A 136,986-nucleotide genomic window follows, 5' to 3' on the forward strand; every position below is an offset into this window, starting at 1 on the left:
GGGTGTAAAAAGTGGCGCTCTGTGAGTCTCCGTAAGCTTGCTGAGGTGCTGCGGTCTCACATAGAAGGCACTCAACAAGCTGCTCCTGGAACTGCAGGAAGGCGAGCGTTCCTGGGGCTTCTTGTAAATTGCGTATTACAGGTAGCGGTCTGAATAGCATGCAGTCATAGGCGGAATCTGCTTGCGGAGGCCCGCAGCGGATCCCAGCTGTGAGCCCACCTGTAACCCTGCATACGGCCACGTAATGTACTGCGCATAACTGCGTACTTACACAGGCAGTCATGCACAGTACCTTTTTTTTGTTTGTATTTCCCGCACCGTCGCTTAGCGATGACGCGGGTACCCGCAGCCTGTACACAACGTAGTTGCGTATAGGCTGTGGGTATATCCGCGACCATGGAGCACAATTTGTCTCTATGTTGCGGATATCCGCGGTAAAATAGAACCTGCTGTGTCCTATTTTCTGCGAGTGGATTACACAATTCCGACCCCAATAATGTGAGCGGAATTGTGTAATCCAATGCGATTGATCTGCGTATTACTGCGGATCAGACGCATGTGGAATCCGTAATTCCTCTCCAGTCATGTGAGACCGGCCAAAGGTAGATCTCTACCTTTTTATCACGTGACCGGGGACCGCTCAACGAGGCCACCCGTCACTGCTCCAGGCTCTCGGCGACCGTTGGTCGCTGGGAGCAAGGAGATTTTAAGTTTCCTGGGCTCCCCGACTCCTGCGCATGTGTCCGGTGTTTTGCCGGCGGTCGCATGTGCAGAATCCGGGTAAGTTCACGGATGAGGATCGCGTCGGCGTGCAAATACGGAGGCCTCCGGTAAAAAGTTTCATCTCCTCTCACAGATCGCATTGGTGAGGGAAGATGAAACTTCAATTTTTTTTTAAAACTTTTACGTGATCGCCATTATCCATTGGATGATGGCGAACACGTGACCAGAAACCGCTCACCGCGGCCCCCCGTGAAATCTCAAGGCTCTTGGCTACATTTTGTAGCCAGGAGCAGGAAGAATTTCAATTATTCTGGCAATCCACAGCTTTTGCGCATGCGTCTACCATTTTGGCGACGGGCATGTGCGCAGAAGCTGGGGTAAGGTCCGCGGATAAATCTGGGGGCCTTATGTATGTACTTTTATCCTCCCTCCACGGATATGATCCGTGAGGGGAGATGAAACGTACGCTTTTTAAACTTTTTTTTTTTTACTTTTTAAAACTTTTTTCACTTTTTTTTTTTTTTACTTTTTCACACTTTTTTTTTAACTTTACATGATCACTGTCATCCATCGGATGACAGTGATCATGTCCCCAGTGACATTCCTCTGCTCTTGGCTACACATGGCAGCCAGGAGCAAAGGGATTTTGAATTTCCCGGGGCTCGAGCCCCTCTGTGCACGCGCCCGATGTCAATCAGCGGGCGCGCATGCGCAGGCGAGGACTTCGGGTCCCGAGACATCGGGACACCGCTGAGGACCGGGGGTAAGTATTTTCACCTCCCCTCATGGATCGGATCCATGAGGGGAGGTGAAACTAGCAGTTTTTTCTACTTTTTAAACTTTTTCGCGATAGCGGGCCCGGGGACCGCTCACTGTGGGCCCCGGTAACACCTCCTGGTTCCCGGCTACCTTCGGCTCTGATGGAGCCGATCCATCAGGGCAGCTGAATATCTATCTTTTTTCACTGCTTTATTTACTTTTTTGCGATCGGCACTATCCATTGGATAGCGCCGATTGCAATGCCGGGGGGGGGGGGGGGGTCCACAGCCCGGGATGACAGCTCCATGCTGTCGGCTACCTGCGGGCACCGACAGCATAGAGCTGTCACGTCCAGAGCCCACGTGGCTTTATTCTCTGCAGGAAGCATGTTTTTACGTCCTCAGAGAATAGAGCCCACTTGGGCAGGACGTAAAAACACTATGGGCTGGTCGTTAAGGGGTTAAGCAGTGTAAAGCCCTGACCGCGGCAGTACCCGAGTGCCCCACAAGAGGGGGCTCTATGCACTTTGATAAACCCAAATGTCCCACTAGAGGGAGCTTTATGCACTCTGCTAGATGAACACTTCTGCTGGCATCTTCTCTACTGCATTGTAAAGCCCAGAGCACCGGGCAGTACCCGAGTGCCCCACAAGAGGGAGCTGAATGCACTCTGCTGGATGAACATGTCTTGCGGCATCCTCTCTACTGCATTGTAAAGCCCTGAGCACCGCGGCAGTACCCAAGTGCCCCACAAAAGGGAGCTCAATGCACTCTGCTGAATTAACACTTGTCCTCTCGTCTGCAGTGTGAAGCCCTGAGCACCATGGCAGTACCCGCATCAGCACAAAAGGGAGCTCTATGCACTCTGCTGGATGAACACTTCTGCGGCATTCTCTCTACTGCATTGTAAAGACCTGAGCACCGCGGCAGTACCCAAATGTCCTACAAAAGGAACCTCTATGCACCTCTATGCTGGATGAACACTTGTCCTCTTGTGTAGCCCAGAGCACCACGCCAGTACCCGAGTGCCCCACAAGGGGGAGCTGTATGCGCTCAGCTGGATAAACACATCTTGCGGCATCCTCTCTACTAAACTGTAAAGCCCTGAGCACCGCGGCAGTACCCGCGTGCCCCACAAAATGGAGCTCTATGCATTCTGCTTGATGAAGACTTCTGCCGCCGTCTCTACTGCATTGTAAAGCCCTGAGCACTGTGGCAGTACCCATGAGCCCCACAAGAGGGAGTGCGATGCACTATGCTGGATGAACACTTGTCCTCTTTTCTGCAGTGTGAAGCCCTGATTGCCGCAGCAGTACCTGAGTGCCACACAAGAGGAAGCTGTATGCACTCTGCTAGATGAACACTTCTGCCGCCATCCTCTCTACTGAATTGTAAAGCCCAGAGCACTGCGGCAGTACCCGTGTGCCCCACAAGAGGGAGCTCTATGCACTCTACCAAATGAACACTTCTGCCGGAGTGTTCTCCACAGAAGAAGTGTAAAGCCCTGAACAACGCGGCAGTACCTGATTGCCACACAAGAGGGAGCTCTATGCTCTCTGCTGGATGTACACTTGTCCTCTCTTCTGCAGTGTGAAGCCCTGAGCACCGCGGCAGTACCTGCGTGCCCCAGAAGTGGGAGCTTTATGCACTCTGCTAGATGAACACTTCTGCCTGCATCTTCTCTACTGCATTGTAAAGCCCAGAGCACCTCTGCAGTACCCGAGTGCCCCACAAGAGGGAGCTCTAAGCACTCTGCTGGATGAACACCTCTGCAGAAGTCCTCTCTACTTTATTGTGAAGCTCTCAACACCGAGGCAGTACCCGAGTGCCCCACATGACGGAGCTCTCTGCACTCTGCTGGATGAACACTTCTGCCGGCGTCTCCTCTCCTGCATTGTAAAGCCCAGAGCATCGCATCAGTACCCGATTGCCCCAAAAGGGGGAGCAATATGCACTCTGATGTACTCGAGTGCCCCACAAGGGGGATCTCTATGCACTCTGCTAGATGAAAACTTCTGCCAGCGTCTTCTCTACAGCACTGTAAAGCCCTGAGCACTGCGGCAGTACCTGATTGCCCCACAAGGGGGAGCTCTATGCATTCTCCTGCATGAACACTTGTCCTCTCTTCTTTTATTGTAATGCCCTGAGCACCGCGGCAGTACCCGAGTGTCCCACAATAGGGAGCTCTATGCACTCTGCTGGATGAACACCTCTGCCGGCGTCCTCTCTATTGTAGTGTGAAGCCTGAGCACCGTGGCAGTACCCGAGTGGCCCACAAGAGGGAGCTCTATGCACTCTGCTGGATGAACACCTCTGCCGACGTCCTCTCTATTGTAGTGTGAAGCCTGAGCACCGTGACAGTACCCGAGTGACCCACAAGAGGAAGCTCTATGCACTCTGCCAAATGAACACTTCTGCCGGAGTCTTTCCACAGCAGTATAAAGCCCTGAACACAGCGGCAGTACCTGATTGCCACACAAGAGGGAACTCTATGCTCTCTGCTGGATGTACACTTGTCCTCTCTTCTGCAGTGTGAAGCCCTGAGCACCGCGGCAGTACCTTAGTGCCCCACAAGAGGGAGCTTTATGCACTCTGCTAGATGAACACTTCTGCCCGCATCTTCTCTACTACATTGTAAAGCCCAGAGCACCGCTGCAGTACTCGAGTGCCCCACAAGAGGGAGCTCTAAGCACCCTGCTGGTTGAACACCTCTGCCGGAGTCCTTTCTACTTTATTCTGAAGCTCTCAGCACCGAGGAAGTACTCTAGTGCCCCTCAAGACAGAGCTCTCTTCACTCTGCTGGATGAACATTTCTGCCGGCGTCTCCTCTACTGCATCGTAAAGCTCAGAGCATCGCATTAGTACCCGATTGCCCCAAAAGGGGGAGCTCTATGCACTCTGCTGGATGAACACTTGTTCTCTCTTCTGCATTCTGAAGCCCTGAGCATCATGGCAGTACCCGATACCCCACAAGAGGGAGTTTTACGCACTCTGCTGGATGAACACTACTGTCGCTGTCTTCTCTATTGCAATGTAAAGCCCAGAGCACCGCGGCAGTACCTGAGTGCCCCACAAGGGGGAGCTGTAGGCACTCTGCTGGATGAACACTTCTGCCGACATCCTCTCTACTGCATTGTAAAGCCCTGAGCACCATGACCGTACCCGCATGTCCCACAAGAGGGAGCTCTATGCACTCTACTGATTGAACACTTCTGCCGCCGCCTTCTCTACTGCATTTTAAAGATCAGAGCACCGCGGCAGTATCCGAATGCCCCACAAGTGGGAGCTCTATGCACTCTGCTGGATGAACACTTGTCCTGTCTTCTGCATTGTGAAGCCCTGAGCACCATGACAGTACCCGCGTACCCCACAAGAGGGAGCTCTATGTACTCTGCTGGATGAACACCTATGACGGCGTCCTGTCTACTGTAGTGTGAAGCACGGAGCACTGCGGCAGTACACGCGTGCCGCACAAGAGGGAGTGCGATGCACTCTGCTGGATGAACACTTCTCCTCTCTTCTGCAGTGTGAAGCGCTGAGCACCGCGGCAGTACCAGCGTGCCCCACAAGAGGGTGCTCTATGCACTCTGCTGGATGAACATCTCTACCGGCGTCCTCTTTCCTGTAGTGTGAAGCCCTGAGCACCGCGGCAGTACCCCAGTGCCCCTCAAAAGGGGGAGCTGTATGCACTCTTCTAAATGAACACGTCTAACGGCATCCACTCTACTGCATTGTAAAGCACGGAGCACTGTGGCAGTACCCGTGTGCCCCACAAGTGGAAGCTCTATGCACTCTGCTGGATGAACACTTCTGCCACCTCCTTCTCTACTGCATTGTAAAGCCCAGAGCATCGCGGCAGTATCCGCGTGCCCCACAAGGGGGAGCTGTATGCACTCTGCTAGATGAACACTTGTCCTCTCTTCTGCAGTGTGAAGCCCTGAGCACCGCGGCAGTACCGGAATGGCCCACAAGAGGAGCTCTATTTACTCTGCTGGATGAACGCCTCTGCCGGCGTCCTCTCTACTGTAATATGAAACACTGAGCACCGCGGCAGTACCCGAGTGCCCCACAAGAGGGAGCTCTATGCACTTTGATATACCCAAATCTCCCACTAGAGGGAGCTCTATGCACTCTGCTAGATGAATACTTCTGCTGGCATCTTCTCTACTGCATTGTAAAGCCCAGACCACCAGGGCAGTACCCGCGTGCCCCACAAGAGGGAGCTCTATGTACTCTGCTGGATGAACGCCTCTGCGGTGTCCTCTCTACTGTAATGTGAAACACTGAGCACCGCGGCAGTACCCGAGTGCCCCGCAAGAGGGAGCTCTTTGCACTCTGCTGGATGAACACTTGTCCTCTCGTTTGCAGTGTGAAGCCCTGAGCACCATGGCAGTACCCGAGTCCGCACAAAAGGGAGCTCTATGCACTCTGCTGGATGAACACTTCTGCTGCCGTCTTCTCTATGGCATTGTAAGGCCCAGAGCACCGCGGCAGTACCCAAGTGCCCGACAAGAGGAAACTGTATGCACTCTGCTGGATGAACACTACTGTGGCATTCTCTCTACTGCATTGTAAATCCCTGAGCACCGTGGCAGTACCCGAGTGCCCACAAGGGGGAGCTGTATGCACGCAGCTGGATAAACACATCTTGTGGCATCCTCTCTACTGTATTGTAAAGCCCTGAGCACCGTGGCAGTACCCGAGTGCCCCACAAGAGAGAGCACTATGCACTCTGCTGGATGAACACTTGTCCTTTTGTGAAGCCCTGAGCACCGCGGCAGTACCTGAGTGCTCCACAAAGGGGAGCTGTATGCACTCTGCTGGATGAACATGTCTGCCGTCATCCTTTCGTCTGCAGTGTGAAGCCCTCAGCACCATTACAGTACCTGCATGCCCCACAAGAGGGAGCTCTGTGCACTCTGCTGGATGAACATTCTGCCGCCGTCTTCCCTACTGCTCTATAAAGCCCTGAGCACCACAGCAGTACCCGAGTGCCGCACAAGAAGGAGCTCTATGCACTCTGCTGGATAAACACTTGTGCTCTTTTGAAGCCCTGAGCACCGCGGCAGTACCTTTGTGCCCCACAAGAGGGAGCTCTATGCACTCTGCTGGAGGAACACCTCTGGCGACGTCCTCTCTACTGCAAGGTGAATCCCTGAGCACCGCGGCAGTACCCGCGTGCCCCACAAAAGGGAGCTCTATGCACTCTGCTGGATGAACACCTTTGCCCGAGTCCTCTCTATTGCAGTGCGAAGCTCTCAGCACTGTGGCAGTACCCGAGTGTCGCACAAGAAGGAGCTCTATGCACTCTGCTGGATAAACACTTGTCCTCTTTTGAAGCCCTGAGCACCGCGGCAGTACCTTTATGCCCCACATGGGGGAGCTGTATACACTCTGCTGGATGAACACTTCTGCCGCCATCCTCTCTATTTGACTGTAAAGCCCTGAGCACCGTGTCAATACCTGATTGCCCCAGAAGGGGGAGCTCTATGCTCTCTACTGGATGAACGCTTTTCCTCTCTTTTGCAGTTTGAATCCCTGAACACAGCGGCAGTACCCGTGTGTCCCACAAGAAGGAGCTCTATGCACTCTGCTGGATAAACACTTGTCCTCTTGTGAAGCCCTGAGCACCGCGGCAGTACCTGCATGCCCCACAAGAGAGAGATCTGTGCACTCTGCTAGATGAAGACTTCTGCCGGCGTCTTCTCTACTGCATTGTAAAACCCAGAGCATCACGGCAGTACCTGACTGCCCCAAAAGGGGGACCTCTATGCACTCTGGTGTACTTGAATGCCCCACATGAGGGAGCTCTATACACTCTGCTGGAAGAACACTTCTGCCGCCATCCTCTCTATTTGATTGTAATGCCCTGAGCACCGCAGCAATACCCGATTGCCCCAGGAGGGGGAGCTCTATGCTCTCTGCTGGATGAACACTGCTGCCGGCATCCTCTCTGCTCTAGTGTGAAGCCCTGAGCACCGCGGCAGTACCTGAGTGCCGGACAAGAATGAGCTCTATGCACTCTGCTGGATAAACACTTGTCCTCTTTTGAAGCCCTGAGCACCGCGGCAGTACCCGTGTGCCCAACAAGAGGGAGCTCTATGCACTCTGCTGAAGGAACACCTCTGCCGACGTCCTCTCTACTGCAGTGTGAAGCTCTCAGCACTGTGGCAGTACCTGAGTGCCCCACAAGGGGGAGCTCTGTGCACTCTGATGTACTCGAGTGCCCCACAAGGGGGAGCTCTATGAACTCTGATAGATGAACACTTCTGGCGGAGTCTTCTCCACAGCAGTATAAAGCCCTGAACACCGCGGCAGTACCTAATTGCCCCACAAGGGAAAGCTCTATGCTCTCTGCGGGATGTACACTTCTCCTCTCTTCTGTAGTGTGAAGCCCTAAGCACCGCGGCAGTACCCACGTGCCCCAGAAGAGGGAGCTCTATGCACTCTGCTTGATGAACTCTTCTGCCTGCGTCTTTTCTACAGCACCTGAGCACCGCGGCTGTATCCGATTGTCCCATAAGGGGGAGCTCTATGCTTTCTGCTGGATGAACACTTGTCCTCTCTTCTGCAGTGTGAAGCTTTGAGCACTGCGGCAGTACCTGCGTTGCCCACAGGAGGGAGCTCTATGCACTCTGCTTGATGAACACTTCTGCCGGTGTCCTTTCTACTGCATTGTAAAGCCCAAAGCACCACGGCAGTACCCGAGTGCCCCACAAAGCGGAGCTCCATGCACTCTGATATACTCAAGTGCCCCACAAGGGGGAACTCGATGCATTCTGCTGGATGAACACTTGTCCTTTCGTCTGCAGTGTGAAGCCCTAAGCACCATGGCAGTACCCGCGTGCCCCACAAGAGGGAGTTCTATGCACTCTGCTGGATGATGACTTCTGCCGCTGTCTTCTCTACTGCAATGTAAAGCCCTGAGCACCGCGGCAGTAACCGAGTGCCCTACAAGAGGAAGATCTATGCACTCTGCTGGATGAACACGTCCTCTTGTGAAGCCCTGAGCACTGCGACAGTACCTGAGTGCCCCACAAGGGGGAGCTGTATGCACTCTGCTGGATGAAGACTACTGCCGGCATCCACTCTACTTCATTGTAAAGCCCCAAGTACCGCGGCAGAAGTACCTGCATGCCCCACAAGAGGGAGCTCTATGCACTCTGCTAGATGAACACTTCTGCAGGTGTCTCCTCTACTGCATTGTGAAGCCCAGAGCACCTCTGCAGTACCCAAGTGCCTCAGAAGTGGGAGCTCTATGCACTCTGATATACCCGAGTGCCCCACAAGAGGGAGCTCTATGCCCTGTGCTGGATAAACACTTGTCCTCTCTTCTACTTGTCCTCCTCTATCCTCCCCCCTTTCCTCCCCGTTCGCATATTAACATCTTCATCAGCACTTGTGAATCAGCCAACCCAAACAACCAATAAGGTTGAATCAGCCAACCCAAGCAACCAATCAGGTTGAATCAGCCAACCCAAACAACCAATAAGGTTGAATCAGCCAACCCAAACAACCAATAAGTTTGCTGGAATTGCAGGAATAGGGCAGTAGTACTGAAGATGTTAATATGCCCATAAATACCAACCAGGTTGCTGGAAGCAAACCCAAACAACCAATCAGGTTGTGTTTGTAGCATATGCGCATCAGAAGATCTTAATATGCCCCGCCCCGTTTGGCGGCGGCCATCTTTCTGTAGCCCAGCCCTTAGAGTCCTACAGGCTGCTGTCCCTGAAATCATGGCCGCCGCAGGGCTTCATTTACGTCACATTACGCCCTCTTGTGAGTGAAGCTAAGGCTTGTGCTGGGGCCGTGCTGTAGGAGGACCACAACATCCGGGTGAGTGCGGGTCCCGGCTGCGTGGAGAGCGGGGTGCTCGGCATGTTGTGTGCCCGGAGGGGGAGGGGCTGTCCACCCCACAAGCCCATTATTAGGGCTTATTCACACGGTGGAGCGCATTGTCTGCGGTTTTCATTGCTCCTGTAAATACGCTGCGTACCACCAGACACACTGTGAGTGCCGCCAGCCCATTCGCTTCAGTGTTCGCCTGCGCAATATGAACTAAAATAGAATGCAGGGCGTATTTTTTTTTTTTTCATGCAATCACGAATTAAGTAAAAACATCTGATTTTAACACTCCTTGCATTCAGCGGGTTTAGTGCAATACTGCTCACATGATCTGCTGTGCGAATACGTCCGTGTGAAGGGGCCCTTATGGCGCAGTCCGGTGAAGTGTACCGCTCCCCGGGGGCCGCGCTCGCACCAGCTGCTGTCTTACTGCATATTTCACTCACGTAAAACCCGCAGCGCTAAACCTCCATCCATGTATTCTTTTGGGGCTGCGCATGGCGGTTTTGCACCGTGTATTATACGCCCCATTTTCTGTGTTTTAGTGCATATTTCACACCCTAAACCGCCCATTGAAATGAGGGGGGTGTGCAATAGCACAGTAAATACACTATTAGGCTGGGTTCACACTGGGCGGATTTGCCGTGCGGAATTTTGCTGCGGCCACTTATCTCGGGATTAGCCAGCCGGGACGGCCAATCCGCTGCAGTAAATTCGGCTGAAACCGCGGCTGCAGTTTCAAAAGATGCAGCATGTCTATTTACTTTTCTTACTCTCCTCTACGGGAGCGCCGGCCGCAACGGAAAAGCGAACGGCGCTGCCGTGGCTTAAACCGCGGCGGTTCTCCAGTCGGAAATCTTGCGGTTTTTGCTGCGGCCAAACCGCGAGATTTCCGACGGGAATACGCCCCGTGTGAACCCAGCCGAGGCGTAATACTGCGTTTTTTTCTACGCAGGCTGCTATGTCACCGGGAGGGGAAGAAAGTGACATCATCAGTGTGTCTACGTTCTAACTGCGCAAAATTACACAGGAAAATGCAGCTCCGCACGCCGTAAGGCCACTCCCACACTTAGCGTCGGCAACATGCATGTTGGTCGCGGCATTTCGCTGTGATTCTTTTTTTTTTTTTTACCACCGTTTTTGGATATTCCTGCCTTCAACCCGGGTGATGAGGTGCGCTAAACACGGTAAAATAGAGTAGACCGCTCAAACCGTGGCAGTAGAAAGTGCTGCATTCAAGCGCAGGTCTGCGAGGTCCCGTTAAAATCAGTGGGAGCGTTATACCGCGATCGCAGTGTTCAAAATGCCGCGGTGAAAAGCGCTCAGAAAGTGCTGCTCGAAATGACCGTATTTTACTGCAATTTTTAACACCGTGCGCAGCGTGACGGTGATGAGGTGCGGAACAAAAAAATGCTGAAAATTAGAACAGCGCTCCAGAATCGCAGCGTTCCAAGAGTCATGTTTGAGCGCAGGTCTGAGAAGCCCCATTAAAATCAAGAGCGTTGCACCACGGATCGCGGCGTGTGTGAGAGCCGCCTAAAGCACTGCAGAACATCGCAGCGTTTTTCTATACTCTCATGTGAGAGCGGCCTGTTCTGTTTTGCGATTATTCCCCATGGGCGCGTAATTAGCGTAGCCTGTACACAAGGACATTGCATATGGGCTGCGTCTAGACGCGCTTTTCACTGCGCAACAGTGCAGGAAGCCTGCAGACGACGGCGTGAGATCTGCTGCCATACGCACAGCGGTAAAACCTTGCCTGACTCACACGGTTTTACGTATACGGTTTGGTCATGTGAAAAATACGCAGGACACTTCCCCGCGCGTGCGAGAGCCCTGACTGCTGCCGCCCCAGGTCTCCGGCGGAAGTTGTGCCTTTTGTCGTAAACTAGTTTACAGCAATTCAAAATTTGTGTCATAAAGGACAGATGTTACACCGCGCACTCCACTTTTCACGTATCGGTGGCGGGTTTGAGGAGAGCGCGTTTTTTTACAGATATTTATAAAATAGTTGCAAAATGATTGCGCCGTCTCACTGCAGTAGGTCGGGGGCGTTCGAGGCGACTCCACATCTGTAGACGTATTAAAGGGAACCTCTCCTCACATTTGAGCTCCGTGATGTAGTTCCTGCGCTGCGCCCTCTCGAAGTTACTGTGCGCACAGCGGGACTCTTGTCAGCTGGCCGTGTTCGATTAACCATAAAGATGAATGGGAGAGCGCGCCGTCACCTGATGATGGACGACGTATATCGGCTCGGCGTGAAAACCGAGCCGATATACGTTCATGGGAATGCAGCCTTACCTGTTAGAAAATACCTGTCCTAAATGTGCCATGAAGCTGAGCCCACTTCATACCCAGCGGGTACTGGTGGTTTAATCCTTAAACCCAAAAGGATATTTGAAAGGCATCATGCCGTTTGGGTGTGATGGCAGCCTAGTGCCTTCTGAAGACCCCCCAGAACTGTCATTAATGAATGCCTATCAAGGTATGTCTGTCGAATGCAGTATAGTGCAATACCTTATTGCATTATACTGTATGAGCGATCAGACGATTGCACGTTCATGTGCCCTGTGGCAACTGAAAAATTTTTTAAAATGAGTAACATTTTTGCTGTAAAAAAATAAAGGATATTAAAAGTAAAAAAAAAAAAAAAAAACTGTTTCCTATATTTAAAAAAAAAATTTGAAAAATACATTTGGTATCGCCGCGTCCAATCTGTCAAAATAACACATTATGTGACTGGAAAGGTGAGCCGTGTCAGAATTGCACTTTTTTGATCAGTCTTTCTCAAGAAAAAATGTAATAAAAAGCTATCAAAAATCTGTATGTACTCCCAGGATGGTACCAATGGAAACCACAGATCGTCCCCCCAAAAATGAGCCCTCGCACAACTCCATCAACGGGAAAGTAAAACCGTTACGGAGGTCAGAAGACGGCAACAGAAAAAAAAATTAAAGAGTTACTTTTCAAAAAATTGTACAGCGAGGAAAAACCAGATGTGTGGTGGTGATTGTGCCGCAGAACAGTCATGTCCTTCTTGTCGCAGCACGGACCCCATTATACATTTTCAATACATTATACGGTACCATTAAAAACGCAACTCGCCCCGTAAAACCCTCAGACAGCAAGAAAAGGGTTATGACTTTTTGAAAATCGCAAGAGTGGAATATGCAGATCGGCACAGGACGCAGACAGCGTGTTGGTGTGCGGCGTGTTGAGATCAGGCGAAACTTGCTGCCGCTTGGGTGAGGGCAGCTTACAGAGTTCTAACAGCTGACGTCACCCACAATGCTGACCATCCGGGCTCTCGTTCAAATCAATAGGAGCTGTGCCTGCAGTTACAAGCACTGGCCACTGCGGGGCAGCAGCCTACGCTCTGTACCCGTGCGTATAGCGGTGCTGATGCCCCATCACAGTATACTCTGCAGGCAATCTATGGAGACTTGCCACAGGCGTATCTCGGGGGACAGAAATACTTGGCACCCTGGAGACTTTTACAAGGCACCCAACTGCCATGATACTTGGACAGCACCCCGCAATCTCATCAGGCAGTGGGATGGGGGGCGTTTAGCACCCCTGAAGGAAGGCCGATCGGGGCATTTAAAGGGTTAACAGACATGAATGATGTTCTCTCCAATTGCAGCTGTTGTACCAGTCTCGCATGAGCATTGGAACATCCGGTCAGAGGTTCCATCACAGATCTGGCTCAAAATACCCAAAGAATAACAGGCAGCTGAGCGAAAACCGAACAAGGCCCATTATAATCAAGGAGGGCCGCATGAAGCTGTTCGGACACGAGGATTCCCCTTTCCTGCTCACTGAAAAGGGGCACCCCGGGGGACAGATGTGAAACCACCCTTAACGACAGGTGTCAACGTTTGCCAATAGCTGCCATGTATGGAGCTATACGCAGTATGCATGCACTGTGTATATAGATAGGCATATGGTACCTGCCAGGAAGGGGTTAATGACACCATTTAAAGGACCATTTCCTGCAGGACGGCTTGTATTTTTTTCAATGGGATTTTGAAGTACAAATAATGAAATCTGTATAATGAATTGAATCGCTTTCGTCATTTTGTTCTGCCCTGAGCAGTAATTACCTCTCACCTCCTAGTATATAACTCCTGCACATGGGCACATTTGCCTTGCGAAATCCGGAGCGGGATACCACCTCCAGCTTCTGCAGCAAATCCAGCCCATAGCATGCTAAGAGAAAACGCGATTTCCTGCCCACGAGCAGAAATTGATTGTGATTTTCTGCTTGCGGGGTAGAAATCGCAGCATGCTGCGATTTTGTGTGGGCGTCCATTGAAGTCATCAGAAGCAGTCCGCGCCGCGGCCATTCTGCAATCACCATTGCAGAATGGTTGCAGTAACCGCGACATTACCATAGCGACATCGCGGCATTACCTGTACTGTGCTGCGGCCGGCACATTCGCAGTAGATGAGCAGACCGGCGGACAGATAAGCTCCGGTCACACTCCGCTGCAGGAATCCCGCATGTGGGGTCCGACCCGCCCGTGTGCAGGCAGCCAACAGAAACACGTTCTTTCATTCATTAACCTCTTAGGGGTATGGACCTTTTTTTTTTTTAATTTTTGGGTTTTTCTCCCCACTCAGAATATCTATGCTTTCCTTTTTCCGAATAATAGTGCTGGCTCCATTTTTCAATTGCTTTCCTTTTTCCGTCCCTGTCTGAGGGCTTGTGTTCTTTGCAGGAAGAGTTGTACTTTTTAGTGGTTCTATTTAATGTACAGAAAGCTTCAGCAGGCTTGACGATCAGTTGATTAACTATTGATGATCTGTCCTGAGGCTAGGCCGTCAATTTTATTTGAATGGAAAATCCCTTTAAACAGTGAAAGGGACTCCTTCTGTCACCCAGTAGCCAGGGGGGGGGGGGGGGGGGGGGTGCTCATGGGTAGTTACAGCAGGCAGGTGCCAAACAAATGCCTCTGTCTACCTTGTGTCGGCACTAGTACACTGCAGTAACATAGACACATGTCCATCCAGTTCAGCCTATTATCCCCCAATGTTGATCCAGAGGAAGGCAAATAGAAAAAAACGAGGTAGAAGCCAATTTTTCCCATGTAAGGGAATACCGGCGTATGTTATATGAATAGTCAGATCTGGCTGTCAAGTCCTGCAGTAGGGCAAAAGAGAGGAAATAAATCAAACTTATTACAATAAATATAGAAAAAACATTAAAGTGAAAAACTCTGCAACGCTATCAAATCTGTTCCTGTTAACCTCATTGCCTGCGTGTAAGTAATGTGGTTGTATTACAGAAAGTATAATATGTCCTCGAGAAGGAAAGAAGATCGGAGGCGCAAGAGTGAAGAGGACAGGCCGGTGACACCGGGCAGCAGTAGTAGTAGCTATTGCAGCGACAGAAAAAGGAGGCGGAGCAGCTCTGGTAGTACGCACACGGCACAGGAGATCCAGAAGATCAAGCACGTGGAGATCTTGTAAGTACATGGCACCTGCTCTGCATTTAGCAGGAGGAGGCGGCGTCATTTTTTCACTTGTCTTCTTGGTAAGACAACATGGCTGCTTCCAGCCGCCAGTCTCTCTGAAACCATGGGATCTAGTTGAATGAAGGTTTAAGCCACACTTGTGTTATAGCCCCAAATCCTGTCCTGATTATGGATCTGATCACCTGATCTAATGGCACAATCAGTACGTCTTACACTTGGGCAACATTGGCCCTTGAAACATCAGAAGAACTCAGTTTAATGAGGTTGATTTCGAAATGCTGTATAGTAAAGACACACTAGATTGTACCGAGAAAAAGGAAGAGTGCAAATCTTTTCCTTCTGGGGAGTGCGATATCGGACCGTGAAACTCCTCCTGATATCGCTCTCGCCAATGTGCGATATCCCCACAGATGCAAGGAATTTCTGTGTTAAAACCGCCTCGCATCACTTCAGGAAAGTAGCGATCCTCCGGCACAAAGTGTTTCCCATTGTTTTCAATGGGTAAACTTCGCACTCATCTGCACCTCACATGTCATGCAATACTGTGCCGGCCCCATTAAAAACAATGGGTGATGCAAGGCATTCTGAGGGTAGGTCCACTATTTTATTTCCCACGCAGTGATGCGAAGCAGGGGGGTGGCTGTGGGGGGGATCGCTCATGTGTATGTCCCCATTCAAAAGAATAGGGTTCATATTTGCGCGTCTTGCAACACACAAATCTTGCATGATTTTCTTGGCCATGTGAAAGTGTCCTTAGGCCGTAATCGTACAGCTATACATGGTTGTGCCCATTAAAAGCGGGCACGAAATACATCACACAACATCCGGAAGCTAAGTTGCAGGTGCACAGATCTACATAGACAAGCACTTGGAAACAGAATATAAGTGAGCGATCCAGCGCCACTAAAAGACAATCCCTCTAGGGCAGTGTTCCCCAACTCCAGTCCTCAGGGACCGCCAACAGGTCACGTTTTCAGGATTTCCTCAGTATTGCACAGGTGATGTAATTATTGTCGGCGCCTCAGACATTGCCACAGGTGGTGTTACTATAGGATATCCTGAAAACATGACCTGTTGGTGGTCCCTGAGGACTGGAGTTGGGGACCCCTGCACTAGGGTACGTTCACACATCACTGAATTGCAGATTTGTGCAGATTTTGGTGCTGAACTGCAGCAGATTTCACTCTTGCAAATGGAAGGGTTGAAATCTGCTGCAGATATGCACAGCAAATCGGTGATGTGTGAACGCTCCTTTATTGTAGATCATGTAAAAACCATCTGTTTCCATGGCTGCATGTTTCTCCTTTTCTTTATCCTAAAGTCCAACCTCTGTTTCGCCTTTGACCTCAAATAAAAAAAAAAAAAATAGAAAGAACACAGTGAAGTGGCTGGAGGTCAGGAGGCGGTGAAGCTGGGGGCAGCACTTTGGACTGCTTTTCACTACGATGACTTGCCCCTCTTTTCTGCATTCAGTTCACCCTTCAAAAATAAAATGGACTGTGGTTCTCCGTGCCCCTGTCCGTTAATATTAATGTGCGCCCCTCCCCTTAGAATCATAAGAGGTACTCTTGTCTGTGCTTCCTCCCCTCTCTGTCTGCTCTGGTGACTCTTCGACTCCTTTTATCATTTAAAGGGGTTGTACCAAGATTACACGTTATCCTTCTCAACAGGATGGGAGATAACTTGCTGATTAGTGGTGGTCTCACAGGTGAGACACCCCCCAATCTCAAGAACAAGGGTCCTGTGTCCCCCGTCCTCCTTACTGGGGGGTTACTGCACCCCCAGCAGTGTGGTGGAAACTGAATGGGAGCGCTGGTTGCTCAAGTGTGCTAACATGCTATTTGCTTTCAATGGGCTTCCGGAGATACCAGAGTGGCAAGAGCTTGAGTATTTCCATCAGCCCCATTGAAATGAATGGAAAGCTGAATGTGCATCCTCAGCCAGCGTTCTGTTCATTCTGATGTTACTAGGGGGGAGAAGCGACCCCTGCAGTGACAGGCAGAGGGGGACACGGGATTCGTGTTCTCAAGATCGGCGGGGGACCCAGCAGTGAGACCCCCACCAATCAGCACATTATCCTGTCGTTAGGGGATAACTTGTAATCTTAGTACAACCCCTTTAAGCACCAGCTTTCACCCAACAACGCTTATATTTTGTAGTTTCTATTTTCAGTTATTCTTCTTGATGTTTTCTTGCTTTCTTATAGCTATGAGAAGCCTCCACCAGGACTAATTAAGGTATGAAAATGTGAATTTCTGAATATTTTGCATATTACATTATTATACCAGCCACACCAAAGCTACTCTACTTACCAAGTATCAATGCAGCAAACATTTAATATGCTTCATCTATACTTGTACCGTACCGTTTCCAGAACCAACCTTATCCATATTTTATAATTACTAAACGCATCACAATGTGCTGCTCACCCGTAGGGCTCCTTTCCACTGGCGATGGCGATATCACTGCGAGAAAATCGCAATGTTAAAATCGCATCGCAACGCTGCAAAATCGCAAGCTTTTGCGATGGGATAAATCTGTTTTCCCATTGCACTGTATTGGCGACATAAACAAGCAAAACTCTAAAACAATCCTGCTGCTGCTGTGATATATATATATATATATATAATTTTTTTTTCTTATTCTTCGCATTGCAGCTTGCCCTAAAACATCGCAAGTGGAAAGGCTGTTGTTGAAAAACACTTTCTTGAGAGAGCTTGCACTCTCGCATCGCACTAATAACGTGTGATTTCCTCGCTAGTGAAAAGGGCACTAAAGGCTCCCATACACTTGTTTGTTTTTTTTATGCAAATGTCAATGGGACTTTCTAATGTTAAAAATGTGCCTTACAAAAATCGCAAAGCACAAACATGCGATGCGTTTTTAACATTAGAAGGTCCCATTGACATTTGCGTTAACAAAACGCAGCGTTAAACGCAAGTGTGTGGGAGCCCTTAGGTTATGTTCACAAGGTTTGGAGGTGCATTAGGCAAATCTCCCATGGATTTTCAGGATAACCCGCAGCTAAAACTTGATTTTTGCTGCCAATTCACATTCAAGTTACCTTCATTGAAGTTGGTTGGAGCTAATCTATGGTTTTTCATCATTGAAATTGCGTAAATTATCAGATTATCATGTAGTTTTTCAGGGCAAGTGATTAACCAACTCGTATGCTTTCGTGGCAGAATTGCTGCAGATTTTGTTTGGATTCAGGGATGGAATCGATGCCTAGATTCAGAGTCTGTGATGTGTCAGCTTTGCCTTACACATCTGCCTGTATCCCAATATACTCCTAACATAAAGATATGGCATACTAAACATAGTTGTTTTGATTTTATTTTTACCTTTCTCCTTTCCTTTTAAGGAAGATGAACCAAAACCTGAAGACTGTATTCCTGATTTGCCTGGCAATGAACATGCCAGAGATTTCCTTGCCCATGCTCCTACCAAGGGACTATGGATGCCTTTAGGCAAAGAAGTGAAGGTTATGCAATGTAAGTTAATTGGCTTTAGCTGATGACAACAGGGACAGTGTTACAGTAAAGCCCCATTTACACGGAACGGGGCGAATGTTGGGCAAACGATGCCTGACACTTGTTCCTGTGTGTACTCGCTCCCATGCTGCTGCACAGGAGCAAGTATCGCTGGCTCTCTGACAGAGCAGCCAGCAGGAGGCCGGGACGGCTGGAGGAGATTTCACTCCTCGCTCTCCCCTGCCTTTCTCCATTGATTTAACATTAGCAGCCTTTCTGGACTGAACAGCCGCTATGTTAAATCAATGAAGAGGGGCGGAGGAGAGCAAGGAGTGAAATCTTAAGCTACCCCGGGCCTCCTGTTGGCCGCTCTGTTAGCGAACCAGCGATACTCGCAACTGTGCAGCAGCATGGAAGCGAGTACACACAGAGACGAGTGTCGGGCATCGTTTGCCTGACATTCGTCCTGTGTAAATGCTCCTTAAGTGTTCACGTAGCCCACTATAGAGTCAACAGGGTCAGGAACAAATATAGTAAAATCCCACACTTGACAAGTATTTTTTCCACATTATACTCTAACCTCACTTGCCCATCTGCACTACCATATATGCAATATAGGGGGGAAAATAGCTCCCCCTCCTGTATTGAGTACCCTAAGCTCTGTTCAAAACTGTATTGCCCTTTTCCAGTTGACTGAACAAATAGAGCTTATTCTACTTCAAATGGCTGTAGCTCTGGTTTTCTTGTGGCTACAGCCAGGCTTTTGCCCCGCGACCTCTCTGCATACATACCCCGACGCTCCAGGACGTAAATGTACGTCCTGGAGCGGGAAGGGCTTAAAGAGATTTTACGTCTAATTAAATTTTTATTAAAACAGGCTGCTCATGTGAACAAATAATAAAGGAGCTAATATGCACCTATCTCGGGTCCCCACTGTGTCCAGCGCCGCTGCTCCGGGTCTTCCCCGTCATGTCTATAGACTGCTGCTGTGGTGGTGCTGGACGCAGGCAGGAGAGGAGAGTATAAGATGCTTTATTATTTTTTGATAGTCAGCCTGTTTAGATAAAAATGTAATAAGTCAGACAATCATTTTAAGGCTGAAATGTTGCTAAGGGCTTAAAAATGTACTTAAGGTGACTAAGTTGTGTGCAGATATATTTACTTGAGACATAAATTCAAAATCTGCAATAAAAAAGTGACCTTTTCGTAAGGGTTTTTCTAGTTTTAATGTGACTGTTAATTGAAACCTCTGGTGTGGTCCATGGTTACCTCCCTTACTGCTCTCAATGCTGTCACCTTCACACTTAGTGGACCTGTCTGAAAGAGGCTCGCATTTATACTTAAACACTACTGTGTTTTTCACTTTTTGCATAGTGAACATGGAGAAGGACCCCTGGCAAGCCATCTGAATAGACTTATCCCAAATGTACATTCACACAGGGCACAAATGCTATGGAATTTCTGCTGCAAATTCCACATCCAGAACAGAGTCAAAATTCACACCGCATTGTTGATTTAGGCACCACAGCTGATTTAGGCAAATGCAGCTCTCACCTTCCAATCCTTTATGCTATCAGGGCATCCTTTCTACTAGTACCTGGCGGCCTCTAGTCAGTGCATCGCCACTAGTCAGATGATGTGGAAGTGACTTCACGTGACCAGCGACGCGGCACTTGCTAGAGGCCGCCAGGTACCGGGAGAAAGGCTCTGCTGATAGCGTGAAGAATTGTAAGGTCAGGGGAGCGCTCCATTTGCCAAAATCGACTGCAGATACCCAGCTGATTTAAGAATCAGAAACCGCACCAATGTTTTGGATGCCGTATTTCAGCCCTTTGTGAACATACCCTTAAGGTGCCTTTTACACCGAATGATTATTGTTCGGCTTACTGCTGGATTGTGCAAATCGGAACAATAATCGTTCAGTGTAAACGTTGCCAACCAATGATAATTTGTCCGTTTGTCATTCAGTTTCTGCAGTGAAATGACGATCGGCCCGTGTAAACGGGCGATTGCTGCTCTATGAACCGTCTACTATGAATGGAGGCCAGTGGGCGGAAACTATCTCCGGCCCAGTCTACCTTCATTCACTGAGAGATCATCGCTCCTGTGTGAAAGCACTGAAGCGATGATTATTGGGATGACGCACCTTGTACAAGACCCCTAAGCCAGCCAACACCCTTATCTCTTTGTCTTCTTGGGCACCAAAGAAACCACAGCAGCTATTTGGAAAAGCTGACAAACTTCTCTAATTGTGGTATATGGTCAGTAAACGTGTACCTCTACAATAGTCCAGACAGATCTTGGCAAACCTGGACCGCTGGTGCAATTGCATATAATTTACTCTACAAGCAACTACTTTGATGATCTAAGGCCCCTTCACAAAGGTGTTATATGCGGTGCTTAAAGCCCATTGATTTATATTGGGCCACCAACAGCTGTGGTTTTTTTTTAATGCACATTAATTGCATTTTATTTGTCCCCTAGAACATTTTCCGTGCGCAGTTTATACAGTGGGTCCTCTTAAAATCAGACGTCATTTATTTCTTCTTTAGGTTGGAGATGTAAGCAATACGGTCACAGAACTGGCGATCGCGAGTGCCCTTATTTCATCAAAGGCAATCAAAAGATTGAGCAGTTCAGAGTGGTAAGTAGTTGAGTCTATGAGGGGGGTTCACATACGGTGGAGGTTTTTGGGTTTTTTTTAGAAAAATGCTGCAGTTTTTTTTTAGCCAGAATTAGAAATGGATCCAACAAGAAGGATCATATTTCTTGTTCTCCATTCATTTTCAATGCACTTCTGGTTTTGACTCAAACCGCAGTGGTGTTTGAAAAACAAAATGCTGTATGTGAAACTACCCCAAGTGGTGTATCTGTCTTTATAGAATGCACTCGCACCTTTTGGGGACAAATTTATCAAATGAAATAAAAATGGCATCGTGTATTAGAAACAGTGCAATGCTCCATATTTATAATGCCATTTTTTAAGAAAAATGAAGCCCTCGTCAAGGTGGTTGAAATATTATTTTCCATTTAAGCAATCCACAGTCAAAATTAATTTGACGTTTTGACCAGTTCCAGACCTTCATCGGATTAATCTGTCAAAGGATACATAAAAGTTTGCAGTAGAAAGGAAAACCATACATGAAGTCTAAAGTGACAAAAAAAGGACTAATAGATTGGGATAATCGTAATATAAAGACAGAAAATACATTATAAAATTGAAATAATATATTTTCTGAAAGTAGACACCTAGTATATTGGAAAAATGCCACCCAGCACTCTAGCATGTGCACCGCTGTTCTACAGAAATTATTAGGACTGTGGGAGATAGCGGAGTTCAAGAGTTTGGCCATCTACAATAGTCCCATTGAAATTAATGGAGTAACATTGTGTGTAAGGCTGAAAAAACTCATGTCCATCTAGTTCAGGCTATTTTTGACCAATGTTGATCCAGAGAAAGCCAAAAAACCCCAATGAGGTAGAAGCCAATTTTCCTAATTTTAATTCCTTCCCAACTCCAATCTGGCAATCGGAATAATTCCTGGATTACCGACTCTTCTGGAGTAATCAGTGATATAACATGTAATATTGTATCTCCTAAGAAAGGCATCCAGGCCCCTCTTGTACTCTTTTTATCAAGTCCTTAGTCACCACGTCCTCAGGCAGAGAGTTCCACAGTCTCGCTTCCCTTACAGTAAAAAAAAACATTCTATGTTGTATAGAAATGTACTTTCTCTAAATGTAGAGGGCACCCCCTTGTTACAGTCCTAGGTATAATAGATGATGGGAGAGATCTCTGTATTGTCCCCTGATAGATCTATACATAGTTTTTAGAGCGCCCCTCAGTTTTGTTTTGTTTTTTTCTAAACTAAATAATCCCAATTTTGATGATCTCTCTGGGTATTGTCGTCCGCATATTACATTTATTGCTTTAGTTGCTGCCTTTGTACCCGCTCAAGCTCTGATATGTCCCTTTTGAGTGACGGTGTGCATACTTGACCAATGCTTCAATCATGCAAAACATTGGGGACTCCTGTTTTCTGGATCAGTGGAGGTTTCAGCAATTGGACCCCACAGATGATAAAGTTATTCCCCATCCTGTGGATGAGGCTTATGGGTTCATTTAACAGGCCCGAGCCTTGTAAAGACTCCCAGACCTATTAAGCCCGGACTGTGGCACAGTTGAATAGGCTGCTAAAAGAAATGCAGCATACTACAATGCTGTCGTATTGCAGTACAGTGGTGCTTTGGCTTACGAGTGTAATTTGTTCCACAATGGAGCTCTTAACTCGAAACACTCGTAAGTCAAATCACTTTTCCCTATTGAGATGAATTGAAACGCTATTAATGCGTTCCGGACCTCCCCAAAACCCTAACTACATTACATGTAAAACAAACATCAATGCTCGCTTACTGCCAGCATTCCGGTCATTGCGTGGGTCTCCATAGCTGCTGCAGAAAGCTGGCGCTGGATTAACCAATAACAGCCATTCAATGACCTCATTGAATGGCTGTGATTGGTTAACCCAGTATCGGCTTTCATTGGCTGATGTGGCGCTGGATTAACCAATCAGAGCATTAGCTTGCTGGAGATGGGGTACTCAAGCCCCGCTTCCAGGAAGAAATGCTCTGTTGGCATGGAGGAGGATTCGGCAGCCTGCAGGAGCGCTGCAGGCCATTGCGAGGACCAGACGGTCGGCGGTAGGTGAGTATTAGAATCCCCCCCCAACATAAGCTTGCGAGCTTCTTGACTTGAGATCAAGCTCGTAACCTGAGTTTTAGCTCTTAAATCGGAGCACAAATTCGGGAGAGAGCCTGCTCGCGAGTCAAGAAGCTCGCAAGCTGAGGCACTCGTAAGCCAAGGTACCACTGTATTAGAACGTGGTACAATGCTGCCGCCAGACCCATTGAAAGCAATGGGCGATGCAATGCGAGGGCACGCCCAAAGATGGGACATGCTGCAATGTCTTTCCCGCATTGCGGTTGCGGGAAAAATCGCTCATGTGTATGATCCCATTAAAAAAAAAATGGGGTTGATATTGACGCAAGAATCTCAGCCGTGTGAAACCGGCCTAAGATGGTCTAAAATGAAAAAGCTTTACTTGCGGACTGGATTCCCAACCGCTCTAGTCCTCCTCACCAGACGGTTTCACTTAATCGCTGGCAATGTACTGTTTACATTTACCGCATGTTTGAAGAAAGTAGTCCTGCCTGGCCTCTTTAATGCAATCAGGGATAGTGCAGCTAGGGATATAACGCAATAGCTGGTTTTACAGCCTACTTGGAATAGGCATTGGCCATGTCCCTTTTGAAATGCTGTTGAATTCAGGATGTGGTCACACGTAGCTGCAGCTGAAAAAAATCCACAACAAATACAGATGCGGCTCCACATCAGATTTTACTCCTTCAATTGAAGAGTTGAAATATGCTGTAGATTTTGCATTAAATGATGCAGATTTGCTGCATAGTTTTCCAGCTGCGGTAAATCCGCCACATGTGAACAAACAGCTATTTTACATTAATACTTATTTTCCCTATTTGTAGATCTTGTCTTTGCCATGTCCTTTCCAAGTCCATTCTACATAGATTCTACTCCTCCAAGATGAGACACGGCCTTAAATTGTTCATTTTGTTGTTGCATGTGTTCATTTTTCATTTCTGTAGGCTCATGAAGACCCAATGTATGGCTTAATAAAGGAGAAGGAAAATGAAGAAAAACAGATGAGGTAATAACTCTGCAAGGTCCTGATCGGGGACTGGCTGGCAAGGTTTAGCCGGGGGGCACACAGCAGCAGCCCATGACTAGCAGCCCATTCTTGGGGCTTTTTCACGCAGTTTTTATAATGTCGTATCCACATTGGCATTTTTCTTGGGCAAACTCTGAAGCTGAGCCTCGGAATTTTGCCACAGATCTTCAAGATTTAGCCTCAGTCAGTAGAGCAAATCTCCCTTCTTCCGCCTGTCGCAGTTCCAGCACCAAGAATTGGCATGTCAGTTCTTTGCACATTGTGACCTTGAGTCTGGGTGTGGAAAAAATCAGCACTGTATGAACCGCAGCACAAATCTCAAGACTGGGTTCACACAGGGCGGATTTGCCGCGGAAATGCCATGCAGAATTTCGCCGCGGCAAATACGCATGCGGCCGCTAATCCCGGGATTAGCCAGCCATGTGGACGAGATTTCTGAGAAATCTCGTCCACACAGGACAGCAAATCCGCTGCGGCTAAGCCGGCAGAAGCTGCCGCTGCTGGGCGGATTTGCCGACCGCAGCATGTCCATTTTTTTTTCCCGCTGCGGCCGTGCTCTCCTCTATGGGAGCACCGGCCGCAGCGGAAGAGCGAGCGGCCGGGCCGCTTCAAAGTCGCGGGTTTTGCAGCAGCGGTTCTCCCGGCGGAAATCTCACAGTTTTTCGCTGTGGCCAAACCGCGACATTTCCGCCGAGAATCCGCCCTGTGAGAACCCAGCCTTATAGTAATAGTAACTAAGTGCTCTGAAGTGCTGGATCAGAGAAAGGAGGAGCTCAGATGAAGCCTGCATGCCGCGCTGCCCTGCTGTGAGAGGTTTTAACTGGAGGGAGAGACTGGATCACGTGGCCCTAAATGTCTCTGGGGCCTAGAAGGGCACATGTTCCCATGCCGCCCAGTCCGCTCCTGCTGCTGATTTAAAGGCTATGGCCACCTTTGAGGGACAATTTTTTTCACTTAAGTGCATATATTTGGGGCTAACAAGCAGTTTTTCAATAGGCCCCTCCTCTTCCTCAAAGTGCTAAGAAAGTTTTAAATGGCATGACGTTTTTTTCCCTATTTTTTTTTTTCTAAACCTGGAGGTGCATCTTTATAGTCAGAAAAATCTGGTTTATTAGGATCGTGAATAAGTTCTCACTAGTATGTCCTTTACTTTACAGGATTCAGCAGCTGAAAAAGCTACTTGAAGATTCAACATCTGAAGAGCGCAGCGACGGCAGCAGTAGTCCAAGTGACTCCCAAAAACAGCGCAAGAAGAAAAAAAAGAAAAGAGATAAAAAGAAGAAAAAGAAGAAGAAAAAACACAAATCTTCCCAGGGGAAATGTGATTCAGATTAAATACATGAAGGAAGAAACCAGTTTACATTAATTCTTTCTGTAAGACTAAGCGCAGTATGTGGAGATACGGACATCGGCGCGGTGTATGCGGCCTAGTTCACATAAATGTTGTGTGTAAAGTGGTCCATAAATAATGAGGGCTGTGGCTGCTGGTCCGTATAAGATGGAAATGTATTTAATAAAGCTGCGTAACATTCTTGGCTAACTACTCTGCAGAATGTAAAGCCTGTAAGCACCGTTTGCATTATTTGTATTTGCTCCCAGATGTGAGTTCAGGAGCGGATTTCATTCAGCAGAGAAATCTGCACCTTTTGCTGGAGACGATCTGCAACAGGCTTCATCACTTTAATTGTAGTTGGTACATCAAAATCTGCACCAAATCCGCTACATGTGAACGCACCTTAAGGGAAAATCAAGCAACATTCTAAATCGTATAAGGTAAATATATCCCGTTTTGCTATTGTAGAATCTGCTGCTTCTGACAACACACTGCCCCGGCTGCATCTGCTTGCTCTACTCTCCTCTGTGCCGTCCATGTATTCCACAGATGGCACACTGCCGCATAATGGCCTACAAATGTCGTCCTTGTCATCTTCTCATCAGTGACTAGCAGACATCACATAGCCAGATGTCCGTGTGCTGTCCGATGTGAGTTGTGCCTCAGCTTCGCAGGTGCAGCTCACATACAGCCTTGGGGCTTTTTTCAAACAAATGTATGCGTTTTTACGCTCACTCGTTCGTGCTGTACATTGGCATGAATGGACGATTTTCCACGATCAAGTCCCGTGCTTAATTAGCGTTTTCTCGTCCATTCACACAACCGGGTGCAACATTTTTAGCGAAAACATACGTCTCACTGTGGAAATCCCTCGCTCTGCATAAATCCTCGGAATGACTTCAGATGCCTACATAGAGGCACCTGTAAGCTTTTCTCTGCATTGGACGTTGCTTAACTGCCTCCACCTCCCTTTTTTTTTTTTCCAGCTCTCATAGTAGTCTGTGGGAGCCGCCACCATACATCGGTCACCGTATAATAGCCATCACGTATGTTCGATCTTTTACGATGCGATGTTTTTACGCACCGTAAATTTGCCCGTGTGAACAAAAGCATTGGAAACCAATGCCTCAGATGGTTGCGTATATCGGCTGGGCATGAAAACACAGCTGATATATGCTCGTGTGAATAAAGCCTTAAGCTTCCCTCACACAGGGGTTAGCAGAAACACAGCGTTTTTCAACGCTGTGTTTACTGCAGATTCAGCCCAGTTTCAGCAGTGCAGGCATTCTTTATACCAGCGTTTCAGCTGCCTTTTCAGCAAGCTGAAAATGCAGCAAATGATGCTGGAAAAAAAATCAATGCTCCCCTAGCCGCTGCCGTCCGGGTCACGGCCGCTGCTCCAGGCTTTCTCTGCACTGACAAATCTATTGCCTTAGGCCAGGCTTGAGAAGCCCGCCTCCGGCAATAGATTGCTGTGATTGGGCATTGAGCCTGCGCCGAGAACCGATCACAGCCCTTCATTGACTGCCTCAGCCAATCGGAGCTTGCCGGCTTATATTGCAAGCCCTCCATCCAAAAATCAGTGTGCGGCTAACGCTGCCAAAAATGCAGCGCCAAGTTTTGCCGCGTTTTCAGCAGTACTGAAACCACTGCCTATTCATCTCAATGGGCGACGTAGGGCTGAAAACGCCCAAAGATAGAACATGCATCGCTGTAAAGCACAGTGTTGAAGACGCTGCGTTTTCAGCCTTGTGTGAGCAGCCCCATTGAAATGCGCAACGCTGTACAAAAATGCCTGTGTGAGGGAGACCTTAGAGATAGCAGTGAAAGGTGGTGGGATAGGGCATAGTAACCTGTGTTAGAGGGGAATCACACAGGCTGCATCAAATGCAGAGAGAAGTAGTAACCCACACCTGAATCTGCACGGGGAGTCGATCCCTCAGGGGCTTGATTAGTGGGGAAGGGGGAGATAAACAGCAACATCCTGGATGCAAGTTCATATCCAAGAGATACAGCCACGTGAGACAAGTCTAAAGTTAAGAGCTTATTCACATGGCAGTATTTTATAAGCCAAAACCAGGAGTGGAGCATACAGAGAGAAAGTCTAATGGAAAGATTTGCGTTTCCTTCTCATTTTAGACCTGCTCCTGGTTTTGGCTCACAAAATACTGATGTGTAAATAAGCCCTGAGAGGTGGTTGAGGACATTTTAACAAGGAGTGTGAAAATAACTAAAGAGTGCAGCCTGAAACTTAACCCCTTCGCCTCCTGATCAATTTTTTTTTTTTCATTTTTATTATCTCCATTGCTTTCAATAAAGTCATAACTTCTTAATTTTTCTAAGGGCTTGTTTTTTTGCAGAATGAGCTGTATATTTTTAATTGTACCATTTTTAATGTGCCATATAAAGTACTAAAAAAATGTAAAAACTTCCAAGTGGGATGAAATGGAAAAAGCTAAATTTTGCCATTTTTGCAGGAGGACTTGTCTTTCCAGCATACATGACATGTTAATGTTATTCTGTGGATTAGTACAATTATGGCGATATCAAATGTTGTATAATTTTTTTTGTTGTACTGTAGTGGCCCAGTGGGTCCTACACAACACTCCCAGCACACTTGTCCTGTCTCACCTGTCTGTATGCCGTCCATGGATACAGAAAGTACTGTCTGTTTGAGAGACCCTGTGTCTCCCCTTCTGCTCTAAGCCTAGAGCTCAACCCTGATGGCAGCTAGTTCCTCATTGGCTGACAGTCAGGTTTAATTTCACTGTTGCAGAGTCCCAAGGGCGGGAAATAAACAGTAGTCCCTATGCAGGAGTGGGAGGAGTTCAGAAGTACAGGAAGGAGTGAGAGTGAGCAGTTAGTCAGACTCAGCCAGGTGTGAGTAAAGAGAGGTTGCAGTTCCGTTGGCGGAGAGGAGTCGTCATTTGCATCACGTCTGTCACTCGCGGTAGAGTGAGGTGAAAAACCCACTCCCTTGGTTTCCTGCTGCAGAGAACATGAAGAACCTTTCTGAGGTGCATCTTCCACAAACCATGAGTTATATAGCTACCCGGTGAAATTAAAGTCAGGATTAGCATTACAGCCACCTGTCCCTCTGCTTCATTAATATTGCATTCAAATTCAAATCAGTTATTTATCTAAATCCAGTAGTGGGGAAATTGTCTAGTTAAACCAATCCATAGGAAAGTAAGGGAGAGAGCGTTGAAGTCAGCGTATCATCAATTCAATGCTGCCACCTTCTTGTACTCAAATGACCTGTTTATTGCTGCATTTTGGTGTACTTGCTGCAACAGAGAACTGTTATCCAAGTGTTATTGTAATTTTCAAAGTTAGTAAATCTGCACAATCTCAGATTACTAAACTACTACTGGACTCGTCTCCGTTATTTCTACGGCATATCATCCTGAGTGTCCAGTTAGAGTGTTGGCGTCACGTGACAAGGACTAGGCCTCTGGCCACACGGACAGTAAGTTCATTGGGGCGTTACAGTACTACTTTTAAAAATGTATTTAAAAAAATGTTTTTCTTCGCCATCTTCTGATCATAACTATCTTTTTGTGGATGGTAACCTTTTCCCTAAAGTCTCTTAAAGTGTGCTTTTCCCTATTATATCGGGCTAACCATGGAGCACCTAAACAATAAGGCATTGTTAATGGCATGAAGCCTGAGACACTAGTGGCGGGCGGAGCAGCATCACATGGAGCAGCAGCAAGCGCGGGGTTAGAAGTGACTACCGGAGCAGCGGCTGTGGCTTGCTGATTGCCGGTTTGGTTGGGCTTCTTGTCAAACAGGTTTTCCAAGCGATTAGGAAAACTGTTCTGACTTTTAAATTTTCCCACTTTTGGGCCCTTTAAATGTCCAGCAGTAATGTACCAATGTGTTTGTGGTCACAGAGGCAATGTATCGTTTTTATAGATGCCAAGAGAAGACGAGCTGCGGAGGGCCAGCCAACTGTGGGGGAGACCATGGGCATAAGCAAGATGGCTGTCATGGGTGGCTCTATGGTCTCTCTTCACAAAATGGCCACTACAGAGGCCTCGCTTGGGAATGCATGTGGTTAAACAGGATGTAGTACTTAAGGAGACCAATGTTGAGTGTTTTTGTCACGGATGACACCAGTACCTTTTAAGCCGTGAACGCCCAGTGGAGAAGAGAGACGAGTCCACAGTTCTTTTGTTGCAAAACCAAAAGGTATACAGTTTTACTGACAATCTTTTCACAATTTGCACAAAATTATACACCATGGCAATACAGAAATTGGTCTTTACACACAGACTATAGCAGTTGAATGCAACAGTCAAGGATATTTAATAGGATTTTCTTCCACGCACACTATCTTTAGGAAGTTCAGCTCGGGCCCCCACAACCCTTACATCTGCATCTAAACTGATACATACAGCTGCAAAACAAGTTTACATACATGATCTGCCCCTTGGCATAAGCTTTACAACTATTCCTGGACTACATGAATATTTCTTGGTAGCTCCTTAGGCTGGCCTCACAAGTGTATGATCACGGCACATTATGCAGGCGCTGTACGTGCATGTGATACAGGCAAATACATTGCCATACACATCAGCTGTCTGTTAGATGCTTCGCCTCATTCTCCCCTTTCTACACGTTAAACAAGGTTACAAAAAAAAAAAACACTAGTAGTTAGGACTCCCTTAAAAAGTTCCATGCAAAACTTATACAGCAGTCCATATGTAATTACATTGGAACAGCGCAGGATATCTTAAAGGGGTTGTCCCGCAAAACAAAGTTGGGGTATACACTTCTGTATGGCCATATTAATGCACTTTGTAATGTACATTGTGCATTAATTATGAGCCAAACAGAAGTTATTCACTTACCTGTTCCGTTGCTAGCGTCCCCGTCTCCATGGTGCCGTCTAATTTTCAGCGTCTAATCGCCCGATTAGACGCGCTTGCGCAGTCCGGTCTTCTCCGTGTTGAATGGGGCTGCTCGTGCTGGAGAGCTGCTCCTCGTAGCTCCGCCCCGTCACGTGTGCCGATTCCAGCCAATCAGGAGGCTGGAATTGGCAATGGACCGCACAGAAGACCTGCGGTCCACCGAGGGTGAAGATCCCGGCGGCCATCTTTGCAAGGTAAGTAAGAAGTCACCGGAGCGCGGGGATTGGGGTAAGTACCATCCGGTTCTTTTTTTCAACACATGCATCGGGTTTGTCTCACGCCGAACGGGGGGGCTATTTGAAAAAAAAACAAAACCCGTTTCGGCGCGGGACAACCCCTTTAAACGAAAAACAGATTGACTGCACATTACAGCATACATGATATGCTGCCATATGCAGGTGGTCACTGGTGGCCCCACAGTGATAAAACACACAACTGCGTGTTCTTACAGCAGGGTTTGTTTTTTGTTGCATTTTTGCCACAAAAAAAAAAAAATACCCCCCCCCCCCAAAACAAAATTCATCTGGATTTTAACTATAATTGTGTGTGATTATACACAGGAGATTCCCAGGTTATACCAGCATGGTCCTCATCACCATTTACAGGACTATACATATTTCCTGTATACAGCGATACCTGCCACACTGCTGTAAGGCCAAATTCACATCTGTGTCAGGACCTCTGGCCACAAGATCTGTTGCAGATCCGGCTCAAAATACTATAAGAAAAGTGCTGCATTCCATGCTTTATCTTCCATCCAAAAGCCAGGCTGCTGGACAGACAAGACAGACCTCATTATAGTCAATGGGGCCTGTTCAACGCTGTTTGGCTCAGTCCTCCGAGCCATTTGGACACAGGGATTCCTCTTTCCTACAACCCAGATGTAGTAGAAGTGGAATCCCCAATGTAGGTGTAAAACCATCTTTTAGGCCATCTTCCCACTAGAATTGAAAATTGTGCAAAATGTGCGTGTTGCAGGAGGTAGAACTATGAACCCCATTCTTTTGAATGAGGTCCTACACATTAGCGATGTTTTCCTGCATGGCACCACAAGGCGATGCAGAACACAAATTACAGCTTGAAGCTAGCAGCCTTGTTTTCCATGCGGTTGGTGCCATTGAAAGTAATGAGATCCTTCATCCCCGCATGAATGTGAGGCTGTTTGCACATGAACATGCCTCACATCCAAGGGTTTCACATGGATGGCAAGGAGAATAGTGGACTGATTCATGGCCAGACATCACCCTCACCAGTGTGAAGTAGCACTAACCTGGGTCTCTCCTGTATATTCTACATCTACAGCTGCTATGAGTTCTACCCCCTGTATATAGTGATAACCAGCATGCTCCATATTATATAAAAGGGGTGATGTATATCACATTATATATGATGTACGTTACCCCTGTATATAGTAATATGGAGCACGCTGGTATAACCTGGCTATCTACTCTAAATTATATATGTACAGCTGCTATAAAAGTTATACCATCTATACATACCTTGTTATATTGCATGTACTGCTGCTGCTCCACTCTTCTCTCCAGCTCCCAACACTCACTACATCGTGAGCCAGACCAATCACGTGGCCCGCAGTGCAGTAACAGACTGCAGTTGTGACCAATCATAACTGCAGTCTCTCAGTGGAAGGAAGGACTGTGTGCCAGGGGAGTCTGCAGCCTGCAATTGGCTGCTGGCTCCCCAGATAACAGTCCCTCCCTGAGTATCAGGCCACGACAGCCGAATGGCAAGTGACAAAGGGCCTGTGGGCCGCATCTACTAGGGGGCCAGGTTGCAATTGTGACCCCTAGTGATATGCCAGTGATTGTCATACTAAATTACAACTAATACTGTTAAATGATATAGGGATGTGGAAAAAGCCACAACTGTGCCATTTCACTTGCATTTTCCTTTAGTATTGGGATTTTTCCCCCCTCACAGAATTTAGAGGAACAGGGTCAGTTTCTAGCCCCAGATAATGCCTTTAATTAGAATTTAAAAGTATTAAAAAAAAACACCACATAAATGAATGCAAGTTCATTGTATTTTATTTGATGCAGTTATACATTTGTGATCTGTGCTATTTACACAAGTGTTTTTAATTATGTGCCAATTTTTCTTCAATATATCATTTTGAAATATAACATTTTCTCTCTTCACTGTGCCCGTCAGATGCGGCGCCTCATTTTCCCCTTTCTGTGCACTTTAAACCATAAAGGTTACCAAACAAATAGTGGACTAGTAGTTAGGACTCCCGTATCGGAGTAAAAAGGTTCCATGCAAAACTCATACAGATACAATAATAAATACATTACACACATAATAAGCAGTTGTGCTACTTCTTGGTGCCGCTTTTCCTTGAGCTGCGACCTAGGATAAAAAGGAGACTTCAGGTTCAATTTCGAGTCCTAAATTATTCTTACTAATATTTATGTCCAAGTATGGCAAGTTGGCAAAGTGTTAAGCACTAGCTTACAAAATTGACCTTATGCAATTTCAAGTTGCATACCTCTGTACAAAAGGGATCTGGGAATCTCCCACGCTTCTATTTCTTCTGTATCCGGTCTATTTTGTTTTCTTTTAGAAGACTTAAGCGTCCCTTTCTTTTTTGGAGGCTTGTCTATTGGGGGAGGAATACAAATGTCTATTAAAAAGGATTTACACCTACCTCCGAAGTAGGTTGTCCAATTGTAAACCATTGATGGCCCATCAATAGTAGATTGGCAGCTGTCCACCACCCAGGATCCCTTCTGATCAACTCTTCATCAGGCCTCATGTTTGTGCACCAAGCAGACTGCCTGTAATACTAAGCCAGGCCACTACAAGGAGAATTGAGTAGAGTTCCCATTCACTTCAATATAAACCTCACCGGTATTCGTGTATATTGACGTCACCGGAAGTGTGGGTGGTGTCAAGATACTAGGTGCTTAACAGGGGCTTGACTCCCTGTTCCTGATAGGCTGTTATTAGACATCCTCACAGCAGGTCCTGGAACTCAGCAAGGCGGCAGCGGCCTCCACCCAGCAGCGCTGCACCGACTGCAGTGGCTTTCCTCCGGCGGCTTCTTCCTATGACTACCTGGCGGCACAGTACCTGGCTGTGCTTGCAACCTCCCAGCAGCAGTGCTAGACTGGCAGTGGGCAGCGCTGCATCAGTGGTGTTTTTTTCCTGTGAGTCTTCCTGGCAGCATTCTACCCGGCGGCGTCTGCGGCAGCGGACTACCAGTAGCAGCACTACAGTGACTGGCCAGTGCTGCATCAGCGGCAGTGTCCCCGGTGGCTTGTCACTGTCAGCGGCCTCCCAGCAGCAGCGCTGCACTAACTGTGCCCTCCCCTTCCCGGGGGCCCCTGTGACTGTCCCCGCCGGCTGCAGTGTTAACATTCTTGGCTCCGCTACCTTGTAGCAGACGCCAAAGAGGAAGCGCAGAGCCATTGGTCCACATGTGTAACCGGTGAACAGCGTCGGTGGGGCCGACTGAGATCCGCTTGCGGCCTGCACAGTAACCCCCGCCACATCAATAAGCAGCCTGTTCTCCGCCATAACAGTGCCGTGACTTGCGGTTAGGCGTACATTTTTTTCCATGACATGCAACCCTTTTCAGTGAATGCTGTACGCCTAGCAGGTACAGTAATCCCTAGTTGTCCAGCCACCAGACACTGTGCTGGTAGCTTTGCCAACTCGCCAATCAGGAGCTAGGGGTGTGCCAGGGGCGTGCTTGCAAAGTCCTCTCAAACCCCTAGCTTTCTGGTGGCGTCAAGATACAATACCAACCTCACCTGCAATACCAAACCTGGTCAGAAATAGACTTTGCACAGGCACACTGACTCTGAACAGCTAACCACAGGGGTCCTGGGTAGAAGACTTATTGATCTACTATTGCATGGCTAGACCATCAACCGTTTATAGCATGTTTAAAGGGTTGTTCAATTGTAAAGAGTTCAGCAAGTCCCACACAGGTGTACTACATGTAAAATTTAAACATGCCTGGGTTAAACATCCCTATTCTAAACAAGGCACACCACCACAAAGGGCAGTACAGATGAGCCCAGTGATGGTATTTCTCTGCCACCAATCTTTCATGAAATACTGACAGGTTCTCCAAGTACATAATTATCCTATGGCCTGTTTCACACCAGCATATTTTAAAATCTCTGAAATGCAACAAAGTTTTATTAATAAAATTGCATCAGTATTACCAATTAGTCAGGACTATACAAGTCATTTTGAAAAAATGCATGCAATACCAAATACAGGAGCATCCATTATAGGGGGAAAAAAACCCACCAAGTTACAAATGTTTATACTTAAAGTGATGTTTTATAAGTGTCCAGAAGTTACACAGCAAATTACTTGCAACGTTTCAGGTATGTACAACCCTTCGTTAGGCAACCCTAAAAGCAGACCATGTCCCCAATTCCGGTTCAATTAGAGATAATCAAGCAATTATATTGAGCTCCTTTCATGCTTACAACAGGAACGCCTTCAATTTCCTGCTAGGTCTCAGTTGATTTTCACAATCAACTAAAGCCTGATCACACGCACACACCCGTAATTCTTGGATACTAATAGTCACTTCAAGCATAAAGACATTTGCTCTACCATCCTGCGTGATATTTGGTGAGGTAGTGATCAGCCCACCTAGGTCACATACTCACTCCCAGCATTGAAGCTTTGCTAACTGAAATTTCTATACTTCTGCATCTGTATTTTAATTACCCTCCATAGACTTAAGGCATTTTTTACCCACAGAACAGATACAAGAACATTTTTTTTTTAAATTGCTCCCGTATGAATAAACCTGTAGATTTGACCTTCGCTCCATATTACAGAAAGAAAAATAAAGAATTGTGTACTTGAAAAACACTAGTGTGAAGGCAGTGTTAGGGTATGGCCACTAGGCATCATCCACAGTGAACTCCGTCCCTTTACCTTGCTCTTTGACTTTGGGTGGATCTTGCATATAATACGCAGGTTCGACGAATTTGGGCTTAGCACCTCTTCCAACCCAGTACTCTTCAACAGTCGCCCCAGAGATTTTCTTTTGCGGTTTTCCTAACAGAAAATAATGAGCCGTAGAAAGTTACAGAAGTGCTACAATATTTAGAGAGGTTGTCATTTTCAAACACTACTATGTGATTACCTAATTATGCAAAACTACCCTTTGTAGTGGTGCTGAATGCTTAGCAGTGTTATGGCAAGATGCCACAGTCAGATGTTACCTGTAGGTCAATAGGAAGTTGTGAAACACTACAAAAGATTTTTTCCTCTGAACCTCTTATCTTGGGTGCTTTTTTAAAATTAAAAAAAAATAAATAAAAAATAAAAAAATTAAGGGATCCATGGCAGTTTCAAATTTGAGCATGCCCTAGATGTGGTAGTCGGTTTTTCTGCCCCTTAGGGATTTTCCCCCAAATCCCAGGGGGGAAAGCCTCCAAGTTAGCTTGTTGGCTTTTCAATAAAGTGATAGACATTTTAATCCAACATCTGGCTGTGGCATTTTTGACTTAAAAAGAACACCTACAAAAAACATGTTGTCTTATGGCATTAAACTTGAACATAAAATCCAAATACTGTTCAGTTAACTGCAGGAGATCCAGACACTGCTGCCATAGTATGGCTGAAAATGCATCCATATAACAGCTGTGTGAGTGGCCAAAAGTTTCTTGTCTCTGGCTTATGTGGTCCAAAGTGGAGGAACCTCTGTATGCCATACACAGTAGTATGGAAAGGTGACATTTAAAATATACAATCATTTTAACACCCTTTATTAACCTTCTCCCATACTCCTACATATTTGAGTATATTGTTACTTTAAGCATACAATATTTTGTTAAGCAATAGTTGGTCCCCTGTGAGGATTCAAGAATTTTGTAAACCAATCCCATGTTTGCCTCAACATTTCAATAAAACCCCTTTGAAACTAAAGCATACAATTATATTACTACTACATGCAGATTAGCTCTTCTCCAAAAAGGAAGGGTCTACTGCCACCTAAAAAGGTAGCTACCCTGTAATTCAGTGTTTGACACATAAATAACCCTTGAAACATGACTAGGGATATTAGTTAAACCAGACACCTATCTGTAGACAGCTGTTTCATGTGAGTACAGAACAGGGTACTAGTTGGCCATATTAAATGCCTTTGATACAGCTCTGGAGGGTACTGGTTCTCATTGAGGAGATCCAGCGAGGTATTAAGTCTTACAGGCACAAGCTGTCAAGCTGTATTAAAGTTTAGCTCATCTAGCCAACCAAAACCCAGTTTTGAACAGAGTGTTTAATAACTCTGAAACAGCTGTCTACAGGTAGTCGTCTAGGTTGGCCAATATAGTCATGTTCCAAGGCCCTTTTACAGGTTGAACATGAACTTAGAGTGTAGCTACTTTTAGGTGGCATTAGAGAAAACCTATTTGGAGGTCAGAGTTGACATACACTCTCCTTCCCCCCCCCCTTCGAACCTCCTGTTAAGCATTGCCTGCAAGACTCCATACTTCAGGTCTATCGAGAAGTATCCCCAGATCAACACTACTACATGTAAGGCTGATTGTGCCAAACCTAAAAGATTACATGGATACAAATATTGGTGGGCAGCATTTTTCCCCAATGAAGTTATGCAGTCTCAATGACATTCATGACTTGCAGCTTTGAGCGATCTTGCAGAACTTTGGAACCTTTTCAGTTTGAATAAAAGGAAGCAAGTGTGCAGTCAGTTTTATATGAGTATTGATTTTTTTTCCCAATCGTCAGTCTTTGCATAATGACCTGAAGGGTGTTAGACCAAGTGAAGACTCTTCATTAATAAACTTACCCCCCATTGTTTTTTGCAGAGACTTCTTCTGTTCAGTCACCTCTTTGTATTCCCTTTCAGGTTTTTCATGGGTGATATAATCACTCTGCTTTAGATGGTACGTCTGCCCCGAAGCGGCACTTGCTCCTTTTTTCTTTACCCTTAGCTTTTCTCTGACTGGAATTCCAACAAGCTGGGTGGGAAATGCACCTTTTGAAGGCTTCCACAAAAGTCTTTTCTGAGCAATCTGTTTCAAGTAGTTTGCTTTATAGAGCTCCAGCTGCTCACGTGGCACGTTTTTCTGGAAGAAATATTCGTCAGCATCACTCTGATCAAAGTCAGGCAAGTCGTCTTCCAATACCCAATATTCTTCAGAGTCCTCAGGTTCAGACAAGGACTGACTTTTCCGTGGTTTCTTCTTTACAGAAAATAGCTTCCTTTTGCTTAAGCCCTTTACAGGTACACCAATTTTATGATTTTTGCTTGAAACCTCTTTGACCTTTACTCCACTAGAGCTATGGCTCTTCTCATATTGACTGCTGGCATGCTTCAGTGGCACATCATCCTCTTTTAGAGCACCACTGCTTTGAATTTTTTCCCTTTCCATACTCTCTGCATGTTTTCGGAAAGCATATAACCCTTTCCTAAGCATGTAATCTGGGACAAAGTAAGAAACCGGGGCATTATCCATGGAGGAGCTTTCATCCCTGGAAGAAAGCTCCTCAGATGTTATGCTTAATATACTTGGCCGCTTTTGCTTTCTATGAGACTTATACAAGTCATAATCATAGTTGGTTTCTAAGTTATCAAGACAGGCTAGCCATGTCGGTGATGGAACAAACTTCTGTAGAGAGTCTTCTGCCCACACACTGGTATTTGTTACCTTGGCCTCACCATTACATATAGTCTGGTTTGAATTTAGTTTTTCAGGATATCCATCTGGACCAACCAACAGTTCTTCATTGACCGTTTCTTCAGAACTATCACTACTCCCAGAATTTTCTTCGTCATCAACTTGATGGATGTCATAACCAGGGTGGACCTGTTCCGCTAAAACAAACTGAGGTTCACGCTCTAGACAAGTCTTTAATTTAATATCCTGTTTGGCTTGTTTATTCAACTCAATGGACTGTGAAAGGGTGGTCTGAGTTTCTGATTCTTTCACACAATCTAGGCTTAGGAGTTTAGGGCATGCAGTCTGCTTACTCTCCTCTTTGTTTGAGAAAGACAGACTCTGTACTGCAATCTCTTCTCCTTCTGCATGAGGGCCATACAGTACACCCTCACAAAATAGATCACGCTGTACTACATTTTCTGGTATGTCTTTAACAACTGCCACATCATATATTGGAATGGTTTCTTTATAAGATTTCCACATCTGTATGGCAGCAGGAGAACCACTTCCATACTCTATTCTTACCTCCTCTTTCTCATATGCATAGCTTCCTGGAGGCATGTTGCGGTACTGTGATGAGTTGCAAGAACTTTTTTGAAAGTCCCTTTCTGGCATTATAGGAGCTGGTGACATTGTCGTTTCAACATTCTCCATGTTATTCTCATTCTCTGTGCTAATACCAGAGGAATGGGATGCCAAGGTTCCTGCATCACAGCCTTTACTGTCTGTACCCAGGTGCTTTTTGGCTACATAGTCTGGCTGTTTTGGGTCTGTTTGAGTTTCTTTAGTTTCCGTTCTTCTTCCTGGGCTGCTGTAATGCCTAAACCGTGTGGCATGGTAAAACATAGGGGAGGGTGGATTGGGATTAAAATGAGGCCTTCTACTCATTCTCATGTTCATTTGATGCTGGGGAACATAAAACCCAGGATACTCAGGAAGTGCAACAGAGTAGTAGGGGAAATAGGGATTCCCTCCTCTGAAGCCTGGAAAAAGAAAAAAAAAAAAAACATTAAATAGTACAAAGTAGTGATGTGACACATCAACTGAATAAAGTGACATTTATAACATTTCTTATACTATCAGTTTGAGGGTGCAGTCACACGGGAGAGACAATTGTGCAAGTTGTGTGTTGCGAGATGCACAACTCCCCCCCCCCCCCCACAAGAGAAAAATAAATAATGATTTACAATGTGTATTTACATGGGTCATTTTTCTCTTAAAGCTATGATGCAAGATTTGGGGGGGGGGGGGGGGGGGAAGAGTCTTCTGCAATTTGCACAGCATGAATGTGGTGTCTGTGTGCTGTGCAAGTTACTTTCGAGAACATCAGGCACAACTCGCTGTTGCCTGTGTGACTTTACCCCAACAACCATGGGATTTTGATGCAGTGTAGTTGTACATCACAAATCCAGAGAATTGGTCACATGATGCAGCTCTGCATTTTGGGCTCCTGTGTTTTTACAGAAGTTAGAATTTTTTTACATGTGAAACATTTTTCATAAATAAATTGCACATTTCTGAAGGCCACAGCATGTATCATCTCTAGCAGGGTGCGTTTTTGTGACATTTTATACTCTCCCCACAACCTGTAAGGGCATTTTAAAAATCCTATATACAAAACTACCATATAAAGCAAACGTGCATTGATGAGAATGTTTACCTGGTCCAGGGATGCAGTATGGATTGTACAGCTGGCTTAGATACCAAGGATTCGGGAAAGGTAGTTGTGCTGTTGGCTGTGCATAAAAGAAGGGTCTCTGTTGGGATGTAGAATACTGCCCATTTTCTGGAGGAGGTGCTGCAGCGTTCATTTTTTCTGAATTACAAAAAAATTTTTTTTTTATATATATATATATATATATTAAACCAAACACCACGAAATAATAAGTTACAATTATAGTACCTTACAGGGGTGACTTGACAAGTTGCAGTTGACACAGACACACACTTCTGGTCCGCTTATGACACACACACTTCTGGTCCGCTTATGATCCACACCCAATTGTGAACAAAACCTGCATGGGTCACAGCGCTGAGGTTTTGGTAATATTTTTGTGGCCATTGAGGTCCATTTACTGCCCTAGATGAGCAGTGTTCTGAGCATGGACATGTAGCATGGCAGGTATTAGCTCCAGTACCACATGTCCAGTCACAAAGGGTGTAATTGCATTCATTTAGAAGATCGCACTGACATGTATATGGTGTAGTTTTACCAGCGAGATGTAACCATAGTGTAAATATGTGCAAAGTTCACTAGTTATCCAATAACTATCATTAGAAATATATGCAGAAATGGAAAGCACTTGACCATATAAAAAAAGTGTTTTCCAGTAACCCCTCAGCTCACCCTCAAAGCGACTGCAGTCACCTAACATGCATGTTTAGATGCCCACTGAGGCTAGCCATTAGCTGAGCAGTCACAGTCAAGACCACCACAAGATCACTATGGTAACCTCCAGGATCAGACAAGTGGTGCTGACTAAGAGGCCATGGGAAAAAATGTACAGCTTTTTGCATTACACTATTATCTGCCCCCTGTAAGTATTTTAAAGATCATTAAACCCCTTACATGTCCAGAGCACAAGGCTGTATTCATACAGAGCAGTTTTTGATGCAGTAAATGCCATTGGTAAGATATTTCCCCAATTATTGGAGAAAATTAGAAAAAAAATAAAATAAACACATGCACATTTTTTAAACCAAAGTCACTCCATGTAAATACAGCCTTATAGGACTCTGCAAGCCTCAACAAACTGCTTTGCACAGTACAATCAATGCAGATCAAATAGTTCAACAGGAATTAAAGAGACATACAGATTCTACACATGTAAATGCACCATTACACTAACGCCAATTGGAAGCCTGCACACAGACTTGTCCATTCAGCCTGCCACTCAGTAAACCACTAACACTCAAGTAATAACACTCTGATCTAAACTACAAGAACCAGTGCCTAGAAGAAGCTAGCAATTCTTTAAACCCACCTCCTTACCTGGCTACATCCAAAAGCACAACTAACTTTCCACCACAACTGCAGCACCTGCTGCACATTTATAAGTTACCCAGCCCGTCCTGAAGACCAATTAGTTGGCAGATGAAAATCAGGGACTATAAATTCTGGTTGATCAGCTGGAAACATTGGTTTGGTTCTTGAGCAGTGGCTCTGGGGTGGTGAGAGCAGTTAGTAAAGGATCCAGCACACAGTGCTGCGGAGCTGTAGTTCTGGTAGTGTGGTCAAGAACGGGCGGTGCGGCAAAAACAACTTGCAGAGTTGAGTGTCACCTCTGCGCTACTGTGAAACCGAACATATGGTAGAACTGCATGTGTTGTTTTTGCCACACAACTAGAGTAAAGATCCGCACTGTAGTCTAACATATGGAGGCTTGCCTGAACTCCCTTCCACACAACTGGTAGTCTAATCAGCTGCAGTATTTTCCATATGCAAATTTTCACAGAAATCTGTATTTCTACTATGTGTGCATTTATTTCACGTACTGCGTTCGTGGTACAAATGAATCTACGCGGACTGCGCCGCAGCTTTCAAACTAACTGCAGCTAAAAGCAACTTCAGTGATGATCACCGTGAGCCAAAGTGCCGTTTAGCTGCATAACCAAAGGCTAATAACAATCAGGCTACATCCCTGTGGGTGAGCACGAAAATGGTCCGAGAATTCAAAAACGCATCACTTCTGCGATCCTTAGGGTGCATTCACACGAACGTATATCGGCTTGGTTTTCACGCCGAGCCGATATACGTCGTCCTCATGTGCAGGGGGGGGGGGCTGGAAGAGCCAGGAGCAGGAACTGAGCTCCCGCCCCCTCTCTGCCTCCTCTCCACCCCTCTGCACTATTTGCAATGGGGAGAGGCGGGATGGGGGCGGGGCTAATTCCCGGAACTTAGCCCGCCCCCTTTCATTGCAAATAGTGCAGAGGGGTGGAGAGGAGGCAGAGAGGGGGCGGAGAGGAGGCAGAGAGGGGGCGGGAGCTCAGTTCCTGCTCCTGGCTCTTCCATCCTCCCCCCCCCCCCCTGCACATGAGGACAACGTATATCAGCTCGGCGTGAAAACCGAGCCAATATACGTTTGTGTGAATGCAGCCTTAGGGTGCGTTCACACGAGCGTAGGCGTATTTACGTTCGCACGAGCGCAACGTTTAATCGCCGGAGAGAACTTTTTCGCCGATCACGACCAGAGCTAGAAAGCGTATTTTCGTTTGTTCCTACTTTGCAAACTATCTTTTCGGCCATCGAATATGCGTTGGCGCGTATTTCGGTCACATATGTTCCGGTTTTTTTTCGGGTTGCCGTTTTTACGCGCCGTAAAATCGCCCATGTGAACGAATACATTCGAAACCATTGCCTCAGATGGTCACGTATATACGTTTGGTCGCAAAAATGCGCCGTTTATGCGTTCGTGTGAATGCAGCCTTAGGCGTATGAGTCATGTGCATCAAAGGATCGCAAGTGTTTTCCACTGATTTCAATGGAAAACATATTGCACGGTATGCAAGCGCCATGCTATGTCTTTTAAGGTCCCATTGAAAAGAGTGGGCGTTGCGTATTTGCGAATACGTATTTTACTGTGCTTTTTGCATGTGCAAAAAAACACAAGCATGCCCTCATTCAATGAAATGAGCAATTAGTGTAATTACTTCACTGTGTGTTCTTAACCTACACGAATTCACAGGAAAATAGTGTGCTGTGTATTTTTTGCGTGCACAAAATGTGCTTCTATGAAGAAACCCTTTTAAATCTTTTCACTCCTCAATACACATTTGCACTGTGTGTTTACGCAATGGGCGTTGCGTATTTTACTGAATTATTTGCGCACGAATGCCCTGCGTACTTGCATACGCAAAAAAAACCACAAGCATGCTCCATTGATTTCAGCAGGCAATTAAGTTTAATACGTGCTATTTTTGTGCGCAATGGACACGGAAATAGAGCATACTGCGTATTTTTGTGTGCGAACAAAATGCAAATGCTCATGTGAGGCCACTGAAATCAATGGGTTCTAATCACTGCTTATTATGAGCGCAAATGTTGCATGTGTAATACGCAGTTCAAATGCGTTCGTGTAAATAAGCCCTTTGAAGGGTTGTCTCCTCTGGGCACCTACTGGCAAACAGGTGATTTCACAGAGGCTTGTTGTGACCATTTCACATGTGGCCGTTTTGTTGCACACATCTTATAAACTGCATTCAATGTATATGACAAGTGCAAACAGGCAACAGATCTTCCATGTGTGAGCAGATCCTTGTGGCTCCCGCGCACGGGCGTATTATAGCTTCATACACCCTCTAAGTTATACGGAGTCCCAATACAGAAGTCCACGGTGCCCTACTTACCTATGTGGCTACATGTTCTAGTCAGAGGGACACTATTTCCTTGGGGCAGTGACATCTCATCCATCATATGGGCCGTCCCACTAAAAATATTGTGTACAGTTACCGTAAATGCAGCTCAGAATTATAGATATTTTTTGTAGTTGTTAAAAAAAAAACGTTCTTGCTATGAGCTGCACAATATTTTAGTGGGACATCCCCTTTAAGATGCCATGTCAAATGACCCTATCAGCCACTATGGCACGGCATTGCGACATTGCATCTGTGCCATGATTGACTGCCATGTTTATGTGTCCAGTTATCTGAATGGATGTGCTGCCACTACTTGGCGGACAGTTTAGCTACCGGCCACGGAGGTGGAAAGCCTTTTTCAAGCTTGTTAATATATTTAACAAATTATGATTTTCAATCATCCACCAGAGTAAAAGGGTTATCCAAAATTCCCTTTGAAAGACTTCTTGAAATGAATAAAACTCTTTGTGCCAACATAAGGGGGAGCTCGCTGCGTACCAACATTCAGTTTAATAGCGGATGTATGAATCCCCATGCAGTGGACTCCCCCTTGTGGAAGCTGTAGCCAAGACTATGGATGTATTTAGAGAAAAGGAGTCTCTGTTAGCGGTCCTAGAGTGTGACACGTTTACTGATAGCGTGCGCTACATTTGTAGTGCAAAATACTAGTAATGGTGCATTCTGCTCTAAAAGCTTGTAGCGATATTGCGCTCATGAACATGTGATTTTCCTGTGACTGCGATGTGTTTTGCAAGAAATATAGAAGGAAGAAGACGTGACGGCATTCAAGGTAAAGAATGTACGTGTTTATTCCTCCAAGGACATAATAGCAGCAATGTTTCGACCAGAAAGGTCTTTGCATACAGATACATAAAAGTGTCTCAAATATTTATATATAGAGAGAGAGATTCAAGAAAGCATATTATATAAGCCCCTCTAGAGAACAAATCCAACACACTTATAGAATGGTAGAGTTGGAAGGGACCTCCAGGGTCATCGGGACCTCCAGGGTCATCGGTTCACACCTGTGATCGTTTTTTTAACGCAATTGTCAATAGGACTTTCTAATGTTAAAAATGCGTCGCAGAAAAAAAGCGCAAAGCACAAACTTCTTGTGCAATCCGTTTTTAACATTAGAAAGTTCTATTGATATTCTCGTTAAAAAAACAGAGATATCGCAAGTGTGAAGGCACCCTAAAGTGAGCAGATGTCCCGATTTAGGCGGGACAGTCCCACTTTGGGACCCTGTGTTCCGCTTTCCCCAGGGTCACTAAGCGGGACAGCTTTTTGTCCCACTTTTGGGACTTCTGGTCACCATGAAGGTGCCACGGCTCCCCAGCTGGTAATCCTTCAGAGATGCTACTGGGGGATGCACACACTGATGGCAGTGTGTGCACCCGGGATACTCCTCTGCTGACCTCTCCTCCTTGGTTCCACAGGAAGAGAAGAGAAGGGGTGAGGCGTCCGGGTGCACACACTTGCTCCCACAGCAGCACCTAGCAGAGACCAACAGGAGGTGAGTATATCAGTTTCCGGAGAGTGCTATTACTACTGGGGCTACCGTGGGGGTCACTATTACTGCTGGGGATACTGTTGGGGTCACTACTACTGCTAGGGCTACTGTTCGGGTCACTACTACTACTGGGGCTACTGTGGGAGATACTATTAGTAATAGTATCCCCTATATAAGCTCCAGTAGTAATAGTATTACTACTGAAGCCAATATGGGGGTCATTATTACTACTGGGGCCGATATAAGAGACACTATTACTACTGGGGCCACTGTGGGGGGGGGGGGGGGGTCACTATTACTACTGGGGCCAATATAGGGGACACCATTACAACTGAGGCAATATAGGGGACCCTGTTACTATTGAGGCCACTGTGGGAGTCACTGTTACTACTGGGGTCGATATAGGGGACACCATTACTACGAAGCCACTGTGGGACACTTTTGACTCATGTTCCATCTGTGATATATTAGTAAACCCAAGTCTTTTTCACATGTGCTGCTGCTTAGCCCAATTCCTCCCATTCTGTATGTACTTTTTTCATTTTTCTTGCCCAGATGTAGGACTTTGCATTTCTCCTTGTTAAATACCGTACCATTGTTATTGTTTGACATTCTAGAACACGTTTATATGCATCACTGATATGTAACATTGGATTTATATCTAGTGCGGTTTTGATAGGCTACATGTATTTTGAATATCTATGTGGAGGTTCCTTTTTAAACCTCTACTTGGTCATCGATTTAGGGATTTTTATGCATAGGTAACTTTATTTACTACCCGTCTGGATTGAATAGTTATATGTGTTTTGTTCCGCGATGTTTTATTCAAGTAATCCCGCGTAAATACGAATGCACATTTGGGTGATTCATCACTCGTTATGGGGACGTTCCTATTTGCAGTTAATTATTCCGGTGTTAGTGCGAATATTTATAAGATTTAATAGATAGTTTAATAGACACATGTGATTTCGATAGTAAAAATATAAAAATTTAATTGCACTCACATGTACATCGCAACAGCATCACCTGACTCCATCACATCTCTTGCTCTCTGTAGTGTGACTGGAGTCAGGTAATGCTGTGCAGTTTGGCAGTCCTGTACTATATAAATGATGAACATGAAGCTGCTGGACAGTTACTATTACTGTAGGCTTGGCGGTGGGACAAGGTGGAGCACTATTAAGTGGTGCTAAAGTGGCCCAGAGTTAACGGGGCCCCTCCATATCCTTTCTGTCACACCACTACTGTGTCTGCACCGATGTCCTGCTGGCTTATGTAAAGTTTTAGACTGTAACAGTTTATTGTAGTAAACAAGACCTACCGACGGCTCCCAGTTTTGCTCAGAAAGTTATGCCTGTGGACTATTTATTTTACAACTTCTGGATTCACCGCAGAGGACGTAACAAGGACTTAAGGTAAACCGTGGGCTAGGTTTCCCCCCTAAAACTACGCCAGCAGTAACTTGGTCAGGTCCCGTGCTACCCCCAGGGAAGGAGATGTTTGCTCAGCACACTAGCTCCCGCCCCGTCTCCTCCCCCTGCAGAGACCGGCAAGGGGGGATGACAGCTTAGCATAAGCTACACTGTCTCCATGCCGCCCCGTGCATCACACTGTAGCGTATATCGGCTGGCCGATATACGCTCGTGTGAATAAGCCCTTATAGTAAAGGCATTACAGATGGAATTTTACAACATCCACAACACAAGGACATGCTCACATGGCAGAATCGGTCACTGACTTTTGCATGAATTCTGTTTCTAAAAGCGCAGCAGAAATCCACAGCTAAGAAAATCGAACAGGATTCGTGCGTTGTTAGATGCACATATCTCCCACGAATACACACAAGCCATTTTTTCCCACATTGTGGTGCAGTGAAAAGTCACGGTATGTCCTATTGTTGGACGTGCCCTCGGAACGCCTTGCATCGCCCATTGTTTTCAATGGGGGCAGCCCAGGATTGCACGGCGTGCGAGGTGCATGCGAGTACGATGTAAACTTTACCCATTGAAAATAATAGAAAACACTCTGTAATCGCTACTTCCCTGAAGTGATGCACGGCGGTTTTAACAGAAAATCGCCTTGCATCAGCAGAGACATTGCATGTTGTTTCACGACCCGATATCGCACTTGCACATGTGAAATTAGCCTAAGCTGTAAATTTATACAGATTTGCCCCTCTGTTTTCGGATGTGGATTAAGTCCTCGTCAATGGGCAAGATTTGTGTGCAGAAATTCTGATGCAAATCGTTAGGCCTCATGTCCACGGGCAAAAGAAGAATTAAAATCCGCAGCGGATTTTAACTCTTCTCCCGCCCGCGGATCCGCACCCCATAGGGATGCATTGACCACCCGCGGGTAGATAAATACCCGCGGATGGTCAATAAAAGTGATTTTTTTAAAAATGGAGCATGAAAAAATCTGGACCATGCTCCATTTTCGTGCGGGGCTCCCGCGGACTTCTATTGAAGCCTATGGAAGCCGTCCGGATCCGCGGGAGACCTAAAATAGGAATTTACTCACCCGCTCCGGTTCTTTACTTTGCCGAGGCTCCATCTTCTCTCCGTCGCGGCCGGATCTTTTTTCTTCGGGACGGCGCATGCGCGGGGCACGTCACCGACGTCATCCTGCGCATCCGCCGGGCCGAAAAAAGAAGATCCGGCCGCGACGCAGAGGAGATGACGCCACGGCGAAGGGAAGATCCGGAGCGGGCAGGAGGTAAGTTTATTCTTATTTTCAGCGCTCATGTCCGCGGGGCAGGAGGGACCCGCTACGGATTCTCCATGGAGAATCCGGAGCGGGCCTGATTTTCCCCGTAGACATGAGGCCTAAGAGTGGCATGTCACTTCTTTTTTTTCTGCGATGTGAAAGGCTTCACACAGGTGTATGTGGTTTTGCACAATGTATGAGTCTTTTTTGTGAGCATATCGGTGCATTTTACTGTACTTTTTGCGTACAGAGGGCATGTTCATTTGCGCACAGCAGACAAACATGGCCCAATTTAAATGGCTATCTAGCCTAATGACTTCCAGAAATTTGCACGGAAATGCGCAGTGTTTCACGCATCCCATTGTGCATACATTTGCGCACCCCCCATAGATATGCGAGATAAAGCTGCTTCTATTCTGGCACACAATATGAGGAAATGAGAACGAACCCAGTGAAATCAGTGGATTATATTCTCTGCGTATTGCCTGTGTAAATTTTATGCACGCAAATACGCCCATGTGACAGCGGCCTCAGGCTCCACTCACATGGGCGAGAGTCTTGCGCGAGTTTTGTGTAATGTGATGCGCACAATACTCACATGAATATGAACTCTATTCTTTTGAATGGAGTCACTCATAGGATTTTTCTCTTTCCCCTCCCCTCCATCTTTTGGTGTTCCCTCGGAATGCCTCACCCATTGTTTTCAATGGGACTGTAAAAGACATCGCACAGCTCTTACATACCGTGCGATGTGCACACGATTGTGATGTTTTCTATTGAAATCAATGGGATACCCTTGCAATCCGCAAACATTTCTGAAACACTTCTGAGGATTGCAATTTTGCAGAAAAGATACAAGGCGTTTTTGAATGAAAAATGCCTGTTTGCAAGTGTGATATCGGGCCGAGTTTCTCTGGCGCTGGCCCATGTGACTATAGCCTTACTTCACACGGACGAGGGCGATATCGGGCCGTGAATCCCGCCCCCATCACGCTCCGCACTCATGTGAAATCCCCGTAGAAGTGAGGCATTTTCATGTCAAAACAGCCTCGCATCACTTTGGGGATGCAGGGATAATCCGCTTGGCTAACAGCCGCGGCAGAGTTTCTAAAGTCGTTTTCAATGGGAGACCATGCATCGCATGCACCTAGAACACGGTGTGCTACTGCCGCCAGCACCAAGGAACACAATTGGCGCTTATGTGTATGACCCGATTCAAAACAATGGGGTTCATATTTTTGCGAGATTTGTGTGTCTTGGCACACACAAATCTTGTGAGCTTTTTACGCCCGTGTTAAGGTAGCCTATGGGTGCCTTCACACTTGCAATAAAATTGTGCGATTTTCTCGCAATGCAAGAGTTAAAAGGCAAGATTATGAAACCAATGATTTTCAATCGTCTAATTCCCATTTGCGATGCTTTCACTCATGCGATGTGGAGTGAAAAAAAAATCGCTGCAGGTCTTATCTTCCTGCATTTTACGATTTTTTATTTATTTTTTTTTAAATCTCCCATGTTTCCCTATGGAGCCTCCTGTTTATTGCATCGCAACGCACGAACTTGCGTCTTTGTGCAATGCGTCTATAACATTAGAAACTCCTATCGACCTTCTTGTGATAAAATTGTGATAGAAAATAAAAGGCGGCAGTGATGCGATATTAATCTGAGGAAAAGCATTGCTGATGCTTAAAAGTCGCGAGAACAAAGATGTGACTGCTGCAAATTTCTCGCGGCAAAATTGCGATTGCCAGTGTGGAGGAGCCTTCGGATTGAACAAAAAACAGGCATTTTCAGGGAGTGTGAACATGGCCTAATAATTTCTCCTATAGGGCTCCTTCCCACGGATGGATTTCCGCTGCGTTGCCCGCAGCTATTAGGTTCTATTGAACCTAATAGCTCAATGCTCACGGTGCGGAATTCCATCGCGGAATTCTGCACCCTGAAATCACCCGCAGCATGCTCTATTTGCCGCAGGTGTACGCGCGGACGGCTTCCATTGCAGTCAATGAAAGCCCGTCCGTCACGCTATCTTCCGCTGCGGAAGATAGCGTGATACTGCTCCCCCACCCACCGCTAGTATGCGGGACGGAAGACTCCGGATCCGGAGGTAAGTATTGGGGTCTCTGGGGGGCGCCGTGATGGGCTCCACTGTGGAATTCCGCAGCGGAGCCCGTCGCGGCTGTGTGCAGCCGGCCATAGACACGTTAGACGTTAGGACGAACAAAATATTATGGGTAAATAATGAGCATAAGGGCAGGCTGACAGCGTAATGTTAACGTGCAACATGCGGTAAATGGAGTCAATGAAGGTACATAGATGTTCACTGTCTCACTCACACGCGCATTTTTTTATTGCGTATAATACGTGCGTAAAAAAGACCGCAGCATGTTCTATCTGACCGTATATTACGTGCAACAGAACCCTATTGTTCTGGAATATTTTTAAAAACACAGCATGCACGACTTTGGTCCATATTGCTAGAAAAGCATGCCCATTATAGTCTATGGAAAGTGATCAAAATATGGATGCGACTGTATAGATAAAATACAAGCAATGACAGCAAACATGGAGGCAAATGCTGATGACCATGAAGACGACGTTTCAGTATCATCCGTAATACATCCATATTCTAGACGAGCTACACGCCACTGCAACCCCATGTCACCAGCATCTGATCTATTTGCTGTCATTGGTTTGTAATGTGTGAATATGGATCCATGTTTGGCCATCAGAAAATAATACAAATGAATGTAAATATGGAGGCAAAAATGGACCAAAGTAAAGCATGCTGCATATTTAAAACGGTCATATAAATATAGTCAAAATCGGCCCCCAGAAGTAGTTTTCATTTTGCTGCAAAACCCGGCATACAGTTATATCTCAGGCAGATATGTAAATGATGAGCGTTGTGGTGCGATTGGTGAACGGTCTCGTCACCGGAGACCCTGAAAGTGGTCCCCCCCCCTATAAAAGGCTCTTGGAGGCTCCTTGTGTGTAGTGACCTCTTCTTCCTCTCGTGTAGAGTTTGTTGACCACTAGACGCCTCTACGACGCAGAGAAGAGATTTCACCCCGTTACCAGTCCGTATCACATCTTGTATCCAAGCTGGAGGAGGTACAACAGGGTACTAGAGCCTCCATGCCCCGTGTATCACATCTTGTATCCAAGCTAGAGGCGGTACAACAGGGTATTAGAGCCTCCATGCCCGCCTGTATCACATCTTGTATCCAAGCTAGAGGCGGGACAACAGGGTACTAGAGCCTCCATGCCTGCCTGTATCACATCTTGTATCCAAGCTAGAGGTGGTACAACAGGGTACTAGAACTTCCATGTCTGCCTGTATCACATCTTGTATCCAAGCTGGAGGCGGTACAACAGGGTACTAGAGCCTCCATGCCGTCTGTATCACATCTTGTATCCAAGCTGGAGGCAGTACAACAGGGTACTAGAGCCTCCATGCCCGTCTGTATCACATCTTGTATCCAAGCTAGAGGTGGTACAACAGGGTACTAGAGCCTCCATGCCCGTCTGTATCACATCTTGTATCCAAGCTGGAGGCAGTACAACAGGGTACTAGAGCCTCCATGCTCCCTGTATCACATCTTGTATCTAAGCTAGAGGTGGTACAACAGGGTACTAGAGCCTCCGAGCCCGTCTGTATCACATCTTGTATCCAAGCTGGAGGCTATTAGCGCCTACTCTGAGGGACCCTATTACTATACAGGCTTACAAGTTGCCCTTTGAACACAACCATGAGGTTCGTTAGTCCAGCCTGGTATCCAGCCACAATCCCGGCCCGATCGCTCGTCAACGTGTTTTACTCGCGGCTGGGAGGCGTTTTTCACTTCTCGTATCACTTCTATAACATTCCAGTCCTCCGGCTTTTCTTCTGCCTGTCGGAGGATTGACAAGTACTGCCCATTAACTTCAATGGAAACCCTCACAACGCGCGGCCTGCCATGCTTGACTGTCCCATGGTCAATGGGCAAAGCATTCCAAGAAACGCAGAAATATAGGCCACGTGCTTCTTCTACCTCACAGCATCGCTGATGTAAGGGCAGAAGAATGGAGCTCATGTCAGATTCCCGCTCGTGTGTATGTAGGCTAAGGCGAACCGCACACAGCCGAGTACAGCAAGCAACATGGCAGCTCCCCACGGATGGGAAGCGTTTCTTTGTATCAGAAGCGTCTCGCATCACTTCGGGGAAGCGGCCATTGGACTGCAGAGCGTCTCTCATTGTTTTCAATGGGGAAACCTTGCATCGCACCGCGTGCACCTAGCAAAGATAGTGAGCTCCGCCGGTCGCGTACGGAGCTCCGCGGGGCTGATTGCGGAGGAGCCATAATAGCATCTCCTCACAACAATCAGCCACTGAGCGCGGGAGAGCAGCGCGAGCATCACGTGGTGCTGACGTGACGTAAACGGGCCTACGTGTGGGGACGCCGAGCTGGGATGTCGTGACGACATTAGCCTCAGGGCTGAGCGCTGAAGTGCCGCTGGATAAGCCCCGCCCCATGGTTACTACAGGTGACGGAGCCTGAAGCCCCTCCCCCTCCGGCGGTGTTGTGTGGTGGGTTGTGCTGGGACACGCCTTCACCCCGACGCGGACGTACAGATGGTGGTAGGCGGTTCTCCTCATTAAATATGTCCGCCTCAGCAATGCAGCTTTATTTGAAACCTGCCACAAACAGCTCTACGGGGGGCGGGGCCTAACGCGGCGGCCGCCGTCAATCACTGTCTGGAGACGCTCTTGCGTACTTCCGAAAGCTCCTTCCCTTTTTCTTTTTTTTACAATTCAATAAAACTTTATAAAAAATTGACAAAATAGTCCTAAAATTGCACCACCGCCTTCCTGCATTCTCCGCCTTGGTGTTTGTCTGCTCGCTTCCTCTCTCCCGCACCGCTGGTTGGTGGAAGGGGGCGGCGGCACCCGGAAGGAAGAGACGGGGGAACGGACAGCGTGCGGCGCCGCAGATACACCGTGAGTACCGTCCCGCCTGTCGTGATACTATCGTGATGTGTCCCGATATTACCCCTTGTAGAGAGCCGCGAGCGCCGTGTCTCACCACCGCAATACATCGATTAGTGGTGTGCCGATACTGCCGTGGGGGAGGGGCGGCTGACCTTTGTTTTTTATGTCCTCTAAAGGGTCTCTTCCTCCTCGTTGTCGGCTGTGACGTCATAAGTGAGATGTTTGGGCTCCCCAGAGCTGGAGGACCCCATCTGCCCCAGAACTGAGGGGTTTCATTCATTGCTTCGTGAACACATGCTGCCCCCCCCCCCCCCCCCTCTGGAGGAACAGGGTCAGATGCAGAAATGTGGAAGCAGCGCCCCTCACGTGCCGCCTTATCTGCTTATTAGCAGGACTTTCCTTTAATCCTATGGGCTGACAGTAGGTGACCCTCCGAGTCCAAGGATCCTATACTTACCTCCCCTGATGTCAGTGCTGAAAGCTGCCATTTTAGGGTGCTGCTAAATAGTTCACCATGTGTTGAGTGTCGTCTTCCTGCGCTGACATCTGGGGAACGATGGGGGAGGTAAGTATTACACCTACATCCCCGGATTCAGCAGGTCACTTATTGTCAGCCTAGGTGACAGAGTCCCTCTAATGATTTGCTACCTTAAGTCTCTGCCGGCTGTGATTGGACACAACAGCTTTGTTCTGCTTTGTGCTACTAGTAACACTGGGCTAGTCCCTCGCAGCGCCGTGGAGACGTCACTCAGTCTTCTCTTGTTACTTCTACAAAGATCAGCGTTAGTTCGGACAGATAAGCCCTCCGACGCCAGGAGACTTATTGCCGATTCTAAATGTAAGGGAGTCGTCTGACACCCCCAGGGAAGAGGTGCAGAAGCCGGACTCCCTTCAAATGAACTTTATCTAGTTTAATGGACAAGCCCTAAATGTCCCCAGAACACCCTTGTAGGGCGTCTGGACCCGCTGACCACTGATGGCTGGACCCAACCAAGTCGCAGGGCCTCCTGGGTGGCAGCGTTGGGCTGGGTCACACAGGGTAGGGGGGTTATGGACCCCCTTGGTAATGCCGCTGCCTGTGTTTTGTTATTGTAAAAACCACACTGAAAACTGTGGCAAAAATGCTTGTGGTTTTGGCAATGTACATCTTACCGTATCGGGACCGCCGCACGTGACTGCAGCTTCGGGGAGTGTTCACACGTAGCTGACTTGCAGCAGATTTTCCGCAACTGAGGTAATCTGCAGGAGATCTGTGTCAAAATCTGCAACATTTCTTATAGATTTCAACCTTAATTCAAATTGATGGGTGAAAAGCTGTAGCAAATTGCGGCTGTGATCGCCCCCCGGTGGTCGGTTACCAGTAAGTTTTTGAAGGTAAAAGCAACACTTAAAAAAAAAAAATATTTATTTTATTTTTTTTTTTGCACTTTTGACCACAAGGTGCCGCAATCAGATCTTGTCTACAAGTCAGTAAGGAAACACAAAATGCTCCACCGCGTTCTGTTCTGCGCTCCTTTTATTCCCCTGTTGTGTGTTCGGGTCGGGCGGCTCGGCCAGCGCTGCGGGTCTCAGTCTCTTGCTCTGTTATGGGAACAGGAAAACAGAACCCAACGTTGAACTGATCCCGCCTACTGCAATGGGATCCGTTGGTCTCCATCTATCCAACATTTTACAGGACGACATGTTTCTGCGTGCGACGCCACTTCATCCTGTTTATGTTGAAGAGGATTTAAAGGGAATCGTCGCCGTAAGCGGAATCCGTTTGCAGAGGCCCGCAGTGGATTCCAGCAGTGAGCCCAGCCGTGACCCTGTGTACCGCGGTGAAATCGTACCGTGCATGACCGCGTACTCATGCACAATACCCCCTTTTTTTTCCCCCTTCTATTTCCCGCATGGGCAGCTGCAGCCTGTGCGCGGTGTAAGGCCTCGGTCACACGGGCGTTTTTTCTTCCGTGCGATCTGCGCATGCGATGTGCGATTTTATAAAACCATTGCTTTGTAATGGTATTGGACACATGAGCGCTTTTTATGCGCTCGTCCGATAAATTATAGAACAGAAATCGCAGATCGCACCTATCTGCGATCTGGGATTCCTGTTCTCTTCTCTATATGCGCTCAATGGGGCCGGCGGCAGCAGCGCCGACCCCATTGAGAACATATACTAGACAAATCATTCTCCTCTGCCACAGCTGTAGCAGCTGTGGCAGAGAAGAATGATGTTTGCCCATTGAATTCAATGGAGCCGGCAATACAGCCGGCTCCATTGAAAGCAATGGGCTGCCGGCGATCGCACTATGAATTTTCGGGAAGGGCTTAAAAATATAAGCCCTTCCCTGAAATTCATCCAGAAATGTGTAAAAAGTAAACAAAAAATATATACTCACCTTGTCCTGGCAGCCGGAGTTCAGCCGCGGCCGGCCGGCAGTTCTCCTGAACTGCTATAAGTAGTATTCAGCAGCCGGGGATTTAAAATCCCCGCCTGCTGAATGAGCTGCCTCTGATTGGTGAGGGCTGTGACCAATCAGAGGCAGCTCTCACTCACCCATTCATGAATGGGTGAGTGAGTGCTGCTTCTGATTTGCTCAGTGCAGGGACCAATCAGGGGCAGCTCTCAGCTGAATGACAGCTGAGAGCTGCCCCTGATTGGTCACTGCGCTGAGCCAATCAGAGGCAGCACTCACTCACCCATTCATGAATTCATGAATAGGTGAGTGAGAGCTGCCTCTGATTGGTGAGGCTGTGACCTTTTAAATCCCTGGCTGCTGAATACTACTTGCAGCAGTTCAGGAGAACTGCCGGCCGCGGCTGAACTCTGTCTGCCGGGACAAGGTGAGTTTTTGGGGGGTTTTTTTGGTTTTTTTTTTTACTTTTTACACATTTCTGGATGAATTTCAGGGAAGGGCTTATATTTTCAAGCCCTTCCCGAAAATTCATCGTGAGATCGCCGGCAGCCCATTGCTTTCAATGGAGCCGGCTGTATTGCCGGCTCCATTGAATTCAATGCGCTGGACAGCGCTGCACTGCTCCGGCCCGTTTCTAATGCCCGAGCAGATTTTTCGGGCGTTTTTTTTTTTTTTTGTGTGTTTGTTTTGTTTTTTTTCCCTCCCCGGTCACGCGATTTGCGGATGCGCATCCGTCATGCGATCCGCAAATCGCGGGAAAAAACGCCCGTGTGACCGAGGCCTAATTGTGTATAGGCTGCAGGTATATCCGCAACCATAGAGGACAATGGGCTTTGTCATGGATGTCCACAGTAAAATAGAACATGCTGCGTTTTATTTTCTGCTTGTGGATTACGCAAATCCGACACGATAAAGTGATTGAAACTGAGTAATTCAATGCATTTGATCGAACTGCATATTACCGCGAATCCTACGCTCGTGGAATCTGCCATTCAAATATGGTCATGTGAGACCAGCCTTAGGGCTCCCACACACTTGCTTTTACATTTTTTGTTAACGTGATTGTCAATGGGACTTTCTAATGTTAAAAATGCAGCGCAACGTAACTTGCATTTTTGGTGTGTCGCATCTTTAACATTAGAAAGTGCCATTGACAATCGCGTTAACAAAAGACGCAAACGCAAGTGTGTGGGAGCCCTTACCAGGAGAAAACCGCGACTTTAAAATTGTTCCATTTTTTCATTAATAAGGACAATTTATTGCTGAAAAGCTGTTACTAATATAACTACATGTGTCCAAAAAAACCCAATCTCAGCAGTTTTGATAAGTAAAAACATTCAAAAGTTATTACCACAAAGTATCATGATCAATTTGAAAAATAAGGCTTGGTCCTTAAAGCCAGAATAGCCTTGTCTTTAGAGGGTTAAAGAGGTTGTCCAGTTACTGGGGCCTGTATTAAAATAAACTGAACTGTACTTACCCCACCATCATCTGGATCCATCACTGCAGACCTGCTGCGGTTCTGGCACTTGTTGTGACAGATGATGTAACAGGAAATTAAGTGATTGCTGTAACCAATGAGAGGCTGCAGCGCCACCGCTCCTTCTTCTGGGACTGGTTCAGGAGCTCACCTCCCCAGTCCCGCTACATACAAACCCCAGGGTGTACATACACCCCCACTTCCCACAGAAAAAAAAAACAGTTTAAGGGGTTTTCTAGTTAAATGCTACTGATGACCTAACTTCTTCTAAGAACCATAACGATTTTTCTAACTTTAAAATTTAATTGATGTAGTCTTACATGGACTTGAGAGAAGAGTAATGTTTTTAGTGGAACCATTTTGGGGTATTTATAAATGAATGATTAATGGGTTTTGCAGGGAAATGCATCTGATGACCTGGCCTCAAGACAGGTGAACAATAGTTGATTGGCTGGGGTCTGCTGATCGGGTACCCTCAGTCAGCACCATAGCATACTGGAACGGAGTGAAAGCTGCCGCTCTGACCCCTATGTAGTGACCAGGGCTACTGTTTCCCCCAAAATAAGACCCTGTCTTATATAAATTTGTGCCCCAAAAGAGGTACAGTGTCTTATTTTCGAGGGGTGTCTTGTAATACTAACCTAGCAGGCAGCGTTCTGGTCCCTCACGCTAGTCTCCGGTGCTCCAGCAGGCTTCCGTGTAATCCTCAGCACAGAGCGAGCATTCTCTTCCTGGTAGCGTGGCTTAAATACCCCGCCTCCAGCAAGAGATTGCTGTGATTGGATCCAGAGCGCTTGTGGCTCTGCCCATCAGAGCCGGCGCTCGATGAACCAGTCACAGCTATTCACTGATGTCATTCACTTTTCGAGAGGACTCTGTTCTATTTTAGGGTGTTAAGCACTCCTCCTCAATGATGAGGAGTGCTAAAAGTTGGAGTCGGTCGCAGCATCACTGTGGCTGAAAACGAAAGTAAAACGCAGGCAGCGCTTTCAGCAACGCCTGTGTGAGGGAGGCCTTACACGCACTCCCAAAAAGGTGCCATTGTGCAAAATTACAACTCCTCCCACAAAAATGTCTTCATACGCATGGTGCTGAAGGTCCAAGCAAGCCTGGTCTTTAAGGGGTTAATTTTCTGAGCCCAGTAGCCATGTTTGTCACTGGCAAGAATTTTTTTTGCTTTCATTTCTTGAAGGGGCATGGCAGAGGCATCAAAAGAACACCATTGAGACTTTCTGTGTGTCACGCCATTCTTGGCGCAGCTTCCATGAGAAGGTGGAGTTGTGTTGCCACATGTGGATTTACTTGTTGCCAGGAGCTAAATTCATGTCCATATCGGCCGCAGATTAAACTGTCAGATCCGTGTTGGAAAAATCCATTGTGGATCTGCCAGTTTACATTCCCACCAGGATGCGACCCATCAGTCTTACCTGCAGTGTGTTACTGACGCTGTTGGAATGAACAAGAGCCAATCAATTACACAGAACTGTAGGAACCTACATCATTTTGTACGCAAAAGATTTACTACTTCCACTTTCAAGGTGACCACCATGTTATACTGAAGGATACGCAGACGTAAACATTTTTATGCCTGCAGAAACTGAACCATGAACGTATTATATCTACTAAAATCACATCTCTACTGCTCAGTACTGCTGTAGTGGCCTCCATGGTTATATCTGTGTGTTAGGAACCTGAACCTGCAGTTCTCTATGCCCCTCTGCATAATCATTTAGGTAATAGTTTAACTCAATCTGGATTTGCACTTTATAAAGGACTATTTCCTTTTCCCTGATGAAGCGACCTATGGTGTAGCGATACACGTGGGGTTTTGTTTCTTCTTGGCACAGTATCTAGGATGAGTAGAACAGTTTACCCTTGTATTTATTTTTTTTCTAATTCGGACTCACATCGCCATTCACCGCAGTCTATTAGATGCCTTATTTTGAGAGATTTTATGTTCTCTTTTGACCCTTTGTGGATTAGGTGTTTGTATTCTCCTACTTGTATTGGACTTCGGTACTATAGTCTGTTCCCCATTAGTTCAAGGTCCTTTCTGATTTTAAATGTTTTTATGGTCTGTTATGTTTTTTTGATATATTGATGTTATAACAATTTTTTGTAGTATCCATATTTGGGTGTGCGCCATTTTTTCTCTATAATCACTTTTTTCTGCTACTTAAATTACCTCTGGACACATACGGAGAAACAGCATTTCCTCTGATCTTTTCTGATTTATGGTCCCCATTACAGATGGGCGAGCGTGCTCGGTTTCGGCAATTACTCGAGCGAGCATCGGCATTTTCGAGTAACTGCCTGCTTCTCCGAAAAGATTCGGGGGGTGAGCGGTGGGAGGAAGGGGGGGGGGGGGGGGAGAGAGATTCCCCCCCCCCCCCCCCTTCCCTGAATCTTTTCGGACGAGCAGGCAGTTACTCGAAAATGCTGATGCTCGCTTGAGTAATTTCCCTAACCGAGCATGCTCGCTCACCTCTAGTCCCCATCCTTAAAACTTTTATCTTCTAAAGTCTTTGGCGCTGTGAACATCGATTGGTTCAGAACACATCGGTGACAACTTGATTAGAATGTTCTTTGTGATTTCCTCTAACATAAACCTCTAGACTGGATTTACATCTTTTTATACCTTTTTAATTTACATAGTTTTTAAGACCAACAAAAGCCATCTGCCCATCTAGTTCCGCCTATTACCCCCCAATATTCATCCAGAGGAAGGCCCAAAAAAAAAACTCAGCGAAGTAGAAGCCAATTTTCCCCGTTTTTAAGGCAAAAATATTCCTTCCTGACTCCAATCTGGCAATCGGACCCTTCTGAAGATAGTTTTCCATCGCGCACGTCTTCCGACACATCGAGGGCTCTTTTCACATTCTCTGCAGTGCCAATTCTGAGGACTACTATTTTTTTTCTATCATGTTTGAAGACTGACAGGAACAGAAATTATGTGAAACAGACCAGAGAGGTCTCCGTCTCACATACTGAACCAAATGGGGGCTGAATTATGAAAACTGACTTTGTTGTCCATCACAACCAATCCCAGTACGGCTTTCATTTTACCTCAGCAGTTTGAGAAATGAGGGCTCCACTCTTAATTGGTTGCTAGGGGCAAAAAGGACAGTTTTATTTCTTCTTAGATTCGTAGAGCTGGCCCCCAGCGCTTGTGGCCTTGTTTCATAGAGTTGGGCCCTCGCCCTGACCCACCCCGCGCTTGTGCTGCCGGATGGCACTGGATCTCTTATAATCTGGCGCTATTCACATGACGTAAGGTTATGTCATGCTGTGCTAAGTACCGCGCTGCCATGACGTAGCCTTGTGTAGCACTTCTGTTCTGTGTGAACGTACCCTAAAGCTGTGGCTGGCGGGCGAAGTCCTGGCGTTGTGGGGGCTGGCGGGCGAAGTCCTGGCGTTGTGGGGGCTGGCGGGCGAAGTCCTGGCGTTGTGGGGGCTGGCGGGCGAAGTCGTGGCGTTGTGGGGGCTGGCGGGCGAAGTCGTGGCGTTGTGGGGGCTGGCGGGCGAAGTCGTGGCGTTGTGGGGGCTGGCGGGCGAAGTCGTGGCGTTGTGGGGGCTGGCGGGCGAAGTCGTGGCGTTGTGGGGGCTGGCGGGCGAAGTCGTGGCGTTGTGGGGCGAAGTCGTGGCGGCTGGCGGGCGAAGTCGTGGCGGCTGGCGGGCGAAGTCGTGGCGTTGTGGGGGCTGGCGGGCGAAGTCGTGGCGTTGTGGGGGCTGGCGGGCGAAGTCGTGGCGTTGTGGGGGCTGGCGGGCGAAGTCGTGGCGGCGGGCGGGCGAAGTCGTGGCGTTGTGGCGTGCTGGCGGGCGAAGTCGTGGCGTGCTGGCGGGCGAAGTCGTGGCGTGCTGGCGGGCGAAGTCGTGGCGTGCTGGCGGCTGGCGGGCGAAGTCCCGGGTTCTTTCTATGAATGGGATAGTGTGTGGTAGTGGAGATCCTGCCTTACGTCGTCTCGCTGACATCTCAATGGATTGTTTTATTCTGTTTACAAGCTTCATCTCTTCCAGCGTGACAGGAGGCCATGTAAGGACGCAGCGTGAGGTGTACGGTGGGGAGATGTGATCCCTGCGGTCTGTGGCATGTCTGTGCTGTGTCGTAAGTCGGCTTTACTGATCCTCGGCTCCAGTACCGCCTGGCTCCACACAATCTTCAGATTAACCTAGGAAACCTAGATTTAATGACTGTTTCCAAATCAGGTTTACATTTTTGCCTGAGGACAGGACTGCACGTTTTTCAAATAGCTCTTGAGGGTCTTTTTTTTTCACGTGGACCTCTCATTGTTTTGCAGCTGTGAACCTGCTGACTCCAATGAAGTTCCTTTAGTTCATTCTCTCCCTTTCTTCTGGTACAGGCTCTTTCTAGATTTGGGTGCTGTGAATGTGTCAAGTGGGTGGTCCCCACCAGTTGCTGTCAGTGGGTGACATTACCCCACACACCTGCTATATACTGTGCTCTATGCAGCACCTCTTGTACTAACGGATTCAGCAACTCTTAGTCCTCCAGCTTGAAGAGTAATGGAGTATACTGCAAGCATAGAAAATAAGCCGTGAACATCATTTTTTCAATTATTAAATTTGCATGTATAAATACACAGATTTGCGCGTCGGGGATGGCGTCCTGCATCCACAAACATGAATGTTTATACGCTTTTGTTTTTTTTTTTAAACCAAATGTTGGGCATTGATACTGATTACCGGACGGACGGTGTCCGTGAGCAGTTAAATGCTGGTTGACCTTTTTACAAGGTGCCAGGGGCCTCCAGGAAATCTAAGGGTATCAGGAATCTAGCAGGACTTACTTTGTGATTTGGTTTGTGTAAAAATTATCCTGGCGGTGAAAAAGTTGTCACATGAGATCAGAACCCAAGAAGCCTAAGTGTGCGTTCACGCGGTCATACGTGTATGTTGGCCTTTGGATAAGCAGCATGTTCATGGGCTAATGTGCGCTAATGCCTTGTGTGATTTAACTGAATGGCAATTTTTTTTCCTTCTCTTTTTTTGTGCTAGTAACAAAAAAAACACTATAGAAAATCCCATTGATTTCATGAGTAAATGCGCAGCGAATACTCAGTTTTCACTCTTTTATTTGCTTTTCCTTTGTGAAAGGGTGATTCTTTTCTTAAAGGAAAGATGGCTTCTACGTAACTGCGGCTCTTCGGGAAGGACCGAAGCTTTAGGAAGAGTTGGGCTTGGGGACTGGGGTGCACTCAGTGGTTCTCTTCAGTTTTTTTCCCTGCCAGTCCGGTGGCGGTGAGCAAGGAGAGGCTGATCGGAGTAACTTAGCCTTATGTCAGGCGGATGGTGCAACACGAATAAGGCCGGGCTCACATGTTCTATTTTGCGGCATTGAGACCTTTGTGTTCTATGGGCGCGTAATTAGCATCACCCATACGCAATTTAATTGCATGCTCAGGGCCGGCTCCACTGTGGTAAAATGCTGCATGACTCGTGCCGCTTTTTTTGCTTACGGTCGTTTGAGCCGGCCTTACTGACTGATTCCCTAATAATAAATCATCTGAGTTTTGACTTGCTGGTTACAGTACGAGGACTTTCTCATGACAACCGCAGTGGACCAGATCCAGGTCTCCGGTAGTGTAGGCTTCCCAACACTCGCCGCTATCATGTGACGATAATCTACCCTGTTTCCCCGAAAATAAGACGCGTCTTATATTAATTTTTGCTCCCAAATATGCGCTACGTCTTATTTTCAGGGGGTGTCTTATTTCGCCGCGGCAAATCCGTCTGTGGCCACTAATCCCTCAATTGGCCAGCTTTGTGGACGAAATTTCTCAGAAATCTCGTCCACATGGGACAGCAAATCTGTCACGGCAAAGCTGGGAGAAGCCGGTGTTGTGGTGCGGATTCATCGGCCACAGAAACGGAAAAGCGTGCAGCCGGGTCGCTTCAAAACAAGCGGCTGAGTGCCGTGGGTTTTGAAGCAGCGCTTTCCTGGTGGAAATCTCGCTGTTTATCGCTGTGGCCAAACTGCGAGATTTCCGCTGGAAATATGCTCTGTGAGAACCCAGCCTTAAAGGGGTTGTCCCGCGGCAGCAAGTGGGGGTATACACTTCTGTATGGCCATATTAATGCACTTTGTAATATACATCGTGCATTAAATATGAGCCATACAGAAGTTATTCACTTACCTGCTCCGTTGCTAGCGTCCCCGTCGCCATGGTTCCGTCTAATTTCGCTGGCGGCTTGCTTTTTTAGACGCGCTTGCGCAGTCCGTTCTTCTGCTCTGAGCACGAGCCGCTTCAGCGTGCTGGCCGCTACAGCTCTTCTGCGCATGCGCAGACGAGCTGTAACTTCTCGTGAGTGCGCTGGAGCGGCCATTCTGCTACCATCCTCTTAGAGGAAGGTGCAGAAACTTGAGCCGCCCAGCTCTGCCGACAAGCCGCCCAGCAGTGCCTAGAAGCCGCCCAGCCGTGCCGAGAAACCGCCCTGCCGCCCAGGTAAGTGATGTGTGACTAACTGGCCGTGGCCCCGGAGCCTAGCGCCGTGGCCCTGGCGCCGGGGCCTGGCGCCGGTTACCTGCTGCCTGGCGGTGGGTGACTGTGGCCCAAGAGCATGTGCCGTGGTCGGCCGCGTTCAATCCCGAGGCCCGGTCGGTGGCTGTGGGGTCCGGTCGGCGGCTGCGGGGCGTGTGGTTGTCAGGGAGACACAGCTGGTAGCGTCTCGGGAGCGCGCACGTCGGGCTACAGCAAGCGCGGTGCACCATGGGAGAAACCCGCGGTGCACCTTGGGAAAAGAACCGGCGGCCATCTTTGGGAAACGTTTTATAAGTTGCTGAAACACAAGAACTGTGAGTAGAAACCTGCTTTAAAACCCATTTACACGTGTGCATAGTAATGTATGCTTGCCTCGAGACAACCCCTTTAAGAATCACACACAGGTTGCCTGACTCACACACAGAGCCATAAAAAAATAAAAGCTGTAAAGTAACGTACCTGTCTGCAGACAGAAGTTCCTGTACCACTTGTAAGCAGGGATGGTATTGCAGCTTCTGGCCACCAGGGGGAGCTCATCACAGCAGACGTGTACAGCAGGAACAGAACGTACAGTATGGACTTTTCCAGCCAGCAAGGGGAGCTCACAACAGCACACTTGTACAGCACAGCAGGGACAGGATAACAGCAGACTGTCTGCAGATCTACCTATACATCTGGAGGTAGGAGACAACGGGGATGGCAGCAGGAGACAGGCCTTTTGACTTGCCTGCACACTTTACTATGCCTTACTATCGGGGGGTGGGGGGGGGCGTGCCTTATATGTGGGACTTCTGCAAATTTCAGGGGGTGCCTTATTTTCAAGGGGTGCCTTATTTTCGGGGAAACACGGTAGTTCCGATCTGTCAGCATCCTTCTAGGAGCGCCTCTCACAAGCGTCATCTGGCCGGACCACGGTGTTCAGTTGCAGGAAGCCGCCTGCTCGTTTTTCCCTCTCCAGCATTCCTGGAAATGAGCTGTTTGCAAAGAATGTAGTAGACGTTGTAATGGTTGGCTCCTTCTTCCTGGATACCAAGGAAGGAAGCCATGTGCTCTCGGGAGCCCCGTCTGCCGCAGCATTCTCTTCTTGAAGGCCTGTGAATGTCCGCAGAGCGTTGCTACATAAGTGTGGTGCCTCTGGTGCAGACCACCACCAGGATCCCCCCCCCATGTAAAAAATTTCTCCTCAACTATGATTCGACTAATTTTTGGTCCAAATGACCACTAGTAGGCGCTACCTAGATACAGTTCACTTTTACACACCTAATATCGCTGCTAGCAGCAGCGTAGACTGGAATTCAAGACCTCCCCTCTACTCAATCTCCCAAATAGACATGTCTGTTTATGTTGGGGATTATCTCTTCAAGTGAGGGTCTGAAAACCGTTTTTGGATTGGGTTTTGAAACCTTGTGTTACGGTGGTTTCACACCTGCGTTGGGGATTCAGACTTCCTCCTCCATTCAGAGAACAAGAAAGGGGAATCCCTGCCGCCGAAGAGTTTCATCTATGGACAGCACCAGGCGGACCCCATTGACTATTGTGGGGTCTGGCCAGCTGCCCGGCTTTTTGAACAAAAGAGAAACCGCCCTTGTACGAAGCTTGAGGGTCCCGTTTTTGTGGAGTCAGTAGAATTGTACAGACTCCGGCTTATTTTAAAAAAAATTATAATCTATATCATAAGATTTTTTTTTAATAAGCTTGAGTCAGTATCTAATTATGCCAATAAGGCCTCATCTTCACGGGTGGATTGAATTCCACATGTGGGAACCTGCAGCGGAATCCGACCGTGCCCGCGACCGAAGACCCTGCAGATGTGTGAGGAAGCGCTGGCGGCACGCTGCCGCACATGCACTGTGAAGTTTTTGGGGGTTTTTTGCTTTAACTTCTGCTTTCCCACAGAATCCGCTGACCGTCCACAATTCAATTGCGGATGGGTTGCGGATTGGACGGTTTCCATTGACTTCAATGGAAGATATCCATGCAGGATCCGCACTCAAATGGAGCATGCTGTGACTTTTAAAAAAAACATTTTTCTGAACCAAAAGGTCCGCAAATCAAATCCGCACGCTTTATTTCACTTGCAGATGTTTGATTTGCGGATTCCGAAAATCAAATCCACCCATGGATGTTGGGCCTAAGTATTATTGTGTACATATAGGTGTAATTATGTATATATGTATCATTAATTCAATGCAGAATTTCTTGTGTATTTCCCGTCATAGAATTCAGGAAAGCTTTGAAATGACCTATAAATACGTCCTTTTCTAACCCCCTGTTTATCCAAAAGATTGCTGACGAGGATGTGGAATGTAAGATGCAGCTTGACTACTTCATCATAATGGTGCCGAAGAGCCGGATGTTACCATTTGAATACAGTAAATGTCTCACTTGAGACTCGTATAAGGCAGCATTCGGCGCTTTGTTTTACCGACTCCCCAGCCCTGGTGTTGTGGTTGTGCTGTGGACATCCCTAAGGCCTCATGCACACGGCAGCTCTGGATTCTGCCAGCGTCTGCACACACCTGCCTTCCGCCAGGTTCACTGTTTTGTGGATGGTCCACACGGCTCGCCGGCAGACATGCACAGTGCAGTTTGTTTTTTTAAACTCCATTCCCTCAGAATCCGCTTACAGATGGGCTATGAGTCGGACGGCTTCCATGCGTTTCCGTGCGGAAACTGCAGGGAAATGGAACATGCCGCAATTTGTTTTTCGTCTGCGAGCGGAAACCGCAGTTAGTTGCTGCTTGTGTTTATGAAGACTCATTTTTCCATAGCATGCTATGGAGGGATATTGCTGTGGAAGTTGGAGGTAGAAGCCCTCTCCGGATTCCGCAGCAAAAATCCCCTGTGTGCGCGAGGCCTAAGGTCTCATGTCCACTGGGTAATTATATTTAGCAAATCCACACGTCAAAAAAAAAAACCCCGCAAATCCGCATCCCATAGGAAATCATTGACCCCCCCTCAGGTAATTAAATAGCTGCGGATGGTATTTTAAGTGTCTTGCGGATTTCACGTGCGTGAAAAAAAAGCAACCTGCTCCATTTTAGGCCGCCTGCACACGGGCAGAAATCCCACAGTGGGATTATCTGCGGGATTTCCGCAACTGAAATCCTGCATAGGAGTGCATTACAATACGCACTCCTATGCAGAGGGCCACGCGAAATGTCGCGCTGCAAACAAACAGCGGCATGTCCTATTTCTGTGCGGGGCTCGCAGAGCCTCGCACAGAAACATCACTCACCCGGCCGCCGGCTCCGGTCTGCGCATGCGCCGGCTGCCTAGCAGCCGACACACGAAAGAGCCGGGGCCGCCAGGCGTGGGTGAGTACGCGCTGCTCCCTGCAGGCGCTGGGGTCTGGTCCCGCGGCGAGAATTCTCGCCGTCGGATCCGACCCGCTCGTCTGCAGGCGGCCTTAGTGTGGATCATGCGTGCAGGAGCTCGTAGTGCTGATATCTCAATTGATCTCCTGCATGAAAAAAAAGACAATTCTAGTGCATCAGCAGTAATATGTTCAGGCCTGATTTTTTTCCCCCTGTGGACATGAGGCCTAAGGCCCCGTGCACACGTGGAAGCTGCCATAGGATTGCATTAGAAAATGCAATCCTAGGCAGACGGCCGCGATTTGTCCGCGTGAAATCACATGCGGAAAACAAATCGCGGCATGCTCTATTTCTGTGCGGGGCTTGCCGAGCACCGCACAGAAATGTCACTCTCCGGCCGCTGGCTCCGCTCTGCGCATGTGCCGGCAGCCGGAACATCAAAGAGTCGGAGCCGTGGGAGAGGTGAGTGCTGCGCTGGTCCCTGCAGGGGCTCAGGTCGGGTCCCGCTGCGAGAACTCTCGCAGCGGGATCCAACCCGGCCCTCTGCAGGCGGCCTAAGGCTGTCGGCGAGACATGCTAGAAGATTCTATAGAACCCTACCAAGAAAGGAAAGCTGAACCTGAAGCACAAGGCCAATTAAAAGAGTTAATTGACTAAATTTTAGGCAAATATTTCTGGAGGTTCTCAGAAGGGGTGAAAACATGGTGGTGGTCTTGTGGTATTCTTCCATGTCCCCCCCCCTCCACCCCTTTCCCCCAACAAACCTCATCTGACTTGCATTAAACGAGTCTCCATGTATAGGGGATAGTGGGCCTCCTTTTATCAAAAACTTGACCATGAGCACAATTAAGCTTCTCACATGTGATGAATTTGGGTGCATTTACACGAGTGAGGGCAGTATCTGTTTTGGAAACTCGGATTGATATTGCACTTGTAAAACCGCGTTTGTTTGCAGTTGTATTTTAAAGAAGAATTGCCTCACTGCACTAGGGATTTTACATGCGTGAAAATTGACCATTGTTCCCTATAGGAGAAAAATCACACTCACGTGTGCATGCGAGCGCATTGCAGTTAATTTTTCTTTTCCTGCTCTTATAGGGAAGAATGGGCGATTCTTCATAAGCATCACCCAAAAATAGGACATTCTCATATTGGAAACAATGCGGGTTTTTTTCCTATGTGATTTTTCTGTGCAACTCCCAGAATTGTAAATGTACCCTAACTACGTATGTACTTTAGTTTTACCAGATATTACTTCAAGATTGTTCCTCGTATTTTAGCAATGTTTCATTCCCAGCTCAGACCCCTGTAGGGTCTTGTTGCCTCGCGCTCCGATTCACCTTGTCATATTATAACACATGAGGTGTTAATGTAATGGCTAAAATGTCATTTTTATTTTATTTTACTATGAAAACTGGCTAAATTTAAAAGGTAAACATTCACCTTTTGTAGACATCTTTGTATTTCCACGTGCCAAATTTCAAGAGCCATCTGAGAGTCTGCATAGCAAATGCTTCCAGTGCTTTTTCGTGCTCGGCCCTGCCGGGGGGGCTCTCCTATGTAAACCTTCAGGTGGTTTGGGCTGCTTTTAGACGGAAAGATTATCGCTCAAAAAAGCAAAAGCAAACGATAATCATTTGTCTGAACGAACGAGAATCATTGTTGGCTCGTTCCGTTTACACGCCGCTTGTTCAGTCCTTTACATTCGCTAATATAGGAATTGTGGAAGACTTAGCGATACTGAACGAACCAGAGGTGTATCTAAACAGGCGGAACGAGAGCGGACGAGCTACCGGGGACGTCACTCGCTCGTTCAAATGAGAATTGGCTCATTTAAAAGGACCCTTAGCGCAACTTAGGTTTAGTGTACTTGGGACAGCCTGGCTGGAGGACACTGATTGGCAGTGTTCCTTGAGAGGGTCTAATGCCGAATTCTGACAATTCCCTTTTGCCTAGACTTACATTTTAATGCAATCCCTCATTCTCGGTTAAGATGAAAAGTAGAGAAAGTACTTGGCTTATTTTTACCTTTATATATTGGGTTAGTGTTTTTCCCGTGATAATTGTACTATATAACTCATTCTTCTTATATTGGACATCTTATACAATTTTTTGATATGAATGGTACAATAAAAGCTGTTTAGAATGCAGTAAGTTATCCTGCTTCTCTCATCCATTATCAAGAATCAGAAATGTTGTCCCCATCAGGACAGCTCCCTTTTGTTGGACAGCTCTTGGGCGTGAGCTTGCTGCCTGCAGTCTGCTGTCCACACTTGTACATTATCCGTGAACCATCAGTTGGTCAGTCGTGTAGGAGATGTTTGTAGAGGTTTCTACTAGAGATGAGCGAGCACAAAATGCTCGGGTGCTCGTTACTCGAGTCGAACTTCCCGCGATGCTCGAGGGTCCGTTTCGAGTAACGAACTCCATTGAAGTCAATGGGCGACTCGAGCATTTTTGTATATCGCCGATGCTCGCTAAGGTTTTCATTTGTGAAAATCTGTGAAATTCAAGAAAGTGATGGGAACGACACAGAAACGGATAGGGCAGGCGAGGGGCTACATCTCAAGTTTCCAGGTCCCACTATTAAGCCACAGTAGCGGCAAGAGTGCCCCCCCCCCCAACAATTTTTACTTCTGAAAAACCCTCATTAGCAATGCATACCTTAGCTAAGCACCACACTACCTCCAACAAAGTACAATCACTGCCTGCATGACACTCCGCTGCCACTTCTCCTGGGTTACATGCTGCCCAACCCTCTCGCACGACCCAGTGTCCACAGCGTACACCAAAGTGTCCCTGCGCAGCCTTCAGCTGCCCTCATGCCACACGCTGACCTCATAGCCACACCACCCTCATGTCTATTTAAGTGCGTCTGCCATGAGGAGGCACACACTGCAGAGGGTTGGCAGGGCCAGGCAGCGACCCTCTTTAAAAGGGGTCGGGGCGATAGCCCACAATGCTGTACAGAAGCAATGAGAACTCCAATCCTGTGCCACCTCCGTCAGGAGCTGCAAACATGGGCATAGCAATGGGGAATCCATGTGCCACACAGTATTCATTCTGTCAAGGTGTCGCATAGCTCAATCCACACTGCAAGGGGAAAGCCGTCTGCGCTCTGCCCCCTACCCAAGTCAGTCAGTGCCTTTGTGCCAGACAGGTCAAACACCGCGATGGGAACTAAGTTTGCACCAACAGCATAGGTGGGTCCTAGGAAACCCGAGACATGAACCAAAAATTGATCTGAGCGGCCAAACATGGCAGACTTGCACCGCGCCCACGGCATAGGCCTCGGCCCACAGATTCAGATTCAGATTCAATCCTAGGCTGGAAGCGGACTTTGACTGCACCCAGGACATAGGCCTCTGCACAAACCCTCAGCAATCGCGTGCCTACAGCGGACTCCAATGCTAGCGTAGCTGTGCACATCTCATTAGCGCTGTATTGCTCCTGTAGTTTGTCCCAATGCAGTGCCCCGGATAGTAGAGCTAACGTCAGATTAAATACAGGTGGGCTTCGGCCCACACAGCATGCCCCAGTCAGACTGGGGTTTTTTATAAGTAGACACAGGCAGGTACAACTCCGTGTGGACCGACAGCATAGGTGGGTCCCAGGAAGCCACCGGCGTTACATAAATAAATCCCATTAAATTGCCCAGCACGGCTGAGGTAACGTCAGATTAAACGCAGGTGGGCTTCGGCCCACACTGCATGCCCCAGTCAGACTGGGGTTTTTTTATAAGTAGACACAGGCAGGTACAACTCCCTAATGTGAAGTCCGTATGGACCGACAGCATGGGTGGCTCCCTGGAACCCACTGGCGGTACATAAACAAATCCCATTGCAGTGCCCAGCACAGCTGAGGTAACGTCAGATTAAATGCGCCCGTTCGGCGCGAGACAACCCCGATGCAGGGGTTAAAAAAGAACACCGGACAGCGCTTACCTGAATCCCCGCGCTCCGGTGACTTCTTACTTACCCGGTGAAGATGGCCGCCGGCATCTTCTCCCTCGGTGGACCGCAGGGCTTCTGTGCGGTCCATTGCCGATTCCAGCCTCCTGATTGACTGGAATCGGCACGTGACGGGGCGGAGCTACACGGAGCCCCATTGAGAAAGCAGAAGACCCGGACTGCGCAAGCGCGTCTAATTTGGCCATTAGACGGCAACCATGGAGACGAGGACGCCAGCAACGGAGCAGGTAAGTGAAAAACTTTTGATAACTTCTGTATGGCTCATAATTAATGCACAATGTACATTACAAAGTGCATTAATATGGCCATACAGAAGTGTATAGACCCACTTGCTGCCGCGGGACAACCCCTTTAAGTGGGCCGTGCTGGGGGGGCTCTCGTTGTGTCGTTAAAGGTGAAATTCTTGGACTGCCACCAGACAGACCAATGCAAAGGTATTTGCCAAGAATGTTTTCATTGTTGGAGGAGGAGGGGGATGTTTTTGAGGCACTACGTGTCCTCTCCACGTGTCCATGGTTATATGCACCTTAACAGTAACCGCGTTGGTGGGAAATGGCCTCGCCACCATCTTGTCTTTGGGAAGCCTCCGTTTCCACACCCCAGTGACACAGCATTAGCAGCAGTATAGGCAGAGCCCAGAATTAGTAACATTTCAGCGGTAGCATTAGGACAGGCCCCAGTAACCTATCACTAGCAGCAGTATAGGGGGAGCACAGTATTAGTTCCATTTCAGTAGTAGTAGCAGTCTAGACAGGCCCCAGTAACATCACTAGCAGCAGTATAGGGGGAGCACGTCCTCTAGGCCTACCCCTACCCCTCAGCATGGTCTATTACGAGTAAAGCAGAAACAGAACGCTGTAATTAAATGTGCTGCTTATTGGCCTGTGGTTGGAGGCTGACTTAGCTTACGGAGCGCACAGCAGAGCCAGGAAACAATTATGCGCAAGCCTGTAGTGAGACCTAGGTGCGTATGACTGAGCTACCGGAATTCACAGCAAAGAACCAGTCAAGTGGCCAAAGGCCAGTGGTAGACCTTAAAGGGGTTGTCCCGCAGTGAAATGCAAATTTTTTTTTTCAACCTACCCCCACATTCTGCCCCGTTAAAATCAATACCGTTTGTAATTAAAAAAAAAAAAATCGCTTACCTCCTTCCCAGTTAGCGCAGCATCTTCTTTTCTTCTTTTAAAGATGGCCGCCGGTCCTTTCCCAATGATGCACCGCGGGTCTTCTCCCATGGTGCACCATGGGCTCTGTGCGTTCCATTGCCGATTCCAGCCTCCTGATTGGCTGGAATCAGCACAAGTGACAGGGCGGAGCTACGCGATGACACGTAGAAGGGGGCGGAGCCAGAACGCCGTTCGTGCCCGGACCGACCAGAAGGGAGAAGACCCTTCTGCGCAAGCGCGTCTAATCGGGCGATTAGACGCTGAAATTAGACGGAGCCATGGAGACGGGGACGCTAGCAACAGAGTGGGTAAGTGAATAACTTCTGTATGGCTCATATTTAATGCACGATGTATATTACAAAGTGCATTAATATGGCCATACAGAAGTGTATAACCCCACTTGCTTTCGCGGGACAACCCCTTTAAGTATTTTGCTTCAATTGTTTAAAATGGTGAGGTGAAAAACCAGACAGACACCGTATGCAGCGTATATATGTATACTGTTTCCCTCTGGCGGGATGACGGCGATCATGTAACGGACACAGCAGAGCCAGGAAACAATTATGCGCAAGGCTGGGTATTAATCAGCGACTACTACCCCCAGCCCACACGCCGTAAACTGAAGACGGTCACAGGCAGCCCAAATATAGTATTTTTTTTCCAATTTTTGGGAAAAAGCCCACTGCCTATATAGCCTGTATATGGATTTCCCTGTTGGAGGATGACTGTGGTTATTGTTAGTGCAGCCAGAAAAAATTATGCGCAAGGCTGCAGTAACACCTAGATGGGTAATAGTGAGTAACTACTACCCCCAGCAGACACGCAGTAAACTGAAGACGGTCACAGGCAGCCCAAAGATTTTTTTTTTCCCAATTTTTTTTGAAAAAGCCCACTGCCTATATAGCCAGTATATCTCTTTCCCTGTACCACTGTCCCTGCCTCACCAGTACTGCCCCTATACTCAGTAAAATGACTGCAGACTGAGGACGCTATGGTCTGCACGCCCGATATACAAAAAAAGTGCAACACTGCTAAAACCAGCCTCAACCGTACTGCACACGGTCAGATGTGGCCCTAAGAAGGACCGTTGGGGTTCTTGAAGATGAATATAACAGCCTAACACTCTCCCTATAGCAACTCCAGCAAGACAGCACTTTCCCTAATGTCTCTCAGCGTGTATCTGTGGCGAGCCGCGGGCGGACCCAGTTTATATACTCGGGTGTCACCTGATCTCCCCAGCAACTCACTGCAGGGGGGTGGGATAGGGCCGGAACTTCACAGGAGGAAGTTGTAATGCCTTCCCTGTGTTACTATTGGCCAGAAAACGGCACAAAATTTTCTGGAAAAGAAAATGAAAGTGACTCGAACACCGCGTGGTGCTCGTCTCGAGTGACGAGCATCTCGAGTACCCTAATACTCGAACAAGCATCAAGCTCGGACGAGTACGCTCGCTCATCTCTAGTTTCTACTTACTATATCATTATAAGACCACCCCTTTTATTGTAAAACTCTATTCTCTTCTAGGTTCAAACAATGTTGCCATTTAGTTTCCATGAAGGTGCTGTCACCCGGCCTACTTCGTGAAGGGGCTCTTCTGGCACTGGATTTTACACCTGCATCTTTAAAAGATCTTACGACCCATCATGAAGTCTGAAGTCCTTTGGATCAGTGTTTTCAAGCCGTGTTCATCGCACTGCTGATTCAAGCTGCTAGGAACAATTTCTCTTTACAATTGAAGAGCCAACACCTCTGAAGTATTTGATCTTTTTGTATTTCTGACTACATACAGTCACTGTTTTTGATTTTGGATCATTGTAGCTATTAATGGAATGCAGTCATGTCCGCCCAGGACGAAAGGCAGATCAATACTGAATATGCGGTCTCCTTGCTGGAACAGCTGAAGTTGTTCTATGAACAGCAGCTACTAACGGACATCGTGTTAATTGTTGAGGGCACTGAATTTCCATGTCACAAAATGGTTCTTGCTACATGCAGTTCCTATTTCAGGTATGGCATGTCTTTTTTGCTTGTGTCTAGATGCAAATAAGATTTATGGGCGCAACTTACCTTGATATCATTCTGTTTATTGATCATGTTCAAAGCATAAAGGGGACCCTGTCAAGCCCCCTGAGCTGTTCGGGCAGCACCGTATAGTGACGCACGCTGATTTCGACGATCCGTCAGTTCTACCGATTTTAGTTTTAAGGGTTTTGCAAATCTTACCTTTAAAACTTTGCAGGGCTGGAGAGGAGTTCAGTGAAGTTTGTACATACTCGTATATGCACACTCCCCTGACTTCCAGATGCTGATTTGCAGGACCTTCTATTTGCACAACAACATGGAAGGACCTGCCAATTGGCATCTGGAGGGAGGAGCAAGTGGGCAAATAGGATTATGCATGAGCTTCATCAAACTCCTCTCCAGCTCTGCAAAGTTTCAAAAGTAAGATTTTCAAACCCCCTAAACCAATTGGTATACGTGGCAGACCGCCTTAATCCTTGTATCTGTCGCTATACCGTGTTACTCGCAGCTTAGGGGACCTGGCAGCTTCCCTTTAAAGGAAAATGTGTGTGCATGTTGATGCAGCCCCCTCTGATGTGGTGTCGGGGACGATGACTACAGCCTTATGTCATGTTTTTGAAAAATATGCTTATCATTGCAAAACTTACATTTAATTAGTTTTGGCACACGATGAACTAAGAGTCCACCATGTTCATGAGCTGTGGCTCTTCCCCCTGCTGTGACAGACTTCTCCCTATACACAGTAAGTGGGCGCGGGGGAAGCAGTAAATGTGCTGGGACATTCTCTTTAAAGTCTATGTATTTTACTAGGCGTATCCATGCAGCCCTACTAGCCATCAGGTTATGGACAGACCCGGACTACTTTGTGTACTAACTGCTAGTTATAGACTGAATGTATAGGGGTGCTGTTTGTTTCATTTAGCTTTTATTAGCTTATCGTGAGTGAAGTGGCTTACTGGCACTTTTCCTAAAGTCTAATTACAGTTCCATTAGTACATCTATATGTTGTAGTGCTCCCTATGTGTAATCTTCACATGATATACCTCTGTAGTAATTCTTTTTACCCTTATGCATGCCATAAGCGAGGCTGTCTCTCATCCGGACAGGAAATGGGAACCTCCAAGTACTCTTTAAAGGTGGGAACACCCTTCACCTTCCTGTTTCCTGTCCATAGCACAGGTTGGAAGATGCTTGGGTCGCTTCTGCTTGCTATCTTTCATTGTTCAAGGATTCCTCCAGATCTCTTTGCTGGCTAATCCTGGGATTAGGAGCCGCGTGCGGAGGTTCCTTGTGGACAAGCTGCATGGAAATTCCGCAGCAAATCCGTCCTGTGTGAACCCAGCCTATGGAAGCCACGGCAGCCGTCCATGCGGGAAAACCGCACAAAAATCTAGCATGCAATCTTGTTTTACCGCGCTTGCAATCTGCACCCCGGGGGGGGAAAAAAATGACATCCGCGGGGGCCTAGTGATTCCCTATGGGCGCATATCGCACGCACGGATTTTGTAGCTCTAGGCCCAGTGTCCACGGGCAGATTTTAATTATAACCTCCGCGCCCATAGGGATACATTAGCATCTGCGGGGCAATTTTAAAGTGGACGTGTGTTTTTTTTTTTTTTTGTTTGTTTTTTTTTCGTGCGGGAAGAAATCGCAGCATGCTCCATTTTTGTCTGCGAATCCTACGGGCCGGCTTCCCTTGAAGTCAATGGAAGCTATCATATCTGTGGCACAGCCACAGCTGTCATTGTGGCTGTACCACAGGTCTTCGGGGAAGCAGGACATTCAAAAGAAAAGAGAGAAGATCCCGCCGGTGCAGAGATCCACACAGGAGCCAGATAGGTAAGAAAACTTTTTTTTTTTCTCCCAGTGTCCGCGGGCACGGCTGGATTCCGCTGCAGGATTCAGCAGTGGAATCTGTGCGTGTGAGTGGACATTGAGCCTAAGTTCTTGATTGCCTCTGTGCCTTGGGGATCTGCGTATGGTCTGTCCAGTAGAGCCTTTAAGCTTTGGCTTGGCCTCAGGGCTGTGGAGTCGGACTTCCATTTTGCTGTTATCAGTATAAATGTACCAACTCTGTCTTCCATAAAATATATATAAATTATAGATGTGGTATAATTCAATGCATAATTTGTTGCAGATTTCCTTTCATATGAATTTGTGAAAGGTCCTATAAATATACTATTCATCTAATCCCCTATTTATCATTTCCCTATATAAAAGTGTCGGAGAAAATTTAGCCAGAAGTTTGGCTTGCCGACTCCACAGCCCTGCTTGGCCTGTGCCATGGCTTCTGTGCTTGGCCTCCAGGCTATGGCCATTGTCTCCATAGCCTCCAAGCTTTTTGCTTAGCAGCCTTTTGAGTTAGGGTGCTGGACTGTGACCTTCAGTGGATGAAGCCTCTTTCTGTACCATACACTTTTCAGTAAGGTTCCTGTTAAAGGATACTTTCTGAAAGGCTGACGTAAGACTGTTCTGATGGTTGTATAGGAATGCGATGGGGAGAGCATGAGCTGAAATGGTGACCTCTGTGAAGTCAGCACCCCATCTTTCAAAAAAAGTTTATTTTTTCAAAAGTTTTGGATGCACCCCAAAAAGTTCTAGAGTTCCCTATTAATTTTAAAAATGGTTCTAGCATATTAAGCAGAAAAATCAATGAATGTATCTCGGGGGTGCTAACTTCAAAAAATATCACTAAGTCAGCGAGAACTTTGTAAATATGGGTTCTAGAGCTTCGCGCATTAAGAGTTTTCTTCAGAACTCTTGAGGTGCTACCCAGAACTCTTATAAAATCGCTGGATTTCCCCCAAAATTATTTAAACATAACAACTGAAATTTTTTTGATCCGGCATCTGAAAATCGGCGACAACATTGTAAATATGGGTTCTAGAGCTTCGAGCAATAAGAGTTTTCATCAGTTGCCGGATTGAAAAATGTCAGTTATTATGTAGAGTTCTATGTAAATAATTTTTTGGGAAATCCTGCGATTTTATAACAGTTCTGGGTAGCACCCCAAGAATTCTGAAGAGAACTCTGAATGCTCGAAGCTCTAGAACCCATATTTACAAAGTTCTCGCTGATTTAGTGATATCATTTCTTGACGTTAGCACCCCCGAGATACATTTGTTTTTGTTTTTTTTTGCTTAATACACTAGAACTATTTTTTTTTTTTTAAATTGGGAACTCTGGAACTCTTTGGGTGCATCCAGAACTTTTGAAAAAAAATAAACTTTTTTGAAAGATGGGGTGCTGACTTCACAGAGGTGAAATGGTGAATGTTTACGAAAGTTGGTACAAGAAACCATTTATTTTTTAAATTTATATCCTTATGTGAAGGGTTGGTCATGAGGAGCTCTTAAACTCTTGCATGTCTAGTTAGACCATATACTTTGGATTTAGCCTGTCACACAAGATCTCCCAACTATAAATAAATAAATCATGGCATGTTCTATTTGTTCTATGTTCTACTTCTATATAGCATTAATGGACACCGCGGAACTCCGCGATTACCAACAGGCACTTTTTTATTTTTAATTAAGGTACTTCCGCGACACTCGTCGGCATAAACCCTAATTCCCCTCTACTGTTGTGTTTTTTTGTGAAAAATAGATAGCTAAAAGTAAGTATAAACATAAATAAAATAGAAAAGAATTTCAATTAGTCCGTAGATCTTGTTACAGAACTGAGAAGGTGAAGCGTGTTCCTTTAAAGAGATCTGGGAGGGAGGTTCCTGTCCAGAGGGAAGCAGGTTCTCTCATGGGAGCGGTCAAGGGCTCATGGAAAAACTGATTACCAGTAATCTTTTTCTTCCAGTCTGTTCAGTGGTCAAAACTTGAAGACGATGAGACTAAGTGGGGCCACTGTTGTGTAAGCTCTTCTATATAGTAAGCGACTTCTATTTCTTGGCTGTAATACAAGTAATAAGCTCTGCAAGAGTAAAGAAGTATACCTAGAAAAGACCTCCGTCCATCAGCTGATCATCCAGGACCACTGTTCGTCATTAGCGGATGGGGGAGGAAGTTCTGGCGCCAGCTTCACTCCCATTTATAGCATTGGGAGCGCCACATGTTATGACACTTCCTGCTTCTCTGCTAGTTAGGATGTAACATCCATTCTTGACCAGGATGTTCCATAGCAGCGTCGCTCTGCCATTGATTTCAATGGGAGTAAAGCCGGGACTTCTTTCCCTAACCACTGATGGCATCCAGCCCGCTGCACTGGACATTAGGTCCGGACTAGCAGCTGATGGACGGTAGTCCTAAGCGGCAGGTACCCATCCAGTAACTACTGATGACCTATCCAGAGGAATAGTGGAAAAATGGCCCGACAACCCCTTTAAGGCTAGGACAGCAAAGGATTGCCCTGAGAAAGGTTTGGCTGGCCTACTAGACCAGGGTTCTTGTGATTGTTGCATGTCTTTTCTCGCCAAAGGGAGACATTGAGGTTGTTGGAAGAGTAGGGGTAAACCTGTGACATTACGTATCACCTAAGAGACTCGGAGGATGGAAACAGGAAAGCTAATATCCGAAAGGATCGGTTAGCTATTTTATATGGTTTTCACTTTCTATATACAGTAAGAGGGCCTTTTATATATTTCTGGTTGTATTAATGTTGGTCAATAATCCTTTCACCTTTTTTCTCTAACTTTAAAAAAAATTCTTTTGTCTTTGGTTTCCTTTTTGCAGGGCAATGTTTATGAGTGGACTGAGTGAAAGTAAGCAAACACATGTACATCTGAGAAATGTGGATGCGGCTTCTTTGCAGATCATTATAACATATGCATACACGGGTAATCTGGCAATAAATGAAAGCACTGTAGAGCAGCTGTATGAGACCGCATGCTTCTTACAGGTAAACATTACTTTTCTAACTTGAATACGGTTTATAGAAGTAACTTGTCAAGTTGTCGACATGTAGTTAAAGGGGTTGTCTCGCGAAAGCAAGTGGGGTTAAGCACTTCTGTATGGCCATATTAATGCACTTTGTAATATACATCGTGCATTAAATATGAGCCATACAGAAGTTATTCACTTACCTTCCCTGCGCTGGCGTCCCCGTCTCCATGGCTCCGTCTAATTTCAGCGTCTAATCTCCCGATTAGACGCGCTTGCGCAGAAGAGTCTTCTCCCATCTGTTCGGGCTGGCACGAGCGGCATTCTGGCTCCGCCCCCTTCTACGCATCATCGCGTAGCTCTGCCCCCGCCACGTGTGCCGATTCCAGCCAATCAGGAGGCTGCAATCGGCACATGTGACGGGGTGGAGCTATGTGATGACGCATAGAAGGGGGCGGAGCCAGAATGCCGCTTGTGCCGGACCGAAGAGATGGGAGAAGACCCTTCTGCGCAAGTGCGTCTAATCGGGAGATTAGACGCTGAAGTTAGACGGAGCCATGGAGACGAAGACGCCAGCGCAGGGAAGGTAAGTGAATAACTTCTGTATGGCTCATATTTAATGCACGATGTATATTACAAAGTGCATTAATATGGCCATACAGAAGTGCTTAACCCCACTTGCTGCCGCGAGACAACCCCTTTAAATCTGATGTGCAAGAAAATTTAGTTTGCCTCGTTTATCAAAACTGTCAAAAAACTGGCCTTGTTGCCAGAAGTAACCAATCACCGTGCACCTTTTAGTTTTCCAGAAGAGCTTAAGAAATAAGAGATGAGTGCTGATTGGTTCCTGCAGTCATCAAAGCCCGTTTTTGATAAGTTTGTACAATTGTAAATTTTTCCTGTTTACTAAGTTCTATGTAACCTCACACATCTTTGTTTTGTAGGTGGATGATGTGCTGCAACTCTGTAGAGAATATTTAATTAAAAAAGTCAATGCCAAAAACTGTGTTCGGCTGATGAGTTTTGGTGACCTGTTCAGCTGTGAAGAGTTGAAGCAAAGCGCCAAAAGAATGGTAGAGCACAAGTTTACTAGCGTGTACCGCCAGGATGCGTTTATGCAGCTGTCAAGTGAACTTTTGATCGATCTTGTAAGCAGTGACAATCTGAATGTGGAAAAAGAAGAGACTGTTCGAGAGGCTGCAATGTCCTGGCTAGACTACAACACGGTGTCCCGCTCACAATACTTGTCCACCGTGCTGAGCCACCTACGTATTGATGCGCTATCAGAAGTCATTCAACGGGAATGGTTCCAAGGTTTGCCACCAAATGATAAGTCTGTAGTTGTTCAAGGACTTTACAAATCCATGCCCAGATTCTTTAAACCAAGGCTTGGCATGACTAAGGAGGAGATGATCATCATCATAGAAGCTGCTCTGGAAAATCCTGGTTGTTACTCCACGATCTGTTACAGTCCTCAGGCAGAGAAGGTTTACAAGCTTTGCAACCCACCCTCCGAGCTACTTAAAGTCGGGGCTGTCGTGTCTCCTGATAACGATATTTATATTGCGGGAGGGCAAGTGCCCTTGAAGAACGCCAAAAGCAATCAAAACAAGCCAGGCAAATTTCAGGCAACTTTCAGGACTGTGAATAGTTTTTATTGGTTTGATGCCCAGCAGAATACATGGATTCCAAAGACCCCCATGTTGTGCGTTCGTATAAAGCCTTCTTTGGTGTGGTGTGATGGATACATCTATGCAATAGGAGGAGATAGCGTTGGTGGAGAACTCAATCGGAGGACTGTGGAAAGATATGACTGTGAGAAGGATGAGTGGACATTGGTGAGCCCTCTTCCAAGTGCATTTCAGTGGAGCGTTGCCGTTGTAGTCCATGATTGCATTTACGTAATGGCTTATAATCTGACCTATTGTTTCATTCCACGGTCCGGTATCTGGGTAGAAATGGCAAAGAGGCAAAGCAGTAGATGTTTTGCATCTGCTGCGGCCTTTGATGGCAAAATCTTCTACCTCGGAGGTCTGCAAACAGACAACAACTCTGGCGGGAGGCTACCGGCCAGCACTCTGGGTGCCTCTTCTGTTGCAGTTGAAGTGTTCGATGTACACAAGAATGAATGGTACATGGCAGCCAATATTCCTGCCAAGCGGTTTGCCGATCCCTGTGTCCGAGCAGTGGTCATCTCAAACTCCTTGTGTATCTTTATCAGAGAGACGCACATAAATGAAAAGGCAAAATATGCCATTTATCAATACGACATGGACCTCGACCAGTGGTTTCTGCGGCAGCAGATATCGGAGCGGGTGCTTTGGGATTTGGCAAAAGAGTTTCGATGCACTGTAGGAAAACTCTACCCATCATGTCTAGAAGTATCTCCATGGAAACCTCTAACACACGTCTTTTCACAAGACGGTGCAGATGACTTTGAACTTGATGGAAACATGGTTACATTACCCCCGGTATAGCTATCTACATGCAAGAGACCGCGTGTATGCATGGCTCCATTTCCACAATGAGAATTCCTTTAGGACTACATAAAGTGAGCTTGGAGAAATAAATTTGCATTGCTTACTATTCAAACTTTATTTTTATGCTCTATGTAACATTTGTAATCTTTAATGCATTTATATAGGGAGATATGCTTCCATTATCAGAAATATTTGACCAGCTAATGGGAAATGAAAACTTTATATATTCCAGCCTTAGCGTTCAGTTTACGAAGAACATTTGAACTGTATCCCTGTGATGTTTTTCTTCCCTTTTCCTTTTTTCTTTTTTGCAAAAAGGTGCAAGTTTTGAGATCCTCCAACTATTAATGGGATTGTAAGTATAGATGCTTTCTGAGAAAAAATCTTCCATAATCCTTTTTTAGTTTAGTTCTCCAGTTTGCGTGCTGGACTATACCCACATATGTGCCGTGTGACCCCCATCTACTATCTATCTCTCTCTCGATAAATGTGCTTACTCAAAAAGGACCTCTTACATTCTTGAAACCTCAAGATCCGCCTCCTCAGTAAACTTACTACTGTATAAATAGCTTTTCCTTTTACATAATATTTACGCCTAAAAATCATGTCCTTTCCAGAAAGAACCTCTCAACTGTTTTTTTGGTTTTTTTTTTCTCTCTCCATACTACGTAACAAACCTAAACGGTGTGACGTAAAGCAACGACCCAGAGCACGCGTGACTCGGAAATAGTCGATGAAATATGCAGGTAAACCTGCAAACTTTTTTTTTTTTTTGCAAAGCGATTTATCACCAAAGTCCCACTTTAACACGTAACCTGTATTATATATATAAATATATTTTTTTGCTGAATTCACTTTCCTGCTGGGGAAATGTAGTGTTTCACTTGGTAACACAGGTCAATAAAATGACTGCAGGCTCAGTCAGGCTGTGCAAGGAGCATGTGTTTCTGTCGTCAATAACCTGTACCTTTCTGTTGTAGAATACAGGTCTTCCAGTATGGCCTTGTAACGTTCTTTCTGGCGTAACCGGGCATCCAACCTATTTGCCAGCCCCTCATAGTACGGGTCCCTGTGGAGCTTTAACCCTTTTACGGCAACTTTGGCAGTAAAGGGATTAAACAAATGGAGCACTCGCCCTCTGTTATAGTGATGCGAGCTCACTCATTCAAGAAAAAGCTGCTGCTGTCTTTCTTTCCCTTCCCACCTTTGTACATTTAGTGTTGGATTACCAGGTCTTATATCATTTTAACTTAAGCATTTACTGTAGTGTGATTGTGTATTGGTATATATCCTAGATTTTTTTTTTCTTTTTTCTGGGGAAGGGAAATAAAACTGTTCAGGAATAACTTGGCACTCGAAGTGCATGAGAGAGCAGATGCCCTTGTGCTGTTCTGGCATTACTATCAATTCCAGGAACCACTAGCAGTAGAGGGGCACTGATGCCAACTCAACATGAGCACAGGTGCTTCATGACAAACCCTACTAGCATGTTCAGCTGCATCATGTTCTGGCACTGTATTTTGAATGACCTTAATTTATTAAAAAATATTAAAGTTCATGTTGTGTTGTGATTGTTTTGAACATTTTGTATACGGTTACCTATTTTTCATGTTTTAAGATGACTTGCATACGTAAATAGTTGGGCTATAATATTACTTTCTTGGTGATCTATTTGCTGTACAAATGAGACTCCTTGCTTTTTGTCCAGCTAGAAAAAAAGAATATTTAGTTAAGCGTACCTTACTTTTTAGATGACTTTTTTTAAACTGCTGTGTGTGTACATGAGGAATAACCCTCTTCCTGCACATTATATGACTTGTGTCTTGTATTTTCCTCCTTAGAAGGGTATATCTATGGCTTCTCTGTGCTCTCAGGGCTGCTGGGAGGAGCTATACTTATGCCATGTGTGATGTGTTCTATAGGCTGTACACAGAGAACTACAGATCTTGCTATCTGTTTCTCCAACACACAGACCTCATCATGTAGGCATGCACAGCAAGATTTAACCATGTACATGTGAATAAAAAGCAACCTATATCACACCATTGGCACCAGCAGACATGTCTGTGTACATGTGGCTCCCCCTCCCCTTCTTATCCTCTCTGCATACAGTTTAATGAGCAGGATGGCTCATCCTGATGCTCTGCCCTCCTAGTGTATGCTGTCAATCATTTGTGAGCAGACAGTGGATAACAAGGTAGTGGGAAGGGACAGCTCTTTAGAGTGTTTTTTTTTTCCAGCAAAAAAAAGTCTGGTAAGTAAAGTAAATATTTCTGCTAGTTCTCACACTGGCTATCACGTAAGCACAAGCTTTTAGAAAACTTGGTGTCCATTCAAGATTGTATTTTTCTTAATCAGTAAAAACTCAAATGTTTTGAGATACAATTTTTTTTCCCCCAAACATCTTTTCTATTTTAAATTTTTGCAAATATTTTCCATTACCATTCAATAAAAAAAAAGAAAAATCTTAATAAAATAATACAGAAACAAATCCTCTTGGAAAGATACAATGATATATCAAACATATTGATCTCCTGTGCCTCTTTCCTGCCAAAGTTTACTCGATATTTTAAATCCTCCCGTTATTTTGTATAAATCTGAGTTTCCAATTAAACAGAAATAAAACATAATAAAATGTAAAAGGAAATAATCAGAAGGGGGTACTTTTAATATTTCTGTCCTCGTCTCCTCCTGCTGTCCCCGTCCAGACCCTAGCCTATGCCTCATGTTCTGTTTCGGTCCGTCCCGTTAATCTGCCTTCTGCTGATTTTCAGTCTTCCCAAAGAGTCTCTAGCCTCCTCCTATTAGGTACCAGGTTGTATACTGAAAGGGCGTCACTATCTTACTAATTTCTTGGTCTGTGTAGTGTGACTGGAGGAAGATCTGCCGTTTTTTTGAAAAATGTTTTTCTGCCGCTTTTGTGTCTTTCTGTCTCCACTCGTTCCATGCTTAATAGGTGTTTAAGTTGGGCTACAAGCTCTGTTATTCCTGGGATTGTTTGCAGAAGCCAATGTTTGAGCAGAAGTCTTTTCGCTACTAGAAGAACTATGTGGATGAATCTAGGGAATTTTAGAGGAGTAGATCCGTCCGGCCCTGCTCTCTTGTCATTGTGGAAGATTACAGTTTGTATTGAGAAGGAAATATATATATCCTTGTAGGTAGAAAAGAAAACACTGGAATATATACATTTATATAGATATAGTTATGTGCCTTTCTTTTTATATGCATACTAACTTTATTCTCATATGTACTAACTCTATGAAAAACTTAATACTTCGCCTTATATCAGATATGCCAAGAGGCCTTGCAAGGCGAAGACAAAATGTATCTTGAACACAAGGAATAACCAGACACGAAGGCCGCGTGTACTTGGCTGTTTTTCCAGAGGCGCCGTAGCAAGATAACAACTGTTCAACTATGCATCTGAACTTTCACTGTCTCAGGCCGGAAATCCGGACTTTCCATATATGGTTATGCGGTGAATTTGAGCCAATGAGACTATTACTCATTTCTAGTGATGAGACCAAAGGGTATAAGATCTCATGAAATCTGTAATGAAGGGGCAGCGCAGTCATGTCCCCATGTGAGGAACTATACCAGACCTCCGTGTGTGTGGTGTCTCTTCTTTACAGCCGGCAGCGGGGCAAGTGGGGTGGGCCTGATTGGTGCTGTACTTAGAAATTTTACCCTGGCAGTATCTCCCTGGGTATTACTATTCTCCATTGATCCTGTATATATTTTGTAATTTCCTTCCAGAAGTCCTGCACCCGAGCACAACTCCATATGACATGAAGTAGATCTGTGGCTGGTGTTCCACATTTTGGGCACTGTGTGATGCGCTCTGGGAATGAAGGAGATGCTGGAATATCAAAGCCATATACAGCATGATGCATAATTTTGAAGAAGGTTTCCCTCCAGGTTTCACTGATCAAGCAGGCTCTGATTTTGGACTGATCAAGCAGGCTCTGATTTTTGGACCAACCCTTCAGGATCTTTTCTCCCATATCCGCGTCTTGTGTTTATTTTTTTTTCCCACCTGGAAAATATTTTATGTTTTTTTATTTTTAGGATCTTGCCCTTTATTGCCCTTTGTAGTGTAGATAGTGAGGATCTTCCTGTTGGCTGAGCGATTATGGAATCAAAGTCTGTTTTTCCTGCCTCTCTACTGAGATCTCTAAGCCTAGTCTTGCAAAACTGAAGTGCCTGGGCAATCTGTAGGAATTGTGTCCCTGGTATGTTATACTTGGTCTTGAGCTCGGATGGATGAAGCCATCTGCTTTCTCTCTCGTGCATGAAGTGCTAAACCTTTTTCTTGCCACTCTTTAAAGACTCTGTCATAATGACCTCTGGGGAATTCTGGGTGGCCTATCAGTGGCATAGACTTGGACAACAAGTAGGGAAGTCCAAAGAGTTTCCTTGCTTCCTTTCATGTCACTATCGTGTCTCTCAGTAGTATAGATCGCTTAATTGCTGGTGGAAGGTTGGAGAAACGTGTATGCAAACATGCTATAAGGTTCCAAGGGGCGGCTAGGCTCGATTCGATGAGTCTGTTGGAATATACATCTGTGCCTCTCATCCAATCTACAATGTGCCTTGTTAGGCACGCTATATTGTAGCTTCTGACATTAGGAAAATTCACTCCTCCCTCACTCCCGCTCAGCATTAACTTCTGCAAAGATATCCTCGAGTGCTTTCCTACCCAAATAAACTTTATAAAAGCTGAATTAAGCCGCGACACGTCCGCATGCTTGATCAGCACTGGTATAGTTTGCATAGGGTACAGCAACTTAAAAAAGCTCATCATCTTGATAAGTTGACATCTCCCCAGCATTGAGAGAGGAAGATTTGACCATCTTTTTAATTCTGACACTATCCTATCAATCAGTGGCAGATAATTTAGGGTGTATAGTGAGGTGGGATCTTTACCTATTTTTATCCCTAACTATGTAATATGGGGTTTAACTACACTTTCTCCCCATCCTAGGGAAATCCAAAAAGACCTAGGGCTAGATGCACCTATTTCTGGTACTTCACTTTTTGTTGGATTAATTCGGTAACCTGCGAAGGTCCCAAATTCAGTAATGTCCGCTATTACTCTTTTCAAATGTGCTTTCGGATCTGCCATAAATATGAGAATGTCATCCGCAAAAAGAGTAGTTTTGATTTCTTGTGTTCCGATTTTTATTCCCTGGAATACGGGGGAGTCCTCCAGATGACTTATTAGGGGTTCCAACGCTAGATCAAACAATAGGGGAGACAGCGGACAACCCTGCCTGGTACCTCTGATAAGAATCCCGGTGTGTGGATTCTTGCTGTTGGGTTACTGTAGATGCTGTTTATGTAAGTACGGAAAGGACCCTGCAATGCTATTTTATCCAGGACCAAACCCAGCCAACTCCATTGTACATTATCAAATGCCTTTTCGGCGTCTAAGGAAATTAGCACTGGATTAGTGTGTCTAATACGGCAAAGACCTTTCTAATATTTGTGACTGCTGCGCGATTTTTTTTTTTTTATGAACCCTACTGCAAGGGTCCCACTAGTGTGGCCATGAGTGAGCTTAACCGTTCTGCTAGTATTTTAGCAAGTACTTTCAGGTCTTGGTTTATTAGTGAAATGGGCCTGTACGATCCTGGAAGTTGTGGGTCCTTATTGGGCTTGGGGAGCACTTTTATGTGTGCTGTGTTGGTGTGCTTTGGGATTTCCCCTGTTTGTAATATGTGGTTGTAGTATTTTGTCAATGCTGGTGAGACTTGTTCTTTTAAGGCTTTATAGAATTCTGCTGAGTACCCATCTGGGCCTGGGGCTTTGTTGTGTAGCGATTGTCCATTTTGGTTGTTGATGACTATTCTTTGGGTACCACTAATAATTTTTGACAGTATTTCTGTGCGATTCAATGGGTTCCTGTAGTGAAATTGACATGCAGAGGGTTTTACAGGTTATAAAAGCTTGTATTTAGAAGTGCATGTGGTCACATCTACTGCTTTAAATAGTCAATGGTGAATTTTAGGTGATGTATGCACAACATAAGTATCTTACAAGAGTACTGTACGACATTTTTTTCCCCCAGCAGAGAATCATTCCTGTCATGTTTGCACACTCAATTGCCCCCCAGCTTCTTAACAAATTTGTGCTTATGACTAGCAGGTCTGCAAATCATGTCCTAATGAGGAATGGGTAAAGGATCTGGGAATGTTTAGCTTGCAGAAAAGGCGGCTGAGAGGAGACTTAAAGGTGTTGTCCCGCGCCGAAGCAGGTTTTTTGTTTTTTTCGGCGCGAGACAAACCCGATGCAGGGGTAAAAAAAAAACAAAACGGATAGTACTTACCCGAATCCCCGTGCTGCGGCGACTTCTTACTTACCTTGCTAAGATGGCCGCCGGGATCTTCACCCACGGTGGACCGCAGGTCTTCTCCCATGGTGCACCGTGGGCTCTGTGCGTTCCATTGCCGATTCCAGCCTCCTGATTGGCTGGAATCGGCACACGTGATGGGGCGGAGCTACGAGGAGCAGCTCTCCGGCACGAGCGGCCCCATTCAGAGGGGAGAAGACCGGACTGCGCAAGCGCGTCTAATCGGGAGATTAGCCGCTGAAATTAGACGGCACCATGGAGACGAGGACGCTAGCAACGGAGCAGGTAAGTGAATAACTTCTGTTTGGCTCATATTTAATGCACGATGTATATTACAAAGTGCATTAATATGGCCATACAGAAGTGTATACCCCCACTTGCTTTCGCGGGACAACCCCTTTAATAGCTGTCTACAAATATCTGAAGGGCTGTCACACTGCAGAGGGATCAGCCCTATTCTCATTTGTACAAGGAAACACTAGAAGCAATGGGATGAAACTGAAAGGGAAGAGACCTAAATTAGATATTAGACAGTGAGGGGGATCAATGAGTGGGACAGGTTACCACGGGAGGTGGTGAGTTCTCCTTCAATGGAGGTGTTCAAACAGAGGCTGGACAAATCTGTCTGGGATGATTTAGTGAATCCTGCATTGAGAATGGACCCGATGACCCTGGAGGTCCCTTCCAACTCTACAATTCTAGGATTGTATGAAAGCTCTTTTACCTAAGGATTTTGTCTGCACAAAACCACTTGAAAATTCTGGCTACTTAGACATCTTGTTTCTAAATTGCTGGTCACATGCTAGTCTACGGAGAGCCAATAAAAAGAAAGAAGGAACTGCTGGAGGGAGATGGCAGCAGAAAGACTCTGATTTGGTAACCGCTTCTTGTGTGTGTGTGTGTGTGTGTGTGTGTGTGTGTGTGTGTGTGTGTGTGTGTTGGACTCTGTACTGTGGTCTACATTGCTCAGTACTGCTGTATAATGTCAGCCATGCTGCTTCTGAGTGAGACAGATAGGGAAGTAATATCTCTTTGTATACACTGTATGGGAGATGACATAGCAGCCGGTCTCCACCCACTAGCTGTGAGAGGACTGACAATTGGAGATGGAGCATGCATCGGTGAAAACTCATGATAAATGCAAGTCGTCATACTTGCAATAGGCTAGTCAATACTGCAACCCTGGATTGTAGTATTGTATAACTTTTCCTATATCTCTTTGGGTTGCAAGAGTGTAATTCGGATGATATGGTTAAGGTGTTATTAAAACTGGGTCAGTAGAATTATTATGATACCAAACTTGTATAGTGTGTTTTTTGTTTTGCTGTACTACTTGTATTTTTTTATTTTTTATTTTGTCTCTATTTTCTGCACACAACTTTTTTTTAATTTTTCCATCGCCATGGTTGTGTGGGGCCTTATTTTGCGCTTTTGTGCGGTACGTCCTGTCGTTTCCGTTGGTGCCATTTTTGAATACATACAACTTTTTGATAGCTTTTTATTAGATCGTTTCTTGGGTGCGTGTCTTAGCTGTAATAAACAGCTGCCCCCCGTGATGTATAGAGGGAGATAGCAGCGCCATCTCCCTCCATACACATCCCGCAATGGCAGGATGTAAAAACACTATTGGTCCATCACTAAGGGGTTAAAGAAATTGAAAACTGGTATAACTCATGCTGTTGTGTTTTTGTTTTGTTTTTTTCTCGGTGCAGTTTGGACGGCACCTCCTCTGCACTTTCAGGATGCACCCCAGTACCTAGAGCTACATTTCACATTTATGGCATGTTACATATTTATCCCAAAACTGAATCCTGTGTTGCTGTGGCATGGTAGGAACAAAGACCTCCTTTTATTTTGCGGTTATGGCCACATGAGGCAGATCTGCTGTGGAATTTCCACTGCTGACAATCTGCATTGAATCTTTACATCCACTGCTGGAAAAGGGCAGGAAACTGTGCTTGCACTTTTGGCGTTCACACCCAGCTGCCTCTTGTCTGGCAGAAGTGCAGTGTCAATTTGGACTACCACCCAACCATCTCATTTGTGAAGTGCCTATACGGTGGAATTATATGTTGCAGAGGGTAACCCAGCAGCAGAGAGCGATCATGGAGTACCATATAGAGTATGCCAATCCTCCAACTGTCTGGCCAGTCTGCCATTACTCAACACTGCAGAGAGGGTGGCTTTGAGCAAGAAGGGGGGGAGCACATGTTTTTCAACTCCTCAGAGAGGTATAGAGGTGGAGGAAGATGATGAGGGGGATAAGTCCAGAGGAAGGGGAGCAGTCTAACATTTCTTCTATTCATCACTACCCCCAGCTATTCTCTGGTTGGCAGGATCAGCCGGAGGACACTCTTAGGCCTGACCCTGAGGAATGTGGGCCATCACCCTTAGGAACTTTGAGGCATATGAGTGCTTTTATTTTGCAATGCTCACAGAAGGACCGCCGTATAGCCCACATCAAAACATTAGATCATTACTGGGTGGCCACCCTCCTGGATTCCCACCACAAGGCCAAAATGACAAATCTCTTTCCGACAGTGGAGAGGGATCTCAAAATCTAGCAGGATCAAGACAGACTGTTAAGCAGCTTGAGCAAAACATTATATCATGGCAGCAGGGATGCATCCGCAATGGATTGCAGCTCTGTGGCTCATGGTGGACAAGCAAGAAGCTGTCACAGCAGATTTCCCTGCCATTGGTGGTAGTCGTAATACAGATGGGGCATAGTTTTTTTAGCCCCTCGCAGCCTGCAGCAACAGCACAGGGCAGGACTCGTAGTTACAGGCAGCAATTATCCATGATGGTCCACGAGTAGATCAGCTCCCGCGTGGATGCACTCAGACACGGTGTTGGCCCCTTTGACTTCTGGGTGTCTAAGCTGGCTATATTAGGATTTTCTGGAGAGCAAATTAGTGAACCCAATTTTTTTCTATCATTGACTTTTAATGCTTTGCTTTCACCCTTCTGTCCAGTTCATCCCAAACGAGTTCATTGAGATTTATGTCTGAAGATTGTGCGGGCCATCCCATTCTTTGAAGCCTACCGGCTTCTTCTTGTCTTGTTATGTAGTTCTGACATAAACTCAAGTATGTTTTGGATCATTGTCTGAAAATCGGACTGAAAAAAAAGGCTGTGTGCATGTACCCTAAATGGAATAATTAGAACCAGTTTTAAAACCATTCAGATATTGAAACCGAAAACTAGTCATGCATCCAAACACAGAGGAATAAGCATCCTGAAAAGCTGTATATGCAAAGACAAGTTATCTAAGGCCAGTTTCACATCTGCATGAAGCGCTTTTCTTCCACCCATAAGCCAGGCAGCTGGGCAGAAAGTGGGCGGACAGCATTATAGTCAATGGGATCCTTCCAGCACTGTTCGATTCCGTCCTTATTCCAGTCAAATAACCTGAACTTAAATGGGATTGAAGCAGACTTGAAATCCTTTTTAGTGTTTTTTAAAACCCATTGAAATCAATGGGAGGAAAAAAAACTGATCAGTTTATTTCAGTTTTACATAACTTCCAAAAACTGAGGCGAGAGACAGAAACCCTGAACTGACCCTAACGCAGGTGAGCTGAGAAACCGAAACCCTGAACTGACCCTTACACAGGTGAGCAGAGACAGAAACCCTAACGCAGGTGAGCTGAGAAACCAAAACCCTGAACTGACCCTTACACAGGTAGAAAGCCACCCTTAGGATGGTTTCACCTCTGAGCTGGGGATTCTATTTTCCTGCTCTTCGGGTAGCAGGAAAGGGGAATCCCCATGGCCATACGGTTCCATCTCAGGACAGAACTGAACAGTGCTGGGTGGACCCCATTGACTATAATGGGGTCTGCCCTGTGCACATTGTGTCCCCCTATGACCTTAGTGAGAAATACAATGTGTTGGGAGGTCAGTAATAAATTTAGATTTTTATTTTTTGTGTTATTGCTCTTGGATCTGGGGCTGACAAACTAACCAAATTTATTAGGAAAATACAGCTGCTTTACCGATTTTTAGAGATGATCTGGGTTCATTTAGATGCAGCAACTCTAGTCCATACCCAACAATCACATTATTACTCATGTGACCACCAGGACTGATATAGTATCATTGTTTAATGAAAATCCAAAGAAAAACTAATGCCAGTTGTCCATCGACTGCAGTTCAACAGCCATGACATCCAGCTTTTCACTGATACAATCCCATTACTCCCCCAAGCCAGAAGAGTCAAGGCGCTGCTGCTGCAGTTGATAAGTGTATTGAATATAATCTTAGCTTAGCCCTTTTGGCTGTATACAACATGCCTTACCTGTTTACTGTGTTTCACAAAGAAGCTAACATAGTATGCTAGGCTTAAAAAAGACATATGTCTATCCAGTTCAGCCTATTAACCCCCCAAAGTTGATCCAGAAAGGCAGGAAAAAAAACCCAATGAGGTAGACCATACCATATAGCCAATTTTCCTTATTTATGGGGGGGGGGGGGGGGGGACTCCTACCCGACTCCCTGGATTAACAACCCTTCTGAGGTAGTTACTACATTTTTAATTTGCTACATACTAATGCTAAAGTACCTAGCCAGCCCCCCTTTCCCCTCCATGCATAAGTTCCCCATGTGCTGGTGCAGTCCGTTGGCTTGACGTCACCCTCATACCTGTAACTTGCAAAGTTTTGAAGTTTTTAAAGTGCCCTTATTACAGCAAAGCGTCAAGAGTTCCCAAGCCCAAAAGTTCCTCCATAATAATTGTTATGCAGTAAACATAGGCATTCATTTTTAAACAGAACTTGCTTAGGAGAGGTTTTATAGGAACCTTTTATAGGCCTTTTTCTGCAGTTGGCACCTTTTAAAGGGGTATTTCTGACAGTTTATGCACTATCCACAGGATAGGGAATACCTTGCAGATTGGTAGAGGTCCAACTGCTGGAACCTCCAGACAAATCTTACAATCGCACATGCACACTATTCACTTCAAAGGGACCACTGGAAATAGCAGAGTTAAAGTAACTGTCAATCTCCAGAGGTCCCAGTGAAGTGAATAGGACTGCCGGAGATTGCTGAGCACTTAAACTCTATCTTGACAGTTTCCATTGAAGTGAATGGTGCATTGGCATGCATATGTGGTTATCACTGTCAAACTTCAGGGAAAAGTCAGGGGTGATATCTCTGTGTTGGTGGCGGTCCCAGCAGAGCCCCACTGATTGGCATGTCGTTAACTATCCTGTAGATGGGGAATATTTTGTCAGGAAGGGGATGCTTAATTGAGGTGGTTACTGTGGACTGTTAACTTCTGGACCATTTTATTACCGCTACTACTAAGAGGGACCCTTCTTAATCTAAAAACATTTTGTTAGGCCTCATCATGTTTGGTATTCCAACATAATAATGACTACCTGATCCTAACATCAGGGTGTTGAAGGTTAAGGGTGTTGAAAAGGGGGTCAGAAACGCTATCTTTTCTCCTTAGGGAGAGCAACTATACCATAAACTAAGTGAGGAGACTCAAATGGCCATGCACGCTCCTCTGGGTAATATTCAATCCCTTATTTGGGTGTTGAAAACTAATGTGCAGAATTTTCAAATGACATTGCATTTTTTTGCCTCATAAAGCAAATTTATCTAGGTTTTACTCGGTAAAACTCTAGCTTTTTTTTTTTCCCCACCAGTTCTTCATGATTTTGTCACAGGGGGCTAATGGATAGGTTATGTAAAGCCCAGAAATAGGCAGGCATTCTAATATATTCTGTAGTGTTAGAGTATGCCATGAGAAATATGTTTTTATATTAGACATATTTTTAAAGAATTTTTGGTAACTTGTTAAATGTTACAATCTATATTAACCAGTTAAGGATGCGCCTCTCCCCTCCCCCTTCATTTTTCCACTCCCCCTTCATTTTTCCGCTCCCCCCTTCATTTTTCCGCTCCCCCCTTCATTTTTCCGCTCCCCCCTTCATTTTTCCGCTCCCCCCTTCATTTTTCCGCTCCCCCCTTCATTTTTCCGCTCCCCCCTTCATTTTTCCGCTCCCCCCTTCATTTTTCCGCTCCCCCCTTCATTTTTCCGCTCCCCCCTTCATTTTTCCGCTCCCCCTTCATTTTTCCGCTCCCCCTTCATTTTTCCGCTCCCCCTTCATTTTTCCGCTCCCCCTTCATTTTTCCGCTCCCCCTTCATTTTTCCGCTCCCTCTTCATTTTTCCGCTCCCTCTTCATTTTTCCTCCCTCCCCCTTCATTTTTCCTCCCTCCCCCTTCATTTTTTCTCTTCCCCCCCCCCCCCCCTCCCCCCTTCATTTTTCCTCTCCCCCTCCCCCTTTCATTTTTCCTCTCCACCTCCCCCCTTCATTTTTCCTCCACCTCCCCCCTGCATTTTTCCTCCCCCCCTTCATTTTTCCTCTCCCTCCCCCCTTCATTTTTCCTCTCCCTCCCCCCTTCATTTTTCCTCTCCCTCCCCCCTTCATTTTTCCTCTCCCTCCCCCCCTTCATTTTTCCTCTCCCTCCCCCCTTCATTTTTCCTCTCCCTCCCCCCCCTTTCATTTTTCCTCTCCCTCCCCCCTTCATTTTTCCTCTCCCTCCCCCCCCTTTCATTTTTCCTCTCCCTCCCCCCCTTTCATTTTTCCTCTCCCTCCCCCCCCCTTTCATTTTTCCTCTCCCTCCCCCCCCCCTTTCATTTTTCCTCCCTCCCCCCCCTTTCATTTTTCCTCCCTCCCCCCCCTTTCATTTTTCCTCCCTCCCCCCCCCCTTTCATTTTTCCTCCCTCCCCCCCCCCTTTCATTTTTCCTCCCTCCCCCCCCCCTTTCATTTTTCCTCTCTCCCCCCCCCCCCTTTCATTTTTCCTCTCTCCCCCCCCCCCCTTTCATTTTTCCTCTCTCCCCCCCCCTTTCATTTTTCCTCTCTCCCCCCCCCCCCCTTTCATTTTTCCTCCCTCCCCCCCCCTTTCATTTTTCCTCCCTCCCCCCCCCTTTCATTTTTCCTCCCTCCCCCCCCCCTTTCATTTTTCCTCTCTTCCCCCCCCCCCCTTTCATTTTTCCTCTCTCCCCCCCCCCCTTTCATTTTTCCTCTCTCCCCCCCCCTTTCATTTTTCCTCTCTCCCCCCCCCCCCCTTTCATTTTTCCTCTCTCCCCCCCCCTGCATTTTTCCTCTCTCCCCCCCCGTTCATTTTTCCTCTCTCCCCCCCCCCTTCATTTTTCCTCTCTCCCCCCCCCCCCTTCATTTTTCCTCTCTCCCCCCCCCCTTCATTTTTCCTCTCTCCCCCCCCCCTTCATTTTTCCTCTCTCCCCCCCCCCTTCATTTTTCCTCTCTCCCCCCCCCCCCCCTTCATTTTTCCTCTCTCCCCCCCCCCTTCATTTTTCCTCTCTCCCCCCCCCCCTTCATTTTTCCTCTCTCCCCCCCCCCTTCATTTTTCCTCCCCCCCCCCCCTTCATTTTTCCTCCCCCCCCCTTCATTTTTCCTCTCCCCCCCCCCTTCATTTTTCCTCTCCCCCCCCCCCCTTCATTTTTCCTCTCCCCCCCCCCCTTCATTTTTCCTCTCCCCCCCCCCCTTCATTTTTCCTCTCCCCGCCCCCCCTTCATTTTTCCTCTCCCCGCCCCCCCTTCATTTTTCCTCTCCCCGCCCCCCCTTCATTTTTCCTCTCCCCGCCCCCCCTTCATTTTTCCTCTCCCCCCCCCCTTCATTTTTCCTCTCTCCGTCGTCTCCCCTTCATTTTTCCTCTCTCCGTGGTCCCCCCCCTTCATTTTTCCTCTCTCCGTCGTCTCCCCTTCATTTTTCCTCTCTCCGTGGTCCCCCCCTTCATTTTTCCTCTCTCCGTGTCCCCCCCCCCCCTTCCCCCTTCATTTAGCCAGCTGCTAAACTCCCTCCCACCTACGGCCGCTGCTATGGGCTTCCATAGAAGCCCATGCAGCGGCTGACACATTCCCAAAAGATAATTCCAGGACTATCTTCTGGGCCCGACGTAAAAACGCCCGGCACTATTGGGCTGGCCAGGCGCTTTTACGTCTCAGGAATACGGCCATGTGATCTCATGCATTGGAATCCAATGCATCAGATCACAGCGTATATCGGCCAGCCGTGTAAATGGCTGTCCGATATACGCTCGTGGGAAAGAGGCCTAAGACTGAGACTTGATCAATAAATATATTTTGGGCCGTATTAGATATCCTCCAAACAAACTATAATTACTGCTGACAAGAGACTTCACTTGATGTCCTCCTGTAATTATCCACAATTATTCAAAGAAATCTGAGGATTATTACGTAAATGGAATGCCCTTCTCTCTTTGGGAGAATCTCTGCAATTACAATAATGCTATTTTCAAAACTAATGTATCTTTTTGAAACCTTGCCAGTCCAGGTTCTGCTTGGCAAACCATGGGTGGTCCAGACCGCTTTCTTTCCCTTTTATTTGGGCAAATAAACAGCACAGAATAGCCAATAGCACCTTAAAGGGGTTGTCCTGCGCCGAAACGGGTTTTCTTTTTTTTCAACAACCCCCCCCCCCCCCCCCCCCGTTCGGCGCGAGACAAACCCGATGCAGGGACCTAAAGAAAAATCCGCACAGCGCTTACCTGAATCCCCGCGCTCCGGTGACTTCTTACTTACCGGCTGAAGATGGCCGCCGGGATCTTCTCCCTCGGTGGACCGCAGGGCTTCTGTGCGGTCCATTGCCGATTCCAGCCTCCTGATTGGCTGGAATCGGCACGTGACGGGGCGGAGCTACACGGAGCCCCATTGAGAAAAGAAGACCGGACTGCGCAAGCGCGTCTAATCCGGCGATTAGACGCTGAAAATTAGACGGCACCATGGAGACGAGGACGCTAGCAACGGAACAGGTAAGTGAATAATTTCTGATAACTTCTGTATGGCTCATAATTAATGCACAATGTACATTACAAAGTGCATTAATATGGCCATACAGAAGTGTATAGACCCACTTGCTTTCGTGGGACAACCCCTTTAATTGCTAGTAGTCCTGGATGATATTACATATTACAGGGTGGCTCACCTCAGGAAGGATTCCAACCTGGTTTACCCCTATGGCTTATATCAGATGGATGGAGTTGGAAAAACTTTGGATGGCTGCGGTTCATCCTAAGAGTGGACACCCATTTTTTTTTTTTTTATTTATTTATTTTTTTTAAATTTTTTTTCTTTCCTCTCTGTTGAGCTGTGAGAGCAAGTGAAAACACTCGCCTTGCAGTGCGAGGGAAAAAAGCTAGGATGAGGCCGGGATACCGCCAGTCTTTTCAATGCGGCCAGCGGCAGCAGCGCAAGCATGTCTTGGTATTTTTTATTTGTACCATGTCTTTGTATTTCAACTCTTTAAGGTCATTTTCACAAGTGCAAGATTTATGTGTTGCGAGATGCGTAAATCTTGCACGAATATGTACCCCATTCTTTTGAATGGGGTAAATAAGGAAAATGGAACAATATCTCTGCAGCACCACCTATTGGAAGGAAGCATTCCTGCAAGTCAATGTTAGACTCTTTATACAAGCCTTGTAACAATGACTGGGAGTTGAAAACCAAGCCAGAATCCATACACAGACCACTGTTTCGGTGTGTTTGCTCCTAATCAGTGTGCAGTAGGTTTCTGGCTTAGCTAGCGAGAATAGGATCATACACATGAACAATTTATTTTCCTGAATCAGGGGCTTGTCCATTGTTTTTAATGGTGCTGACACAGCATTGCACAGCGTACGAGCTGCACGTGCGTGCAATGCCAGGTTTACCCATTAAAAATGCTCAGTGGCGGATCGCTACTTTCCTGACGTGATGTAAGGTGGTTTTAACACAAAAACATCTCGCATCTGCAGGGACATCGCACGTGAAACTTGCCATTGTGAAATTAGTCTAAAGGGCCTTTCACACCTCTGTTGGAGATTCCGCTTTCCTGTTCCGTTCAGGAAAGGTAAATCCCCGTTGCTGAACTGTTCCGGCCATAGTTCTGTCTATTGACTATAATGGGGTCCGCGGAGCAGCTGCCCGGTTTTGCCCTGCATGCAGCGCTGTTACTTCCGGTATTTTCAGCCAGATCTGTGGCAGAACCTCTGGCCAGAATCATGCCACGGATTCCACCAGGCCCTCAGACATGAGGCCAGAAAATACAATATACTTACCCGTCCAGACACTGTGGGGCTTTCCTCCATGGTGGACGGATCTTCTTTCTTCTGCACAGTGGATGTGCTCAGGACACCGGCGGTAGGCCGGGCGCATACGCCGTGCTGTCTTTTAATTACCTGCAGGTGCCCAATGATTCCCTATGTCCGCACGATTTTTAAAATTCCATTTTTGCCATGGACACAAGGCCTTATTGTTTCTGTTCAAAATTTAAAAAAATTAAAAAGTTAAAGAAAGAAACTGCTTCAAAACGTTGCAGTCCGATCTGCGATGTGTAAAAATGGCCTTATTGTTATCAGACAAATATTCCATTACAAATGTTTTTCTACGAAGTCTTGCAATTGAAGTGCAGCGTGTAGAAGGTCTGTCTGCTGCTGCCAGATGAGCCATATATTAGTTCGTGTCCGCAGCCCACATTCATGTATTGAGTAGCGACAGATCTTGTAAAGATTTTTCAATATTGTATTTCTAGTATTGTTTTCTATAATAGTGATGTCCATCAGTTTGTATTTATGCCATTTTAGATGGTTTTCCTAACTTTAAGGGCTTATTCCGACATGCGTATATCGGCCGGGTTTTCACGCCTGACCAATATACGCTGTCCCTCTCTGCATGGGGAGGTGGCGGGCTGGGCCGGGAGCAGTGCACTGAGCTACCACCCCTCGCCACTATTTGCGATGAGGGGGGGGAGCAGAAGTTAGCTCCGCCACTGTCCCGCCCTTCCCATTGCAAAGTTCCGCCCCGCCCCCTCTTATTGTAAATAGTGGCGAGGGGCGGTGTGGGAGCGGGAGCTCAGTACACTGCTCCCGGCCTAGCCCACCTCCTCCCCCTGCAGAGAGGGGCGTGAAAACCCGGCCGATATACGCACGCCGGTATAAGCCCTCAGGCTGGTTTCACGCAGGGTGGATTTGCCATGGAAATTCCGTGCAGAATTTCGCTGCAGCAAATCTGCCTGCGGCCGCTAATCCCAGGATTGGCCAGCCATGTGGACGAGATTTGTCAACAATCTCTTCCACGCTGGACAGCCAATCCATTGCGGCAAAGCTGGCCGCAGTATCTCTATTTTTTTTTTTCCATTGCGGCCACGCTGCTTTTTATGGGAGCGCTGGCCGCAATGGAAAAGCATACAGCCAAGCCGCTCCAAAACCTGCAGCTAAGTGCCGAGGGTTTGAAAGCTGTGCTTTCCCGGCGGAAATCACACGGTTTTTCGGTGCAGCAAAACTGAGATTTCCGGCAGGATTCCACCCTGTGAGGACCCAGCCTAACAGTTTTAATCTAGTTTTTAGTGTTTGCAAGTCTGTAGCAAAACGCAGGTAGATGATAGCAGCCGGCACCGGTACTTGTCAGGCCGGGCTCACCGAGCGTAAGATTACCATGTATTATGCGTGCATTGCACGCACATGTGATGCACAGTAATTTGCAGGCAATCAAATACATTGCCTTATGCCGTTCCACTCACATTTGCGTGTAGGAATTGCATAATATGTGAGGACAAAAAAGAACGCAGCATATTCTATCCTTCAGTGTAATATGCATGAGAGAACCCAATGTTCTCTATGGGTGTATAATCAATGCAGCCCATATGCAATTACATTGTGTATGCACAACGTATACACGCGCCGTTATGAAGCCACAGCGCAGGGATTTTAAAAAAAACAGGAAGACTGTGAGATACGCTGTCATGCGCAGTACAATTTCATTACCAAACGCTTCGATAGGCCAGTTCACCGGCGGCTCCACCGGTAAAACGCTGCGTGACTTGCACTGCATTTTATGAGTACTGCATTTTATGAGTACGGCCATGTGAGCCCGGTCTCATAGAGAGTAAATTGACAATTCTAGGTGTTGGCTTCACTCAGCGTTTCTCTGCCTGCGTTTTGCAAGAAGGCGACACTCACATTGTTGAATGTGGACTTCTATTGTCTTCAGAATTGTCATAAAATAGTTAATGTAACCACTAAGCCCGCTTAGCTTGAAGAAACCATCGCGATGACAAAGTGAATGTTTGGACAGAAGCCAAAGGAAAATAGAATCTATATATTTTACAAATGTTCTGCCTGGAGCCAAAAACTGTGGAAGAAAACGAGACATCCGAGCGCAGGACTAGAGCGTTCTGATAAAACGGTTTGATTAGCTGTGATTGCATTACCAGAGGCTGTGTGCTAGAATCATGCAAAGGGTTATTCGAGGATAGGAGCCAGCCGGAGCGGTGGGTTTGGGACTTACAACTGCTGCTCTGGTCTCTTTATGACTGCGGCAGCGGGTTCCATTCCTAGCTAAATCTTTCTTGGCTCAGATCCCTTGGAAGTGAAGAGAATGAATGCGCTGGTGTTTATAGACTAAATGCAGTGCTAATTTATGAGAAGCCTTTGTGGATGTTTTCGGTGATGAGCTTTTTGGAAAATGCAAATATCTTCATATTTCTTTAAAAATAGTAATTGCCATGAGTCTTTTTTATCTTGACATGACATATTTATTTTTCTTTGCAAATCAACAAGTTGCGTCAACTAAGGGGTCAACTTTGGATCCTGAAGCTCCAGCATAGGATTGGTTAAAAGATTTCAACTTCTGTAATGTGTTGATCTGAGGTCCAGTATATAGAGGGATGCTTAGTGAGCTACAAAATGCAGTGTTTGTTTAGAGGATCAGGGCCCATTTACATGGCCGTAGGAGTTTTATGTGCCCCCGCCAATTCCGTAAAAATGCCTGAATGGCAAAGGGCCCAGCGCGTATACACCGAGGCTGCAATGCTGTGGGGCCTGGGGAGACATTCCCCCTTTTATCCCCCTCTCTGGCTCACCTACCCTCTCCTCCTCCCCTCCAGCCATTTGCAATGGGAGGGGGTGGGTGGGGGCAGAGCTAAGCTCCTGTCCCTTGTAAGCATCCAGCAATGGGAGGGGTTGGAGCTTAGCTCCTCCCCTGTCCCACACCCTCCCATTGCAAACAGTGTCAAGGGGCGGGTCACACTGCTAAATTCCCTCCCACTTCTCTTCTCCAGCAGCTAGCATAGGCTCCCATTGGAATATATGCAGCTGCCGGCAGGGTGCTTTTACGCATCAGAAATACACCCCTGTGCACTGATGCATTTTAAGCCAATGTATCAGAGGGGCAGCGTATTTTGGCCGTGCGTGAAAACCCGGCTGATACACGCCCATCTAATAAGCCCTTAGGCCTCTTTTACACAACCATATGCGTTTTTACGCTCACCTGTACGCGCCCTTAAATTGCATGAATGAAGAATTGCTGCGATCGAGTCCCAAACTGTAGCCGCGTATATTCTGCCATGCACACGGGCAGTTGCTGCATATTGGCAAAAAAATACACAGATGTTTGGAAAATCATCGATCGCTGTCAAATTCTTGGAATATCTAATAATGCTTAAATTGGGATAGCTGTGTTTTTTTTCCCAGCATTGTACGCAGGATACCTCCCTCGCCTGTTTCCATTGAAGTCTATGGGAGCTTTCTGCGTATCTCAGTAAAAGATAGGGCAAGACCTATCTTTTGACGTGACATATAAAATCAGCAATTGAAAAAGGTCGCTTACATGCCATTTTTCCTGGTGTGATTTTTTTTTTTTTTATTTAGTTTATTTATTTTTCTTTTTACACTCCAAAAATTTGTTCCTCTGAATGAATACATTGTAATTCAATGCTTCGGATTGTCACATTTTTCTGTTGTGTTTTTTTTTTTTTTTTTTTTTTTAACATGGCTAAATACCAGCGTAAATACGGTCTTGTGAATAAGGCGTAAGGAACTATTCACATTGGATGGAATTATGCTGCAGGACGCAGCCAAATCCACAACAGCGGAATTCCCCATAAAAATCTGCAAGTCTAACTGCGGGTTTTAATGCTGAATTGCATGCAGGTTTTAACCTATTTTCAACTATTCATCAAAATCCGCACATAGCCCGTATGCTGCATAATTTGCTGCGGCTTGCTGTGCATTGTGTGGCCTGGAGGCTGTACAGAGGCACATAAGTCTCTGCTGCTCCATATTTCAGGAGGCAGTCAATCCTTGTCACCAGATGCTACTTCTATACTATGGAGCTATTCCCCCCTAGAAGCAATACTATGAGGTTATGTGGAGCCTTGGAGGGGTTTACCAGCCTCAGGAGACAAACAGCTGACAGTGATACAAAATAAAAGGACTAATATCTTCACAATCTCTGCCATTTACGTGCTGGTCTATGCTTACCGGACTCCAGTAGTGACCTGACACATTGATTTATGACTCCCTGCAGCTAATCCCCGGCTGTAGCGGATATCGTGTCACCACCACTGAGGTCATCGCTGCCAGCAGTTATTAGCTGCAGTGATCATATGTTGAGATGGCACAATATTACTGGGCCAGATAAACAAAGGCCAACCAGGAAAGTGCCAGCACGAGATCGAAAGGGGATTGGAAGGTAAGTATTATGAATCCTACACTGAGCAGGGGGTTGGACCTGATGACCCCTGGGGTCCCTTCTAACTCTACCACTCTGAGTCCATTACTCTTTTTATTTTATACCATTGTCATCTGTTTGTAAATATTTTATGGGATTGGAAAACCGCTTTAATACAACTGTGTGCATTAAAATTCATTCTTAAAAGCAATCTGTCAGCTGGAACACACTGTCCAATCTGCAGGCACCATGTTATAGACCTGGAGGAGCCGAGCAGACTGATATATAGCTTTATGGGGAAAAATTCAGTAGAGCTTGTATTTTATACATTTAAACCTCTGCACGTTCTGAGCTGAACAGTCCAATGGGCGGAGCTATCAGTGATTGACAGGTATCTGTGTATGACTGTACATACAGGAATGGCTGTCAATCACTGATAAGCCCGTCCACTGGACTGTACATACACAGATGGCTGTCAGTCACTGATAGCTCCACCCATTTGACTGTTTAGCTCAGAATGAGCAGAGATATAAATGAATAAAATATGAGTTCTACTGAAGCTTTTATCATAAAAACTATATATCAGTCTTCTCGGCTCCTCCTGCTCTATAATATCATGCTGGCAGATTGGTCAGCACATTCGGGCTGACAGATTCCCTTAGACTGAGCATAATGTGCTTTTGTTTATTATTAAAGGGGTATTTCCATGAAAATACTATTAATGATGTATCCTCAGGATAGGTCATCAAACGTTGGTCAGCTGGGGCCCGCTGCTTGGAATCCTGGCTGATCAGCTGATCCGGCTCTCACTGTCAGCACCTGGATAAACGCTGGGGTTTGTAACTGCAGCTCAATCAACTATTGATGACCTATCCTGAGGATACGTCCTCTATAGTATCTTTGTTAAAAACCCATTTAAAGGGGTTGTCCCGCGAAAGCAAGTGGGGTTATACACTTCTGTATGGCCATATTAATGCACTTTGTAATGTACATCGTGCATTAATTATGAGCCATACAGAAGTTATTCACTTACCTGCTCCGTTGCTAGCGTCCTCGTCTCCATGGATCCGTCTAATTTTCAGCGTCTAATCGCCGGATTAGACGCGCTTGCGCAGTCCGGTCTTCTTCTTTTCTGAATGGGGCCGCTCGTGCCGGAGAGCCGCTCCGTGTAGCTCCGCCCCGTCACGTGCCGATTCCAGCCAATCAGGAGGCTGGAATCGGCAATGGACCGCACAGAAGCCCTGCGGTCCACCGAGGGAGAAGATCCCGGCGGCCATCTTCACCAGGTAAGTAAGAAGTCACCGGAGCGCGGGGATTCAGGTAAGCGCTGTGCGTTTTTTTTTTTTAAGTCCCTGCATCGGGTTTGTCTCGCCCCGAACGGGGATGGGGGGCTGTTGAAAAAAAAACCAAAACATTTTGGCGCGGGACAACCCCTCTAAGCAGATTGTTTGTTTATATCAAATCTATTTTTTTAAGGTGTGTTCAGGCTGAAGACATCTAAGACCTGGTCACAGGATGGGTGATAAATTTCAGACTTGGGTCTGACTCCTCAGCCTGATGACTGTGCCAAGGATGGGGATCCAACCACATCCCGACCACCACGACCATGGCCAGAGCAAGTTTGAATAGAGTGATGGTCAATAGCTCTTTTCAGGCCGCCTGCAGACGAGCGGGTCGGATCCGGCAGCGAGAAATCTCGCCGCGCGATCCGACCCCAGAGCCTGCAGGGGCGAGCGCGTACTCACCCGCGCCTGGCGGCCCCGGCTCTTTGATGTGCCGGCTGCCGCGCAGCCGGCGCATGCGCAGACCGGAGCCGGCGGCCAGGTGAGTGCGTGCTCCGCACAAAATTAGAACATGCCGCGGTTTGTTTGCCGCGCGAGATTTCGCGCGGCCAAACCGCGGCCGTCTGCATAGGAGTGCGTATTGTAATGCACTCCTATGCAGACTTTCAGCGGCGGAAATCCCGCGGGAAATCCCGCGGCGGGATTTCCGCTCGTCTGCAGGCGGCCTAAGGCAAGTTTTGTGAAATATATAATATGCAAAAAAGGCTGTTTGTGGTTTTTGGTCTTTTAAGCAGAAACAGAATATTAAGGCTTGATTTGTACACAGCATTTTAACTTCTTTTATGCTGCATTCTTGGCAGCATTTTTTTTGTTCAAAAGCTCTGCAGCCAGATATTACTTTAACTGCTTATAGTAAAATTTAGAAAAGTCTACATACGCAGTGGGGTTTTTTGTGTGCTTTTTGTTTAGTTTTTGGGATCTTTTTTCTGGCATTTTTACAATAGGATTCTCTATAGGATTTCAGAACTGCCAAACAGACTGCAAATATGTTACAAAATGAAATATGCCTTTAAGAACACTTGAAAACAATAGTTTTTTCCTTGTTTTTAAAATGCTTGTACAATAATAAGCTGGGAACAATTCTTTGTGAATGATCCCTAATGTGTTTTGTTCTTTCCTTTGCTCGGATCCATTCCAGTTATAATTCAACAGGTTTAAGACAAAAGAGGACAATAGTTCTATTTGTAATCTGATTTGTATAAAACTTTTAAACATCTTTTTATATTGTTCAGTGCGCAAATTACACCTCATAAAGCCTAATGACTTGCTGGATTACTTAGTTTTCCCCATTTTCTGGTTACACATTAATAAACAACCTGTGAGTCATGTGTTCTGTTACAAATGGTGCATAACACTCATAATGACTCATAGTGCAAGTAAAAATAACACAATTGTTAATAGTGAAAAACATGGGAATACGTTACATGCAATCGTTCACTTGAATGGATATTTTGTTGACTCGGAATGAAGCAATAAAGACATGTTGTCGTATGTGTGCAGAAGACGTGGTTCATCATACTGCAGAAAGCTCAGCTTTAAATGAAATATGTGCTCGCTCCAGCTTTCAGTGTTGTTTTGTTTGGCTTTGGTGACTATTCTAGATGCAGAAAAACAAAATGCAATGTATCAACATTCATCAAAATTGTGTCATGCAGAAAATATGTGCAACTAAGCTATGGAGAGGGAAACCGGAGAGGAATATATAGCAGGATACACGGAAAGCTCGTGATAAAATAGAAAATTGAAATGAGAGGGAATTCCTTTGAATAGAGCTGGTGCACAAGGGTAGCTGAGCGCTTGTCTTGGTAAGCAAGAGGATGAATGTGATATTTTAGTAGTTTAGGCTTTTACGAACACAGTGATACCAATTATGTTTTTTGTTTTAGTGTTTAGATTTTTTTATGGGAAATATTTTTTTCTTTCAATTTTTAATAGTTTTTAGATATTTGCAAAAATGTATTTCCCCCAGTCGTCTCCACGACAGCACCAATTGAGATCGCCTCCTCCTGGTAGGACAGGAACATACTGAGAGGTTAAAAGCTCCCCCCCTTCCCCACTTTCCTCAGTGTCTTCCTGTCCTGCCAGGAGGCAGGATTGCTGAGAGGAGCTGGTGGAGAAGCCAGCAAAATTCTACATACAGGCGGATCGGAGGGCAGTGGCTCACCCTGTCCTCCCTTCTCAGCCAGACGACTCCCGGGACGCCACATGGGGTGGTAACCCCCGGGCCAGGTTCCTCCCGCGGCGGCCCATGGGGGGTACAAAGCGGGAGCCTCAGTCCCCCTCGTCCTCCGGCAGAAATTACAGCGCGGCGCTCCAGGAAGCCCTTTGACAGCAGGGGGCGGGGCGCCGCGTCACGTGTCCAGCGCGATGACGTCATCGCGTCTGCATCAGGAGCGGAGGGGGCGGGGCTTAGCGCAGGAGCGCGAAAATTCAAAAGAAATAGGAACCTGAGAGAAGCCAGAACACCAGCACTACAGGTCGCAGGGTGTCTGCAGCACCGGTATAGAAATGAGTGCTCCAGCCCCAGAGACAGCTGAAACCTCAGCCTCAGCGGCCGTAAGTAGCCAGTGCGGCAAAAAATACAATGCAAATATCCAGTATGTTGTATATGGAAAAATTGCATGTTTACCCGCAAAAATGCTTTGTTTGTCAGGGGGATAAAAAAGACATCCCCCCCAGAACAAAACTGCGAAAATGCGTGGAATGCGGGACGAGACTGCCAGCCACGTACCAGAGGCCTCTATGCAAGGCATGCGTGGCTAGGCTAGTCAGAGAGGAATCGGGGGGATTCCTGGATGACGTTAGGAAGCTGGTGAAGGAGGAGGTTCGATCAGCTCTAACGTCACAGCCGGCACCGCCAGCAAAACGCCAGAAAAAGGCGTATGTTCCCGAGGAGCCTTCTGATTCCGAGAATTCCATCGGATCAGAGCAAGAGGAACAGGCGGCCGAGGAGTCCTCAGAGGAGGAGGACTACAGGAAATATTTATTCCATCAAGACGATTTGACGGAATTAATTAAATCAGTCAGGGCTACACTAAAAATGGAACAGCCCAGAGAGCCACGGACTCTACAGGACGAAATATTCGGTGGACTTGGAGAGGCGTAAACATACCTTCCCGGTCCACAAAAATATCACTAAAATAATTCAGAAAGAGTGGAGTAAACCAGACGCAGGTTCCTTCTCCGCTCGAGGCGTAAAAAGGAGATATCCCTTGGAAGAGGAAGCTTGCGCAAGCTGGGATGAAATACCTAAAGTAGACGTCCCGGTGGCCAAGGTAGCCAAGAGGACGACTCTTCCCTTTGAGGACGCCGCACAGCTAAAAGACCCCATGGATCGCAAGGCAGAGGGACTCCTAAAGAAATCATGGGAGGCAGCGGCAAACATCCATAGGCCAGGGATCGCAGCCACTTGCGTGGCGCGGACCCTGGGGGTATGGTTAGAGCAGCTGGAACTACACCTGACCAACAAAACACCAAGGGATCAGATCCTTAACTCCCTTCCCATCTTGCGCATGGCAACTAACTTCTTAGCGGACGCCGCGGCCGAGACCGTCAAACTTTCAGCAAAGGCCACAGCCCGCTCTAATTCAGCCAGAAGGGTGTTATGGCTGAAATCATGGTCCGGGGACCTAGCCTCAAAAAATAAATTATGTGCCCTTCCATTCTACGGCCAATTTCTGTTCGGACCGGACCTAGACAAAATTCTAGAAAAAGCGGCCGACAGAAAAAAAGGGTTCCCTGAAGAAAAGCCACAGAGAGGGAAGACCTTTTCCCGGGCTCCAATGCAGCAGCCCGAGGCCTACCGAGGCAAGGGCAAGACAGGCCGCTGGAGTTACCCCAAGGGGGGCAGAGGAAGGAATATCCTCTTCAACCCCCACCAGGGGGAGCCGAAGCAGAGACCCTGACGCCATCCCCGTAGGGGCAAGGCTGGGGAGCTTTGTGGATCAATGGGCCGCAATCTGCAGGGGCCCATGGATCCCAAAGATCCTACAGTACGGATACCAGATAGAGCTAGTGTCCGTCCCCAGAAGGAAATTTTATTACCACAGAAGCCTCAAAAAAACAGTTACATCTACTAAGGCAAAGCGTGCGCGACTTGCAACTATTAAACGCAATATCTCCCGTACCGCGAAACGAGGAAACCCAGGGCTATTATTCCAGGCTCTTTCTAGTAAAAAAACCCGGCGGGAAACACCGAACGATAATAAATCTGAAAGACCTGAACACCTGCGTCCGATACAGGAGATTCAAAATGGAAACCATCTCCTCGACAATAAAGTTGATCCCCAGAGGAGCCTACATGGCGTCCATCGACCTAAAGGACGCTTATTTTCACATTCCGATCCACAAAGAGTCTCAGAAATACCTGCGGTTCGCAGTGGACATCGGCAGAAGAATAGAGCACCACCAATTCAGATGCCTGCCCTTCGGGATATCCTCAGCCCCCAGAATCTTTACCAAGATTATGGCGGAGGTAGCCGCTCACCTGAGAGAAAAATCGATCCTAGTAGTACCCTACCTGGACGATGTTCTATTAATAGCAGAGTCCAAAAAACTCCTAACAAAACACCTGGAGACAGTGCTAGTGTTACGGCACTCTGCCCCCCGAGCGCCAAGTGGGGTGCCCTGATCTTCCCGCACCCCACTGTCCCTGCCTACTTGCCTCGGCCCTGGCTAACCCCAGGCGGACAACTGGACGGCGGTCCCTGCCCTGGCTAATGACCTGGCGGCTGACAAGAAGGAAACTACCTAATGGGGGGAACAGAGTGCCGACAGAGGAGGCAGATGAATCAGACCAACAAAACTTACAAGGCTGGAGATGGAACTCACAGGCAAACTGGCAGGGTGCTGGATAGCAACTAGTGCTGACTGGGCCAGACTAGATTAGAGGCAAACAGAACCAACAAAAACAGACAGAGTAATAGGGAACCAGAGGGAGCTGACCGGCAACTAGGGACTGGCTGAGGAGAACCGCAGACAGACTGGCTAGGTGCATGCAGAACCAATAACTGGCAGTGAGCTCAGTTCACTGCCAGTCTTTTAACCACAAGGTTCCGCCCAGGGGCGGAGAGTGGGAGGAGGCAACTCCACCCACTGCTGTATAAGAAGCACAGAGGAGTGCGGGCGGCACCCTACGGGCGGGCACGCCCACGCTGCCGCCCACTGGCCAACCCAAGCTGCTGGGATGACCTCGACACAGGGCTCCAGGCTGCTGGAGCCGACGCCGGAGCGATGCGCGCCGACCGCGGGACCCCGTGCCGCGCTGTATGGTAACAGCTAGAACTTCTCCAATCGTTAGGATGGATCATAAACTGGGAAAAATCCAGCCTAGATCCCGACAAGCAGAAGACGTTTCTGGGAATAACTCTCGACTCAGAATCGCAATGCTCCTACCTACCCGAGGAGAGAATACAAAAAATCCGCAGAATAGTCAAAACCTTCCTACGAAGACGATTCTGCACAATTCGGGAGGCAATGTCTCTCCTGGGGAGCTTGACATCATGCATTCCAGGAGTAGCATGGGCCCAGGCCCACACCAGAGCCCTGCAGGCCGTAGTCCTATCCTCGTGGGACAAAAGGCAGTCCTCGTTAGGAGCAAGGATGTACATCCCAAACAGGGCGAAAACATCCCTGCGTTGGTGGACATCCCCAGAGAACCTGCGGAGAGGGGTTCACTGGCTACAAAACCCAGCCATCCACATCACAACAGACGCAAGCGCCTGTGGATGGGGAGCGCATGTGGGGAACCAGTTCTTTCAGGGTCCCTGGCCTCAGAGGATAAAAGAACAGTCCTCAAATTACAGAGAACTACAGGCAGTTTGGCAGGTTCTACAGCAGTTGGGCAACTCGCTACAGAACCAACACATAAAGATACTGTCAGACAATGTCACCGCGGTCGCCCATATACGACACCAAGGGGGCACAAGATCTCCCGCACTGCAAAGCATCACACAGAAAATCTTTCACTGGGCGGAGGGCCGGATCCTCTCGATCACGGCAACCCACTTGAAGGGGACACTAAACGGAAAAGCAGACTTCCTCAGCAGGAAGCAAATAGACCCAGGAGAGTGGTCCCTCTCCCCAGAGGCATTCAGAATCCTAACCAACCGGTGGGGGACCCCACAGTTGGACCTCTTCGCAACCAGGGAGAACACAAAAGTAGGCAACTTTTTCTCCCTCCGGCCAGGAGATCGTCCGATAGCAGTAGACGCCCTAGGCCAGGACTGGGGACAAGGGCTGGCTTACGCCTTTCCTCCCATACCACTAATCCCCAGGGTCTTACAGCACTTCAGAACCCAGGGATGCACGCTAATCCTGGTGACCCCCTTCTGGCCGAAAAGAAGCTGGTTCGGTCTTCTGGCAACATTGAGCGTCCAGGACCCAGTCACCTTCCCTACCTGGACAGATCTTCTATCGCAGGGGCCACTGAACCACCCCGGACTAGACAAGCTCCATTTAACGGCATGGCTCTTGAGGAATCCTCACTAAGAAAGAAAGGATTCTCAGAGAAAGTAGTAGAAACCCTAATGTCCAGTAGGAAAAAGACGACCCACCTGATCTACCAGAAGGTCTGGAGAAGGTTTTCCTCATGGAGACAGGGAAGGGATCGCGGGGATTCTATCCCCGACACTCCGCTAATCTTAGAATTCCTGCAGAAGGGCTTAGAGATGGGCCTCTCCCCAAGCACCCTAAAGGTCCAAGTTTCAGCCCTTAGCGCCATTTGCGACACAAAATTCGCAGAAGACAGATGGGTCCACAGGTTCCTAACAGCGGCAGCTAGACTACGCCCTAGGCCCATAAACCTGTTTCCAGACTGGAACCTTAATTGGGTTCTAGGGGCCATGACAGCGGTACCATTCGAACCGATCGAGGCGCTACCTATAAGAATGCTTACAATCAAGACCATCTTCTTAGTAGCCATCACCTCCGCAAGACGGGTTAGCGAACTACAGGCCTTGTCCATCCGCCACCCGTTCATGAAAATCGCAGACACCAAACTAATATTTAAAACAGACCCGGCCTTTATGCCAAAAGTAGTGTCAGATTTTCATATGTCCCAGGATATAATAATCCCCTCATTTTTCAGTAACCCAAAAAACGAGGAGGAAAGAACCCTAAGCTGTCTGGACGTTAGGAGAGCAGTCCTAGCCTACATAGATACAACGAGCCACTGGAGACGGGACAACAACTTTGTTCGTCCAGTTCAGTGGCCCAAATAAGGGTAACAAAGCAGCAAAAAGGTCCATAGCCAGGTGGATCCGCCTGGCCATCATAGAATCCTATAGGGCCCTCGGGAAAGAGATCCCGTTAGCTCTTAAAGCCCATTCCACAAGGGCAGTAGCGTCCTCATGGGCCGAACACAGCTCAGCCTCGGTCGAGCAAATTTGCAAGGCCACAGTCTGGAAAAAACCCCACACGTTCACTAAACACTATAGGGTAAAAGTGCAGCAGGACGAGGACATGGCCTTCGGCCGCAAAGTCCTCTCGGCAGCAATCCCACCCTAATAAACTTTAGTTGGTACGTCTCAATTGGTGCTGTCGTGGAGACGACTGGGGGAAAAAATGGATTATACCTACCTGATAATCAGGTTTCCAGTAGTCTCCACGACAGCACCCGTACCTCCCCCCCCCCTAAGAAAGTAATATAATATATAAATTCAAAAATAAAAAAATAAAAAAAAAAAAACCCGGTTAGGGGAAGAAATTTAAGTTTAGCTCCTGCCCCGGCAATTCGTTAGAATCCACTGAGGAAAGTGGGGAAGGGGGGGAGCTTTTAACCTCTCAGTATGTTCCTGTCCTACCAGGAGGAGGCGATCTCAATTGGTGCTGTCGTGGAGACTACTGGAAACCTGATTATCAGGTAGGTATAATCCATTTTTTTTTGTTTTTCCCCATCTCACTAATGAACTAGAATTTGCAAATGCTTGTACTATATACTGCAATACTTCTTTTTTTCAGTGTACAGTACTTTTAAATGTTGACTATTAAGCCCTACCATAGGCAGATCTTAATAGGCATCCATACATGGCAGCCATGGAAGACTTTACTAGGTCTCAGAATGCCCTGCTAATTTAGCAACACCCCACAATCACATCACGTGGGGACCAGTGTAATGCCGAAGGGACCCTCCAGATAGCTGATTTGACTGCCCATGGCACTTAAATAGTCAACAGCCATGTTGGAGCCAGCTTCCATTGTACTGTTAGTGGTGGCCTCATCCGAAGACTGTTCCCATCTTAAGGCCGCCTGCACACGGGCGGAAATCCCGCGGCGGTATTTCCCGCGGGATTTCCGCCGCTGAAAGTCTGCATAGGAGTGCATTACAATACGCACTCCTATGCAGACGGCCGCGGTTTGGCTGCGCGAAATCTTGCGTGGCAAACAAACCGCGGCATGTCCTATTTTTGTGCGGGGCTCGCACTCACCCGGCCGCCGGCTACGGTCTGCGCATGCGCCGGCGGCCCGGCAGCCGGCACATCAAAGAGCCAGGGCCGCCAGGCGCGGGTGAGTACGCGCTCGTCACTGCAGGCTCTCGGGTCGGGTCCCGCGGCGAGAATTCTCGCCGCCGGATCCGACCCGCTCGTCTGCAGGCGGCCTAACATATGGGCAAATTGTACCTCAGAGAGACCAAGTGAGAATGTAACCTTAAAGAGGATATCCAACTCTCAAATATATATTTTTTAAATGGCTGCAAATATATTAAAGCAATAATAGAAGCCGCACTCACCTGTCTGTTCTCCTGGAAATCCAACCACTGCAGCTACTGCAGTCCTCCCAGTCTTTGTTTACAAATGGCTACCACCAGACGGCTGCAGTCGGTCGTTCTCCTGGCATTACTATGATGGCAAGAGAGTGGCACATGACTGCTGCGGACTTTGATTGGCTGCAGTAGTCAGGTGGTAGCCATTTGTAAATGGAGCCTGGAAGAATTGCAGGCACTACAGCGCCGGCTTGCCAGGGTAACAACAGGTGACTAGTGGTTCTGTTATTGGTTTAACACATTTGGACCCATTTTTAAAAAATATTCCACAGTTGGATAACCCCTTTAAAATACTACGTTTTCTTGATACTGCACCCGTAGTGCAGGCACCTAAGTTCTTAAACATGTCTTAGTGTGAAAGTCTCCTAGATTGTGCTTCATTCACTGGAATGGGAACTGTGCCTGCCATACCATTCTAGGCTGCTGCAGTGTGTACGGAGCTGCATGCTTCTGGCACACACCAACTCCCTGCACTGAAATGCCAGCCCCATGGGACAGCTGATCAGTGGGGGTCTAGGCTGGCAAATTCCCGCTGAGCAACTATTGATGGCCTATCCTCAGGATAAGTCATCAATAATTTAAAACTGGAAAACCCCTTTAAAGGTTAGGAAGCAAACAATGATATGTCGTCTGCAAATAATGCCTATTTGTTTTCAACGTCCCTAACATTGAATCCCCTAATACTAGAGTAAATTAAATAATGAAACACGATGAGGTCTAACAAAATGTTTCTAGATTGAAGATAAAAGTTCCCACTTGCTACCTCAGTAAAACCTCAAAAATAGTTATTCAGCTATTTTCCTTGAAGTCTTCTAGGATAGCATCTCATAGAAAGCCTTCAAACATTTTACGCACAATGGAAGTAAGACTTACCGGCTTGTAGTTTCCTGGTTCACTTTTTAAATATCGACATCACATTTGCTGTGCACCAATCTAGTGGAAAAGACCCTGTCACTATTAAATCATTAAACAAGGGTTTGTCTATCTTGCCGAAACACAATTAAAGGGGTTGTCCCGCAGAAGCAAGTGCAGTTATGCACTTCTGTATGGCCATATTAATGCACTTTGTAATATACATCGTGCATTAAATATTGGCCATACAGAAGTTATACACTTACCCCCTCCTGGTGCTGGCGTCCCCGTCTCCGAGCAAACTGCTTCTCTGGTCGCCGGAACAGTCGCACTTGCGCAGAGAGGAATCCCCTTCTGTAAGGTCCTTGCTCACGAGCTGTGTCCTGGCTCCTCCCCCTTCTCAGCATCATTGCGTAGCTCCGCCCCTGTCACATGGTGCCGATCAGCCAAGGAGGTGGCTGGAATTGGCAATGGAGCTCAGACAGCAGAAGAACATCCACAGTGCACCATGGGAGAAGACCCGTGGTGCATCGTGGGAGAAGACCAGCGGCAGCCATCTTGGAAAGAAGATTTTTTAAAGTTGCTGAACGGGGATTCAGGTAAGGGAATTTTTTTTTTTTTTTTAATAACACATGGCAGCAGTATTCTTTTACAGATACTGGGGGACTGGGCAAAAAAAAATTCATTTAGGCGCGGGACAACCCTTTTAACAAACTGTGGGATTATGGTTTGCTTAAAGCATTAAAGAAACTGATTTAAATAAGGTTTAAATCTTGATTCTAAAAAGTGTTCTCCTTTTGTATATTTTTAATACTGCTATTTACAGAAGGGTATGGAGTGTATAACTACACACAATGCAGCATGAAAACAAAAAGGGATAAAATAATAGAAAATACCAGTCTATGAGGCCGGCTTCACACGGCCGTGACGGGCTCCGCCGCGGAATTCTGCGTCAGAGCCCATCACGGCGCCCCCCCCAGAGACCCCAATACTTACCTGCGGATCCGGCGTCCTACGTCCCGCATGACGCTTCGGCGTGACGTGCCGCAGCGTCATGTGACACGTCGGCCACGTCACATGACGCGGCGGGGAAGCGGTTTCACGCTATCTTTCGCTGTGCTACAGCGGAAGATAGCGTGACGGGCGGCTTCCATTGACTGCAATGGAAGCCGTCCGCACGTACACCCGCGGCAAATAGAACATGCCGCGGGTGATTTCACGGTGCGGAATGCCGCGGTGGAATTCCGCACCGTGAGCATTGAGCTATTAGGTTCAATAGAACCTAATAGCTGCGGACAACGCAGTGGATTTCCGTATTACGCGGCGGAAATCCGTCCGTGGGAAGGAGCCCTGAAGCTGTTTAAAATAGTCCTGGGTGAGGAGGGCATGGAATAGGGAACAGTCCTACATTTAGATGACACTCCTGGGTCTGACAATGGGTGGAAAATCCCCCTTTAGTTTTAAAGTCCCGCTGGGTCCCATTTCTGCTGTCTTCCTTATGATATTACCATAGGCTGGCTAAGTAGATGTGCAGATCTTCTAGATCAGTGGTGGCGAACCTATGGCACGCGTGCCAGAGGTGGCACATAGAGCCCTCCCTGCGGCACGCGCCGCCATCGGCCGCTCACCACTTGTTAACACCGGCAGGGGCCGCGGCTCCCCTGCCGGCATTCACTCAGCTGCCCTGATAGCAGCGCTGATCCCGGCGCACATTGTGATGTCAGTGTGCAGCCGGGATCCTCCTGCCCCGACGTTTCCTACTACTTAGTTCCATGAGAGCAGGGGTAGGGGGGCGTCTGGCAGCACACTGACGTTACTGTGTGCACCGGGATCAGTGCCAGAAGCAACGCCAAGCAGAGGAGGAGCGGGTAAGTATATGGGTCTCGGGGGTAAGGGGTGTCACTATCACACTGGGGGCCGCTGTGCGGTGTCACTATCACACTGGGGGCCGCTGTGCGGTGTCACCATCACACTGGGGGCCGCTGTGCGGTGTCACCATCACACTGGGGGCCGCTGTGCGGTGTCGCTATCACACTGGGGGCCGCTGTGCGGTGTCGCTATCACACTGGGGGCCGCTGTGGGGTGTCGCTATCACTACTGGGGGCCGCTGTGGGGTGTCGCTATCACTACTGGGGGCCGCTGTGGGGTGTCGCTATCACTACTGGGGGCCGCTGTGGGGTGTCGCTATCACTACTGGGGGCCGCTGTGGGGTGTCGCTATCACTACTGGGGGTCGCTGTGGGGTGTCGCTATTACCACTGGGGGTCGCTGTGGGGTGTCGCTATTACCACTGGGGGTCGCTGTGGGGTGTCGCTATTACCACTGGGGGTCGCTATTACCACTGGGGGTCGCTGTGGGGTGTCGCTATTACCACTGGGGGTCGCTGTGGGGTGTCGCTATTACCACTGGGGGTCGCTGTGGGGTGTCGCTATTACCACTGGGGGTCGCTGTGGGGTGTCGCTATTACCACTGGGGGCCGCTGTGGGGTTTCGCTGTCCCACTGGGGGCCGCTGTGGGGTTTCGCTGTCCCACTGGGGGCCGCTGTGGGGTTTCGCTGTCCCACTGGGGGCCGCTGTGGGGTGTCGCTGTCCCACTGGGGGCCGCTGTGGGGTGTCGCTGTCCCACTGGGGGCCGCTGTGGGGTGTCGCTGTCCCACTGGGGGCCGCTGTGGGGCGGTTACTATTATTGCTGGGGTAGGGTCACTATTACCACTGGGGTATGTTTACATGTGGTGGAAATGGGCAGGGCTGTCTTAAAATAGACAGGGTGCAGATTTTGACTGCTTTTTGGATGCAGAAATGCTGCAGACTTTTCCACAGAAATTTCCGCTGAGGACATTCTGCAGCCTTTCTGCATCCAAAAAGCAGTCAAAATCTGCACGCTGTCTATTTTGAAGCGGCCCTATCCTTTTTAGAACGACGGGGGTAAGATCATACGTCGTGATAAGCTCTGCCCCCTGACGTGTTGGCACTTTGCCACAAATATGTGGGTTTTGGGTTGTAGTTTGAGCACTCGGTCACTAAAAGGTTCACCATCACTGTTCTAGATGGAAACCCAATTGAACATTCTGGCCATATTTCCCCAGGAGTCCGTCCAATAGGAAAGCTATGATCGTCATGTTTCATATCATAAATTTTCCTACAAGTGCTCACAATGGGCAATGGCGGCATTAGTACCTTTCGAGGGTCTACAAGTGGCTCCCATTTTATGTTATTCTTTCCCACGGAGAACTCTGTACCTTCAGGCCAATATCGTTTGTGATATTATGCTCTAGTGTCTCTGCTATCCCAAAGTATGCTTCACACATCTTAATTGACTAGTAATTATTAGGAAATTATAGTACTAGTGTTTCTGGTGGCGCAATGCGCCGCATGCACATCACTCACACCCACAACTGTGGTATATGGGTGTGTGACAAACACACACAACTCTGCTACATGGCATGCGCGTCACAGACACAGCTTTGGTACATGACATGCACCTGACAGACATGACATGCGAATGGTACAAACACAGCTCTGCTACATTATATGCGCATGACAGACACAGCTGTACTACACGACATGCGCATGTTACAAACTCGGTTCTGCTGCATGACATGCGCATCACAAACACAGCTGTGCTGCATGACATGCGCATGTTACAAACACAGCTCTGCTACATACATCCATGCTGACTACACAGATTACACGCACAGCACATGAGACAAACAGCCACACGCAGTTCTACTACATTTAGACTGACACACACAGCTCCTGGATACAGTGATGAGCCCCTGGTCATGTGATCTCTGGCTCCACCCACACAGGTGATCACATGATGGTGACATCATTACAGACACTGGTAGTTTTTGTTGGCTTATACAGTACTACCAAACTCCAGAATGGCTCCTCCCACAGCAGTGACTTCACCACAGGTCCTTCAGCCCACCAGATCTCAGTGGTGGTGGTAGGTTTGTGTCTTCTGTCAGGACCACTGAGTTGTGTCTGATATAATAATGGCTTAGTTGTATTTTCAGTATGTTAGGACCAGCTATGACGATGCCAGGGGCAGAGCTATGACATTACCAGGGGTGGAGTTATGATGTTCCCAGGGGTAGAGCATGAGAATCACTCACATACTAACGGACAAGTGGTCATTAGTAGTTTAATGATGAAATGGAGAACATTTTTTCCCCTTGCTTAATAAATTCCCCACAACTATAACAAAATGCATCTGCTGGATGCTTTGCAACCTCTTGCAGCCAGATCTGCATTGAAACAGTGTGAAAGCTGTGGGAAAACTAAACTCAACGACGATGTATTAATGTGTTTATATAGATTTGAACCATTTGAATATTATTATTTATCGAACTAATGAAACAGACAGAAATTTGTTTTCATATACTATTGTGCATTTAACCCCTTGAGTGGCACGCCCGGAAATTTTCCTGGATGAGCTCCACTGCCAATAGTGATATAGCCCGGAAGATTTCCGGGCTATGTATCACTATGGGAGCCGCAGAGCAGAATGCCACAAGCTGTGGCAGTGTGCTCTGCCTGTACAGTCCCACAGAGAACACTGCAGGACTTTGAAAAACAGAAGCAGGAAGATATTGTCAATCTGCCAGCAATCTCCCGCTTCTGAATTCAAACTCCTGCACTGGTTTGTTTACAGGTTGCCATAGAGACCATTGGCTTGTCAGAAGCAAGCCGATGGTCTCTGTGGCAGGGAGAGCTGGTGCTTTGCTGTCAGAGGACAGCCAGGCACGACCAGCTCTTACGCAGAGATCAGAGAAAACCTTTAATTGTAAAAAATTAAAAATAAAATTACACATGTGGTATCCCTATGTTGTAATGACCCAGAGAAGGAAGTTAGTACATTATTTAACCCCTTAATGACACGCGTCCCCCCTTTTTTTTCCCCCCATTTCTTTTTTTTCCTCCCCCTGTTTTAAAAAATCATAACTTATTTATTTATTCGACGTCGCTGTATGAGGGCTTGTTTTTTGCGGGACAAGTTGTATTTTTCAATGGTGCTATTTAAAGTACCATATAATGTACTGAAAAACGTTTACAAAATTCTAGGTGGAGTAAAATGAAACAAAAAATGACATTCCACCATCTTTCAGTGTGTTTTGTTTCTATGGCACAAAAACTGAAACAAAAATGACATAATAACTTTATTCTATGAGTCGATTGTACGATTACTACAATACCAAACAATTACCAAACGTGTATAGTTTTTTTTTTTGTTTTTTTTTTTTTGCTGTAGTACTTGACATTTAATTTTTTTAAATTATTTTCTGCTGCATCTTCTGCGTGCAATAACTTTTTTTATTTTTCCGTCAACGTACTTGAGCAAGGGCTCATTTTTTGTGAGATGTCCTGTAGTTTACGTTAGTGCTAATTCGGAATACATACGACTTTTTGATCGCTTTTTATTGCATTTTTTTCTGGGAGACAGGGTGACTGGAAAAGTGCATTTGTGGCGTTCTTTATTATTTTTTTTCCGGACTGCATTGACCGTGCGGGGTAAATAATGCACTACTTTGATAGATCGGACATTTACGGACGCGGTGATACCAAATATGTATTTTTCTTTTATGATTTAGATTTTTTATTATAGATATGGCAAAAGGAGGGTGGCTTAAAAAAATTTTTTTAAAAAAGTAATAAAAGTTAAAGTGTGAAAAAGTCGGTAAAAAGAAAAAAACTATTACAATTTGGTATTGGCATAGTCATACTGGCCTGTAGAATTACTTTAATACATTATTTATACTGCTCAGAGAATGCAGTGAAAAATAAAAATAAAAAACATGCCAGAATTACAGATTTTGATAATCTTGCCACTAGAAAAAATGGAATAAAAAGCAATCAAAATTTTACATGTTCCAAAAAATTAGATAAATGAAGACTAGAGTTCATCCCGCAAAAAGCAAGGCCTTCTGGGGCTCTGGCAATGGAAAAATAAAATTAATACGGCGACACAAAAGCAAACCTTAAAGAAAAAAAAATGTTTTAAAAATGTACAAGAATAGCAAAATGTAAAAATCTGTATAAACTTGGAATCGCCGGAATCGTGCTGACTCACATTATTTATTCTGCACACTGAACACCGTAAAAATGAAATCGAAAAAAACAAATGGCAGAATTTCTTTTTTTTTTTTTCTTCCCCCCCAATCTCCCTACAAATTTTTTTTTACAAAAATTATGCAATACATTATATATAGCCAAAAATGATGCCATCAAACAGTACAACTTGTCCCGCAAAAAACAAGCCCTCGTATGGCTGTGTCAATGGAAAAATGAAAAAGTTATGGCCCTTGGAACACGACTGCAAAATTAGTTGAAATTAAATTATTAGACCATTTAAAAAACCTGCCCTGGTGGGCACTACAGGGTGGTAGGAAACTCGCCATTCAAGGGGTTAATGCACATGAACAAAGAAATTTGAATATACTGGGTAAATATTAGAATATGTAGCTATTATAATATTATTGTGTAAGCCACAAAAATGAAGTTTCTGGAGTATAACAAATACTTTCAAAGTAAGTACTGCACAATTAAACAGGAAATAACATTTTTAAGCCAGGAACAGCAAATCTTTCCAATGGGGAGAGAGGCTGTATTTTCCTTGTAACTTAGGCTGATGTGTCGGCCCCAACTACAGTGTTTCCCTGAAAATAAGATACTGTCTTTTATTAATTTTTGCCCGAAAAGAGGAATAGGGTCTTATTTTCGGGGGGGGGGGGGTCCTGTAATACTTACCCAGTGGCCTTGCGCTGGTCTGCGGCGCTGCTGCAGCCTTCTGTGTAGTCCTCGGTGGTGACAGGGTATTTCTTCCTGGTAGCGGGCCTTGAATACTCCGCCTCCAGCAAGCGATTGCTCTGATTGGCCCATTGAGTAAGCGATTGCTCTGATTGGCTCATTGAGTACCACGTCAGCCAATCAGAGCCGTCACTCGAATAATCAATCACAGCCATTTATTGAATGGCTGTGATTGGTTAATTGAGCGCTGATGCGCTCAATGAACTAATTAGAGCAATTGCTTGCTGGAGGCGGGGTATTTTAGCCCTGCTACGAGGAAGAAATGCTCTGTCACCACCGAGGGCTACACGGAAGCCTGCAACAACGCCACAGCCCAGCGCGAGGGTCCCGAACGCCGACTGCTAGGTGAGTATTGCTTTTTTTTTTCCTGTAGTGTAGCTAGGGAAACACGATAGTGTGTAAATATGTATGAAACTGTGAAAGTAACACACGAAGATAAAAAACCCACTAACATAAAAATAGTACAAAAACATAACCACATATTTCATCAGAAAATATATTTGAATAATTTCCAAAAATAAAGTAACAGCCATCTAACGCTCATGAACGGGCCATGATTATGGGAAGATATCTGTGCAGGATGACGCGGTAGGTGTGGACGCATATTCACGAGATACTTCCACTGTGCTACAGCGGAAGTATAGCGTGACGGCCGGCTTCCATTTATTACAATGGAAGCTGGCCTTGTGTATTCCCGCAGCAATTAGAGCATGTCGCGGTTTCTTTTTGAGCAATTAGGCTCAATATAACATTGAGCTATTGGACTCAATAGAACCTAATAGCTGCGGCATAACACCGCCGATTTCCTCCCCGTAAAACGCGTCAGAAATCCGTCCGTGGGCATTAGCGCTAAAGGAGATGAACTGTACAATTGCTTGTACGTTGTTTATTTTATTAGATTGTGTTTGTGTATATTTGTGACTTGGATAACAGTCAGATCACATTTTATTAGAAATTAATGTGGAAATCCAGGTAATTCCAAGGGGGTTCACTTGTAACTGTAGCTGAGAGTAGCCACAGAATGATGTTACAATTTTTGTTTGCATTATACTTAATATATATGTATAAATTACATTTTCATTGATGGGGCAAAAACAGAAAAATATGCTGCATTCAGAAAAACCACAGAATGCTCTATTTTCTTGCACATAAAAGTCAATGGGGTTGCGCAAATACCTGCGCAATATGCTAGGAGATGTGTGACGCACTATGTAATTGTGCACGAAAAAGAACAAATCTTGAACTCATTAGACTTGCTGGGAGCAGCGGTGCATACTTTTTCTCACGCAATTGCGCATGACTTGCATATGGAAAAAGTATAGTAGATTACGCAGATATGTGCACAAAGAAGCAACGTTTGTTCAGCAAAAGGCTGTGCTGATGCATGTGCAAATGCGCGTTTGCTGGTGTGAATCTGGCTTAGGGCTCTTTCGGGAATTCACGCAGCTAAATTACATGCCCCCAAAAAATGTGACTATTAGAACCAATGGTTTCCTATGGAAACAGTCAGACAAAAATTGCACCTAAATAGATAGGACATTAGGGGCTCTGAAATTCAGCAACTGAAATTGCCTGCTGCGTGAAACGATAGGACCTGACCTATGTTTGGTGCGCAATGCGCAAGAGTGCCCATAGGGAAGCAGCCGGCAAAGGGAGATTAATTCCTCAGTAGCGCACTACCGGGTTTCCATGCAGGGGATAGTAAGGAAATCAAACCCCCCCCTGGATTCAGGGACTTTAAATACAAGTGACTCTTCCAATTACTGGTTATCTATTTGAATTTTTGCATATATTACTATTTATCTAATCTATCTGTATGATCCCCATTTAGAATGTGCTCCAAGATTGACAATGCCGTCCAGTGTACATCTTGTGCCATGCATGTGGTCCGCGATCAGCCAGGTGCATACTGCTGTATGAGATGTGAGTGGGTTGCGCTTTTAGAAGCCCAGATCCTGGATCTAAATGAATTTTGAGTGCCAATCATCCTGTGTAAATGACCCTTAAACAAAGAGACTGGAAAAATAAACTCTCCCTGTACACCAGGGGGTCAACATGTCAACTAGTTCAAAATACAATATTCTCTATGTACAGCAGTGAGTGAATTAGCACGTCTGTCACATAAATGCGATTTCCTGCCTAACCTGGTTTAACCCGAAACATGATAGCAAAATCATTACCCTTCCATCCTGAGCCGATAACGATTCTGCTTGCATAAGCAATCCCAGTTTTTACTTCCTATAATACAAACCAAACCTGATCTTCCACCACAGACTATTCTTCCCGTCACTTGTCACTTGATCATATAACCTTTAAACTTGAATTCTACAAAACATCTTTAATCTTCTTCCAGTGCAAAATACTAAACACTTAAACTGCGTAATCCATCAAACATATTTGGAAGATTACAAGACCTCCTGCACACACTGGTTAGAGTATTATCTTACTGGCTATAACATATGGGTCCCATCGAAGTATCGGTTGAATATAACTTGATCAAGCTTTTAGCCGGACTCGAGATTTCCCTGTAGGGTAACCTTCAGAGTACATAACAAGGTGTCGTTTATATAGTACTAACTACCTACTTTCCCTTTTGTTTCTTTTGTCCTTATTAAAGGGGGTTTCCGAATTATTTCTTTTATATAGTTTTGGACTTCCCATGTCTAAAACTATTTAAAAAGAAATATACTCACCGCGGCGCACAGTGCTGCAGTATCTGACAGGTGACTTCACCCGGCCAGCAAGCATGGTGATGTCCCATAAACTTGTCACATGGGCTTCTATTGTAGAATCCCTAAGGCCTCATGTCCACGGAGAAAATCAGGCCCGCTACGGATTCTACATGGAGAATCTGCAGCGGGTCCCCCCTGCCCTGCGGACATGAGCACTGAAAATAGGAATTTAAAAGAATTTACCCATCCGGAGCGAGCGGGGAAGGTCTTCTCTTCCTCACGGCCGGATCTTCTTTTTCGGCCGGCGGATGAATTTGTCACGCCGGCGGCGCGTCGCCGGCGCGTCTCCAACGTGCTGCGCGCATGCGCCGGGCACATCCGCCGAGCCGAAGCAAGAAAGATCCGGCCGTGAGGAAGAGAAGACCTTCCCCGCCCGCTCCGGATGAGTAAATTCTTTTAAATTCCTATTTTAGGTCTCCCGTGGATCCGGACGGCTTCCATAGGCTTCAATAGAAGCCCGCGAGAGCCCCGCACGAAAATGGAGCATGGTCCAGATTTTTTCATGCTCCATTTTTTTAAAAATCCCTTTTATTGACCATCCGCGGGTATTTATCTACCCCGCGGGTGGTCAATGCATCCCTATAGGGTGCAGATCCGCGCGCGGGAGAAGAGTTAAAATCCGCTGCGGATTTTAATTCTTCTTTTGCCCGTGGACATGAGGCCTAAGGCAGGATTACAGGACATCACTGATGACATTCCTGCCAGTTTTCCATTGGCTGCAGTGGTCACATGGGAACACATGTTACCACTGCCGCCAATCTAAACTAAACCGGAACGACAGTTAGCAGCAGGGGAGTAGTGCACAGCAGGAGGTTAGTATGTGTGTTCTTTATTTATACAAACTTAATCCCCAACTGCAACTTAATGTTTTGCCTTGACCAGATGGTCTCTCACACTTTAGGCATATTCTTTTTTTATTGGTTTATTGATTTTATTTACAAAAGTGAGCTCAAGTGGTTCTGATGGGATGTAAAGGAGTTTCAATGCCCCCTAATTCTATCTCGGTTAGGACCTTTGTACTAGGGATTGGAGCCAAGGACCGTCCCTTGTATCCTTTTGATTTATATACTTGTGCTATTTTTGAATATTGGCTCTATAAATTTACTTTAGGCCAGCTGTCCACTGGCGTTGCGATATACTGCCGCCGGAGCCGTGTGTGTGTGGGGGGGGGGGGGGGGGGTGGCGGCGGCGGCATTACGTCACTGTGATTTTCCATTATGATGGGTTTATTGCGGAAATTTGCAATCACCGCGATTTTCCGCTCGTACACATCGGGCTGCGCTTTTCATAGTTATCCTATGGAAAGCTTTCATTGCGTTACCAGTGTGCGGATTATCGCTTCTGATCTTTGTTGACTAGGCTACATCTATAGGTCATCAATAGCAGATCGGCAGGGAGCCACCACCCGGGACCCCCAGTGGTCAGTTATTCCCCCAGGCTGCTGTCTTTGTGTACTGAACTGTAGACAGCTCTGCACATTGTGCAGTGGCCTGGATTGGTACTGCAGGCTGAGTCTCATTCTGTTCAATAAGACCTGCAGTACCAACCTGGGGAAACTGCTGATCTTTGAGCTTCCGGCTGAACTGCTGTCGATGACCTATGCTGCGGACAGGTCATCAACAGTTAGCAGTTGGAAAAGCGCTTTAAATCCAAACCTTTTTAAATCATTCTATAAGCAAAATAGGTGGAACTTTATTTGCGTATTAATAAAGAGGTCTAACATTTCTACTGACATGCAGATGTAGGGCAGTTATCAAGCATATACTAATATGAAGGAGCTGTTCACTATCTGATCACTTTATTTCCTTCATTGACCTATGCATACTCTTATGCAACTTTCGTATAAACAATACTTTGTCTTTGTGGGGGTTTTTTCTCTTCACAGTCATGTCTTCCTGTCATGTGCTACTAGAAAGTTCATTTTTCACAAGTCTGGGATAATTTTTCCACTTTTTTTCCCAAGCAAATTAACTTTTAAATCTTTTTATCGATCTTGGGTTTTCATACTTCTTTCAATCCTCTTAATTAACTAGGCATGATGTGGATGTTGGCTGTTACAACGGATGGTAATAGGCACCTACATATAAAGGATGTCACCTGGAAGCTGTACAGGTGTTCTTATTTATATCTTACTCGATAGTGTCCTACTCTTCTCCAGCTTCTTTTTCTACTTGCTCTCTCTTCAGAGCCATTTTAATACCCCCCTTCCTTCCCCCTCCCCTTCCTCATGCATCATGAAATCATGCCACTCATGACCTTAGCCATTGAGTTGTAACAAGGGCCCCTGTTACCTAAACCCTGACTTCTCTCCTAAGCTGCAGGCAAAGTACAATGGATTGACCAGCAGTCCTGTTGACAAGCACAGAGACTACTTAAAAGGGGAAGAGCCTGTTTGACCAACGCTGAACCCGGCGTATCCTTGCTACACCAGCTGGTCTTGACAAGGGCGCAGTGGACCCCTCTGTATAAAGGAGCCACCGGCACCTAAATTCCAAAAAGGAAGCCTGATCCACAATCCTAGATCCTAGGAGAGACGACCCAGGGTGGAAAGCCCTCACATGGGCTTCAGACACTCCAAATAGCAAATAAGAAAGATACCCCCACGCTCCGGAACCAGGACAACAGTCTATATTAATAATCCACTTTATTAATGCGACGCGTTTCGACGGAACATAGCTGTCTTTTTCAAGCATAACATAAACATACATCTTTATATATACAAATAAATTAGTGTGTACTCACAGCACTCGATCACGGAGGACGCCGCGTCTCCGCGCTATCTTGGAATCACATAATGATCATGCGGCATGACGCATCATGTCTATCATGTGGGGTTGATTACGTCACCAGTTTCATTCATAAAAAAGGATCCTATACTACGATCCACTGTCCGAGCACTATCACATGATGGGATCGATCTATCTCACGACTATTGAAACATATATTCACCCATAAGCTTTAAAGATAATATAATATCAATCCTATTCGAAATTCTAAACCATATTCACATCATTATTAGATGCTCCTTGTATAAAAAATATATATGCACTAAATTATAAATATATCTTGTAATAAAACCATTTACATAAAGAAAATTTGGTATTGCTGTGCACGCAGCAGTCTGATCTATCATAGGGCTTTCTTCACAAGCGTATACCCACACTTGCTGTTAAATCGCATGAATTAAGAAATTACACGATCAAGTCCCGAGCTTAATTGACGTTTTCTCGTCCATTCACACAGCTGGGTGCGACATATTAGTGAAAAATACGCCACAGCTCGGAAATCCCTCACTCTGCATAAATCCTCGGGATCACTTCAAATGTCTAAAGAGAGGCACCCTTATGCTTTTCCCTGCATTGGACGCTATTAAACTCCCTCCCCCTCCTTTTTTGCAGCTCCTATAGGAGTCTATGGGAGCCGCCGGCGTACATCTGTCTAAAGATAGAACCAGACCTCTTTAGACCAGCCCAGGCAATTTTTTGTAGAGCAAAGAGTAACATAGTATTTTAGGCTGAAAACAGACTTTCCCCAGTCGTCTCCACGACAGCACCAATTGAGATTGCCTCCTCCTGATAGGACAGGAACATACTGAGAGGTTAAAAGCTCCCCCCCTTCCCCACTTTTCTCAGTGTCTTCCTGTCCTGCCAGGAGGCAGGATCTCTGAGAGGGGCTGGTGGAGAAGCCAGCCAGAAGCTACTCACAGGCGGATCAGAGGGCAGTGGGTCAGCCTGTCCTCCCTTCCTAGCCAGACGACTCCCGGGACGCCACATGGGGTGGTAGCCCCCGGGCCAGGTTCCTCCCACGGCGGCCCATGGGGGGTACAAAGCGGGAGCCTCAGTCCCCCTCCTCCTCCCTGCAGAGTTACAGTGCAGCGCTCCAGGAAGCCCCTTGACGGCGGGGGGCGGGGCGTCACGTGTCCGCACCAGGCGCACGGAGGGGGCGGGGCTTAGCGCAGGAGCGCGAACATTTAAAATAAAGGAACCTGAGAGAAGCCAGAAGGTGGACCAGCACTACAGGTCGCAGGGTGTCTGCAGCATCGGTATAGTAATGAGTGCTCCAGCCCCAGAGATAGCTGAAACCTCAGCCTCAGCGGCCGTAAGTAGCCAGTGCGGCAAAAAATACAAATGCAAAATCCAATGTATTGTATATGGAAAAATTGCATATTTACCCGCAAAAAATACTTTCCCTTTTTTTGTCAGGGGGATAAAAAAGGCATCCCCTCCAGAACAAAACTCAAAAAATGTGTGGAGTGCGGGACGAGACTGCCAGCTACGTACCAGAGGCCTCTATGCAAGGCATGCATAGCTAGGCTAGTCAAAGAGGAATCGGGGGTATTCATGGAGGACGTTAGGAAGCTGGTGAAAGAGGAGGTTTGATCAGCCCTAACGTCGCAGATAGCGCCGCCAGAGAAATGCCAGAAAAAGGCGTATGTTCCCGACGAGCCTTCCGACTCCAAGAGTTCTATCGGATCGGAGCAAGAGGAACAGGCGGCCGAGGAGTCCTCAGACGATGAGGATTACAAAAGATACCTATTCCATCAAGATGACTTAAAGGGGTTGTCCCGCGATAGCAAGTGGGGTTATACACTTCTGTATGGCCATATTAATGCACTTTGTAATATACATCGTGCATTAATTATGAGCCATACAGAAGTTATTCACTTACCTGTTCCGTTGCTGGCGTCCTCATCTCCATGGTGCCGTCTAATTTCAGCGTCTAATCGCCCGATTAGAAACGTTTGCGCAGAAGGGTCTTTTCCCTTCGGCTCGGTCCGGCAGCAGTGGCGTTCTGGCTCCGCCCCTTCTATGCGTCATCGCGTAGCTCCGCCCCCTCATGTGTGCCGATTCCAGCCTCCTAATTGTTAGGGCTGAAATCGTGGTCAGGCGACCAAGCCTCTAAAAATAAGCTATGCGCCCTCCCGTTCTACGGTCAGTTTTCGTTCGGACCAGACCTGAACAAGATCCTGGAGAAGGCGGCCGACAAAAAGAGGGGATTCCCGGAAGAAAAGCCGCAGAGAGGGAAGACCTTCTTCCGAACCCCAGTGCAACAGCCCGAGGCCTACCGAGGCAAGGGCAAGACAGGCCGCTGGAGTTACCCCAAGGGGGGCAGAGGAAGAAATATCCTCTTTAACCCCCACCAGGGGGAGCCCAAGCAGAGACCCTGATGCCAGCTCCGTAGGGGCAAGGCTGGGGAGCTTTGTTGATCAATGGGCCACAATTTGCGAAGGCCCATGGATCCCAAAGATCTTACAGCAGGAATACCAGATAGAAATGGTGTCCCTCCCCAGAAGGAAATTCGTTATCACAGGAGGCTCAGGGCAACAGTTACACTTACTAAGGCAAAGCGTTCGGGACCTGCAACATCTAAATGCAATATCCCCCGTACCGCGAAACGAGGAAACCCAGGGCCATTATTCCAGGCTCTTCCTAGTAAGAAAACCCTGCGGGAAACAGCGGATGATAGTGAATCTGAAACCTCTGAACACCTGCGTCAAGTACAGAAAATTCAAAATGGAGTCCATCTCCTCAACGATAAAGTTGATTCCCAAAGGGGCCTACATGGCATCCATCGATCTGAAGGACGCTTATTTCCACGTACCGATCCACGAGGGGTCCCAAGGATACCTAAGGTTCGCAGTGGATATGGGCAAAGGAATAGAGCATTATCAATTCAGATGCCTGCCTTTCGGGATCTCCTCAGCACCCAGAATTTTTACCAAAATTATGGCAGAGGTAGCCGCCTACCTGAGGAAAAAGTCGATCCTAATAATACCCTACCTGGACGATATTTTGATAATAGCAGAGTCCAGGAAACTACTAAAGAAACACCTAGAGATAGTGCTAGAACTCCTCCAGTCTCTAGGATGAATCATAAACTGGGAAAAATCCAGCTTAGACCCCGACAGGAAGAAGACGTTTCTGGGCATAACGCTCAACTCAGAATTACAATGCTCCTGCCTGCCCGAGGAAAAAATACAAAAAATCCGAAGGCTGGTCAACACCTTCCTACAGAAACGATCATGCACAATTCGGGAAGCCTGACGTCATGCATTCCCGGAGTAGCATGGGCCCAGGCTCACACCAGAGCTCTGCAGGCCTCCGTCCTATCCACGTGGGACAAAAAGCAGTCCTCGCTAGGGACAAAAATGTATATCCCAAACACAGTGAAAACATCCCTGCGTTGGTGGACATCCCCAGCGAACCTGCAGAGAGGGGTTCATTGGCTACAAAACTCAGCCACGCACATCACAACGGACGCAAGCGCCTGGGGATGGGGAGCGCATGTGGGGAACCAGTTCTTTCAGGGCCCATGGTCTCAAAGGATAAAAGAACAATCCTCCAATTACAGAGAGCTACAGGCCATATGGCGGGTCCTACAGCAGTTAGGAAACTCGCTACGGAACCAGCATATAAAGATACTGTCGGACAATACCACCATGGTCGCCCATATTCGGCACCAGGGGGGCACAAGGTCTCCTGCCCTGCAAAACATTTCGCAGAAAATTTTCCACTGGGCAGAGGGCCAGATCCTTTCGATCACGGCAACACACTTAAAGGGGATGCTAAACCAAAAAGCGGATTTTCTCAGCAGGAGGCAAATAGACCCAGGAGAATGGTCTCTCTCCCTGGAAACATTCAGAACCCTGACCAACCAGTGGGGGATCCCACAATTGGACCTGTTTGCAACCAGGGAGAACGCCAAAGTAGGCAATTTCTTCTCCCTCCGGCCAGGAGATCATCCTACAGCAATAGACGCCCTAGGCCAGGACTGGTGAGAGGGGCTGGCGTACGCTTTTCCTCTGATACCGCTGATCCCCAGAGTCTTACAACATTTCAGAACCCAGGTATGCACGCTAATCCTGGTGACCCCCTTCTGGCCCAAGAGAAGTTGGTTCGGTCTTCTGACAACGTTGAGCGTCCAGGACCCAGTCACCTTTCCTACCTGGACAGATCTGCTATCATAGGGGCCACTGAACCACCCGGGCTTAGACAAACTCCACTTAACAGCATGGCTCTTGAGGAATCCTCACTAAGAGGGAAGGGATTCTCAGAGAGAGTGGTAGAAACGTTAATGTCCAGCAGAAAAAAGACGACCCACCTTATCTACCAGAAGGTTTGGAGAAGGTTTTCCTCATGGAGACAGGGACGGGATTCCGGGGATTCTATCCCGGACATCCCTCTGATCTTAGAGTTCTTGCAGGAGGGCCTACAGATGGGCCTCTCTCCAAGTACCCTGAGAGATACATATGCGACACAAAGTTCGCGGACAATAGATGGGTCAACAGGTTCCTGACAGCAGCAGCTAGATTACGACCTAGACCCATAAACCTTGTTCCAGACTGGAACCTTAATTGGGCCCTGAGGGCCATGACAGCAGAACCATTCGAGCTGATCGAAGCACTACCGATAAAAATGCTTACGATCAAGACCGTTTTCCTAGTACCCATCACGTCCGCAAGGCGGGTTAGCAAGCTTCAGGCTTTGTCCATTCGCCACCCATTGCTAAAAATCTCGGACACCAAATTAGTATTTAAAACGGACCCTGCCTTCATGCCAAAAGTGGTATCAAATTTTCATAGGTCCCAAGACATAATAATTCCCTCATTTTTTAGTAAACCTAAAAACGAGGAAGAAAAAACCCTAAGCTGCCTGGACGTTAGGAGAGCAGTCCTAGGCTACATAGATGCAACAAGCCACTGGAGACGGGACGACAACCTGTTCGTCCAGTTCAGTGGCCCAAATAAATGGAACAAAGCGGCAAAAAACTCCATAGCCAGGTGGATCCACCTGGCCATTATAGAGTCCTATAAAGCCCTCGGGAAGGAAATCCCCTTAGCTCTTAAAGCCCATTCTACAAGGGCAGTAGCATCCTCATGGGCCGAACATAGCTCAGCTTCGGTCGAGCAGATATGCAAAGCCGCAGTCTGGAAAAAAACCCACACGTTCATTAAACACTATAGGGTAAAAGTGCAGCAGGACGAGGACATGGCCTTCAGCCGCAAAGTCCTCTCGGCAGCAATCCCACCCTAATAAACTTTAGTTGGTACATCTCAATTGGTGCTATCGTGGAGACGATTGGGGAAAAAATAGATTATACCTACCCGATAATCGGGTTTCCAGGAGTCTCCACGACAGCACCCGTACCCCCCCTCCCCCTAAGAACATAGTAAAGAAATTATAGAATATAATTCCCCCCCCAAAAAAAATCCCAGTTAGGGAAAGAATTTAATTTAAGCTCCTACCCCGGCAATTCGTTAGAATCCACTGAGGAAAGTGGGGAAGGGGGGGAGCTTTTAACCTCTCAGTATGTTCCTGTCCTATCAGGAGGAGACAATCTCAATTGGTGCTGTCGTGGAGACTCCTGGAAACCCGATTATCGGGTAGGTATAATCTATTTTTTTGTCCATCCAGTTCACACTATTTTCCTGCAATGTTGATCCAGGGGAAGGAAAAAAACCCAATGAGGTAGAAGACAGTTTTCCTCATTTAGGCCTCCTGTCCACAGGTGTGCCAGGCAGCACATGAGTAGTACAGGGGACGCCGTGCCGTTGCTATGGCAATGACGTGGCCTCCTGGTTATGCGAATGTGCCGGCCGGTGCATGCACAGTTGAGAGGAGGCCGCGCCATCACCATAGAGATGATATGGCTCCTGCGGTCATTCCGCAATGATTGCAGAATGGCCGTGGGACAGATGACTTCTATTGACTTCAATGGAAGCCGGCCGTGCGTATCCCGTGGCATATCGCAACATGCTCCGATTTCTTTCCCGTGAGCAGAAAATCGCAATACATTACCGTTCATGGGCAGGAAACTGCGTTTTTCCATAGCTTGCTATGGGCTGGATTTGCTGCAAAATCCAGAGGCGGAATCCTGCTCCAGATTTTGCAATGCAAATCCGCCCGTGGGCAGGAGGCATTAGGGGAAAAAAATCTTTCCTGACTCCAATCTGGCAATTGGAATAATCCCCGGATCACCAACCCTTCTGAAGTAATCAGTGATTTAACATGTAATATTGAAACGCTCAAGAAAGACGTCCAAGCCCCTCTTATACTCTTTTATCGAGTTCTGTATCACAGCTTCCTCAGGCAGAGAGTTCCATAGTGTCACTGCTCTTAAGGCCCATTTAGACCCAACAATTCTCGCTCAAAAATTGCTCAAAGCTGTCTTTTGAGTGAGAAGCGTTGGGTCTAACTGCACGGACATCGTGCAGTTTTCGTTAACGAGTCGCTGATCGTTGTCTTTCAGCTTGCTGACAGAGAACGATGAGCCTTATCAGTTCTGTGCGCTGAGTTCTCAGCTCGGAGAACACAGCCGGAGTATGAGGAAGACAGCGCTCCAGCTGTCTTCTGTATACCCTACTTGGAACGCTCAGCTGTATACTAGCTGTGCGCTCTGTAAACACAGCATGAGTATGCAGAAGACAGCGCTCCAGCTGTGTTCTGTAAACCCCACTCAGAGCGCTCGGAGAACACAGCCACAATATGAAGAAGACAGCGCTCCAACTGTCTTCTGTATACCCTACTTGGAGTGCTTAGCTGTATACCAGCTGTGCGCTCTGTGAATACAGCAGGAGTATGCAGAAGACAGCGGCCCCGTTTTTTTTTTTGCATACCCCGCTCAGAGTGCTTAGTTGTATACCAGCTGAGCGCTCCAAGAAGAAAGCAGTTGTATACAGAAGATAGCGGTCCCACTTGTCTTCTGCATACAGCGTGAGCCTTCATTTACACACTAGTGCAAAGTGAATGCTCAAAATTCTTGTGTAAATGGGCTTTAACAGTAAAAAAAACAAACCCTTCCATGTTGGTGTAGTTCACCTTAGTTAGTGCTATGGCCCCAGTGAGGGTCCTGGAGGTCAGATCTTCACCAATCATAAAATGTTGGCGTATCCCAACGATATAACATCACTTTAAGGTCCCCTTTAGAGGAGTGTATGTGTATTTGCGCACGCATCAATGTAGTGTTTTTGTGGAACAAACAATGCTTTTTTGCACGCACATTGCCGTATTTTACTGTGCTTTTTGCACCTACAAGACACGTTTATTTGCAAGCGCCAAACAAAGATGACTGATTGAAACGGCTATTTAGTCTTAATTAGTTCCAGATGTGTCCCCTTTACAGGGGCGTTATGCAGTATTTCACGCATCTCCTTTGGTATGGAAATACGCAGAAAAACAGAGCCTGCTGTATTTTTTTTTTTGCCAACAAAATGTGCAGCAAAATACGGAAATGTGAACAAACCCATTGAAATCATTGGGTTCTATCCTCTGCGTATTGCATGTGCAAGTATTGGGTGCACAAACCTGCCTGTGTGAAGCCGGCCAAAGAGTGGAGTACCGTTTTAACCTTCTACTAACCTGCAGTGAATGCTTAGCATTTTGCGACAAGTCTTACTAACACAATCCTTATGAAGACGTGGGAACAATTTTCCTGCTTTGTCAATGCGTGGCACATAACGCACTTCACAGTCAAAAGATTCAATAATCTGTTTTAACATATTGTATCAATTTAATTTCTGGGCTGCATGAACTGCAGGAAAGCTGTGTCTTACATGATAAAATATCTGATTCAATACATACAAAAGAACATATTCAATGACTAAATCACAGCGATGGCCAAGGATGGCTTCAATCACCATTTGCAGTTTATTAGATGGGATTGGGCTGCTGGCTTGTACAGTGCAGGAAATATGATGTAATAGAAGACAATGAATTCTGTCCGGAGGGTCACGTAAGAGCGCGTTACCTCTGTCTATTCAATCTAACAAATCTGTAAATATGGGAAGATTCACATAGTGCTGCTGTGTTTTATACTGAAGATGATTCCCTGTGGAGTACAAAACTAGATCAGCAGAAAATGACCTTTTATTTAAATAACATCTTTATTTTAAACATTTAAAAAAACGCACATTTTTCTAATTAAAATAATTTATATTTAACCCCTTGGTGATGCCACCTATTTTGACCATAAGGGCGCCCACCCACTGGCGATTTTTTTTCCCTGCGAAATTCGCAGCATTTTTTTCTCTGCAGGGGTCTATGGGACTTGTAATGTTAAAATCGCGATCGCGCAAAATCGCGATTTCGCGGTAAATTGCGATTTTGCGCGATCGCGATTTTAACATTACAAGTCCCATAGACCCCTGCAGAGAAAAAAATGCTGCGAATTTCGCAGGGAAAAAAAATCGCCAGTGGGTGGGCGCCCTAAGGCACGACAATTTTTTGAACTTTTCATCTCCACTTTTGAAAAGCCATAACTTTTCTGTCTACATGGGCGTCTTGTTTTTTGCATTGCAAACTGTAGTTTTTATCGGAACCATTTTTGGGTCCATAAAATGTATTTTTAAAACGTTTGTACATTTGTTTTGGAGTTTAGGGCTAATGCCCATGGACGGATTTATGCTGCGCTCCCGCGCCGTAAATCCACAGCGGAATAACGCAGCTATTAGGTTTGATTGAACCTAATAGCTCAGTCCTCACATGCGGGATTCTGCTGTGAATTTACACCGCGGGAAGAAAATGGTGGCGTGTTCTATTTTACCCCGATTTCCGTGGCGAGAGGTCTCCATTAATATTATAAGGGAGACTGCTGAAAAACGCGGTAAAAAGCGCATTTTTCCTCGATCGCCAGCGGGGATTTTTTTGTTTATCTCCACGGGATTAACACAGCGTAAAACCGCAGGCGTATCCTGCTCCATCCGTGGGCATGAGCCCTGGGGTGAGAAAAAACTTCAATTCTGCCATTATTTTGTCCTTTTTTTTCTTACAACATTAATCATGCAGCATAAATGCTGCGACAACATTTTTTCTGTGGGTCGGTACAACTATGATGATACCAAATATTTATTTATTGGGGGGGGGGCGGAGCTAGACTATGGCAGAGGAAGCTGTGCCCTGAGTGAGCTCCCGCTGCAACGGCCCTAAAAAGCTAATTACCGGCACCAAAAACAAGCCCAAACAGGCAAGAGGGGGCGCAGAAGAGCCCAGAGCACCTCTGGACACCCGCTGGGACGAGAAAGAGGAGGACTGGAGCACTTTCTACGGCCGCAAAGAGAGGCTCCCGACTGCGGCGCAGAATTCAAGATGGCGCCGGCGGGGGAGGGGAGCGCGTGGAGCGGCGGCGCGGCGGCTGAAGGAAGGGCTCGGGCAGAGGCAAGGAGAAGAGCCCAGAGATGGAGGGAGTCGAGCGGCAGGCAGCGGGGGCTGAAGCAGCGCAGCACCCTTCACCACAGACGCCCCACACCAAGAGGCAGAAGGAGACCAGCAGCCAGCCACAGGAGCAGCAGCGGCATACAGGTCAGACTGTCACTACTCACCCTGTAACCCGCAGACACCCAGTGCAGTACCCAGCGAGGCGGGGGGGGGGGGGGTGAGCAGGAGACAGCAGACTCTGACCCTGCAAGACACTCACCTCCAACAATGGCTCTCGACAAGAGGCTGCCACGAGCACAACAGCAAACAGGGCAGTCCAGGCCCATATACCCCGCTGCCCACAGCCACGCTGAGCAGGAGAGCGGCCGGAGGGGGGACAGGAGTGAGTCCAGCAGCCCCTCAGAGTCCCCCTACAGAAATATACATGTATCCAGACAAAAACGCAGTCCCCAGCCCAGCGCTGCAGACAATAGCGACACAGGAGAGGGATGGGACTGGAGGGCCCATTTAAGATCCCTACCCACTAAAGGAGACTTGGATGGTGCCCTACATAAGTTGGAGGCGTCCCATAAGAGAGACATTGCAGCATTACAAAAAGACATAGTCCACGTGGGCCAACGCCTGACTGAGGTGGAAGATCTCCAAGACAAAATTATAGAAACCACCGAATCTCATAGAAAAGTTATCCAGACGCAGGCAGCGCAAATTGAAGAGTTGTTTGTGCACCTGGATGATTTAGAGAACCGGCACAGGAGGAACAACCTGCGTATCAGAGGTCTAAGCGAAAAGGTGGAAAATGATCAGCTAGAGGCTTGGGCCCAAAAATTTTTCAATGACATTCTACAGAGACCGGCCGACAAATTTATCGAAATAGATAGGATCCATCGCACGCCATCTATCTAGAGTCCATTAGATAGGTTCACCACAGAGACCTGACAGGCCTCCCTCCTCGTTCCCTGTGGCTGAATATCGCTAGCAGTATTCCGCAACAGCCGTGGACAGGGTGCCTTAGGCCACCTGCAGACGAGCGGGTCGGATCCGGCAGCGAGAAATCTCGCCGCGCGATCCGACCCCAGAGCCTGCAGGGACGAGCGCGTACTCACCCGCGCCTGGCGGCCCCGGTTCTTTGATGTGCCGGCTGCCGCGCAGCCGGCGCATGCGCAGACCGGAGCCGGCGGCCAGGTGAGTGCGTGCCCCGCAGAAAATTAGAACATGCCGCGGTTTGTTTGCCGCGCGAGATTTCGCGCGGCCAAACCGCGGCCGTCTGCGTAGGAGTGCGTATTGTAATGCACTCCTATGCAGACTTTCAGCGGCGGAAATCCCGCGGCGGGAAATCCCGCGGCGGGAAATCCCTGCAGGAAATCCTGCAGGCGGCCTTAGACAGAGACAACACCAGACATAGACTGTAGCCCTTTTATGACCTGTCTGGGCCAATACACATAACATCACATAATCTACAACATTTAACAGCACAAAGAGACAAACACTTATACACCCCACAGGAGGTAATTACTGCAGTGCCATAGGCCCCCTAACTCTAGGACACTTAATTCAGGGGCTAATGCCCACGGACGGATTATACCTGCGGAAATCACGGCCAATAACCTTCCATAGACATGTCATGTAAAGCGATTCTCCCCTGCCCACGAGCGGTAATCAACTGCGATTTTCCGCTCGCAGGGGGAGAATCGCAGCATGTTCTAATTTGTGCGGAAAAATGCCCGGACGGTTTTCATTGCAGTCAAGGGAAGCCATCCGCCCCGCGATACTTCTGCTGTGAGCACAGGAAATCGCGTCATCGCCCACCAACGGCGTGTGATGCACTGTGCATACTCGCCAGCGGAGACTCTCGCCATGTATTAACCCTTTCCAATCCACTGTCTGACCTCTGAAGACATGATTTAAGGCTGTACAGCTCCGATGTTGGAAGACGTCCGTCGGGGTTTTCTTACTGTATATTGCCAGCGCCTCTGCTGTCGGAGCCTATCCAACGTGTCACCTCATGCAGTACTGGCTTTAGCCAGCAGATAGCGCCATTGTATAACAGGAGAAAAAGAGTAAGCCCTCTAGGAAAACCAGAATACAAATTGGATTGGAAAGGGTTAAGTTAATTGAGCAGACTGAAAAACATCTCACTTTGTGGATGCAAATATTTCACCATATCATATAGGCCAGGCGGTTTTTTTTTCACCTGCAAAAGAAGCAGTCTTACATATTTTTTTCTATTTTTCTTTTCTAAAACTTTGGTGCGTTTTATAGAGCGCCAAAATACGGTACTTTCATTTACTCCATTCATCGCATATTACATGCGCTTATTCTGCGATGAAACTACACTCATGTGAGCCTGCCCAAAGACTGAATGTACGCAACTACAACATAACCCCAAGAACATTCTGCAAATGTTTCCCCCCTAAAGTTGTAAACTCAGAAACCTCCCTATATTTTTGTATAATGTATGAACATTGGAGACAATATCATTTATTTTTTACTGTCCATGTAGAATATTTTCCTGAATATGACTGTGTAGATACTTAGGCATTATCGGCCATATTTGGTATCTGTGTCACGTGGATCCTGAACAAAACATCCAGAAAGTTGTGTCCATACTGTACATGTGATTTTGGATAGAGGCACAGATATTGTGAGAATTCCCGAGAAAGAGCATTGTTCCTAGTGGAGAGTATGGTGGCTTCCAGAGGCACCACACGGCACAAGTTTGTACACACAACATTTAAACATGAGGCCTCAGGATCTGAGATGTCATTATATGAGGTACCTTTTACTAGTTATCCACTAGAACAGTGGTGGTGAACCTGCGGCACGCAGAGCCCTCCC

General features: G+C 46.8%; 3 protein-coding genes across 3 annotated transcripts; 2 read left to right on the forward strand and 1 right to left on the reverse strand.

Annotated features, from left to right (window-relative positions):
• The first annotated feature begins 9,169 nt into the window (after positions 1-9,169).
• Positions 9,170-27,692, forward strand: RP9 (RP9 pre-mRNA splicing factor). Its single transcript, XM_066585544.1, has 7 exons — positions 9,170-9,320; positions 14,618-14,797; positions 17,013-17,043; positions 18,171-18,300; positions 20,832-20,923; positions 23,944-24,005; positions 25,184-27,692. The coding sequence occupies exons 2-7, from the start codon at positions 14,628-14,630 to the stop codon at positions 25,359-25,361; spliced, it is 663 nt and encodes a 220-aa protein (XP_066441641.1). The 5' UTR covers positions 9,170-9,320; positions 14,618-14,627; the 3' UTR covers positions 25,362-27,692.
• Positions 27,693-32,386: 4,694 nt separating this feature from the next.
• LOC136587229 (uncharacterized) lies at positions 32,387-53,056 on the reverse strand. The gene is made up of 6 exons (XM_066585785.1): positions 52,959-53,056; positions 39,615-39,770; positions 37,081-38,937; positions 35,202-35,324; positions 32,782-32,892; positions 32,387-32,642 (listed from the first exon to the last, which is right to left on the reverse strand). The coding sequence occupies exons 1-6, from the start codon at positions 52,987-52,989 to the stop codon at positions 32,608-32,610; spliced, it is 2,313 nt and encodes a 770-aa protein (XP_066441882.1). The 5' UTR covers positions 52,990-53,056; the 3' UTR covers positions 32,387-32,607.
• KBTBD2 (kelch repeat and BTB domain containing 2) lies at positions 52,216-82,224 on the forward strand. The gene is made up of 4 exons (XM_066585786.1): positions 52,216-52,510; positions 72,862-73,344; positions 78,042-78,207; positions 79,133-82,224. The coding sequence occupies exons 2-4, from the start codon at positions 73,175-73,177 to the stop codon at positions 80,663-80,665; spliced, it is 1,869 nt and encodes a 622-aa protein (XP_066441883.1). The 5' UTR covers positions 52,216-52,510; positions 72,862-73,174; the 3' UTR covers positions 80,666-82,224.
• Positions 82,225-136,986: the final 54,762 nt, after the last annotated feature.

The sequence above is a fragment of the Eleutherodactylus coqui genome, chromosome 12, assembly GCF_035609145.1.
Source record: "Eleutherodactylus coqui strain aEleCoq1 chromosome 12, aEleCoq1.hap1, whole genome shotgun sequence".
Taxonomy (NCBI): Eukaryota; Metazoa; Chordata; class Amphibia; order Anura; family Eleutherodactylidae; genus Eleutherodactylus; species Eleutherodactylus coqui.

Excerpts from the sequence above, each read along its gene's own strand:
- KBTBD2 (XM_066585786.1), top strand. The coding sequence starts at position 73,175 with ATGTCCGCCCAGGACGAAAGGCAGATCAATACTGAATATGCGGTCTCC. Across the intron at positions 73,345-78,041 it reads ACATGCAGTTCCTATTTCAG|GGCAATGTTTATGAGTGGAC; the intron begins GTATGGCATGTC and ends TCCTTTTTGCAG. Across the intron at positions 78,208-79,132 it reads AGACCGCATGCTTCTTACAG|GTGGATGATGTGCTGCAACT; the intron begins GTAAACATTACT and ends TTTGTTTTGTAG.
- RP9 (XM_066585544.1), top strand. The coding sequence starts at position 14,628 with ATGTCCTCGAGAAGGAAAGAAGATCGGAGGCGCAAGAGTGAAGAGGAC. Across the intron at positions 14,798-17,012 it reads ATCAAGCACGTGGAGATCTT|CTATGAGAAGCCTCCACCAG; the intron begins GTAAGTACATGG and ends GCTTTCTTATAG. Across the intron at positions 18,301-20,831 it reads AGAAGTGAAGGTTATGCAAT|GTTGGAGATGTAAGCAATAC; the intron begins GTAAGTTAATTG and ends TTTCTTCTTTAG.
- LOC136587229 (XM_066585785.1), bottom strand. The coding sequence starts at position 52,989 with ATGGCAGCTTTCAGCACTGACATCAGGGGAG. Across the intron at positions 38,938-39,614 it reads ATACTGCATCCCTGGACCAG|GCTTCAGAGGAGGGAATCCC; the intron begins GTAAACATTCTC and ends TTCTTTTTCCAG. Across the intron at positions 32,893-35,201 it reads ACCCAAAGTCAAAGAGCAAG|ACAAGCCTCCAAAAAAGAAA; the intron begins GTAAAGGGACGG and ends CTCCCCCAATAG.